General features: G+C 34.6%; 4 protein-coding genes across 4 annotated transcripts; 2 read left to right on the top strand and 2 right to left on the bottom strand.

Moving 5' to 3' along the window:
• The first annotated feature begins 37,808 nt into the window (after nt 1-37,808).
• LOC145660821 (uncharacterized) lies at nt 37,809-38,384 on the top strand. Its single transcript, XM_081726240.1, has one exon. The coding sequence runs from the start codon at nt 37,809-37,811 to the stop codon at nt 38,382-38,384; it is 576 nt and encodes a 191-aa protein (XP_081582366.1).
• A 36,246-nt stretch (nt 38,385-74,630) lies between these two features.
• LOC145660820 (glutamate receptor ionotropic, kainate glr-3-like) lies at nt 74,631-76,121 on the top strand. Its single transcript, XM_081726239.1, has one exon. The coding sequence runs from the start codon at nt 74,631-74,633 to the stop codon at nt 76,119-76,121; it is 1,491 nt and encodes a 496-aa protein (XP_081582365.1).
• A 1,266-nt stretch (nt 76,122-77,387) lies between these two features.
• On the bottom strand, nt 77,388-79,166 carry LOC145660819 (uncharacterized). The gene has a single exon (XM_081726238.1). The coding sequence runs from the start codon at nt 79,164-79,166 to the stop codon at nt 77,388-77,390; it is 1,779 nt and encodes a 592-aa protein (XP_081582364.1).
• An 18,001-nt stretch (nt 79,167-97,167) lies between these two features.
• Nucleotides 97,168-141,444, bottom strand: LOC145694000 (beta-glucuronidase-like). The gene is made up of 13 exons (XM_081770145.1): nt 141,364-141,444; nt 131,421-131,632; nt 127,891-128,070; nt 126,097-126,272; nt 123,322-123,464; nt 118,295-118,491; nt 116,522-116,671; nt 111,729-111,901; nt 111,462-111,605; nt 104,990-105,074; nt 100,738-100,914; nt 99,825-99,963; nt 97,168-97,421 (listed from the first exon to the last, which is right to left on the bottom strand). The coding sequence occupies exons 1-13, from the start codon at nt 141,371-141,373 to the stop codon at nt 97,294-97,296; spliced, it is 1,914 nt and encodes a 637-aa protein (XP_081626271.1). The 5' UTR covers nt 141,374-141,444; the 3' UTR covers nt 97,168-97,293.
• Between the last annotated feature and the right edge of the window lie 2,735 nt (nt 141,445-144,179).

Genomic DNA, 144,179 nt, shown 5'->3' with positions numbered 1-144,179 from the left:
AGCGACCGCGAAAACTATGAATTTAACATTACTATCGGTCATTTTCTACTACTTCTACATGTTCCGGTAAATACTCCACCGAGAACCCCCTGCTTCGAATTTTGAAACAAAAACGCTTAATCCTGGTCTGGGGCCTGAACCAAAGGTACCCGTGATCAAAATTTCTAACTGTCGGTCCCTCGTCTGGTCCCGATGCCTCATACAGACAGAAAGACACGCAGACACACGAACAAACTCTTTATTTTATTTATATTAGATTACACATTTCTTATTTATTAACAAGTTAAATGGCTAGGCATAAATCTGGAAGAGGAATGTGAAGTAGGAAGAATGGTAAGTGTATAGCTAGAGCTAAAACCCTGAGGACTAATATCAACAGTAACTACGACCTTCTAAGTTCTCCAACATGCGTCTACAAAAAAGTGAGTGTTCCCACTTCTAAAGAATACTGTCTACGAATTTAAGAAAGAAGAGATAATATGTTTTGTTTTGTAATGGTGTGAAAATGATGTCCTATCTTGGAAGAAGTATGTTCTTTATTGGAAAAGCTCTGTATTGTCGAGAAAATCCTCTCTTGTCTTTTCTTGCTGGCAACACTGCTCAGCAGAACTATGGACAAACCAATCCAATTGTTGAACTCCTTGTCTGGTATCCTCTGCAATATGATATATAACATAATATTGTCGGAAATAGTTCTGATTCATATAATGGTAAACTTGCAGCGTACAACGTAGATAACCAGCTGAAATTCAAACATACCTTAGGTTCTATTTTGTAACTACACTACAAAATTTGTGGTTCCTGATTCAGTTTCAATGGTGAATCTTTGGAATTTCATCATCTACAGCTACGAATTATTTGTTTATCTTTTTCCTTTCCTATTGTTATGAAGAGGCATTGCTCATGTAGTCTATAACTTCCTGAAAGCATTTATGTAAAATTTTGGTGTATTAAACTTAGTGCATTAGCAAATTCCATTTAACTAAAACAATGTTTCGTCAGCCTTACTTGTTACTTTTTCCCTTTTGCAACTTGTCATGTTTTCCACTTATGACAGACAACGTTTCCCTTCTTCCTCGGGTCACTGGACTGTACTTCAGAACATTAGATGTATATTCAAGCTCTTTTATGAAACAATCTCCGACCACCTGTCACTCTTCACGTATGGAACAATGATAGCATCAATATTAAGGATTTGAAATATTACCATGTCTGTGATTATCTCTGAGTTGGAATTCGTCAACGTTATATCTGTTTGCTGAGGTTTGGCTTTCCAACTTCGATTTCTTCAGAGACGAAGCACGCATGGAGCTTAAGGTTGATACCCTAGGAAGTCCATGACTCGTCTTCACTGCTTTTAAGAGGGTCCGAGTTTACAGGATTTTTCTTATATAGAAATGAGGAGGTCAAGGGACACGGAACACATCGATCAAGATTTCTACATGATAAACATCTGCGAGTACGACAACAAGAGTGGACTTGGAGTTACTGACGAAAGTACAGTAATTACATCGAAACAGTTCAGTGACAACGCCAGATTTAGAAAATTTTCAAATTCCTTTTATATCTATTCTCATCTGCTTATTGAAACTGAATTTGTGTTCAAGTCTTATTTCACTAATTTACCTTTGAGCTACACCTCCCGTCGCGCCTTTGGCGCGGGAGACCCGGCTTCGATTCCCGGCGGGAGCTCATGTGGTTCGGATTCCACGTTAATCAGTAGGTCCACGTCTCATATAACCTCAGCTGCTGAACGGGACGTAAAACTCAAAAATCAATCAATCAATCTACACCTCCCGTATATATACAAGTATATTTGGCAGTTGATAGTATTGAGTAACGTGTTCATTCATGTTTCAGTTATCATGTGCTGATGGAGAAATATCCCCGAAACACAATTCGTACACCCGGTGGAAGAGTGTTAAAACTCAAAAACTGGAACTTTTGAGTTATCATCGCTCAAAAGAGAATTGAGAGAGAGAGAAGAGACAGATCTATTTGATGGTATTTTCGCAGAAACATAACTAAACAAATTAAAAACCTAGATGGCAGAAATACCAGTATTCCAGGAAGAGATTTTGATATAATAACAAACTTTAAGAGTCATGTTCCCATAAATGTGTATTTTTGACTTGGCGACAGTCTTCCAACGTGTATGTGAATTATATTTAACTGGTAGGTATTTCTCAAGGTTAATTCCTCCTTGACATGAAAGCGTTACAGTTAACACGTCATACACGTTAACACTTCTATTACTGAACTGCCAAGAATATGGTCACTCTTTTGTGTTTGCTTCACTTCATAAGCTTCCATTAACCTAGAAACAGGAATTATTTTCCAAAGACAGTCGGTTTTTTGGAAGCCGTTTTAAAGAAGATTTCTAGCTTCATAAACGTTCTAAAAGCTTTGTTATAAAATATTTAATATTTAAAGTTTCATTATGTGTTACAGAAATAATTTATTTTAGTGATAGTGTAGTGGTAGCAAAACCGTTCACAAATAAGAGGCATTTATTCAGTTCTCTAGATGTTGAAAAAGGTTTCGTCATATATTTGTACCTTCTAACGCCGAACTGAGCTAGATTACAATCATTCGCTGGTATTACGCCTGTGTAAAATGGCGGTCTGGCTCACAATGTCAACACAAGCGTGTGGAAACATTCTAGTTTCTTTTAACCCTGTCTCGCTGTTTCAGATTAATAGAAGTGAGTATAGACTTTTCAATAACGCCTGTGCTAACATTTTGACCCACCGCCATTTTGCACAGGCTTATCAAGAATCGAGATTTGCTTTTCTTCTTTCACTTAGTATCAGCTTTCATACGATACTCAACTTGAACCCTTTTCCCATTTCAACATTTTAAGTTGGACCCAGTCTGGGACGCGGCCAGGAACCCTGGAACATTTTTTTTTACTTTGAATCATTATATTTTTCAAATAATGGCATATCCATGTTTTTGTTTTTACTCCTATTTCACCGTTTCAGATTGATACGAGTGGCCATAGACTTTGCAATGAAGATTGTCTTGATATTTTGACCCACCGGTATTTTGCGCAGGCTTATTGTAGAGTGTTGAGACTTGATTTATCTTCTTACATTTAACAACAACTTTCATACGATATGCAAGTTGACCCCCTTTCCATTTAAACATTTTGAGTTGGGACCCTGGGACAATTTATTTTACTTTGATACGTTGCACTTTTGAAATGATGAAAGGCATGATTTTCTGTTTTCATATCTGTCTCACCGTTTCAGATTTTTCGGGGTTGCAACGGACTTCATAGACACCCTTAAAGATTTTAATAGAAATGAGTAAATGGCTGCCCACGAGTGGAATGTATGAGACCTCCCCAATTTTGGTAATCGGTTTTGATCTTACCTTAACTCAAGCTTTCAGGAAATATATACATCATCCAAACTTCGTAGGTTCCCGGATAAGATGAATCTTTATTACTTGGAGTGTTTTGTTCAATGAACACCATATGTCACTGACACTATAATCAATGATGTATCATACTGCATGCAAGAAGAAAGAAAATACTGTTCACACATTGATTAGAAACTCTAACCGGAAATGGGCTTAAATCTTGCAAACAGTGCGAAATATTAAAACAGTAATCGAAAAAATCTCCCTTTTATGATACTCGTTACCAATTTTTATCAAGACATCCTTCATGTGTATGTGTAAAGGGACAGGTACAGATGTTGTGAGGAATAACAAGGAGATTCATACTCATATTTGAATGATGGACTGTGTGGAAAGCGAAGGTTCAGCTAGTATATACAAAAAATAACATCAGTGTTACTGACGGTGAATGAGAAGTGAAAATATAACATATATTAGACGACATAGCAACCAGAATTTTCAAGTTATGCAAAAGCAATGAGTGACTAACGGGCACGGGAAGATAGTCCTTACTTTGCAAAGGAAGTTTCGACAGTATCTCTGATCATTTGAAATATAAAGAGATAAGAATCGGAAGGGGCAACAGTGACAAATGTATATTTATGACATGTGTTATTCTTTTACTATTGATTAATTGTGATACGGGAAATCATGTGTGGAAAGTGAATCGTCAACCTGTTTTGTAGACCTATTCATTTCCACTAGATACATGAAACTAGTATAATTGCCCAAAAAGAAAGAGAATGTGTGAAAACAGAATAATTATGAAATAAGAAAATGAATATACACTATTTCTGAATATTATCAAAGATTCGTGGGAAAATGTGCAATAACATCACAAAAATTTCTAGCATGGAGCAAAATTTTCGAAAATCAATCATTTTATTTTAAAATAAAGTTAAACAAGTACTAAAAGATATCTCCCATTTTGAGTAAGAACCTTTTACACTCATACGTGATCATTTGAATGTATCCTTCATATACAAGGTATCATACCGATTCGACTTGAAAAAGTTGAAAGCAAATAGCGACGATTGTACCAGTGCAATATTGGGAAAGAAGGAAAAGGTTATTCAAAATAATTTTAAGAATATAATAGAAAATAATTTGGATAGATTTTAACTTGATCATAAGTGACGGCAGCTTAGACATTCTTCACAATTTAAAATTCGAATAGACCAAGAGGTAATATCTCATTTCGGGACACGTTTTACAACTATTTCATGTAGCCAAAAGTAAATATAATAGTATTCAGCACCTACTTCATAGAAACAATGGTATCATAAGCTAGATTGTATCCCTTCTATAACCAACAATATATAACCAACAATATATACATTTTTTATTCATGGCACGGTAGTTCTGGAAGAGGCCCTGAGATGTTGCTAAACAGGATATGGGTTTTTGAATCAAAGGTGTTACAAAATCTTCAAAGTAACTCTGAGTGTTTGTTTTACTAGTTGAGTGACTTATAACTTATTCTGCAAATCACTACCTTACCCCTAAGCTACAAAATCCCCCCAGTATCTCCGATCGTGGTCAACGTTGGGTACAATTATTTTTGCACCCTTCTACTACTTTAACTTCCTGTGTATTGGAATTTCGACTCCCTTTCATCGAGGAAATGTTGCGAAATCATCAATCACTGCTTATACGTGCAACAGAGCACTAAAGGTACTAAAAGAATGCAACACCTAAATAATTAGTGTCATCAATCATTATAGTGACAGCTAATTAACACGAAATTATCTTTGTCAATATGTTTTCGAGTTTTCTGAAGGTGATATGCAGAAAGAAATTAAGATAGCTTTCAACAATAATTACCATCAAATAAATGTTTGTCTGTAAAAGTGACTTAATAAATGATGTTTATATTTTCTTGTGTATCTTTAATTTACGCTAGGCAAGTACCTGCAGTAAACTTGTGATAAATATCTATATATATATAAATATCTATAAATATCTATCTATATATATATGAATAGTTTGAGTATAGTACAGTTGCATTTAATTTCTTTTACCAAGAAATTACTGTGATATTCATTCACTAACTAGAATTCGTTTAACGTCTACACTTTAAGTGTACATTATAGATTTTAAATTTTCGTAGTCATCCACCCAAGGCTTGCTCCAACACTAACGGGCACACTTGGGTTGTTATTAGACCAGGTACATTATTATAAGAGTATACTTTAAATTACAAACATTTGCGAAAGTAAATATTTATACTTAGTAACTAACTCATCCAGTTCTTTTAGAGTTGTTTGCATTTCGTCTTAAGAAAAGCATTGTCATGAGTGACACACGTCTGACGATTCTAATATATCCTACGTTTGCTTTAACGAGGTTCCTACTACTTTTAGTGGTGTATATAGCATACTTGAAAATGCATCACTTATGATCATGTATGCAAGTATATTGTTGTAAGTATTTTGTTTCGGTAATACACTAAACCAATCTTTCTTCGTTATTTTTTGAAAATTGGATTTTTTGAAAACTAATCAGAAACAATAAAAACATTTGAATATATTACATCACTAAAGTAAAGCAGCATCTTGCTTTGTTTATGCTTCAATTACTTAAGTAAATTCTGAATAAATTATGGTTTTAGCGTTATTTGTATTAAACAGAAGTGTATAACTATGAATATTGTGTGTATGCGTCTGGTACAAATAACAAAAAAAATTGATTCAACAGAAAATAATTTAGCACAAAACTTATTTTAAAATGAACATGATCTATTCATTGACTCTACCTTTTAGAAAGCTTTCCAGTACTGTATCAGAAAACTTCAAAATACAGTAGAGCGTCGATTATCCGAAGTAATTGGGGACATGGGTGTTCGGAAAACTGGTTTGTTCGGATAATCGAACTGTACATGTTTAATTGCCAAAAAGAAGTGCTGTACAGTAAATTTATTCATAAAAAGAAGTGTGCTGATTGTTGAAACACAGCGACTGGTGGCTTGGCCGGTCAGCAGCGCCTTATGAAGGCCCCATTAGAAGCAATGTTCCGCCAGCGGTGGCTCAGTTCGGCGACTACTGTGGGAAACTTGGTTTGGGAGTGAGGGGGATGATGGACGGTAGGGTGGGAGAGTAACGGGTGCGAGCGAGTACACAGTTCGGTTAAGCGGTCGTTCGGTTGACCGACGTTCGGATAATCGACGCTCTACTGTATGTGTACAATTATGGTGTAAAATGTAAAATTCAACTGTACCTTTAAAGATGCAGTATCTTTCCGTAAATTACAAGCACAGAAAAAATATCGCTGTCTGTTTGCAGTATGTTTAAGAGAAACTACTTTCGAAAAGTATTGATTAATTTCAAAACTAATCAGTAGTTTTAGAAAGAAAAATATAAACAGAAAGATCAAAAGAGTTGCTTACAAGAAATTCAAGAAAATTGTGCCACATTCCACCCCTAAAAATGATATTTTATGTGCCTGCTTTAAAATTATAATTTGTAGAAATAAAGTTAGTGTGCTTTCACTAATTATCATACAGGATGTGTTTGACTGAAAGTACCAAATAATAAGGGTTTGGGTGAAGAAAGAACCTCGCGGACCGAAATCTCGCCTGGCCAAAACCTCGAGGGCTAAAATCTTGCCGGGCCGAAACCTCACCTTGCCGAAACCTCGCGTCCCAAAATGTCGCCTCGCCCAAACCTCGCGGCCCTGATCTCGGAACACAGAATCTCGTCTGGTTTAAACTACGCGGGACGTAATCTCGCCTGTGAAGGAATGTCGTCAGTATAAAACGTCGTCACGACGATTTCTACGATGTTATATGTATATATTGCTATGCATTGCTCTATATATTGCTATATGTATATATTTTGTAATAACACATAATTGCATTGAAATAATGACAAGAAAGTATTCTAACTCATGCTTTGAAAAACTGCATATATATATATATATATATATATATATATATATATATATATATATATATATATATATATATATATATATATATATAATGAAAATGACTATGTTTGTGACATCATCTCTCTTGAGCCACCAGACCGATATCGATCAAATTTTCAACATAGATGAGGTTCGGGCCTAGGATGTCTTTTGTAATTTCACTTTGACGGCACAATGAAGGAGAGGGGGAAATGTATAAAATAAATAAAACTTAATAACTCTTGAACCACGAGACCAATCTCGATCGAATTTGCCACACAGATCCGGTTACTGCCTGGGATTGTTTTTATCATTTTACTTTGACGGGAAGGCGGAGGGGAATGGAGAGACATATAGAAATACATAAAATTGAAAATGGCTGCGTTTATGACTTAATAACTGTTGACCTGGGACGGTTTTTATTTCACTTTGACGGTGACCTTAGAAATTTCTAACGAAATGAAATAATATTTAATATAATATGTGAGTATGAAACAATATGTGAATTTTTACGTCCCTCGATTATGTCTTGTAGGTTAAAGGAGACGTAGATGATCGGGATGAAGGAAATGATGGAAGAAGAAAGTGGGGAAGGAAACGGGAATACCCCAAGAATACCCACAATATTTTGTGTCTTTATTTTTATTATTATTATTATTATTATTATTATTATTATTATTATTATTATTATTATTACTATTATTATTATTATTATTATTATTATTATTATTATTATTATTATTATTATTATTATTATTATTATTATTATTATTATTATTATTATTATTATTATTATTATTATTTGTAAAATGGAATTGCATATTAAGAAACTCATTGGGTAAATTTTAAGAAAAAGTTTCATTCCGCAAATTTTTGGTCAAGCGAGATTCTGGTCCGTAAGGTTTTGGACGGCGAGGTATCGACCACGCGAGATTTGGGGGCGGCGATGGTTTCGGGCGTGAAATTTTGTCTGTATCCCCCAAATAAGGAAGCCAATGTCTTTTCCACCTGAATTATTATATCCCTACTAAAATTATCTTTTACGCAGTTTGGTGTTTCCAGATCCAGTATTTATTACAACAACAAAAAAAAAAGAAAAGTAAGATCCATTATTCTCATATAAATCATTACAAATAAAATTATATATTCTGGATAAGATTTAGTCTGGACTAGTAAATACTATATCCAAACACGAACTAACAAGTCTAAAATGTTAAGCTCAGATTGAAATAGTTTGTAGTATACGCATCTTACAAGTAAAATTAGTTAGAATACCAGGTGAGTCAAAAATTTCCCGCAATGTTGTAGTTTTGGCATTTATGATGTAATCACAATCAATCTTCTACAGTACAGTGCTTAGTTGTCAATCTAGGTAATTATGAATTTGATAAGTGTGAATAGGTCATAACAGGCAATGTATGAGAAGTGAAGTTGAACGGAGGAGTGTGTGGCCACTAGTTGTTCGAACAACGCTGAAACATCAAGTACACGTGAAAATTGTACAAATTGCTTCAGAGACTATGATAGCCTTAAACTAGTTTAAAGCAACAATGTTTTAAGGAAAAATTGGCTTCAAAGGTACCTGTTTCGTCACCGCAGAAGACATTAAAACCAAAAATGACGGCTGAACTTCGGAAGATACAAAAAGAGGACTTCTGTCGGTGCTTCCAGCAATAACAGAGGCAGTGGAACATGTGTGTGTGTGTTCCGAAGATACCTATTGTGAAGGAGATTGTGTAAATGTGTACTTATTGTGGCAATAAGGAGCTGCAGCAACATTCCGGAAACTTTTTGACTGCCCTGGTATGTTCCCTATTACTGACACTAACAGCAAGTTATTTGTTTCTTATTTTAGCAAACATATGAATATGCAGAATAATCAAATCATTTTAGTTGTCAACTTAATGATAATATCTATCATCGAGTCTGCCGAATTGGACATATCAACAAAAGAAGAGAAAGTATCAACGTACTATGCTGATTTCTTACAACGAATAGTGAATTCATATTTCAAATATAATAATATATTTCTGGTATCAGAAAAAGCACCAGATGAATTCCTGAATCGTTTTACAAAAAGTCTTGAAAAAAATATAATTATAATCTATAATAATCTATCGACGTTCACGACAAATCACTATCAGAATGGCATTATACAATACAAAGAAAATATAGCATATATTATACTTTTAAGTCAACATACATTTGAATTAGCCTCCAAAATGTTTGATTCTCTTCGCAATACCTCTTTGTGGAATCCACGAGCCAAATATTTAATTTGTATTGATAATGGTTCTATTAAAAGTGTCTTCAATGTGTTAGAAGCAGCTGCTGCCAGAAAAGTCCCTAATATTGTTGTTGCACTAATGTCTGTGGAAAACGATAATATAGACATACATATATTTACTTACATTCCTTTCTCGAATCATCATTGTGATTTAATTGGTCGAATAGTGGAGCTAAACACATCTGATGGAAGTAACTTTTACCCTGAAAAGTTTCATAATCTTCATAGATGTCTGATAAATGTCAGTACAGGACACTGCCCTCCGTCAATAATTATTTCTTCAACAGCTAATAAGAGTATTATTGTGGATGGATCATTAGGTAGATTTTTATATGAATTTGCCAAACATTTAAATTTTACATTTCGGGTGTTGGTGGTATCTGATAATTACCCATGGGGACGTGAGCTTCCCAATGGAACGTTTACCGGAGTACAGGGCGATATTCAAAGTGGGAGAGCACAGATAGGCCTTTTGTTGTCACTGCCGACAACAAAAAGGTATAAGCTATTCGATATAAATACAGCAGTATACCCTCTTGATATAGTGTTTGTGGTGCCAAAAGCAAAACAAAGTCCAATTTGGAAAAATATACTACTTCCATTTCAGAAAATGGCATGGGTCCTTCTTTTACTTTCCTTTCTTTGTGCAAATGCTTTTGTATACTTGTTAAATAAATCATTTAACAGGAGAATTTTATTTTACAAACCATTCTCAGAACTAGTGGAAATGTTAGTGGGTCTCTCAGTTTACAAACAACCATACATGTTACTTCCAAGATTTTTCTTTATCACATGGGCATTTTATTCGTTAATTATTTCCACTTCGTACACAAGCAATTTATTTAATATTTTGTGCAATCCTAGATACGAATCTGAAATAACAAACATGGAAAGTTTGGTGAAATCTGGAATTATGTTTGGGGGATTTCCGATTGTACGACAGTACTTCGGAGATTCGGATAATGAAGCTCAAAAAGTGATCTTTAATCAGTGGATTGATGCTGTTGCCAGTGATAAATACATGCACCGTGTGGCTACAAGAAAAGATTTTGCCTACGCAAGTGACAAAACATCCGCTTTATATCAAATTAAAAACTATTATACAAATATAGATGGTGAACCTCTTATGCATATTATGGAAGAGAAGATATCTTCTAATCCTAGTGTTTTTATGTTAGAAAAATATTCATTCCTCACCTACAATATTAGAAAGATCGTTAATAAAATATTAGAGTCAGGTTTGGCAGAAAAGTGGGAAAAGGAAGTAATGACATTAAAAATTGATCGTAGAAATAAAGATCATGGAAAAAGTAGCAATAATTTTATAACACTGGGCCATCTTACAAGTGCTTTTATTCTTACATTTTCTGGCTATGCCACAGGATCATTTGTCTTACTGTTAGAACTGGTTCTCAGTCTAAGAAAGAAAATCATTCTATCAAAAACAGTATCTGAAAGTTGAAGTTATACCAAATATTAATATCATTTTGAGAAGAACATTCTTGCTATTGAACTCTCTAGGATCGACTTAGGATAAATTCTGGAAGTGCGCTGCGACACCCGATTTTAAGAATACTTACTTGGCGAATTGCAAGAACAAGAGACAATGTGTTTTATGAGAATAAGCGTTTATGCTCATTTCTTGTCAAAATTGGTTATACATAAAACGATGTGTGTAGGGAGTAAATTTGAGGATGTCAGCAACTGTTTGCGATAAATTAAGTGGAGCATTCACCTTTGATTAGTCGAAAGTATGTTGTGTTCCAGCGAAAAAATACAAAACTTCACGAAACAGGCCAAAGAAATGTGTCCATAACAAGAGTACTTCGAAGTTATGAATCATGTTGTAACTTTAGATTATGGTATTGTTTTTTTTTTTAAGTCCTCCTACATACATCTTCTACAGTCGCTTCACCAAGCTCTTTTGCAGGATGAAGGGACATTTAGATAGTTTCTGGATTCAAACCCAAAGAAATGATATTGCAGAGTGCTTGGTGATCAATTTCTATTATGTAAAATATTAATATTAAAATATGTATAATTGTAATATTATTAAATAAATTGTGAAACCTATAATTTACATTTTCTTATAACAACTATTACTAGACCTCAGAAGAAGTACCAGTAAAACATTAGATCTTTAACAGGCTAACCTATAACAACCCCTAGATTTTGTGAGATTCTTGGTACTTTAAAGCAAATAAGTGACAACAACGATATTGAAAAGTATTGAACGAAAGAAGGTTCACCAAACTGACTTAAACCCATTTTTTCAATTATTGAGGAAAATAAGTAGAAGGCCTTTAAGAGGATGAAGAGAATATTTTGGTTATTTGGCTACGTACAAGATTCAATATCGAAAGTTCAATGTAGAAGAAAATAGTGAGGTAAACAAACATGGTAAAAGGCTAACTGACCAGAAGGCAGTATAGAAACGCAGATTGGGGTGTTTGAAGTAGTCATTTGGCTTTAGAAGATAATATAACAAACAACTTGTTATAAACAATAAAAAGTGTTGGACAGTTGTACCAAATAGAACTAATAAATTTATTCGTTCTTATTTTCATTTATCATTTTTTTAACTTTTATTTCCTGGACGAGTCCATTTTCTGCAGGTGATTATCAAGCCGGAAAGGACGACTCGTTACAAAGTCCATAGAAGAATCTAAGGAGGAATAGTTTATAGGATCTAAATATTGCATTTATTGATCTAAAAAACACAATACAACATGAGAACTGTGAAATTTGAATGAGAATGTTTGGAACTGTATGGCAGGATCGGAGACTTTGATCACAAAGTCACACTTGAATCAAGAAAATAGTATCATACTAGGTGAAGAAATTAGATTCAAAAAGTAAAGATATCTTCCATAGTAACGTTTCCTCTAATCAATTTCATTTAATTTTTACTTTCAATAATAATTAATAAATAGCTATAGAAGAAAACGATCTATTTCTTAACATGTAGAAATATTTGGCGATTCTTGCGTTGTTAAATCGAAAACGAAAATTAACATATGAAACGATAAAAAGTGAGGAAACTATGGAAAGTGCAGGGGTTAATAAACACAAATGACAAAACAATGCTAATTGCAACGTAATAGTCCATAAGAACTATAAAAGCAAGTATCTGTATTTTCTTGAGTTAGGTATGTACGAAAGTGATATACCCAGTACCAAGCTCTCACCATCTTTACTAGACAATGTTTCAATTATCCAGTTTACAGTAACTGAATGAACAATAAGCCGTCCTGAAACTGAGGAAGAATGACAAATAAGATCAAGCCCAGATTGTTCAATTGGTAGGTAGAATTCTATCTGTTTCGCCGCAGCAAATCAAGCCCTTGACCATCTTTGTAAAACTACTAAGGTAAAATAATTGTACAAGTTCCTATAGAGCACAATTAACTACACCCTCCTCCTGGAATTTAAATAATTATGTGTTTCTAAAAAAAAAAAAAAAAAAAAAACTTTCATTGCAAAAAGATCAAATTGTGACTTGCTCTTGTCAAGTGGCAGCTACCAGTCGGTACTGTACATAAGTTTTGCTCTGAATCTATTTACAGGCCACATACCTGTCGCATTCACCCTGCAAATGTGTTCTATTCTTGCATTTCCTTCCCCTTAGAATTCCTATTTGTTGATTTATACAGTTCAGTTTCCTAGATGTTTCCGATATTTCTAATCCAACATAACACTCTAGACAACTATTACTAACAGCACTTCCCACAGCACTACTAACAGCACTTTAGTAGCCTCAAAGAGTTTCTTATATAACTACATTAATTTTCTAATCCCATTTCGTATAGGGTAGGTAGGGTGAAATTGGATCATGGGGGAAATCGGATTAGTCAAAAACAACCCTAGTGATTGGACTTTAAAAGAATACTTTTTGCATCAACGTAGGGCGCATTGTAGTGACACCTTTCAGAAGAAATGGATACTAAGGGAACACGCTGTTGATTTGTCGCCAGAAGAGTTCTAAACAGCATTGCTTAGGGACATGTGTTTTATGAGTGGCAAAAAGATAGTAAATGTAACTTTTCATTCTTGCAAAATAAGCTTATTCTAACTGAGTAAGTATTATATTTGGTTTCCAATACTTTTATTTCATTGACTGATGCATGCATCATTAGGCTGTACAAGAAGTTGTGCAAAAATTACTATACGTACTGTGTAAAAAAAGGAAAAAGAAGAAAAGTGCAATTTGGGGTCAATCGGATCACTGAATTTGTAATTTGCATTAGATGTTTGTAAGAAGAATGGGGAAGTATTGGAACCATCTCCCTTTCTCATGATATTGCTATAATCATAAGGGACACTGTGGCTCAGTGGTAGAGCATTCATTTCGGGTTCCAGGAGTCCCTGGTTCGATCCTAAGCGATAACAAATGTGGAAAATGGAGAGAACGTGACGGTACTAACTTGTGGGTCGACAACAGAAATTTATATTCCACCGTTTGTTATTTTCAAGGACAAGAGACTGAAAGTTGAATATCGCGATGGTATGCCACCAGGATCTGACGTGTGTATGACGCAATCAGGATGGGTGAACGAGGAGGCTTTCATGAAATGGGTGGAACATCTCCACAAACATCGAAGTCGTGGTAAAGTTATTTTTGGATGGACATTATTCGCACACATCCCTGTCTGTAGTAGACGTGTGTGAAAATTATGATATAGAAGTGTAGTTGCCACCTCACACAATACATGTTCTTCATGTTCGTGTTTTTAACCCATTAAAGACATATTTCAAAAGCACAAAAAGTATATTTGCGGCATTTGCATATCACAATCATTGTGATCCGATTTACCCCACAACTTTGGGGTAAATCGGATCGATCTATCATCTGTTACAAAGTGAAATTTTTGAGGTAAGAACTATAAAATTTAAGAACTTTTCATTACAGTCGATTAGATGAAGGTTCACTTATTATTATACATTTAATGTTCGTTTAACTAGAAGCATATTAAACTTGAATTTGACGTTTTCTGCAAAGGTGATCTGATTTTCCCCTACCTATTCTATAGCTACAATTGATTATTCTGACAGCATAATTCTTTAGTTTTTTCCCTCCGAAACGCCAACTAGTCATTCTTCACTTTCCAATTTGTTTTTCCATCCAATCGTAGGATTATCGTTTACCATCGAAAGAGTATTTTTCGGGGGGGGGGGGCATGTGATATATGACCAATAGTTTTGTAATTCTTTATTTTTTGACGTTACACTAATGATATAAATTAGATATCCATTTTCCTTTTCATATAGATATTTTGATAGGAGGGAAGATAAACGAACCCTCGGATTTTCGGTCCAAAATTAATCACAACGTCTTCCTTAGGTCCCAAATAGTGTTTCCTGAAAATTTCAGACCGCGGAAACTTCAAAAAGTTGCCCCAAAATTACTATAGAATTTACCAGATATGGGCAGGGAAGATAAACGAACCCTCGGATTTTCGGTCCAAAATTTATCACAACGTCTTCCTTAGGTCCCAAATAGTGTTTCCTGAAAATTTCAGACCGCGGAAACTTCAAAAAGGTGTCCAAAATTATAGATTTTACCATATATAGGCAGGGAAGATAAACGGGCCCTCGGATTTTAGGTTTAAAATTGGTCACAACGTCTTTCCTAGGTCCCAAATAGGGTTTCCTGAAAATTTCAGACCGCGGAAACTTCTAAAAGGTGACCCAAATTACTATAGAATTTAACAGATATAGGCAAGGAAGATAAACGGGCCCTCGGGTTTTCGGTTCAAAATTGGTCACAACGCCTGCCTTAGGTCCCAAATAGTGTTTTCTGAAAATTTGAGACCGCGGAAATTTCAAAAAGATGCCCAAAATTACGATAGAATTTACCATGTATGGGCAGGGAAGATAAACGGGCCTTCGGATTTTCGTCTCAACGTTAATGACAATGAGATCTTTAAGTCGCAAGTAGTATTTCCAGAAAATTTCAGGATCGCGGAAATTTCAAAAGGTATCCAAAGTTACTACACGATGTACCCTCTATAACCTCGTATAGAAAGGTTAGATAAAAGGGCTCGCAGATTTTGGGTTCAAATTTGATCACAATATGTTCTTGAAGTCCCAAATAGTGTTTGCATAAAATTTCAGACGGCGGAAACCCCATTTGAGACCTAAGGAAGGCATTGCGATCAGTTTTGAACCAAAAATCCGAGGGTCCGTTTATATACCCTGCCCATATTTGGTAAATTCTATCCTAATTTTGGTCATTTTTTGAAGTTTTCGCGGTCTGAAATTTCCAGGAAATACTATTCAGGACTTAAGGAGCACGTTATGCTCAATTTTGAACCTAAAATCCGAGGGACCGTTTATCTTCCCTGCTCATATCTGATAAATTCTATAGTAATTTTGGGCACCTTTTTGAAGTTTCCGCCGTCTAAAATTTTCAGGAAACACTATTTGGAAACTAAGGAAGACGTTGTGACCAATTTTGAACCTAAAATCCGAGGGCCCGTTTATCTTCCCTGCCCATAGCTGGTAAATTCTATACTAATTTTGGGCAACTTTTCGAAGTTTCCGAGGTCTGAAAGTTTCAGGAAACACTATTTGGGACCTAAGGAAGACGTTTGATAAATTTTGAACCTAAAATCCGATGGCCCGTTTATCTTCTCTCCTACCGATATTTTATTATGCAGTCGGTACAGTTCCTTTCTCCTCTTTGCCCGAATTCTTCTTTGTAGTATCTATCAACTGTGTTATATTTGATATATACTGTATGGAATGTAGTCTTCTATTTTTCAGTGTGAATATCGCTTTCTCAAATTAGTTTGGACGGGAACTAAGCGTTTTATCATTTTCATTTACTTTCCTTTCCTCTTCAATGTCTCCAACACATGTTGTGTTCCTACTATCATACAAGTTTTCAACATATTCTTCTCTTCCTCCCAATATTCTTTTCCCTCGCTATCTTTACGTCATTGATTTAAACTCTCTGTATATTTCTACGTACATCCTTAAGCTTTATAATCCTTCCGAATCTTAACACGTAATATTGAATGTATTCTTATGTTGTTTATTTCCATTTGTAGCTCATTACTTAAGTTCCTATGATTTTTTGTCTTTCTTTGTATTATGTTCTTTCCAGATCTTTCTTTTTCTTATTCTTAATCACTCGACGATCTCAATAATATAAGAGATCTGAAAAGACTCAAGTAATAATAAATGAAAATTCCATTCGCAGCAAACTCTTGAAGTTAATTCATATTGAAGTTAGCTAAATTCCATACGGGATATGGAAGCGTACGCGGATGAAACTTACCAAATTTGTGAAAGAAATAGAATATCAAGAGAAGGGCATAGAATTGGAATTGGAAATAGAAGAGGAAGGTTCCATTGTATTTCTAGATATGAAAATAAGCAGGCAGAGAGACCAATTGGTTACAGAATAGTTCCAGAAGGAGTGTGCATCAGAGAAGTTCTGTCATAAAAGGAGCAATGTTGATCGATCAAAAAGATAAATTTAATAGAAAATATGAAGGAGAGGATCATGTGGATTAGTAGTGACAGAAGGAAGGCAGAGGAAGATATAGATAAATTTCAAAATCAATTGAAGACAACAGATATGATAAAATACACTCAAAATGGAAAGGATAAGAAGAAAGAACCCGAATAAGAAGAAAAAGGAATATAAGAAAGAAGAAGATGGAGGGGAAGAAAAGAGGGGAAGTATAGGGGAAGATACTGAGATAATGAAGAGATAATGAAGCTCTAAAGAAAATAGGGAACGTTTCAACGTAAGGAAAAGGAGTAGGAGTCTATTACATGTGTTACGCATGAGGAAAAAGAAAAATAAGAAGAGGAGGAAAGCCATGAGGAGCTGACGGAAAGAAGAGGAGTAGTTTACAAGATAAGGTACAGTGATTGTAATAGTTGTTATGTTGGTAAAACGGGGAAAAACTAAAAGAACGATTATAAAATTCAAAGATGACGTGAGATTAGAAAGAGAAAGAAATGGCATTTTTAAACACGTGAGGAATACGAGGCATAATATTAATTGGTCCGTGATTGAAGTGTTAGCACGGGAACAAAAGACGTTAATAAAAAAGTTGAAGAAGGCTAGGTTCATTGGAAAAGAGAAACATTGTGTTATGAATCGGAATACAGGACTTAAAACTGACAAACAGTGTGGCAATTTATTGGAAAAACTTAATTTGTAGCTTAGTTTTCCACTGGACTAGGGAGGGAAATGGATCTGCAGTATTTAGTTTCATTTTTGTCAACTTTTGTTATGATTGGCAGAATCTGATTTGAATCTGATTTGATCAGCGTTTTCTGCGACTCTGTTATATTTAGATGCAACTCTCTCTTGTTTTCACAGTGTCTAATGAAGCCAATATGTTCCGTTGGTTGGCGAAACTATCACACATTTATTATTTTATAAATAAAACTTGGTTTGCTCAGCGATTTGTAATTTTAGTGTAAGCTAATCAAGTTAGCACAGCTAATATGAATCAGGTAGTTAATGCTGTAGTATATCCTAATTGCAATGGGAGTTCCTTCATGGTTGTATGGTTTCATGTCTAGTACCCGTCTTCATTGCAAGAAACCCGGGAGGAGCTCATGTAGTTAGAATTCCATGTTAAACTATAGGTCTACGTCTCATGTAGCATCTCTGCTTAAACAGATGTTAACTTTTCTATACATCCATCCATTCTAACAGTAATGGATAGATTTGTACATAGTTGAAACTTGAATACAGTTCATTCTTTCTTGCCGCTCATTCAAGTTCTGATTCATTTTAAGAGATTTTTTTCACTTTATACTAGAGTTAGTTTTGATACGAAGTAAATAATCAACGAAGTAAATCTACAGGCTTAATGTAATTAGTTATCTATTCCATTCATACCTTTCAAATTAGTGTTAATATACTATTTCTGCTATTCGAAACTGGGATATCCCTTCATGCAGCGTACCGTCATCGTCGGAAAGAGGGTGGAGCTGAAAGGACAGCTTCATTTATCATTCATTTGATCACCATCTATATGTATGCATTTTCTTTGTGTGCATCCTGAGTTGAATATTGCTGTTATACTAACTTGTGATTGGTGAGAGACTTGATAGAGAAAGGAAAATGGTCGTCTCTCTTTGCCAGATGTGAATGTGCACTATTCCATTAAATCTTTTGTATGAGTTCAGTGTTTTGCTTAGTTTTTTGGACAACAATACTAATAAAATAATACATGTATACAAATACAAAGTACTTAAAATATCTGCACCATTTTATTTGTTACTTATTTTGGAGTTATATGTATTGTACTGAGTTAATTAATGTTTTACTATTATTGTTAAATCCGAGGTCATGTGTTCCGTCGACAGGGATGAAGGTTTAATGCAACTGTCATTTTCTTCACCAAGTTGGCTCCACGCTCACCCTTCGGTGAGGATATACCTATCGGATTGCTAAGGAATTAGCATTAGTTCTCCTTATGAACGTTTCAGTGTGGTGTTGCAGCAATCAAACGCAACTTCAATTAATAAATGTTAAATATTAAAACAACATATGCATAAATAATCTTTAACTTCATATCCGAGCTCACACTACAAAATGGTCCAAATGGGATGTGAACGAGTACGAAACACTATCTTGTGTAAATAATATGGAAAAGTCAAGTATCGTGATTTCTGAAGCCCTATTATTAGAGAAAAGATTTAAGAAGGTACAAGTGTGGAATGTAACTGTCTGAGCGGTAGTAAGGGCCTGTTCTCATTTGTTATTAACAAGGTTGTTTCATATACAGACGGACAATTTAATAGACTTAAAAATTTAGTCTATTAAGTCTTAATAGACTTAACAAATGATCATTAACTAACGGAAAAACTAGTTAAGCTAGATGAGATTGGGAACTGTTTTCGTTTCAGTAGAATCTCATATAGCACTGATTGTTAGGCGTGGATGGAGTAATGTCATGTTGGGATGTCTGGAATGTTAAACACAAGGAGATTAAATCTGAATTAGCAGACCAATGTAGTTGAAGTATCGAATAAAATTATAAGAAGTCAAGTGAACTACTTGCAGCATGGTCCCACTAATTCTTACCTTTACTTTGAAAAACTTTTGGAATTCGTGAAAGCTGGATATTATCGATTAAAAGTGCGGCTCTACATATTTAGCCCACTTCGTTTCTATAAGTGGCAGCGTCTTCGATATACCAGCCCTTGTGCTAACTGTGGCTAATAGTGCAGAGCTCCATACATTGACCAAACCCTAGGTGTTAACTGTAAGAGTAATCATTCTGTGCATTCCTTGGAATCTCCAGCATTTTAGAAAGAGAAACAAATACGAGATCTGATGGCAGCAGAAAAGTTTGCTGCTACTGATACAAAATTTTTCATCAGAGAGTGCATCCCATTACGTTTGCATCCGAAGTTGCAACTTCGAGAAGTTCTGTTTAAAAAAGACATCCAAGTTCCACTCAAACATCGTTTACGGAATGTATGATTGTAGAATCAAAAATCTGTCGATCCTTTGTGTAACTCCCAACCAAAATCTCTGCATGTTGTTCTCTGCAATGCTCTGAAACTCAAGTCACTTCATTGTCACTCACCATATATTTCTGGCATTAAGTAAAGTTAGTATATAGCTGTTTTAATAACCTTTTCCTCTCTGAAAACAAATAAACATTCTCCAGTAGTTTCACAAGCCACCATCGAAATCAGTGCATCAGTGGAAGATAGACTGATGAATGATGAGTAGATAGTAACAGGTTCACAAGAAAAGGTTATAATTAAACGTTAAGTTTTAAACAATGACGCTTTTACAGTAGAAATTCAGCAGCTTCAGTAGTCATCTTGAAGAATTTGTACAACTTATACCTGAACATTCACCAGCTATTATGTGCTTACGTGAACTATTTGTACTCACCAGAGATGGATTTGTATCTTAAGATATTTTGCGCGATGTCTCTCGCAATGCACAACACACATTGTTGTAGCTGTGCAATCATATCTGCACAGAAGAGACTTTCTGGCCTAGATGGAGTTAGGTTCTAGTGTTCCCAAACTTAGAGAAACCGCAATGTCTTCCACAAGCTATAGATCCATTGTCCCTTCGAGTTGCCGATGTACTCTGTTTGAGCTCATGGTAAACAAGCGACTGGTCTCTTATTTGGCGTTAACTTTCTCTCTTGAGCAAATTTCAGTAAACAGAAAATCAATTAATTTGCAAACCTAAAAGTAGATAATGTACAAGAACCAAGACATTTATTAAGTTGAAACTCATTCTAAATATACTCTGATTAATACACTAACAAAGCGACAGTACGTAGTATGAACAATGAGATATAGCCTAAAATTATCAAGAAATTATCAAGATAACGTGCTTGAGAGTAAAGTAGCATGTGCAGTGTTTGAGAAAAGCGAAAAAACGAACTTTGGAGCGCTAAAAAGGATGTTGTTTGTGGCGAATAGTAGTTGGCAGTTTTTTGTTGTTTTTGTTGTTGTTGTTGTTGTGTTTTGGTGGAGGGATTGACATTTATGTAGTGTATAAGTATCAAAATGCAATGTTAACTAGCAGTGTGTGTCTATTGTTGTTTATGCTCTCCTGACGGTGAGACAGATATTCTTTATGTACTGTATATACTGTTTGTAATGTTGGGAACGTAACACGAATTTTAAATCCAAGATTATGTTTGAAGTGTACGCAATAGCGTGGCACGCTCTACCGATTCAAGTTTATTATCAACTAAGATTCAGTACATATATAGCTGTAGTTCTTAATGTACTTAGGTAAACGCTTTATAATACCAAAAAATAATAACTTAGAATACTGCAATGAGAATAGCGAATACAAATGAACATTGTCAAGACTGGAAACCGGAATAAACAGTAATCTGGTTTGACTCTAAGGTAAGAGCTTTCAAAGCGATACTGTCTTAGTCCAAAGGGAACGTGTAGTAATCCTACAGCATATGTTGTATCTTCTTGTTTACGAAGATTATATTTTTATTGTAACAAGAGATCAGGTTTAAATAAGTTCACTGTGTAGCATTTATATTATCACTAAGCATCATCACTGTTTTCATTTAAGGTTGGTTTAAAGGGGCAAGTTTTGCCGATAGATGTCAATACATTCCTCGTATCTCTTTCATGTATTCTTTTCCGTTAACGAAAATTTGCAATTTCTCTTACAAACTTCAAAATAGAAACTTCAAATTTTTAGTGAAAGAACTTCATAACCTATCGAAGATTAGGTGCCGATTTTTATCTAGAATTTTCTTCATTTTTGAAATGACTTGATTATTGAAATGAATATCCAAACCTTTAACAATGAAACTGTTTCAACAATTAAGAAAATTTTAGATTAAAAAAAAATCGGTACAGGTTGTTGTCTTCGATATATTATGAAGTTCCTTCTTTAAAAATTTAAACTTTCAAGGTTGAAATTTGTAAGAGAAATTGTAAATTTTTGTGAAAGGTAAACAACACATGACAGAGGTACGAAGGACTGTAGTGACATCTATCGGCAAAACTTGTCCGTTTACATCAACCTTAATGATTTCATTGTTGCTGAAATTTTGTTTTCATGGAAGTGACCTGCCCAGCGATTCTCTTTGATTCGAAATGTATAATATCAACATTTCATAGGAAGGAGACTAATAATTGTTGTAATAGTTACAGAGTGTGTTTCTCGAGAAAGAACATTCACCAAGCTTGTTCAGAATCATTATGTATACCCCGCTAGTACCAGTCACTAATGCACATATCGAAATAATATTCAGTGTAATTAAGGCTTCGTAGTCACGTAGCAGAAACAGAATGTCAACAGAACTTGTGGTGGCAGAAATTTGTGTTGAGATGAACTTGAAATTGGCCTGTCATTTTTTTTCAGAAAACGGCTTCTTTAAAATGAGACTCAACGAAGCAAGGAACTCAAAAAAACTGTGAATAACCTAGGCGTTTACAATTACTAGTATCTTGTGTTCTTTTTATTTACTTCAGCACAGTATATTGTTGTTTAGCACCGTATTTGTAGTGTTAGTAGTAGGGGTAGTGGTAGTAGTTAGTTATCTGCATCTATGTCCTTGTAAGCTCACCACATGTGAGGGATGACGTCTTCCGGCGATCACACTTCCAGAGGGGAAAGAGGAAAGCGGCCTAGAACCTTTACGTTAAGCATTTGCCCGGTTGTAAATGAGGAAAAGCCGGGACAAAACCCATTCAAGATATCTGGCCTGAAAATGCTTCTAATCTTTCCGACCACGTGGGAATCGAATTTGGTAATAGTGGTAAGTGTTGGAGGTAACGATTTGAATAATGATTTCAGTGGGTAGCCTGGGGGATAAATTCACCTGGAGATACGAAACTTTCCATGGGGTCAACATGGCCGATCGCGCTTAATGTTGACAAAACGTATTCCTCAGTACTATTTTACTTCGTGTGTATTGGTATTTTTCCGGGAGAAATCTAGAATTTACTTTCAAATTTGTATCCCTAATTACACAAATAGCGCTGGTCTACGGGTTGACTCCAGTTCAGCCTAGCAGCCCTATATTAAATGAATTACATACATTAAATGTAAACACATTTGTAAAAGTATTTGCACTAATTCTTCAATATAGTAAGCAGGGATAAGAACAGAGAAAATTCATACAAGAAAGTAACAGAAGTAAGCAAACACTATAATTATGTGCAAATATTATAACCACAATATTTACATACGATGCCGAATTTGTTAGACGTTTCACTCAATCAATCATACAGAAATACAATTTAGCTCTACAAATGATATATTTATGTGTTAGATATCAGATAAAACATGCTTATAGTCTGACAACTTATTAGCAAGTGTTGTCAACAAGCAAAATATGATGTACACAAACAAGGCACAAACAGATAATTGATTAATACTTCTGTTGTCAGGACACAAAATGCTTATACATATTACTTAGCATAATCTATCCTTGGTCTTGGGAAAGGAAAGCATTTCATGTACTTTATTTCTTCAATCTGTAGAATGTAACATCTAAACTGGGTAAGTTGTATTCAAGCTTTTTATTTATTTATTTATTTCGTATCTTCATGATTAAAGATATTTATCTCATTCTATTCCATTGACATTCTTATTTAAATTTCCATTCACTTGCATCTGAAATAGCAGCAACAAAATTTCCCAACTGAATAAACCATCAACAGTCTTGGTGAAACATAGAAAAGTATAATGTCAATAAGTTTCTATTAAAAATACAATTGTGTTATTCCCGAAGTGTATAGTGTAAAGTCAGCCAATAAGCTCAAATATCCTTCTGACAACATGGAAGAGAATCTCTAAGACGGTGAAATCTTTTGGCATACTATGAGCATATAATAGTAACAATAATGTTTTATTTTAAAAATTAAATGAAATGTAATCATTTCAGTTTAACGTATCATGATTATACCCGTTAGGCTACGAGAAACGATGATTAAAGCAAGAATGAAGATGGAAGAATTGGCGGAGTGGTATGTTGGAGGAAACAGGAGTGCCCCAAGGAAACGCACTGGCACGATGTTGTTTACCACAAGCTTACTTAGCAGGGCATCAAACCAGGGATCCCACGCACTAAAAGTAAGAGCCCTACTACTGTCCCCACGGTTTTGTTTTGAATACTGGTCACAGCTCATAGCAAAAAATACAGCACTTGTAAAATATTAATATAAGATAACTGCAGGCCAGTGCAGCTAAATACGCCAAGTGTTCAATGCTGGGACGTTTCCGACGAAATCCGCTTAAATACGCCTCCAATATGTGCCACGGTTTTGGACAAGTCCGACTTGACGAATAAAATGAGACCACCACGCGCGCGCAATGTTGTCTGCTTTGGGAAGGTTCCGAGGATGAACATTATTATTTCAATACAGGTAAGAATCCGTTATTAGTACCGTGCTAACTCAGAATTTTGCCAATTGTTTACAGCAATATAAGCCTTATTTCGTGTCCGTCTAGGAACACTTTGTTTTGTACGTGTAATTTCAGTATTTGTGATTTAATGGCTGCTAAATCAATACGTAGCATGGTGAAGTGAAATACGCCAGGGATTGTACAGGACTGACTGCAGAAGGCAAAGATTCTTTAATTTGTCCCACATGTTCCATGTAATGTCCATGTGGTTTTTTAAAGTCACAGTACAGCGACACTGTTTGTTTATCTTCTTATGGATTAACACTTTTCAGTTTGGAACTTCATTTCAACTTTGGACATTATCGTTTTTACGTTTTATCTTTTTATCTTGCACTTTGGTTATTCTATTTTTTGCTTCAGCCATGTTGTGTAGTGATATTTGAGTTAGTAAAATACAAACGATGTAAGCAGTTGCAAGATTTATTACAGGTTTCTAGCAGTATCCTGGACTTGGCGTAATTACCTGAACGTGTTGGTAAATACGCCACTTTTTAACACTTTTTTCTTTTACCTTGGGTACAAACTAGAAGTGAGTCGCATCATTACCACATTTTTTCTATACATAGAAAAGACTACTCTGTAACGTACATGTCTTTTGTGTTTCATGAAATTTGAGGCCATAAAAAATACAAAACCCTTAATATGGCGTATTTACCTGCACCAACCTTAATACCTGGACCAACAACTAAACATTAAAATAGTGATATGAGTAATAATAAATATTATAGGGCAACTAGTGGTTAAGTTCAACCTTCGGCCTGCTCTACACTAAAAGCTAAAATCATGCTTAATTAAAATTTCGATCGTTTAACATTTGACAAATTTATTTATTTATTATTATTATTATTATTAGTTTACCTAGAAACTACCCTAAACTCAGTACCACATTATTCATGCAATTATATACAACAATTTCGGAGCATTTTTAAACGTCAGGCAGATAAGTGATACTGCATATAGCGATGTCTATCAGCGTGCTTGTTTACTATTAGTAATTAGCATTAGGCACTGAGATGTTTGCAGTTTACTGAAACGAATTCTTATTTACACTGTACAACCAACATTGGGAATCTCTTTAGAAACGTTGTATTACATTCGAGGATAGCGTGTCTCACAGTCTGACGTGTTTCTATTTATAATTAGGGTAATCTACTTAGTAAGTTTGGACCCCTGTCAGAAAATTAAGATATACAAATGGTTTTAAAATCAAAATTCAAATAAAAATAGTTACTTTTTATATCACTTTGGAAGCAGTGCAGTTAAAGTATCATTTAAAAGAAATTAGTAGGAATTCTTATTTTTCATACTGAAAGTACCATTGTGTTTTTATATTGGTTAAAATATACTTGAGATAAATATAGTTAAATATTAAAGATTGGCTGGTATTTTTTGTTATAAACTTACTTCATTCGTTAGTCTGTGGCACTAATAATGCTCTGCGAGACTTTTTTTAATCCTCATATTAAATCATAGAATTTTGTAACTCCTTTTAGTACTTCAGGTTTCAAACTTAATGAACCAATGTCAATTTATTTTTGTCCTTTATAATTTAGAAATTTTGCATATACATTTTCTAAACACTTTTCTTTACAATACTGTAATATGACTAAAGCATTTTGGTAAAGGTCAAATAATATTTTATTAATTTTGACATTAATATTTTGTAAACCTTCATATATTAAATGCAAATAAAACTCAATTCCCAGTCTGGTGCTGTTAGGTCGTTCACACGTGTAAAGAAATTAAGGAAGTCTCGTAACAATTCAAAACTATGTCTAAACAAAAACATTCTTTCAATAGGAAATATAACTTATGTTATGTACCAATGTGTCAAGGCAATAATAAATACTTCCTACTTCACGTTATGAGGTAATTCTAAAAATGTAATTGTAAGCGGAAGAAATGACGCTACCAAAAACTAGGAAGAAAAGGTAGGTGGACAAAAAGAGTAGTGAACTCGAGAGAGTTTGAAGTGACCATCAGACAAGAAGGATCAACCTCTCAAAATCTTCACTCATCGAAATCTGGGTGAGTACATGCTGGTTACAATTTGATAACACACTTTTATAAATTCGACTTTGTCACCAAATTTGTTTAATTCTTAACTAACTTCAAAATTCAATATGACAATTGTTATAGATGTTGACGTAAGGCCACAGCACCAGTTTTGGGTAATTATCTGATCTGATATATCTACTATTATTTCTACAATCAAAACCATCCATCTTAACAGATTAATTGCTCTACCTAAAAATAAATAGTTAAGTTTGTTATGAGAAAACTCTTTAAATTGCCCCCATCCTAATATGGTCATTTATACATTGAGCTATGTGTGGATAAAATTGTGAATGTCAACGCCCGGATTTCGGTCCAATAAGTTGACATATGTTAATACTAGTTATGAAAAAACATTTACTTCACTCCAACAGAGTATTCAGTCTCCAATAACCTAACCAACATTCATAATTATAACAATAATAATACTATTTTATTTTATAACAGAGTAGCCTAACGGATGGCTCAGTAGTAGAGCACTTTCATGAGTTTTCTCGGAGCTCTGACGTTTCCTCCTGCCAACTCTTTTCACTAATATCACACATGTCACCATCTCCGTCACTCTCGCAGACTCGGCCATAATTCTATGTTAAACTTGAAAATCAAAAGAAGCAACGTGCAAAATTATGAAATATCTTTAAAATTATTGTGGTGATAATGATTAGAAACACTTAATTGAGAGTTATAAAAAGGAGTTAAATACTGGGTATTCTATTGTATAGAGTACAAAAGTAGATATTAAGAACAGATGCCAAAGAATTATTTATTTGATTCTCTAAAATATCTATGTTAATTAGAATGGGGGAAAAAGTTATCTGATTGGAATCAAAGGCGCAAATCTGTCTTCAACATTGGGGGGGACGGGTAAGATGGTCCCGTATATATATATATATATATATATAAGCGATGTTCAAAATATTTATGAAGTTGAAAAACAATGCTGTGAAGGATCAGGGGAGCAGAATTGTCTTCAGTGACGAATTTAGGAGGCTATCGGGCTCATTCTCCCCTCGAAATAATTTGTTAGTTTTACGCATTCCACGTACAACAATAATCCTTCTTACCATTTCTAAGAATGTCATTGACTTTCCATTTTCTTATGCTATTTGTTCAGAAATAATACTGTATTTGCCAAATTTTATTCCATGTAAGAACCGCGTCCTTAATTGTTCATTCTGTCATCCTTTCTATTTTTCTGTTTCTTTTTCTTGACGTTACTACTTTCATTTCGCCTATCATACTTTATCGACCGTTGTCAGTTGTGATTCAAGTTGGCCGTCATCAGTAACACCAAAACTAAGAGGAGTTGATAAGCGAAACTAGTGTTCCACACCAACATGCGCGGATATCAACATGACAGGACTTTAGTTATTATAACAAAGGAACAATTATATCGTTTAGTTATTTTTAAAAGAAGGAAATGTTTGAATTAAAGAAAATCAAAACGGGAGAATAATTAGCCCGGGAAATTAGGACGGCCAAGAGGATGCTTTCTTTTTCTTGTATGAATAGAATTAAGGGTTAGATTCACTTTTAAATTTTTGTGTCATATCATATAGGATTTATCGATCTGTAATTCTTGCCATTATAACTTCAATTTATGCATAAATTAAAATATATTTAATTCTCAAACTCAGGTGGGCAATTGCCCACTTCCTTCCTTGTATTGGGCATAGCCCTCAAAAGAAAATCCTAAATACGCCATTGGTTGTCTTCAACATTGGAAGGTGGGCAGATTTGAGGCTTATTCTAGATAAGGGAGATGAAACTCATATTACGGTAGATGAATCTGATCAACTGTTGTAGAGTATATTATATATTAGGTGATGTAGATGAAGTAGTAGTACATATCAGTATTACAAATCACTGCCGTGAAAACATTCTGAAATCTGAATACATGCATATTTATAATTTGTATGTTTCTAATTAGGCATCCACAAAGATCCACGTTAAAATTGTTTTATAGTAATATAATAATATAAATGACGACTTCCCCAAAACTATGAAGAAAGAATATCAATTATGTGTGACGCAACAATACTCTTTGAGCAAAATGATTATAATCTCAATAACATTACAGGAATCGTTTCAGAAATCTGACGCATGTCATACTGTTTACTTAACAGATGTAACCTTAAGATTATAGAGAAAAATATTCCAGCAATTGAATTCTTTTCTTTGCTTACGAAACATCCTCTCTCAAAAGAAAAATTGGGACACGCGGAAATAATACGTAGGAACAAACCATGGTTCGAACTAGCAGAGAAGAGAAAACAGGTAAAATTACGTTGGCTACAAAATCCGAATGAAGTAACTACACAAAATTTCGTAGACATCAGGCGAGGAACTTCCAAAACTTTTAGAACAAAAAAACGCGATATTTTGAAAGCTAAAATTTAGGAACTTGAAGATAGTAAAAATAAAAACATTCGGGACATGTATAAAGGGGTCAACGAATTTAAGAAAGGCTATCAACCTCGTTCTTATATATGAAAGAAAGCTGATGGAACAGTTCTCACTGATACAGATAGCATTTTAAATAGATGGAAAGATTTCTTTGACGATTTGCTTAACACGCAGCCAAAAACTAATGTGCGTGGAGAAAGGAAGATACACACGGCAGAATCATATATTCCAGAACCCAATCGAATAGAAGTAAAACTCGCTATAAAGAAATTAAAGAAACACAAATCTCGGGTGCAAACGAAATTCCGGCTGAGTTAATTTTAGCTGGAGGCAAAAAATTGTGGAACAAGATACACAAACTCATTCTCCTTATCTACAACAAGGAAGAATTGCCACAAGAGTGGGAAGAATCAATCATTGTTCCAATTCACAAGAAAGGCGACAAAACTGACTGTAATAATTATCGAGGCATCTCTCTTCTGTTAACATCCTACAAAATCCTTTCAAACATTCTATTAGCAAGAATGAGCCCATACGCAGATGAAATGTTTGGAGATTATCAGTGTGGATTTAGACGAAATCGATCAACTATCGACCAAATATTTACCATTCGCCAAATACTCGAAAATAAGCGGGAATACAGTAGTCCGGTACATCAACTATTTATTGATTTTAGAAAGGCTTATAACTCGGTTAGGAGAGAAACATTGTACAACGTTCTTACAGAATTTGGAATACCGAAAAAGCTAATTAGATTAATTAAGGCATGTTTAAATGAATCCCAAAGTAAAGTCAGGGTAGGAAAAGTTTTGTCCACGAGCTTTCACGTTAAGAATGGCCTGAAACAAGAAGATGCGTTGTCGTCATTATTATTCAACTTTGTCCTGGAATACGCTATAAGGAAGATGAAGGATAGCAACCAGGGCCTAGAGCTGAACGGTGTTCACCAGGTTATGCGTACGCTGATTATGTAAGTTTAGTAGGGGTTGATATGAGAAAAATAGAAAGAAATGCAAAGGTCTTATTAGACACGCTTGCATGGACATGAGTTTAGAAGTAAATGCAGAGAAAACTAAATACATGGAAGTGCGTCTGGACCGTAATACGGCAAATTATGTATGTGTTAAAATATTAAATAATACTTTTGATAAAGTGGATACTTTCAAACATCTAGGATCAATATTAACAGACGAAAATCATATTCACGAAGAAATTAAATGTCGACTAAAAACAGGGAATTCGTGTTATTATTCAGTTCAAAACCTCTTGTCGTCGCGAATTCTGTCGAGGGATTTGAAGCTTAAAATGTATAAAACGATAATCATACGCTTACTGAGTACAGAGCATAGCCTGAAAGTATTTGAGAACAAGATTCCGAGAGAAATATTCGGACCAAGAGGAACGGGAATGGGGAATGGTGGAAACTTCATAACGACGAACTACGTAAATTATATGGCTTACCAAACATTGTTAAGGTCATCAAGTCTAGGAGGGTTAGGTGGGCAGAACATGTAGCCAGGATGGAAGAAAGTAGGAATGCTTTCAAAGTGTTAGCGGTAAGACCAATCGGAAAACGACTATTAAGAAGACCTAGGCGCAGATGGGAAGACAATATTAAGATGAATCTCGCAGAGATAGGAATACAAAGTAGAAACTGGATCCAGTTGGCTAAGAATAGAAGTCAGTGGAGAGCTTTTGTGAACGCGGCATTGAACCTCCGAGTTCCATAGGCTATAGAGTTTGTTAGCTTACGAAGCATGAGTAGATGCCTAGGCTGATACTACAAATAGATTAAATGCGCATTTACTGAAAAGATGGGTTCTACTGACATTGGATAGTCTATATACTCTTCGTGTGCTAGGGCCTAGGGGAGAGGATGAGATAAGATTTCATATGAGGTTACGTCACGCACGCACGCCTTCATTTTCATTATAAATGGAAAAGCCAAGAGAAACAAATTTCATCTAACTTTCCTTTGTGGCAGTCGGACACAACTCATCACAGTTATCTGCAAAATGCACTTTTCAAATCGGCACTTTTCAAATCGGATTATTGGGAGAGCCTCTAGTTCCAATGTTGAGGGGGACATGTCTCCCCATTTCCCCGGAATTTGTGCCCGTACCTACAGCTGAGACAACTTTCCAGCATGAGGAGAGGGGCATATCCTCCTCTGGCATTTATTGCAATTTGTGCCCAAATAGCGGAAGTGGAATTAATACATATTGATGAGACTACTAAACTCACTACAGCACGAAGTTCAGTTTGAAATACTACAGAATACGATTCTTTTTTTAAAAAAATGGAAAAGCCAAGAGAAATCAATTTCATCTTACATTCCTTTGGGGCAGTCGGACACAAATCCGAAAAAGCGCTTTTTAAATCAGATTATTGGGGGGACAGTCCCCCCCCAGGTCCAACATTGGGGGGGACATGTCCCCCTCGTCCCCCCCGGGATTTGCGCCAGTGATTGGAATGACAAACTACAAAGAACACTAGAAATAATAAAGATGAAATATTGAAATAATTTTTAAAAATTAGGATATTATTGGAGAAGAAATTTTACTTTGAGTGGCATGATAGATTGTATGATGGAAGGATATTAATTATTATTAGTATTATTAGTAGTATTAGTAGTATTAATTATTAATAGTATTAATTGTATAATTCCTATATCAAGACGAAGTTAATCAGAGATCTTAGTTCACAGAAGCTTCTAAATATAGCAAGTACCCTACCAGTGACGTTGGAAATTTATGATTAATTTATCTGGCCGATTTTGCTAGCTGAAGTACGTAACTTTTCATTTGCCTTTCGACTTTGACGTAGATTTACTTTCGGTTTAGAATAATTCTTTTCTCTCTGATCGTCCATCTCAATTGTTACATACCAGAGACGTAAATCTGCAGTTATTCCTTTTCCAAAATACACAGCTTCGAATCACTTCTGATACGTCTTCTGATAGGTAAGAAAATATTTGTTATATGTTCCTTCATTTCCTACAAACACAGGCATAATATACCGTAACTAATACAAGTAATCACTACCACAGATATTTTGATTACTGTTTCTCACCGGTAAAAGTTTGTAATAGAAATTGAATTTCAATAATAAAACAGTTCAGTGTCATGATTGCGGGAAATCGTGGTTGTTTTTCGGTGATCGCAATACTTCTTTCTCTATAATAGCATATATGGGGATCATTTCTCCTGAAACAACCTTGCAACTTTTCAAATAACAGACAAAAAAGGCTTCAAATTTAAACCATTCAACTATCAGTAGGACACTGTTTGACAAAATCTCAAATACCACTAGAACAACACTGTTCCAACTCAATATAAAGTTGTAATTTTCATCAAGTAGCACTACTTCAGGTTATTATATGAACTAATTTAATTCTATGCGCATTTTTCAGTCTTGTAAACTAAGGGTCCCACAGTATAACAAACATCCTATTTTAGAGGCCTCTACAACAGTAATAACCCAAGTAAGACGATACGACAATATACAGAATGTCTAATATGCAATGCGACCCGGAGTTTGGGATAGTAAAACTTTTGAACCGGAAGCGATACACATATAATGATAATGCCAAACGAAGCCTTGTTCATGCACATATCTTTAAACTAGCAAGCAACGATTGAAGTACACTAGAAACTTCACAGTAATGCCAGGTATAACCGAAGATGAAAATCCTTTATCTTTATTTTCTTCTCCTTTTTGAAAAAACACGTAAATTGACTCATAACTCATACATATGGATGTTCTGTCTTTAATTTTCAGTTCGCTTAGTTGGAGTAGCTTGAAAGTTATGGATCGGAGAAAAGAAGTTTTCATTTCCATCAATAACCAATCGGATGAGACCTCTATAAAGAGTAACTAGGGAAATCGTATTTTTCATAACTGGATACTCTGAATTGACAACACTGATGATGTTTCAGTGCATCAAAAAGTGTGTTAAGGATCTGTCTACATTATGAATTTTCTGAAAATAATGAAAAAGAAACTTTGGAATTATCATGATAAAACTTTTACTTGAATGTACCCTGCAACACTGCTATTCATCACAAAGTGAGTTGTCTGCTCTACAGCAGAAACTAGAAGTCCCCCTCATTTTGATTCAAACACAGGTTCACACGTTTCACTATATTGGCAGCAACTTTACGAAGATTGGAAGTGTTAATGTTCTAAATGACACTGCGAATGTTTGTTTCCAGGACATGTATAGTTCGAGGATTGTTCTTTTATACCTCTTGCTTTATGTAGCCCCATACGAAAAAGTCCGGTGATGTTAAGTCACGGGAGCGACTGGCCACAAGTCTTCTCTTATTTTCCTTTCACCGAAAAACAACATGTTTAATGCAACATGCTTCAACATGTTTAATGTTTCATAGACGTATGGCATGTTGCTCTGTCAGGCTGAAACCAACAATCACGCTAATCAATATTCAACAAAGAAACGAACTGCGTAATAAGTTCTCGATACACTGTGTCTTCGACTGTAAAGTAGAAAAATAAAATCCGACTATTCGGCGTCATGAGATAGCGCACCACACACCTACCTTTACGGGGTGCAACTGTTCTTCTTGCAACACATGTGGATTATCAGATGATCACTATCTGGAATTCTGCCTACTCACGTACACATTGAAATTAAATCAAGCTTTATCGGTGAACAACATCTTGTCCAACACATCAACTCCGTGGTTTCAAATAAAAGATTGAAACTAACGGCAATACTTTTTTCGGGATTCAGGTCTGGCATTTTAAGGTCTTGAACAATCTGTATCTTGTATGACCTGTACCTTGTATGATCTTGTATGACTATCTTTAAAGCCATATGTGTCATTCAACGGGGTAAATTTACTTGTGCTGCATAGTTACATACAGGTTTCCGTGGTGGTGACATGCGTTGTTCCACGATGTCCAAAACCTCTTGTGTAGGAATAAGCCGTTGTTTTTCGTGTACAGATACCTTCTGACAAAATTTTGAAACAAGTCTGCATATTATTGATTTCTTTGCAAGACTAATGTTGGGAACAGACAACACAATACAGAATATAAAATAAACTTCACAAGCAAAGGAACAATATACGTACTGCCATCCCAACACGACTCGCGTCTCCTTCGTTGTGTTTTGTTTGGCTTTACAAGCAGAAAATATTAACTCGCTGATTAGTAGATTTGCCAGGTACACGTAAGTAAAAGTTTTATCATGATAATTTCAATGATTCTTTTTCACTCTTTTCAAGAACTGCATAATGTAGAAAGATCCTTAGCAGACCTCTTGATGCACTGAAATATCATCAGTGTTGCCAATTCAGAGTCTTAATATATGAAAATTACGATTTCCCTAGTTACTACTTATAGAGATCTCATCCGATTGGTTATTGATGGAAATAAAAGATTCTTTTTCCGGTCCATAGCTTTCAAGCTACTCCAACTAAGCAAACTGAAAATTAAAGACAGAACATCCATATATATGAGTTATGAGTCAATTTACGCGTTTTGTCAAAAAGGAGAAAAAAAAGAAAGATAAAGGATTTTCATCTTCGGTTATACCTGGCATTACTGTGAAGTTTCTAGTGTACTTTAATCTTGCTTGGTAGTTTAAAGATATGAGATGAACAAGGCTTCATTTTGGTATAAAATTATTTGTGTATAGCTTCCGGCTCAAAAGTTTTACTATCCCAAACTACGGCTTACATTGTATGTTGGACACCCTGAGTTGGACAAAAGCACCTTAGTGTCGATTATATTATATATTTCAAATAAATAGGAACAAAGTTACAAAGAATTGTAAATGTTATTGTTTTAGAAATCTTTTGTTTCAAAAATGTGCTAAGTAAGTACTACATCTAATCACGTAGATGATACATGGCAAATATCATAATGTCGTTTACAGCAATTTCATATCTTAAATCTTTTTGAAGATATAAAATCATGAGTAGAGATTGCTATACTGCTTAAAATGGCGTTTTGTAGAATTTGACGTGGCACACATCTAAGTATTCTTTCAGAATAAAGTTTTCGTGATAAAAGTTATTATTTTTATCTCTTGCAACTTTATTCAAACTTCATCATATCATAATTATAGTGTTCGACGTTAAAATACTGACGGGTGTTGACAAGTCTATTTCACTTCCATTATTATTGTTGTACAGGCCTCCAAAGTTCGGTTGTTTTTTCGATGTTTTACCTTCATCGTCAAAATTCCATTTTAGGACCACTACTCCTTACTCTTTATATTAAGAACATTTCCTCAGTCCTTCTTACACGTAAATACACCTTTACGCAGACGACCTCAAAGTTTATTTGCATTTGATACATTCTGTTGTCCATCCTACAGTAAGGGCAATGAATAAAAACTTACAGGCTTTAGCAGAATGGACTAACAAACATTATCTGCAGTTTAACCCTGTAAAAACATAGGCCATCATTCTTTCAGCAAATAAACGGCGCTCTGCAGAACTGGACGTATCAACCCTTCCTCCCATCATGCCTAACGGCACCCAAATAGATTACGCTAATCACATGAGAAATCTAGGTATTACAATGGATAATCACCTAACGTGGAACGAACTTGCAATTAATACAACGAAGAAAGTTTACTCTACATTGCACTCTCTTAATAAACTAAAACACTTTCTTTCAGTAAAGCAAAAGGCTCAATTGTTTCCGACGTTCCTGCTTCCTATATTTGACTCTTGTGACGTAGTATATAATAACCTATCCACTACTCTTTCGGCTAAATTGGAACGTATGTACAACACATACATTCGATTTATCTTTAACCTCCGTCGCTATGACCATATTATCCCGGCATTGAGTGTGCTTGGCTGACTACAGCTCCATCTTCAGAGAAAACAACACGTTTTAGTAAAAGTGTTCAGCATCGTTAGAAACAAGGCCCCTCCATATTTAAACAATAACTATCAATTTATTGCCCGTCCCGGCCAAGTCACTAGAGCAGTTAATTTATTGCTACTTCCTAAGCATCGCACAGAGACATACGGCAAATCATTTGTGCCTACTAGTAACCGTCTCTCGAATAGTTTACCTCCCACTGTGAAGAACTTAAAATCAAAATCAAAATTTACCCTCCAAACAAGAAACTTGTTAAAGCAGAGGCTGTCTACTTAACGTACCCATTCTATGATAAACATAGCACAAAAACTTTTGTAAGATTCTTTGCACTATCATATTTATATAGTTTTGTATTGCATTACTTATTCGTATATCGTGTTCTTCGTAAATGTGTGTGTGTGTGTGTGTGTGTGTGTTAGTGTGTGTGTGTGGGTGTGTGTGTGTGTGTGTGTGTGTGTGTGTGTGTGTGTGTGTTTATATATATGCATGTGTAATGTGATTCAATGTATCGTGCTTTTTATTGTATCAAATATCAATTATTGTATCAATGTATTTATCAAAATATTATATCAAATAGTTCTCAATTTTTTATTAACAGTTAGGTGTAAGAGATAGCCATATGACCCTAACTTCACTGTAGAAAAGGCAATAAATTTATAAATTAAATTTATATTTTCAGGTAGAGATATGCAAAATGGGAAAGTCATACTTATCAAGGCATTAGCTGTTGTTACAGTAGCATCTTTGGAAGGAATGTATGTACTTGAGACTCAAGACATAACAGCAATTAACGTTAGTGAATTTCTACGGCATACTGTGAAGACGTGCTTTCAAAATGATAATTTATTTCTCTTCATAGATAAAACACTTCTTCATATCGCAATCTCCTTTGTGAAACATCTTCGACAACCTGTGATTATTACTAATAACTTTACATTCATGGTAAATAATTCCCAAAGTAATGATGTTATTACGAATTATAGGCGAAATATAACATGTGTTATAGTATTAAAAGAAGACATTCAATTCTCCAACATCCTCGATTCTTTCTCTATTACATCTTTATGGAATCCTCAATCGAAGTATTTAGTATATGTTAATAATGGTTCTTTTAACAGTGTCGTCAATGTGTTAGAAATTGCTGCTGCGAGAAAAGTGCCAAATGTAATTGTCGTATTAAAGTCTGAAGTAAACAATAGTGAGGACGTACATGTATTTACTTACTACCCATTTTCAAGTCACCATTGTGATTCTGTCGGTCAAATAGTAGAATTAAACAAGCACAACACAAACATGTTCTATCCCGAAAAATTTCTTAATCTCCATGGATGTCAAATAAATGTCAGTACAGCTCACAGACCTCCATCGATAATACTTACCGCAACAAATAATAAAAGCGTGCAAGTAGGTGGAATGCTTGGTAGATTTTTGTACATATTTGCTAACCATTTAAATTTTACATTTCATATATTAGTAGTAACAGATAAATATGTGTGGGGACGTGAGATTTCAAATGGAACATTTACTGGTATACATGGCGATATGCAAAGCGGAAGAGCACAGATAGGCCTTTTCTTATTTTTACCGACCGCTAAAAGATATGACCTAATAGATATGAATACAGCATTGTACCCACTTGATTTAGTGTTTTTGGTTCCAAAAGCAAAACAAATTCCAGATTGGCTAAATATATTTCTTCCATTTCAGACAACCACTTGGATACTAATTTTACTTTCCTATTTCTTGGCAAATGCTTTTGCCTATTTACTAAATACATTGTTTAACAAAAATGTTTTATTTTATAAACCATTCTCAGAACTAGTGGCAATGTTAGTAGGATTGTCAGTTTACAAACAACCATCGATGTTACTGCCTAGATTTTTCTTCATCATATGGACATTATATTCATTAATTATTTCCACTTCGTATACAAGTAATTTATTTAATATTCTGTGCAATCCGAGGTACGAACCTGAGATAACCAACATGGAAGTTTTGGCTAAATCTCAACTAAAGTTTGGAGGATTTGAAATTGGGCGATCTTACTTTCAAGACGCAGAAAGTGAAGCCTATCAAATAATTCTAAAAAAATGGGTGGATGTAATTGATTCAGATGAATGTGTACGTCGTGTGGCAAAGAAGAAAGATTTTGCTTTTGCAATTGACAAGCTGTACGCAATGTATCAAATAAAACATTATTACACCAATATGGAAGGCGAGTCTATCATACACATCATGGAGGAGAAGATTGCATTTAATCCTAGTGTTTTTGTATTACCCAAATATTCTCCCTTTACGTACACTACTAGCAAAATTGTAAATGAAATATTCGAATCAGGTTTGGCAGGATTGTGGGAAAAGGAAGTAATGGATGTTAGCATGCAAACACAAAGACAAGCTAATAGTGAAAATGATAATAACTTTATTACACTGGAGCATCTTACAGGTGCTTTTGTTCTTATGATTTATGGCTATGTTGAAGGATCAGTTGTCTTTCTATTAGAATTATGCTGCAGTTTGAATAGGAAAATAAAACTGTCGAGAAGAAATTCGAAAATATAAAGTATATGATTGTACTTACAAAAGGATAAATTATTTAACCTACAGGAGAACATAAAGTATTACAGTATTTAAAATAACACAATGTAATTCTCGTATTATTAAGGGCCATCCACATTTACGTAACGCTTTTTCTACCAATTTTTACCCCCTACCTCCCCTTGTCACACTTCGTAACGCAAAGTCGAACTCCTTCCCCTTTGTTACGTAACACTTTTTTATTTTTATTTTTCACCAATTTATTTTATTTTGGGGGTTATTACAATAAGAAACTATTTTTAATGGTAGTATTTTTTTATTACACAGTGCTTGTATTCTAAGTATATTTGTAGTGTTTTCCCCAACAAACCAAAGTATTACAAAATAGTAGTACCGTCATAATATTTTAATCCTATAACGTTGTTTAATTAACCAGTCTTAATTCTTCAAAACTGCATACTGTCGTTTTCCCACTGAGATGGCACCCATCCTTTAAGGTCATCGGCAAAGATGAAATGCTGCCGAGAGATGCAGGTGAAATAGGTCTAAAGAACTGACGTCAACCTCTTATTTCGTGATACAGGGTGCTTCGTGTATTTGTAGTTCGTCGACAGCGCAAAGAAGTTCTCTTCCTCGTCGGCCACAATTTCGAAGTGACTACACACACGGAAGAGCAGGGACATATCGTTTGTGAACAAGCTTTCAAGGATCTTTTGGAATTTAGTTTATCCCTTTCTAAATTCTTCTTGCCCTAAATCAGTGTCATAATGTGAATAAACACGATTTCTCCAGAAATATTCAAATCCAAAAATGAAGAAACTCAGTATAAGATGAGTATCCGACTAATTATGTTTTTAATATCTTATTTTGCTCTGCAAATCGTGGATCATTCCGTCACAGAAAATATTATTTCACGGAAAAGAGTTTCTTCTGTTTTCCATGCGAAACCCCTTAGAAGAATAGTAATTATTCAAATTAAACGTTTCAAATAATATTTTCAGAAATAGCAATACGAGTGGAAACGTGAGGGTATTTTCAAGTGGTGGTTACGATCATTAACAACTAACTCCAGAAAAGCGTGTACCGTAATTGCAATGCTGCAATAGTCACGAAACGGAAGTTTTATTGTACACGCAAGGTTCGTCATTAGTGATGTTGGTGTCTAGTAGCGTCTTCGAATTTCTTCTGCATGATTCCATTTATGTAGACTATACGTTTGCAATTTCCCAAAACAATAGAAATTTTACTTTTTTATTTATAAGAAAGAAAAGAACTGAATAAAATTATTTCTTCAAAATATTGCATGTAAACCTGAGAATCAAAATAGAAACGACAGCAGAAACATGCGTTACGTAACGAAGACGTAAATCCCCTTCTTCCCTTGTCACACTTCGTAACGCAAGGCCGAACCCCCTCCCCCGTTGGTGCGTTATGTAATATGTGGACCACCCTTACAATAATGTTAAGGCGAATAGTTGTTAAACTTAGCAATATCCCCTTTATATATCTTGATATTCCTTAAAAATTAACACGTATTACTAAAATCATTTTTAACAGTAAAGTTGAAGCTACCAATGTTTCAGTTATTGTAATGTACTAGTAGAATGAGGTAGAGTGGAAACCCATCTTAAATGTAACAAGTGTCAGTTCCGTTATATAAATCATAATACTATGATATATTCTGCATTAAACTTGACATCTCTACTATGAAAAGAAATAATAGTACCATACTATCAAAGCTCATTAGTATGTAAGTATTCCAGCCACGACCTATACATAAAGATAACAATGCTGTATTCATCTGGTGTGGCATGACTGGAAAAGGTCGTTTAAAGTTGCTGACCAAAGTGAAATTTGAATTCCAAATGGCTTAACAATAGATATAATCATTACTGGCCTAAAAGACAAACTAGTAAGGCAACCCAAAAGCATAAAAAGCATATAAAGCATAATAGCAATTTACACATATAGTTGGTACCTTCAACATGGTTGTGGTTGTTTAAGGGTCCAGAAGAAATTAATTTTAAAAGCATAATTTTGGAAAATAAAGCATAAAGGGTAATTTAAAATATATAGCACAATTCTTGGAAAATTCTATTAGAACAATTCTTGGAAAATTCTGTTTAACTGCAAGTTTAACACACTGTATTAATATTTTAAAAAAACAATATTTACAGTGCAAAACCTTTGAGATCATAACAATCCAACAATGAAAAGTTTATTTTTATTTCTGTAAACTTTCCGGTGTAATCCTTTAAAGTGGAGAAAAGAAAAAACAAAAGATGAAACTTTCCGCCAACAATGAATAAACAATAGTTTTATTCTAAGTGTAACTGCGCAATTATGTATGATGATTCGAAATATAGAAAAAGTGTACAAGAACTCCACGATCTAATTGTATCTTCACAGTTTGTTTATTATGTAGGTATGTGGTATAGAATATTTGGATTAGTTGTCCAAGAAATAATAATGAATAGGCAAGAATATTGAGCACTTTTCGTGGCATCTTTTCTTTACCTTTCGGCATATATGCACCTCTAAGGAATAAAAAAAACTGACTCGAGTAAAGCAAATCTCTTTATAAGTGCGTTAAGTAGAAAGTTCATTAAATATGAAAGAAACTGATTACATAAAATATTAATAAATATATCAACATATTTAGAGTATTCAATGTACATAAGGTATTAAATATTATACATTGTACATGATTTATGTTAAGCAATGCTTAAAATTAACAATAAAGCATAATTTGAAAAATATAAAGCATAATTAAGCAAAAAATAAAGCATAATGTGGGTTGCTCTACTAATTAGATATCAAGTGAAGAGTACAAGAGAAGGAGGAAGTCCAAAAATTAGATAAATATTAGTATAATATAATTTCCTTAGTTTTAATAATAATATACATTTGTCAAATCATTAAAAGCTGTAGTAAATAAAGCGAAGTGAAATCTTTCAGTTTTAAATCCCATGCTTATGCCGGATAAGCAATAGGAGACGGTGATAACGAGAGTGAATGAAATAGTGAAATGAAGAATGTGTGAGGAAACTAGAGAACTCCGAGAAAACACACTCACGGTGTTTGTCCACCACAAAGTTCACTTGACGCGAACTGTTATCGAACAAGATCCCCACGCACTAGTGTTAACACCCCACCACTGAGCCACCGCGACCCTCAAGAAGTTAGTTATCGCTAAAATAAGTTTCTCAACTTACGTGCAAGAAATGGCAAGTAAGACGGAGAAGGACCACCAAAATAAATTGTTAAAAATGTTTCAAAAGTTACTGTGTCAAAGTATATTCTTACTGAGTTCTAATTTCGCGAGTAAAATATAAGTTTATTCCGTGAAAAAAAAACATGGGCTTTGTTTACCTGTAAACATGAAAACCACTGAAACCTATGTTTCCTTTCATATATCAGAGTTTCAGGAGTAGATTTCGGCTTGGTTTATACAATTTGACTCTTTATTTCCTCATTGACGCTTTATTATTATTTGACGCTTTATCACCTCAAGCTACATACTGACTCAGTGTGTCACTAACATTCCTGTTTTGGTAGAAAACCAGAGCTCTAACTATAGATAAGGAATCAATTGTAGTAACTGTCTAAGTTTGTTTTGGATTTAAACGTCTATGGAAATATAACATGTGGAATATATAAGCATATCTTTTATGGAAGTCTCATAGGCTGGGACGGTGCTGGAAGTGAATACTTTTCCAGTTGTATTTACTTACGGGGTTCACGAACATAGCTCCATAAATTAAAGTCAGTAAACTTTGAGTGTGAACACTAAAGTTGTTAAATGAAGAAAATGGTAGAATTTCATTGATCAAAGAATTTATAACAGTATATTCAGAGTGCTAGAAATGTGAAGTCGTAAATCAGGGTGTTTAAATGAAAATTAATTATCAAAGAATTTACACTTTAAATAAATAAGACAGACTCAATAATAAAGTCAACGTCAAACAGCTTTTATAAAATAAGGAAAGGAGAAACAAGTAACTGTTTATAAAGCTATAAACTCCTGTTGGGAGAAGTGTGGAAAATGTGGTTGTGACTATAATACAATGAAACAACACTTACACCCAATTATTATCCGAAAATGACAATAAGAAAAACCTACAGCTAATAAAGAGCAAGAGAAAATGAAATACCTGCTATCTCTATGACCCAATTTTGATGTACAATTTCTCCCCATACTTTACAGTGTTTATTGCATGTTTAAAAATAACTATTTGTGATGTCAAATTTATGCTAGAATTAATGAACTGGGAACAAATTGACATTAGACTTAATTACAATAGATGCAGATAAGACGGTAACTTCTAAGAAAAAAAAACAGAATATTCATGTCTTCTCACTTCTACCCATCCTTAGTCTGGTTTTACAAAGACCAGATTCATCCTTGTACTGAATTTTGGCCATCAAGCAATGGGAATAAGTTGTAGTTAATTTTTCGTTTCATTTTTACAATTAACAACATGAATATGATCGTCATTTGTAATAAATTTCCGGCAAGTCTACTATTAGAAAAAAACTTCCAACTAATAACAAAAACTAAACACACTCATAAATGAATAAATCCTTGTCAACTGAAGGAATGTGAAACATACCAAATGGGATGTCTTAATGGTACTTTTCTGTTCTGATGAACGTGAGAAACAACAAACAGTATTGATACCTCTTTATTTTTATTATTATTTTATTTTATTTTTTTATTTATTTATTTATTTTATTTATTTTTTTTTTTTTGGAGAAGTTACTTTCAATATGCGAATATTCTCCCATGTCTTCACTGATCTTGCATAAAATAACAACAACAATAAAATATATTTGCAAGAATTTGTAAGAAATAAATATCACATATACTGTTGATTGTGCAGATGCTGAATAAACGGAGGTGCAGCTAACATTAGCATCATAGGTATAGCAGCTTCAATGTGGCTAATTTTCAAGATAGATATATTGCCAAGTTATACGAAAATAACTTCAAGGTAAACACATGGCCAAGTCATATGTTCTTACCTCGGTAGAAAGATTCAAAGTCGAGTTCTGAAGGGTTTTTTTTATATTGACTTCTAATGTAATTTGCAGTAGATAGTCCAGTTTCAGCTATAATTTCTTTTAAGCAGAAATCAATGGAAAATAATTCTCTATCTTTCTTTTAAGCAGAAATCAATGGAAAAGTTAAAGTAGCAAAGTTATTAAAAGACAAACACAACACCTGTTCTCTCCGTTTGAAAGATACTTGTTTGAAGAATTATTATGTTGTCTTAGAGGAAGCACGTGACCTTTGATAACGATCGTTTGTTCTCCCTGCAAGTAATATTTAGAAAAATATAATTCAGTATACCTATCTCTCTTCCTAGGTATTAAATGTCAATTTTAACATGTTTTGTATTTAAATTTAAAATGCTCTTTCAACTCAAGATAATTGCTTGAGATTAGAATGCAGAACACTTTTGTAAGTCTTTCTTTCTACCCATCTTTTAGGCTGAAAGGGAGCTATAGAAGTTGTTTATAAGAAGAATGAGCTCGTAATATCCCATAATCATTCAAACCAATAGCATGAAACAATATTATACATAACTTCAATGCATATAATATATCACCTTCATAACACGCAATATGTCTTAGTTTCAGCCACAGTAAGAACTCTTAATAATACAAATTTAAAGTCTATTTTATTTATACAAATAATTGAGCCATATATATCATAGTAGATAAGGACATTCCTTCGTCTATTTACACTTGACATTGGTGTTTGTATAGGAGAAGTAATATTATTATTGGCTGTTTGATATATACGACTTTGACATTCTATTAGGAGACAATATTTCATTTATGAATGCTTTATAGAATTTAAACGAACTTTTGCTTTGTGGCTGTTCAACGTGTATCATCTAATATATGTCGAGGGTAAGATATTAGTATATTTATTTTCATAATACACTTCATAATACTATAAAATCTCAGAATTCTGCTCCTACATTATATATGGCGAATTCTGAACGAAAATGTAAAAAAAAAATGTTGAAGTAAAAATATGGGAAAGACCCTTAACGAAAATCTTTTGATATGATACTGAAAATGTATATGATTTGGGATCGAATCAAAGCAGTGGTCGAATTGGACTGGTTTGAGCTGGTATAGCGTAATTATCTAACGCTATGGGTTATGGAATCCGAAGGCTCAAAGCTGTATTCGCAACCAAAATTGAACATTCAAGATAAACTCAAGTTTCACTATACTAAAGAATGACTAAGTATCCACTCGTTCATATTTGATACTGTAGTAAGTGAATTAAGATAAGTAGTTTTTCTTCGTTATTTACACGAACACCTAACCTTTTGCTCAGCTTTAAATGCATCCAGCATACCTGTAGTAATTTAATTCCAATACGACTACTAAATAAGAGACTTTTTGTGTCAAAGTCGAGCGCTTTTCTCCGATCCTTTGTTCCTATCTAAGATTTATTTCCGTAATGAGTGAATGAAGAAACAAATTCAGAAGTGTATTCTAAAAATGATAGATGTTCCGAAAGAGCATTTTTACTACATCCTTAGATTTACTTTATGGGTATATTTGGTACAAGTGTAGTCATTAATAGAATTATATGAGAAATCGTACAACGTACATACAGTTCAAATTTAAAAAGAAAATATAATTATACAAAATAGATACAATCTATTTTTAGTAATGTATTATAAAGGTTGTATGATGCAGGTTTATAAAGCAAGCTTAAGTTTATATAAAGCGGAATTGACTTACATGAAATTAGAGGAAAACCGTAACGATTTTTTTATACTTTTTTCGTAGTATAGAAATAGAGTTACTTTTTACATTACGTAACTCGTAGTATACACTTAAAACACAATATCCTAATTTTGAATAGCCACACAAATTTATAAGAAATTGACTACTACAAGCATAACTTAAAATAAATAGTTTATCTCAATTTTTTATATTAAGGACGCAATTTACTAATGAATTTAACCACTGGTAACACTATAATAAGCATTACTTTCCCCTAAAAGTCATATCACAGGACATTGTCTAACTTTTCCTTGAATTCCGTAATTATTATCATGAGGAGTTCATATTGTTCTTTTAATTGGATGGTATATTGAAATATCTTGTGTGTTACTTCAAAAGGTGAAAAAATTAAAACGTCTATACATGGTTAGTCAAAGTAGCTTCTCTCTGCAACCAGACACTTTCGCCATCCCTCAGCCATAAAAAAGAAGTGTAGAGCTTTCACTGTGAAGTCCTCAACCGCATGTTGCACCGCCAGATCATCAGGGAAGTTCTTACCAGCCAAGAAGTGGCAGTCTGTTACAAGAAAATGGTGGGTGGGTGGATTCTTTACTCTAACTCAGGGATAGTCTGTACCGTTTTATATGTGGGTATTTATTCTTGTGCAATATGGAAACGAGAAATATGTTAACCACTGCTGGATACTTGCTGGACAATTACAAGCAGTATTGTAAAGTAACGACCCGCAGTGTTGATTTCGTTTTACCAGATATGATGAACAATAGAAATAAGACATGATAGGTTACCTCCACTATAAACTACCAGCAACAGAGGAGAGAGATTTATAAAATATCCTGGATCTTGACCACGATCAACTACTGTCATGACACTTTACAACACTTACGTAGATCATGTTTTCAACACAAGTGAATATCTAATACTAATGGGACCAGTTTTGAACTTGTTTTTGCTCTATTTTCAACCTTTTTGGAGATACAGACATTTTCCGGTCACACAATGCAAACACACTACATAAGTTAAGCTGTGGGATAGTCGAAAAATATACACGTGTTTATCGCACCTTGAGTGTGCATTCTGAAATTAAAATATTCATATAAACGATACTTTTTAAGTAACAGCATCTTCGAAAATTACTTGCATATAAAATAAAACCAGTCGTGACTTAATGGTAGAACAATAAGTCGTTGAGGTCCCTGGTTTAATTTCAACTCCTTGTAAAATCGGCTTTGTGATAAATAAACACACATGTAGTTCTGATTTCACATTTAAAAGATACTGGACTGTACTAGTGATTCTCCACTTTCCAGATTTAAGGAAACTACCTCCCAGAGAATCTTATTCATACCTACCAAGCACTAAAATTTTACAATAAACAAACCAAATCAGCAGTTTAGGCTAACTGAGTAGTCTGGAATGTGATACATATCTAAGTTTCAAGTTCATACGGGTTAACTGAGTAGTCTGGAATGTGATATATATCTAAGTTTCAAGTCCATACGGGTTGAGGTTTAAAGGGGTTAAGATGGTGCAATGTGGAATCGTAATTCTCATGATGAAAGTTTCGACATAAATGAAACGAAAAAGACAGAAGACGATAGATTGTTGAATCATATTACAGTCCAATACTTCATACACATGACTTGACCAACTTCTTTCATAGTCCACTATTAAGCCTGGTAGTCAAGAATGGTCTTTCTTATTCAATCCTTCTTTGGCTAAGATAGTTCTTGACTTGATCTCTTTGGTACAGCAACTGTCTCTTGTCAACATACGTCCCAGGTGCTTGAAATTTTCAACCTCTTCAAGTTCTCTTTGTTTTAATGTAACCTGTAAAGGAGCTTTTTTCTTGGTATATTCTCATTACCGCTCTTTCATTTTCAATTTCGCTTTCCATTTTTCTGATTCATTTTAACTAAGTTTGCATATCCGTAACTAGGAGATTATAATCCGAAACAATGTTCACTTCCTTTAGTGTCTTTACGTTTCATACACTATTCCTAAAACGTTGATTCACAAGAATGCAACCGATTTGGCAATGTTTCTCATCTCCTAGGCGTCTTCACGCCAGCTTAGGTTTTCTTTTCTTAAATCAAATATTCGTTACCACCATATCACGTTGTTACAGAAGTCAATAAGCATTTGGCCCCGTGCATTTCTTCTACCTAGTACAAATTGTACCACTGCCTTATTCGCAGCTCCTTCTCCAACTACGCTGTTAAAGTCTCGTATTTCCAGTGGCGTATTTAGGATTTTGTTTCGGGGGTTATGTACAACACTGGATGAGTATTTATATTTTTTCGTTGTGGGTGCCGACAAATTTTTAATGAAGTTTCGCATATAACAAATTTCCTTCTGGGCGTTGGAGACGATAGCCACCTCTAAATGCGCCACTGCCTATTACTATGGTGTTGACCTTACGTTTTCTCTCCTGATACAATATATCGTAAATCTCATCATATATCACTTTTACTTTAGTGTTATCATGGTCGGTTGTTGGCATACACACTTATATAATCACAATATCCAATGGTTTTCACTTAGTTTTACAAACAACGAGCCTTCACTGCAGCATTCCACTTTGGTTACACTTCTTGCTACTTTGTTCCTCATTGCTATAGCGAAACCATTCTCAGTCATAACACAACCTGAATAGAGTATTGTGTAACTTTCCTCTACTATCTCACTTTCTCTTGATCATCTCGCCTTTATCCATTTCCACTTTTAAATTTTCAAGTTTACCGTCATGTCGTCCAAGTTCCTGTGCTGAAATGAAATTTGTTATTATTATTTTCTCCTCTGATGATTCTTCCCGGAGTAGTTCCAACCCTGAGATTAGAAGGGCGGACTATTTTACCTTCTAAATGTTTTACCTCGGGAAACCACCATATTTATTCTCCTCCTTCGTCCCTCATAGCGGAAATATAATGTGGAAGGATGTCCATTCCTTTCGACATTCCTATGCAGTTCACCACTTTATGCTTCGTCCGCCTTTTAGAATAGTTTCCCCTCCTAAGGACAAGAAGGTGCTCTGACTTTCATCTGCTCATCCACGCTCCGAGGAGGTCATTGGCACCTGTTAAAGTTAATCCCTTATCCAAAGAGTCAGTCGATCCCACCTATATTAGCCGCCTAAGACGTTGCAAGTGTTCTTCCATAACATGTACGTTGTGAGTTTCCCTTCATTTAGGATGAGACACGAAGGCATTTCTCAAATCCCTCCAGTACTTTTAGAAATATAAAATTATTGTTAGGAATTTAGAAATGTTTTAAAGAAGAAACCTGGCAAAATATAATGAAGATAAATAGATTCAGAAGGAAGTAAATAAATACCGGTAAGTACACTTTGGTTGATTCACCAGGAATGAAATAATATGTTTTTTTGCAAGCATAAATTTGTTGTGCAAATGATATATATATAGCTATTTTATATATAGCTATTTTATATATATATATATATATATATATATATATATATATATATATATATATATATATATATATTTTATAACAGAGATTAAGTCAGATTAAGTCTAAACGATGTGTTGTAAGAAATATAAAAAAAACAATGAACTATTCCTGAAGATGGGAAAGCAAATAATCGATTGTGAAATAATATTACGAAAGCTCAGACTTCGTAGAATCATATCCTAGCCTTCAGTTGTAGTGAGCCAAGTTCCTCTTGGTCTTCTAGACTAAATCAGATACGTTTTTTTAGAAAATTAACTCGCACTTGTGTTATACAACAATAAATGTCAAATTAATCATGCTATTGATATTATAAAGCAACCAACTAATGTAATCTTGGTAGAGTTATAGGTATGAAAGAGTTATTTTAACAGAAAAAGTTATTGGCACAAAAAGTTGTTTTCACAATAGAATATACTTTGATATATATTGTAACTTTTCATTCATTTATTATTAAAAATGTTTGTGAATTATTATGATTTATTACAGGATTAAGCTAATCTTTTCCTGACACTTCACAGAAAATATTCAAAGCATTTTTGAGAAAAATAAATGTTTTGCTTCAAACTGATCTTCAAAGTTCAGAAGAAAAGTTAGTAATTTGTCAATATTCAAATATTTATCTTAATCCGATTAAATAAGTTAATAACTATGCGTATTATTCGCAAATCAGTGCAAAACATGATTATATTCTGTTATATTTAGTCTGAGAAAAGAAGAATTAGTAAGTTAATCCTTTTTAAAAATTATTTATGACCCCACTCCGACAAAAGTTCTGTGTCTTTTTATATGATTTAAATTCTATTTGAGATTCGTCAAAATTTTAAGTAAATGATTTATCTGACCACGAATCTGTAAATGGCTCTGAAAGTATTAACATCATATAATTTCCCACTGAAAACTTAGGGAGTATTCATGTAGCTGAGGTTAATGGTTGTGATAAAGGTCAATACTGAAGTTACTAGGATATGCTACGTCTGTGACTTTGTCCATAATATCATCTTATTAATGAATATTTTCACAGAATTGTGTAGGTACAGTTCATGGGCAATTATCTGGAGATGTTCTTAACATTACGTTTGATTATATGTAAACTAAAGAAGCAACTTCGCCGAGAATTAAAGAAATACAATATACTATACATAATACATAAAGACGGTAATACATAATACCACTAATACTTACGCTATTAGTAAAGATTTATATGAATATAAATATAATTAAAGAGAATAAAGTTATGAAGCATAATGACCAAATGTGTGTACGAAAGCTAATAAAACATAAATAATACTGTTTATTAAAGCCACATACGTCAGATGTTATAATTAAATAGCACTATTCCAACTCATAATAAACATAAGTAACTACAGTAACAACACTTACTAATTGGAATTACAAAAGCGAATATGAGCATATACCTAGATACTTTATTTAGTTATATTTTAGGCCTATGTAATTACCACAGTAAAGATGTATGCCTATCTATTCATCACTAAAGCTAATATCAAGACTACACTAACAAACGTAACGACCTATACCTAATTATCCTAAAACTAACAATATTAACAAATTACAATGAAAACAAGATTCTTACCTTGTATTACTCAATATTTCTCTGGAACTCCTACTTCCTGGATGAATCGAAGAAATCTGGGAGGAAAAAAGGAAAAAATATATAGCTAAAGTAATGTGTATAGATAATGTGTTACTATGTTAGGTATGTTTATGTTTTAAATATGTATGTCTTGTTTTAACCAATTTAATTACAGATGCAATTAACTCAACAATATTTTGAACCTTAATCACTATTTCGATAATTTTGATTTCATGTTATATCTAATTGTAATGAAGTTTTATATTTTTGATTCCTTGGGTACAGACCCTCCCTATTCCGTCATGCTTGGGATGTCATTCTAAGCTAGCGGTTCGGGCCGTTCACGTCGCCTATCGTAAGTGAATCAGCTTTCACGCATTGTGACGTGTTCCACTCTTTTTCCGTTGTGTGTTATACTTATATACAAGATTACTCACCCACTGTTCATCTTCTGTTGCGTTGAAGAAACTAAATGCATGTGATGCATCTTAAAATGATTAAAGATGGATCAAGATAAAGTTGTGTGACTCTGTCGTAGTGTTAACGAAAGACGCGCATTAAAACGAAAGCAAAGATTTTAATAAATATACAGTGGCTCTCAAAATTGATCGTACACTTGGCGCTGAGAGACAAATTAATAGAAATAACCTCTTTTACATAACTTATATTATAAGAAATTGAAATATATTATGTCAGGGGATCTTATAAAAATATATATATTTATTTCATTCCTTCACACTTAATCAGACCTTAAACGTAGAAACAAAACAGTTTCATACACAAATTAAGAGTCACAAAATTATTCATACACCTTGTCAATTTAAATATTTGAAAAGTTCATTAGCGAGTTGCGAATCCGTTTCTTCTTTATAACCTCGGCTAGTCGGTTTGACATTGATTGTACCAACTTCTTTGTAACACTAGGGGTAATCTTGAACCACTCTTTCAGAAACGTCTTCAGTTCTGTCACGTTATTCGGTTCGCGCTACTGCATCCTTCTGTAATTCCCAGCATAGATTTTCTATGGGATTGAGATCTGGTGATTGAGGAGGGATTACAACAATATTTGGTGTGTTGTACAATAGCACAATGTAAGCGGTATGCTTGAGGTCGTTGTCCTACTGAAATCTGTAGAACTGTCCAAGTCCTAAGTTTTCTCCACTAGACTTCAAGTTTGTCTTCAATATGTTGAGATATGCACATTTGTCCATTGTTCCCTCAATAAAGTGTAGCTTTCCTACGCCAGAAGCTTCCATGCAGCCCCAAACCATGACTAATCCTCTACCATGTTTTACTTTTGGTCTAGTGTGTTCCCTCTTAAATTCTGTATTAGGTTTTCGCCAAATAATTTTGTGTCCATCGGATCCATACAGATTAAATTTGCTCTCATCACTAAATATTACGCTATTCCGAAAGTCTTTGGAGCATTTTTTGTGTTCCAGAGCAAATTGAAACCTTTTGCATTGATTCGTCTTGTAAATATAGGGCTTCCTCCTAGCAACTCGGCTCTTGAATCCAGCTGTTCTTAAAGTTATTCTCACTGTTTCTGTGGAAAGGGGTCTCCCAATGGATGATGACACTTCTGCTGTCAGTTTGGGTACACTCTGACGAGGATCCTTTTTAATTTTTAAAATGATTCTTCGTTTGTCTCTCTCACTCAATATACGTTTTCTTCTTCGACCAACCTTATTTCTTATCCTGCCCTTGTAATTGAATCTTTTGACAAGTGACAACTGCCTGGATGGTTGAATGCATTCTCCCCGTTACTTTGGTCATAATTCTTAAAGATTTGTCCTCCATAGCTAGCTTAATAATTAATTTACGTTCAGAGTGTGTAGTTTCACTTTTTGGTGCCATTTTACTGCACTTTGTTCGTGTTGCATTCTCCTGAAACATGTAGAAGGACGTGGATAACCTACTAGTACAGTGACTCATTCCTTCAGTTTTGTTTGCTGCCCCCTTCCTTTCACACGAGCTAAATATAAAGTGTACGATCAATTTTGTGACTGTCATTTGTACATGGATCTGGAAAATCCAGCAACAACTGTAGACACGGAAGACAAGAAAGTGCGATACTCATACAAATGGGTCTCATAAACATCAGTTCTTCCTCAATAACTGCAAACATGTACACTTATGACGAGTAATGACTTTACGCTTTCATATTTAAAAATTAGTAGGGTGTACGATCAATTTTGTGAGCCACTGTAAATAAAAGATTATTCCGAAAAGGAAAATATATTAATAAAACTAACTTTTATAAACAAAAAGGAAAATCAGGTGGCCTTAGATTCGTACAGGTTAAAATTTTATCTATTATTATATTATATCCAGTGCTATAAAATTATAAAAGGTGTTTATTTATTGAAAAACAGTAGAGGTACCTGTAGTGATTTGCTCCATCACCGCCGCGTTTAAAAATTTATACAGTATGTTATCTCACCTTGGGACTCTGTCACAACATATGCTGTAGTCTCATTGTACTTGAACAGTATATACACTGTGGTACAAAAGTTAGTCAACTATATAACTCATATTCCAAAGGTAATGAACTGTGATTTTTATGCATTCATCTTTGATTATTTGTAATCCAGTGGTTCTTTCTAAAAAAAAAATGTTCTGACAGTTTTCAATATTCCGTTCAAGGCCATATTTAAATCCGTATTTTCGACGTCTTATATTCATTATTTGTGTACTAATTTAAGTGAACTTCGCATATATTTAGCAGCCCTACATCGATTTAGTATAGAAAACTCCAGGTGTTTCTCAAAATCTATCTCCAAGGAGAACAACAGTTCTCTTTATTTAGTCATGTATGAGAACTGCGTATTCATATTTCCCCATGAGATAGCCACAAAAAAGTAAATGATGTCGCCCACGAAGTGATTTTATTTGACAACCAAATTCATTGCTTTAGCCAGAAGGTAACTATGTAAGCCATTGTCTTAAGTAGACCGAACACTTGCTGGCCTAATCATATTTGAGCCACTCATGTATGTGCTGCAAGGTTGCCAACTTTTCTTAAGAAGAAATCGGGACGGGACAATCGGTGTTGGAGCCCCCTTCCCCAGAAGACGACTACACGTACAACGAGTCGTTGAAAACAACGTAAATAATCAGCTGAATAACACGAACCTGAATTAATGCGACACGTTATTTATTTTTTATTTTCCCGCCTACTGCTCATCAATAGGTATAAACAATATACAATAAATTCAAACCAAACCAACTGCAATTTATTTAATATAAACAAAGTTTAGAGAGACAACTATATAGATTTTTTATCACAAATGAGTGCATAACATTGTTAAGAAATTACTGACAAAATGAATTACTAAAACCAAGTTTTTTTCTTTGGCTATCATCATACAAAAACTTCAAACCAAAACAATTGTAATTTATTTAGCATAAGCAACGTTCAAAAAGAAAACTATATAGAATGTTTCCCAACAGAATTGTGGTGGGTGGCAACCCTGATTGTGCTGTGCTGACAGTCTTACACAATGTAATTCTTAACAACTATAATCAAATAGTTCGTCATTTGATAGTTATATTTAGAGTAAAGTGCACGGAAGGTAGTATCAATTGCTATTGTATAAACAGCATTCTAAGTTATTTTATTTGAGTGGTTAATGATACTATTTCTGGCAGTTCATCGAAGGAATAATTCTCTCAAACACCTTGTGTATATTTAGTTATGGACACGTCAGGTTTTTGGAGTAATACTAGTAGTTAAACAGTGAGAATAATCATTACACACAGCATTATCTGTGAAATGGTTCAGTGAATTCTTTCTGTAATGAGTGATAGCAGCTTAATAGCGTAAAATGAGGAAGAAATAATACGCAACATCACGAAATAAGATGTGTCATAACGTAGAGAAAAATATATGACATTTACTATTGAAGCCGGCAGATAATATAATGCTGTAAGTTACGGTAATCTAATACGATCCATAATTACGTTACGTAGAGTAGTAACTGACAATTCAATATGTTTATATATATATCTCCAACGTCCTCTTTGGGTACAGTAAATTATTTGTTTTCCCAGCGCACGTATTGCACTCAGAGTGCTTGTGTTGATTTAGGCTGTTGAAGGATACCTGGGAGAAATCATTTGTAGACGAATTTTTGTAAGCTTCTAGAAGAAGTGAAGACAAAACTACGTCATCAACTTCAACTAGGCGATTCCAAACCACACCGGGATATTATGAGTTATCCAGAATAATTTTAAACTTTATCTTACGGGTTATCCTGGAAATAAATAATGATAGGAGTACATCTACATTAACATAATTGGTATGTAAAAACCTTACAATTATAAAGAAACACTTGAAAACTACTTTAGTCATAGCTCCTTTATTGTTGGGGGCCTACGTCATCAAAGTTTCACCACTTGTTCTCGTGTAGATCATTCGTAGAACACATGATGCTAATAATTTTATTTTATTTTTTCTTCTTTAGAGTTAATGAAAAGTGTAGAGAACAACGCGAAGTATGTACCAAACTGTGCCTTAGGAGTAATTAACATTATTAATCATTTTAATGTAGTATGAAAGCGTTATTACATTTGGTTTGTGATCTCAAAACACCTTCATATCAGGAGACAAGAGCAGTATACAGCACAATCAACTTTGATCTAAATACTGAACATACAGTTGTCTTTGAATAACATAGAACAAAAGATGGATCATTTCCTTTATTGTTTGTGATCATTTGATGTCAACTGACTAATGAATACCTAATAACCTTTATTTTTGATGTGAAAATACGATCTGTTTATGTTGTTATAAATCGAAATATTACTCACTTCAAAAACGACACTACCTAATCTTAAACTTAGATAGAGGTATACATCTTTTAGACTCTCCCTCTACGGCAGTCAGAGTTCAGTGTCATCTGAAAGCAGTTCTGTAATCATTGTTTTAACTTTAATTGTAAGTAGGTTATTACTTATAATAGTAGTTTTGTAGGTCAGAGGTCATTCTTCAATTTGCCTTTTCAATCCACATGAGGTTGGTAATGTCCTGTATCTGGAAAAAGAAAGATTTTAACCCCTTTCTGCATGATTTTTTCCTTTTAGCGAAAAAATAATAAAAAGTATTGGAAATCCTCATATGGGAACTTGAAAAATGAATTATAACTGGAAGTTTAGATTTTTCACTTAATACCGACGAGAAATAAGTAAGTGCCATATATGACACACTTGCAACTCACAAAGAACATCCCAGATGACACCAAAATCTCTTATTCATACACGTCAATATCTCACACAGCAGACAAAACAGTCATTCGATGCCCTTGATAAATCACAAAAAAACTAAAGTAAAAAGGGGTATATGTCATATATGGCACGGCATGCGGTAAGGGGTTAACATTGAAGAAAACGATTCGCAATCAGTACTCTCGACTTACATATTCCGTTTCAATGTCATTGTCAAACATTTACTTTCGAGATTTTGGTATTACCTCAAAAACGGAATCAACACATTCGCTTTAACCGAATGCTACTGATATATACCAATCTATGTTAACAGTATCCCTAGGAGTATAATAAATATTTTTTTCAAACTTACTCGTGTATAAAGAAATAAAATAGCTATGGAAAAATAGACCTAATATCGTATTCAGCCCATCTAATCGTCTTCAATGCCATGTACTGTCCTACATGTTATCACGAAATTTACTTTTCAGAAGAAAGGTCATTGAATAGAGGATATTCTGGGTTACGTGAGATAGGTTTCAAATGTACATACATATATATATATATTTTAGCTAGGTATATGTTTTCAACATTTGAAGATACAAAGCAATCGTTGCAGTATATATCTTCTTACTAATTTGATTTAGATCTCAAATTATTATATCATCCCCCTGTGATTTCAATATTTCCCATTTTGGTTAGTTCATGGATTAAATGGAGTAAGTACAGCCCCCCATTCCAAAGTACCTATAGCAGACGCTCAACGTCTGGAGAATATTCATTTCTGATTATATTAACAGTTTCTGTCAATTCGCGTTGGAAATGTGCTGAACTTAAAATTCCACAATATAACTACCACTTAACGAGAAAACGTTTGATCAAAGATGATACATAAACCAATCAATAGAACTTCCTGAACTAAACAAAATGATGTACGTGACTATAAATGCTCATGTACAGTTTTCGAGAAAAGAGAGAGAAACGAATTATTTGGAAGCCTAAAAGTTAATTCTCACTTATTGAGAACCATACTACCTACTCAGGTGAAACATATTGAAATATACCCTCATTGAGTTCTTTATTATGATATTAACAAGGTGTCAGTATATAGTATGGCTAATGAAACAGAAGTTAACTCTTAAATTTTTATTTCTCTATAACTAAAATCTTGTCGAAATATAAGAGAAGCCGAATTTTTGTGGTGTTAGAAAGCACGTACTACGTTGCCTATTACAATTGAAGAGCTTTTATTTTATTTTATTTATTTATTTATTTATTGGAGAAAATGTGTTTATTTTTGTACTACATCTGTAGCAAATATACTGTTAATTACCAGATATCATTTATTATGGTCTGTCTTTTCCTAACGGTGAAATATATACTCTTCAAGCATATATTACGTGTAATAATACTGGAGTCACGTGGCTCAGTGATAGAGCTTTCACCTCTGGTAAGTGGGGTTTTAACGGAGAAAACTCCGACAGAAAGTGCTTCTCCTCCAAGTTGGGGATTAACGTCAGATGAGCAGCCGGTTGTAAAACATTGGGAAATCAAATGTGGACCGAGAAAGGAACGTGAGTGAGAAAAATTCAACCCTAGTTAACTCGGGAAAAGGTTTAGAAGAAGGTATACACACGATGCAAAATCGAAAAGTCTCACTTTTTCCGACCCTGTAATACATTTTAATATAAAATCGTGATATATACTAGCAATGCAATAGGGTATTGTTGGAACAACCCCACATCAGCTTCCGATTTCTTCTACTGCGCGGCGCTGTTATGAGTTGCTAAGTGTGGCGGGAGTGCTCATAGCCATATGATAGCCATGATCCATGACATACGATGAGCGAAGTATTAATCGTTTCCTATGGTTCAACAGATATCTACAGAAAAATGAAGCCGGTGTTAGGAAGTAAGTGTTAGTCAGTGTGAAATGTGCAGTGGAAGTGCAAGGAGTTTCAGTATGAACGAGTAAAATGTCCAGGAATATGAGCAATAGGGTCGACCTCGTTCCTCGGTGACACTGGACAACATTACGCGTCTTGATGAAATGATAAAAGTTGATCCACCTCTTCATGTTAAGTACATTGCCAGAAAACTTGATATTTCCTATGATATTGTTTACATGTCCACGAATTAATGTGATACCGCAAGATGTCATGTCGGCTAATGAAGGCATTTCTAAGCTTTTCAATTATGTCAAGAGAAAGCGAATGATCGTGCTAATGAACCATTTGCAACCTTACGTCGAGAAAAAAGACAGTCTTCTGAATCTCATTATCACTGGTGACTAAACATAAATACTGTACTACACTCCCCAGTGAAAACAGGAAAGTATGGAGTGGAAACATTACGGCTCGCCAGTATCGAAGAAATTCCGAATAACACCATCAGTGTGTAAACTGATATTCACAGTATTTTGGGACAATCGGGGACCACTCCTACAGGATTCCCTGCGTACAGATGAAACCATCAAAGCAGAATGTTCCTCTCTCATCTTCGAACATCTATTAGGAAAAAAAAAACATCATGGTGTTCAGGATATTGACGGTGTGATTTTCCTCCATGGCAACGCCAAACTACACATGGTGAACAAAACAATCTCCAAACTTCAATTTTGGGAGTCGAACCTCCTTTTGTTAGAATCCAAATCATACCTCCAGTGATCAATATAATTTTGTTCTATTAAAGAAGTTCCTAGCAAGACAGAGGTTTAAGAACTAGTACGAATTGGAGCACATTGTTCGTCCTTTGTTCCATGATCAGACGGCTGCCTTTTGAGTACCGACCGGTCAGTATGGTGGGACAAGTGTTACAACATATTTGGTGATTGCTTTGTCGAAAGAATAGACAAAGTTGCATTGAATATTGCGTACAGTTTGTTTTTCTTTATGGTTTGTAATCTGGCAATAAATCAGTAGGCACGAATACTTTTCAATTTTTATCATTTAAAACCATTGAAACTGAAGTCTCTTGTAATCCCTGTTAATAGCGCAATTGAGAGCAAAAAATGTTCTTACTTATTATGTTGTTCATATTACAAATATGACACCGAAACTTTAATGCCGTGATTCATTTCTTGACATTAAAAGTGTCGATACAGTTAATATAGGACACGGCTTCAAAGAAATGATTGATATTACTTCATATTTCACACACTTGCATTTAATGAAGTAAAATAATAATAAATAAGCACAACATTTAAAATCTTGTGTAAGTGTCGACCAAAATCTGCTCCACAATAAACATCACAAAAAATTGTGACTTTTACTCCCTAACTGATGTTTGTGCATACCGAGATGTTAAGTAAATTGATTTAGTGTCATTGATTTTTTGTTTGTTATTTTTCCAATAAGCTTTTTGAAATTATATTTTTTTTACTTTAGACTCTAATCAATCAAGTATAGATGTATAAATGTATCCCTAAGTTCCAAGTTTGCTCATATTTAACATGTCAATCAAATTAATTTGTTATTACTTAGAGTTTTCGTTATGGTTAAACGTCCTTTCTGAGCACCTGTGATTATGGGACGTAAACCTATAGCTTAGCATATGAATGAAACACATGAGTTCTCAGTGAAAATGGATACCCGGTCATCTGCGCCAAGAAAACGTAAGCTATTCATTTTGCAACGCCTATGATTGTTTCTTGTAATTTATTTACATACATACAAAGGCTGTTCATCATTAAAATATTACACGAGATATTCGAAACAATACTTAGGACGATTTCGGTTTCTAATAGTGTTTTTGGATGAAAAGGTCCAAAATATTTAAATCAAAAAATTTCTTGTAGGCCTTATATGGAGAACTACATACAGTGTAGCTAAACCCAAACCATCACTTAACTCAGTATGATGTCCTTAGTCCGCAGGAAGTACGAAAATTCGATTTAGTGGCCCAGATCCAAAAAATTAATTATTAACTATGATCTCTATCTTTTGATGCATTTTTATGCATTATTCCTAAAATTCTTGTTTTTAACTTGAATAATATTCCATGATTATTACTCGAAATAGTATACTTCATTGTTGCTTATTTCCCTCATTGAATTTCTGGTGAACACCACAGAAATCATCCAATTTCTTTGGAGCTTACCCTTGCGCAACCTCTATACCACTTTCAGTTGTTCATTAATGGAATCTGCGACTAAAAGTAATTAATCTCTCTTCTAACCGACTTTGACCAGACATTTCATGCGAGAGTTACAGCTGTTTCTGCAGCTGTATAAGATTTTCGGCTGGTCATCTGCGAATGGGAGTATTTCAGGTGGTCTATTCTTTTCGTCTTATCTTGGTATCATAAATCACCGCTCAAACGTTGTCTGTGTTATTTCTTGTGTATATATATTTCATTACCTTCTAGTTTTCACTATTATTTATGTAACTCTGTGAAAGAAGTGAACACAACAGTTTTCTAATTTTATATTACTTTTACAAACGAAAGTGAATTTGTTAACTATGGTATGAACCTGGCATCAAAAACGTATACTCTAGTATCCCATTTTGACGTAATTTATCATTTGTTATTCAATCAGTTAAAAATTACGTTATTGACGGTCAAAAGTGTTTTGCACCAACACCGTAAGTTAAGTGTGGAAAGTTCTCCTACGTTGATTTTTTATGCTAAATTCATAAAATAGTCCCTTAAATTGTCATAAAGTAAACAATCTTACCTCTAGATTTATTTATTCAAAGCAAGCTAAAACGAAATAGCATTAAGCATTTAAGTTGAAGTCGCAAAGTCAGATATGAAACAGTGGTTCTGTTGTGAACGCTGCATATAAGCAAGGCTAAGGAAAGAATATCAATCTCAAATTTTAATATCAAATTAAAAAGTGAAATGAAATCTTTTTACGTCCCACGATTATGCCGGTTAGGCTAAAGGAGACGGTGATGATGAGAGATTAGTGAAATGGTGGAATGAAGAAAGTGGAAGGAAACGGGAGAACTGCGAGAAAACCCATGAGCACGCTGTTTGTCCATCACAAAGTCCACAGAGCGCGAACTGGAATCGAACCAGGGACTCTGAGCACCGGAGGTGAACGCTCTACCACTGAGCCACCGCGCCCCCATCAAATTTAAGGTAGGAAGAACTGTCCACAAGACAAGTTGTCAGAAGTATTAGGTAAACAAGATAATGTGTTACAGGCGCTGAAAACTTGCCTTGATTGTGCCTCTCGTGGGCGAAAACTGAAGTTGATATCTAAAAGGGTTATTCAAAAAGCTCGCCGGTTTTGGATCGTCTGGTGAATTTTTGTTTCTCGGTCACCAACATTGTTTTGTATAGTTGCTCTACCCACAAACATTCCGTTTGTAGCCTTAGTCTGAACTTCTCGCATTTCTTCAGTCTGTATCTAGCCATGGAGCAGTTTAAAATAGAGCAACGTGTGCTAATTGTGAAAACTTTTTATCACAATGGAGAAAGTTATGCAGCAACTCTCAGGTGACTTCACGCAGTTCTAGGGCAAAATGAGGATCGAATGAATCAACAGTTCGCAGGCTTATGAAAAAGTTCAAACGTGTTCAACAATGAACATTAAAAGTCCTGGGAATCGTCGTGGTGGTCGTTCTGAACAATTCGACGAGTTGTAGGCGAACTCCAAGTGAAAACTTGTCAGGCAACCATAGCGAATTTCACGAACAGATTTATTGCATGCCAGCGCAGTAGAGGAGGTCATATTGCCCACGTCATTCACCATACCTGAAATCGGAATGTGTGATAAATATATTTATGTATTTTGTTAGTGTGTTTTGAAAAAATAAAGTTCATAATTCGATGTAACAAAACCGGAGCGCTTTTTAATAAACCTATACAATCTAACACTTTCTACTAGGAACAATCTTATTACCACTGCTACTCAGTGACGACGCCAGAGGGGGGGCAAGGGGGCGAGCGCCCCCCTAGTAGCTACTTCTGCCCCCCTGACTGCCACCTAGACTGCCCCCCCAGACTTCTACAATCTTTAAACATTCTACATGTAGTATTTTATATCAGTATCATAACCAATTTCATTGTCAAATTGTAGTCTACTCTCCATTCATTTACTATGTGGCAGATTAGTCCTCAAGTTTTCTTCTTTGAGCGTCTGGGTATGCACGCATATTTCTGTTTTCTAATTTAGATCCTTTTGAGGTAAATTTTAGTTATATTTCTTTCTTATGATTTTTAATTACTGTGCCTAGCGAACGACAGTAGATTTGGTCGATTTGTTTTCTTCTCATTGGATCAACTTTGATTGGAAACAAAAGAAAGGTAAAACCAGTTACATAACTTTTTTGTATGTATCCAGGTTTTAAGTTTTCAGTTTCATATTTTGTTTTATTTAAAGGTTCTAGACTTCTTTTTTCTGAAACATTATTCTCGGCTTTCAATATTCAGGAGATTAGTTTGCAACTACCAGTGATTAATTTTTTGAAGGGGATAAAAAGAGTTGTGTTTTCTCTTCCTGCAAATTATAATAAATTAATGGAATTAAATTGATTCCCAATAAAACGTATTGTCAGCGTGCTGATCTTTAGTTAGTAATTGGTTTATACTATTAGTAGTGCTCCCTTACGTATTTTGTTTCAAAATACTGACGTGACGTCTACCATATTGACTAGGAACCGCTGAAAAATTCGTAGCCCAACCCAGAAGGAGTGCACGTGGAATGGTGATGTTGTACTTGTTCTACACTTCCCCCGAGAGTCAATATACTACCTTGTACAGTGCACCAGTTTTTGCAGAAAAGAAAAAATCTGAAGATTTCCTCGCACCACTGTTCGTACCCCTATCGGATCTAAAATGGCGTCCTTTTCAGTGTTATTTAAGTTTGGGAAATAAGTATAGGGGTAATAGTTACTGTGCACTGTACGCGTAATAGTTAGATGGAGCTAAATCTGCGGAATAAGAATGATGATCTAGACATTGAAATCCTAGATTATGCAATGTCAGTTGTGTTCGCAAGGGCTTTATGGACAGATGTATTCTCCTGAAGGAACATAATTCCTTTCTTTTCATTTTCCGCGGCGTTGAACTTCGAATTTTTCTTTCAGTTTTGAAAGTAATGGAGAGATTCTGGATTAAATATCTAACCGTAGCGGAGGTAGTCTACGAATACGACTCCATACTTATCCCAGAAGAATGTTGCAAACAGTTTCTCAACCTACTTCTGTGTCTTGAACTTCTTGGGGAGAGGGAGAAATGAGTGCTACTACTCCATTGACTGTTGTTTCGTTTCAGGATCATGGTGGTAGAAACATATTTCATCCATGGTTACTATTCGTGAGCGAAATTAATCAGCATTACGGTCAAATTTTTATTTATTTATTTTTTTTATTTATTTAAAGAAGAAAATTAATATATTGGATGTATCCAATATATTAAAGAATATTCATAAAAAATACATAAGCATATTAAATTATAAAATAACAATATACAAAATATTAATGAAATAAAATAAAAGAATAGAAAAATAACTGCTACAGAAATTAACAAGTAAATTTTCTACTTACAAGTGCTATTACTTCTCTAAAGGAAATCGGACTTCCTGATTCCCTTTATTGGTAGAGTTTAACGTACCCGGTATTCAGAGATGACAGGACTTCGGACTTCCAGAAGTCATGTCTATCTCACAGTGTCGGGTAACTTAATTCAATGCACTTATTTCAATATTGCGAATTTTTTTTTTTTTTTTTGTATTTTTTATGCAAAGAATAAAAAAGAAAATGGCTCACATAAGCAAATGCTTGTGTGTGAGCCTGATTCTCGTGTTTTATTTATTTTCTTATCGTAACATATGAGGTTTATTCTTACTTTTAACTAACAATAGTTTTTTTAAACACTTTTTAATTCTTTTAACCATTGTAAAATTAACCTTTTATATGTTTTGAAATTACTTTCTTCTTTGATTCGGAGTGGGAGTTCATTATAGATCTTCGATGCTCTGTAATATGTTTGGTGTTGAGTTATAGATTTAGTCGTTGCTCTAATTTCTAAATTTTTGTTTGCCACATTTCTGGTTATATACGCATGTTTTATTACTTCCCAATTGTTTCTGTTCTTTTTAACATATATTAATACCTTCTGCAAATATAATTTTGAAAGTGGTAATACTGAGAATTGGTCATAGATTCTATCTAGTCTACTCTCAAGTCCCTTTTTTAAACATATTCTTACAATATTATTTTGCTGAACAATCAGAGGTTTTAAATGAGTAGGGTAAGCAGCTCCCCAAATTAATATACCATATGTAAGTATACTATTTACAAGAGCATAATATACAGTTCGTAATATTTTTATGCTTACAATGTTTCGTAATTGAACAAATTTATATAATAATTTTCTTAGTATCGTGGCGATATGTGTAATATGAGAAGACCATTTTAGATGCTTGTCAATAAATATACCTAAGTATTTTACTTTATTTTCACTAATAAGAGGACTACAGTTACATTTTTCAATATTTTGACAATGATGCAATTTAAGTGACATGTTTTCTGGCTGTCCTGTTAAAGTTGGTGAAAACGTTATATACCTGGTTTTTTCAGCATTTAATACTAACTGATTATTATCAAGCCATTGTTTTACTTTCTTCATTTCTGCTTCAGTTTTTTTAAATACATCTGTCCATGTTTTACCAGTAAATATAAGTGAGGTGTCATCAGCAAATGATTGTATATGCCCGTCCATTTTTAAATTACACAAATCATTTATATAAATTAAAAATAATATTGGGCCTAATACAGTTCCTTGAGGGACTCCTTGTTTTACATATAAATAATTGCTTTGAAAATTACCTATTTGGACGGCCTGTTTTCTGTCTTTCAAATAACTGTTAAACCAAGATAGCGATATACCCCTTATTCCACATCTTTCTAGTTTATTTAAGAGAATTTTGTGTGATATTGTGTCGAATGCTTTAGCTAGGTCTAGGAAAACTGCAATTACTTTTTCAGCTTTATCAACATTTTTACAAACAATCTCTGTTAAATTATATACTGCATCTGATGTACTTTTACCTTTTTGAAATCCATATTGATTTGAAGAAAAGAATTTATTTTGTTCAAGAAAATTAACTAATCTTCTCTTCATACATTTTTCTAACAGTTTAGCACAGTTACTGAGGATTGATATAGGTCTATAGTTATTAGGATCAACCTTTGATCCTTTTTTATATATAGGTTTTATTACAGCAGTCTTGAAATCATCAGGAAATATACCTGTTTCTAAGCTTAGGTTAAAGATATACTGCAAAGGTTTTAATATATTTGATTTCGTATGTTTCAATACACTTGCTGATAATCCATCTGTACCAGATGTTGTTTTTGGTGACAATTCATTTATGAAGCGTTCAATTTCCTGTTCAGTGATTGGAGTGAAGAATATAGAGTTTACTACTTTAGTTTGGGAATTCAAATTCAAATTTATTTTATCATCAATCTCTTTGTTAACTATTTTTTTGCCAACACTGGAAAAATGCTCATTAAAACTTTCAACTATTAACATTGGATCACGTTCAAACGTTACTAGACCATTTTTAGTGTTTAGTTCATTTATTTCTATATACTTTTTGTCATTTTTATCTATAATATCTGTTATTACCTTCCATAATTTACTAACATTGTTATTACATAATGTAATTTGTTTTCTATAGTAGTCATTTTTAACTTCTTTTATTAATTGTGTAAGTTTATTTCTATACCTTCTGTAATATTCCTTAAATTCTAAATCGTTTTGGTTTTTTATTACTAAACGACTTAATCTATCTCTTTCTCTTACAGAGTTGACTAATCCTTTTGTTATCCATGGTTTTATTTTGCGATATTTACTACTTACTTTTTTATTTTTATTGTTAATACATGAATTACTTATACAATTTTTCATTATTTGGATGAAATTCGAGGTTGCAGTATTAACACAATTACTGTGTATTACCAAATTCCAGTTACATTTTTTCAATTCTTCGTTTAATAAAGTATAATCTATAATTGTTCTTTCATATGACATTTTTTCCCTCTTTTGCATTGTAATGGGAACATTTATACTAGTGAGAAAGTGGTCAGTTATACTTGTTTGCAACACAGCTGATGTGACATTCAGTGGACTTTGGTACTTTAAAAATATATGATCTATACAAGTCTTACTATATTCTGTAACTCTAGTGTGTTTATTTATGCATGAAACATAACCATGACTATATAGTAAGTTTAAATACGTGTCTATATTTTCACAGTATTTGTCACTTAATATATCTAGATTGACATCACCTAAAACCAAAGAGCAAGTTGATGAATTTTTAAGCTCATCATTTAGTGATTGTAGAAATGCTTTCTCATCACCACTTGGAGTGCGATATATAGCTATTATGTTACAACCTTCTGCATAGTTTAAATGTAAGCGCATTCCAGTGGCGTCAGCAAGATTTAGTTCCGTTACCTTGTCAATGTCAACTTGCTCGTTTACAAATATCATGACTCCATCTGCACGTGTTAAAGACCTATTTGTGTAATAACAGCGATATCCGTTTATGCTAATGTTACAAGTTGCTTCATTTTTCCATATTTCTGTTAAGACAATTATATCTACATTTATAGCAATATTTTGTAACAATACTAAAAATTCATCTAAATTTTTTCTAACACTTCTAATATTCAATTGAATAATCGTGATTCCTGTTTTATCACTAAATAATTCATTAAAAGAGTCTATATTATTACAGATGTTAGTGTCTATATTTTGGTATAAGAAAATTTCATTAATTACCTGTTCCATCTTGAGTGAAGTTGACAGTCCTGTTGAGCCACTTAGTTTTGCATGTTTTGTAGATCTTCTAGCTTTTTGATATGTTTCACTCGGGATGTTTCGTCTTTCCTTAGAAGCACTTTTCCATCACGCACCCAAACAAATCGGAAACCATTGTTCCTGGCGAATTGTTTTGTTTCGTATAGCACTTTTCGATTGTTTGGTGTTAATAGTTCATTAACAAAAACTCGATTGTCCGGGAACTCGGGTTTGACTTCTGACGCTAATAAACTCTTTTTTTCTCGAAACTTCTGAATCCAGTTGTCCCTAATTACCTTTGAAGAAAGTTTAGCTATAATTATTCTGGGCTTGTCTCTTCTTGATGTGGGCAGTCTATAGGATTTTTGTATATCTTCACTTTTTGTTATTATTCCAGCTGCCTTCGCTACCTTCATTACCATTTCATTGGTTTGTTCTTCTTTTGTCTCGGGAATTCCAACTATTTCAATAGTTTCATCTAACTGTTTTTGTTCTAGTTCACATACTTTGTCCTCTAGTGTTCCAATTGCTTCTTTCAGTTTTTTGTTTTCTGTTTCCAAAGTTTCCGACTTTTTCGTTAGATCACTAACTGATTTCTTTAGATCACAAATTTCCTTAGTAAAGTCATCAAATTTGTCCGACAGAAAGTTTATGGTTTTCTCCAGATCACGAATATTATCTTTCATTTGCATAATTTTTGGCATATTTGCATGAATTTCACTCACTTGTTGCACTAGCTTTTTCAAGTCAGTATCTTGGTTTAGCGTACACTCCGCACTATTGCCCGATTTGCACACATCACACTTCCACTGTTCTTTTCTTGCTCCCAGTTTTCGAATATTTTCTGCATTTTTCAAGGATGTACATTTGGCGTGAAAATAATTATCACAACCACCGGTACACGAAATAATTTCTTTCAGATTGACGGCTGAAATTTCTTTCTTGCAACTACCACACAAGTCAGACATATTTGTAATGAAAGCAAATCTGCAGGAGCGGTTGTACTACACGTCTTGCTTGCACGACCGCTGACACGAGAATTGGAAGAAGACTTCTCTTAATGCCGTCACTCTTTTATTCTCCTGACAGATTTTTTGGGAACCCATTATGCCGAGAACTTGCGCACACCCAAGCCATTCTAAATTATGCTATCGACGCGTTCCAAAGAAAGGCCCACAATCTCTAACACAAGTTTTGCTGAGAAGGTAAAAACTGAGAAAGCGGGGTGCAGCCTGACCTCAGACTATAATAAGTATATCGTGAGTTTACTATACACTTTAAAAACTATATAAATAATAGCTTATCTTTGTCACTCAAAAACTGGGGTGGCCTAGGCACTCCGGCCTCGGGCTATATACATCACTGGCTGAAATGCTTCAATTTTCAAGAATAATGTTACAAATTGCATCCATGATTTCGGGAAGAGTCATTGCTTTTAATCATCCTGGATGTAAAGCATAATTTGTTGAGAAATCGCCACGTTTATACTAAGCCACTTATTTCTTCACCACTGTAAATAACGGAGGAGAGTCCGGTGGTGTTTCACAGATTTCCTAATTAATTTACTTCGGTGACTTTCCTTGTGGAACAAAAATGTTATAACAGTTAGGATCTGGATGTTCGTGAAATTCTCTGTTTGGGCACACATAATCAGTTCAGAGGCCCAGGAAACAATAAGAATTTCATTATTAATATTAGAATTTGTACTTGTACATACGGAGATACGTTTTTCTAAACTACGGTTTCATTTTTCTACCTAGTACCTACACTCCTGGATTGGACCACGACATTTTCAGCAGCTCCTCCTAAATTCTCTTTCTCTCTCTCTCTCTCTCTCTCTCTTATATATATATATATATATATATATATATATATATATATATATATATATATATATATATATATATATATATATATATATATATATATAAGAGAAAGAGAGAGAGAGAGAAAGAGATGCGTAGCATTGCAGTACTAGACGCTTGTGTTACTTGTTGCATACGCAAAAGTAATTCAATTTGTGTTTAGGCTTCAAAAGTTTCATTGAAAAATGTTTCATGTGCAGACGTTACTTATTTGTTAGTTACAAATTTTACTTGAAATAAGTTTAATTTATAATCATATTGGTCTAATATGAAAACAGCAACGAAATACACAATGTAATGTAAAATAAGTCAAACGTAATAAATATGTCATTTTTGGTATGGCAAATAGCCGCCCCCCCCCCCCCGAAAATGTATCTGCCCCTCCTTTGCCCCCCTAAGAACTTAAAGCTGACGTCGTCACTGCTGCTACTATGTTCCGTAATTTTCTTGATAGCTCCAAGACATCATGTATAATAATCAGATCGCATGTCACTTTTCGCTTTAAATGTGCATCTCGAGGACCTTTCATAAACCTGGAAACGAGAAATAAATCGGAGTCCCTTATGGCTATATGATTAGAGCATGAGCCTTTGGCACAGGAAATCCAAATTCGAAAATATTGAAATGAAATCTTTGAGTTTTACGTCCCACGGTTATGCCGGTTAGGCTAAAGGAGACGGTGATGATGAGTAATGAATGAAATGGTGGAATGAAGAAAGTGGGAGGAAACGGGAGAACCCCGAGAAAACCCATGCACACGGTGTTTGTCCGCCACAAAGTCCACTTGGCGGGGGCTGGGATCGAACCCGGGAACCCAAGAACCAGAGGTGAAAGCTCTACCACTGAGTCACCGCGGCCCTATAATCCAAATTCGATTTCCAGTGGTAGTTCATGTGGTTTGGCTCTCACATTAAGTTGTCAGTCCCTGTGCGCTATGCTGAACTGGACACTAAATGTCAGATCAACCAACTAACCAGTGAAATGAATCTTGTATACTGGGGTATTAAGAAATGACACAAGATAGTGTTTGTCATTAATGCCAATTATGGTAAATTTATTATGGACGTTTCTTGGCAACATGTTTGGAAGGAATCTGGAAACGCTGAACGTGTAAGATAAGATTACAATGATCACACCAAGTGATGATTCAGTTGTTTGTTAGTGGTATTACATGGTATGAGATGGTATTACGTACGTTTCTCCTTGACATTTGGGTATAATTCCCGCTCTAGAATGGGAAAAATTTCTTAACCTTAATGATATATATTGTAACATTTGAGAGCAAACGTCACTCGTTCCGTGTACAGGTATCCTTAACGACTTCATTTTGACTTCATAGATCATTTGAGTAACATTTACTGCTTATTTTTTCAGGCATAAACTTGACTGGAATTGTCTAGGATTGATTCAAAAAAAAAATTGGACGCCCTTATCAACACTGAAATCTCCAAGAACTATGTAGAATCATTACAAACAGTAGGATTTACTACGCTATCAATGACTTAATGACCTAATGGTTGGTATACCAGTGTTATAAAAAACGGCTTTTTCTGTCAAGTGTTTTTTCAATAAAAACATCGTTCTTTTTCAAGTATTTTTTTTAATGTATGTTTTTTTCTGGCAACTATTATTCATTGATTTATGTTGCAGACTATTGAAATAATCAACAGAACTTGAGTCGAAGCAGTCGTAACTTACAATTCGTTTGTTTCCTTGTACCTATACAAGCAAATTTGTGTGATTGTTCCTTTCAGACCCAGGTCATTTTTGTCGTTTTCCTACATTTTCAGTTAGTGACTTATTGCTCAATAATCATTTATTCGATTGATATGGTTAAGGTCTGGTTTTTAAAAAAAATGGCTGTGGCTATTTTTTGGTGTAAGTTGCATTGCAGTGTTGTCAACGGGTGGGAAGTTATTGAGGGGAAAGGTACGGGTGAAAATTTACAAAGAAATCCCTAATCGATTTGTTTTTGTATCTAGCACCACTGCCGCCATATGGGTTCAAGTCACCGAAAAAAATCTTTGGTGTATTTACAAGGTACAGTAAGATCCTGAAGTCGCTGGTTTCCATTCAAAGAGGGAAAGAAAAAATTCTCTGTCATCATACACATGAAATTTTAACAGTTTTTACACCTCAGAAGCAAAAATCAACAGATATGCAGGGGCTACAGCTTCTCTAATTATCCTAATGAAACTTTTTATGGTGCGTTCTCTAGGCCAAAGAGAAAGCTTTCAGGTAGTGGTACGTATGTTTCAATGTAGCCAGCAAGAGGTAAATAATAGAGGGAAAAGGGAAATGTTTCAAATTTTTCACCCAAAATTGGAAATTAATTGCTTTGGCTGGAAATACTGCCACCAGAGAGACGAAACCTATCTGAAAATAAACTTTGGTACCGCAAAAATATATCCTACAAGTATCATGACGATATATAACAAAATTACCATGAAATTAAAAAATATATATATATATCATTCTACCTCAGAAATTCATCATTTTCTTACCATTTACAGAACATGGTTTATTATAAAACTGAACTGTACTTCCCCTAATTGTCCTATTGAAACTTTCTATAGTGCGTTGTGTAGGACAAAGACACGACTTTCAGATACTGGTACGTTTGTTACGATATAGCAAACAAGAGGAAAATAATAGAGACAAAACAGATAATTTTCCCAAAATTTCTCCCTAAACTTTAGAATTAAATTTTTCTGTAGCTGCCAACACTGCTAGCAGACAGACGGAAACTATCTTAAATTAGACATTGGTACACCACTAATATATCCTACAAGTATCATGGCAATATTTAAGGAACAAAGATTCTAATTACCAAAAATGTATTACGCTAAACACAAAAGTAGGGAAAAACTAGAAAAAATGAAATGAAATTTTTGAGTTTTACGTCCCACGTTTATGCCGGTTAGACTAAAGGAGACGGTGATGAGAGATGAATGAAATGGTGGAATGAAGAAAGTGTGAGGAAACGGGAGAAAACCCACGCACACGGTGTTTGTCCACCACAAAGTTCACTTGGCGGGAGCAGGGTTTAAACCCGGGACCCAGCACCAAAGGTGAACGCTCTACCAATGAGCCACCGCGGCCCCCAGAAAAACTAGAAAAGTCAAGTGTTAGAACCTAAATACGAATTTTTCGTGCGGCCCCTAATTACCCCATTGTAACGATCTGTACCCGCGTTTGTTCAGTAAGGACAAATGTTCGACTGGCGTAAGTTGACTTGCACGGATTTATAAATAAAAATTTCGATTTTTTGCCAAAATTTAGGGAAATTTTAATTTCCCTAATTGGCAACACTGCGCGCAAGCCCGTGAAATCAATGTCAACAATCAGGTATCCGTCCGAGGTATCTGTCTGGCAAGTCTTAAGGAGGTCTATCTACAGCGAAGGAAGCTGCAGGGGAAAAAATATCCCGATTTCATAATGAGTGTCCACGCAGGAGCGGATTAAAATAGTGACACACCCCTGTGTGCCACTTTGGCCATCTGGGTTGGAAAGGGTTACGAGTGTACATTTGATTACATTATTTTGATTACTAACCCGTGTTGCTGTAGTAGTTAAAGTCTCTACTAATACTAATATCGTTGTTATAAACAATAACTTTATAAGGAAAATTTTCTCTCCTTTTCACATCTTAGTTCCAACATTGTTGGTGAGAAATGCAGGGTGTTTCAAAATGAATATTGGAATTTTAAGTCTTCGTAGTACCTATTACATTTTACGTACAATTATAAACAATACATCAAGTAAAAGAACACATCAAACAGTCTTTGCTACAAGTATTCGATGTGAGATTCATTCATCACACAGCACACATCTAGTCGATAGGCGAGAAAGGCCCATAAACATTCCGGCATATGGTACAAAACACATTCAATTTAGGGGTCTCGTTTCAACATTCAACTGTATCATCTCCTGAGGATTTGCTGACCGCCAGATGCGAATTATTATGAGTGTTCACATTAGCTCTTGAAATGTCGATTTATCACTGAAGACGACACGATCCAGAAAATCTTCATTGTTATGCAGCAATATTTCACTAGCGAAATTGGCACGTACACCGTAGTTTGTAGGCTTTAGACCTGTAGCAACTGCAAACGATAAGAACATAGTTGCAAGCGCCTCATTAATATTCTTCATACAGACGGTTGCACTATAACTACAGATTCAGACCTTATTAAAACACAAAAAGCTTTCTGCTCTCTAGTCTCCATCTTTGCTTTTTGCTCTTTCTAACGGCAGACAGAAGAAACAATGCATATGCATGCGTGCGTACAAAACTGTTTGAGTTGATCTTTCATTTGATATAATATTTATAATTGTGAGTTAATTGTAATAGATACTACAAAGTTTCAAAACTCTAACATTAATTTTGAAACACCCTGCATTACTTAAAATTGTGTCATCTTATATTCATGTCTTGTATATACATATCATCCGGACCGGCCTATTCAATTTGTCACCCCGTGCAATGGCATAATTTTCCGCCTTCCCCTTTCTCCAGAAAGAACAAATCTTAAAAGTCATGATTTTAAGTATGCTACTCCAGCATGAACAACGAAGGGAAGGGTAAGTGCAGTCGCACTCAGAAAGACTTAAATACTTACTAAAAATACAATCTCGTTGTGTGTTTTTTTTTCTTTAAATATTAATCTATTATTTTAGTGTAAATAAAGCAAACACCTGCAGAGGAAAGACGGTAATCCTTTTTACAGAATTCAATATCGAGCTTCAATCTTAATGTATCAGTTTGCAATTCCTGTGCAACTAAACTTAGCTCTTTTATCTTTATTTCTTAATTTGTCTTCTACATCTGTTAACATTTAAAAAAAACTTGTTTCTATCTTCAATGATAAGGAACTTGTTTCTGACAAAACCATGACTAGTTGTCACATCAAAACTGTGAGATATTCGCTACTATTCGAGAATTGAATTCTTGCATTTGACAATAATCAAGCAATTTGTGCTCGGATTTATTTGACCATTTGCTTTACCATTGTCCATATGACCTTAAACTAATGCGACCTAAACATAATTTATGAATGTAGTATTCAAATAGATCAACTTGGTAAATGTAATTACCATCATCATGAAGTCTGTTTCCAACAAGAAATATTTAATTTTAATAATATACTTATGACAGATTTTGCCGGATGCTTCAAACTTTCCGCTCTACGCAAATGCACGTGTTGTACTTTGCACAGACGGTAAAGCCGGCTCTGCATATCATACATATCTAGTCGACAAATTATTTATATATGATATTTAGAAAAATTCTAGTAAGCAAAGTAGTTTTTACCTTGAGATGTTTTGACCTTGAGTAGTTTTTACCTTTTATTTGAATTTTATACAGTTCGTGACATTATTTTCGTACTTATTAAAGGCCTACTTTCACGAAAAAACAAAATTTCATTTCTACTTTTATTTCTTACTTGATATTGATGAAACCTGCTGAAACCCGATTTTTTTAGTAAGTATGCTATTAATATAAATTGTAAAATATTTGTAGCGTATCAGTATCTAGCGTTTAATTTGTGTTGCATTTTATGGTGATTACACGTACATAGAAATATTTCATACTTAAATGTACGTAAGATGCATTAAAAATGACCATTAAAAAAACGAGAGGTAATGTTTTTTTCTAAAAAACGTACATTTCTGAAAAAATACGAACTTTTTTTTATTTACAACACTATGGTATACAAAGAAAATCCTAAGCATGTAGAGATTTAAGATAAAGTAAGTTAATCGATATTAATGTGCCAGTGATTTAGTAGCCATCTTAATACTGAGAAATTTATGCTTTGCTCTTGTATTGAAATTGTTTCTCATTCGTTTTGGGAGAGAAAGAATACTGTTGATCGGATAAATTTCCATATTGGTCTCCCAATTTTTGCGATAATCGCTAATTATCTTTTTTAACTCTAGCAAAGCAAATTATTTTTGATATATTTGTGTTTATAGCCCAATCATTGTATTAGAATATGTAAAATGAGTTTAGCAATATGTTACTAACAAAAGACTGATATTAACAACACGTTAAAGAAAGGAACAAGTGATTTTTATTTATGATTTGAAGCTCATTGTTCGTATTTACTAATGGACCAATCTTATAAAACTTCAAAACAATGGAGTGTTGATTAACTGTTATGTGTGTATAGATATGTCATGCGCATGCTTATGTTAAATGTATTTTTATTTTTCAGTTCAAGTAGAAACATGTACAATGAAAGCTCAAATTCTTGTTGTAACTATAGTGTTTGGCTTGGCATCAGTGAACACATTGTATGTACTACAGACCGAGGAGAAATATATAAAATTGGCTGAATTTCTACAACGATCAATAACAACCAGCTTTTCAAATTCCGCACTAATTGTATTTGTCACTAATAATGAGTCAAATTATTTACTTAGTTTGATTATCAAATATATCGAACAAACAATAATAATTATTAACCACGATAGTTCTACATCAGTTGCAGCAAGAACTGTACATAGTATTATACATTACAAACATGAACTATCATATATTATTTTGTTACGTCAATCGTCTTTATTGGCTGTAGTACTTGATGAACTTAATAGCATGTCTTTATGGAATCCACTATCCAAGTATTTATTGTACCTTAGCAATGGTTCAGTTGAAGAAGTTACGTACGTTTTAGAAGTGGCTTTTGCAAAACAAATACCAAATATTGCCGTTGTGTTTATGTCTGAGTTAAATAATTCCTTAAATATAAAAGTGTACACTTACTTCCCTTATTCAAATCATCACTGCAATTCACAGGGACATATAATTGAAATAAATAAACAAAATAGAATTGCTTTCTATGCTGAAAAGTTTCTCAATTTCCACGGATGTCAAATAAATATTAGTACAACTAACAGACCTCCAATAGTAATTCTGAGTGTAATGAATAATAAGATAATTAGTGTGGATGGAATGCTTGGAAGATTTTTGAATGTGTTTTCAAAATATTTAAATTTCACTTCTCGAGTTTGGCAAATTTCTGATCATTATCCATGGGGCCGAAAACTTTCAAATGGGACATTTACAGGTATTCAAGGTGATGTGCAAAGTGGGAGAGCGCAGATTGGTCTCCTGCAATTTCTAGTGAATAACGAAAGGAGTGAATTATTTGACATGATATCAGCATTATATTCACTTGATATAATTTGGTTGGTTCCGAAAGCCAAACTTATTCCTGCCTGGCGACATATATTTCTCCCATTCAACGTGTACACATGGATTCTTATTATGCTTTCATGTCTATTTGCCATTACATTCGTTTCTGTTTTAAATGCGTTATTTAAGAAACAGATTCTATTTCATTACCCCTTGTCCGAATTAGTGACAATATTAGTGGGAATATCAGTTTTCAAGCAACCGTACATGTTACTTCCTAGATTTTTCTTCATAATATGGACGTTCTATTCATTAATTATTTCCACATCCTACACGAGCAATTTGTTTAATTTTCTTAATAATCCAATATATGAACCTCAGATTAATAACATGGAAGCGTTAGTGAAATCTGGATTAAAATTCGGAGGATTTCCAATTACACGATTATATTTCCAGGACTCTGAGAGTGAAACTCATAAAATAATTTTCAAATATTGGATCGATGCTGTTGATGCAGATGATTACGTGAACCGAGTGGTCACGAAGAAAGATTTTGCCTATGCAATTGACCAACAATATGCTAAATATCAAATTAAAAATCATTACACGAACGTGGAAGGTGACCCTCTTGTACATATTTTAGAAGAGAAAGTAGCATCTACTCCAAGTGCCTTTATTCTCTCAAAACTTTCTCCATTAACAAGTAGCATTAGAAAAATTGTTAGGAAAATATTAGAATCGGGTTTAGCAGAAAAATGGGAGAAAGATGTGATGGCTATTAGTATTGATTCTCAGAAAGGTAACAATAGCCGAAGCGGAGACAGCTTTATAACACTTACTCATCTAACCGGTGCCTTTGTTTTAATTATTGCTGGTTATGTTTTAGGATTTTTAGTATTATTTCTTGAGCTATGTTATAGTTTCAGACCCGCTAAAATATCCTATTTATGAATAATATTTAAATGATTTGTATAATAGAGAAGTCTTCGAAAGCGTTATTTCAAAGCATGTGATGTTGAAGATAGTAGTTTGAATTAATGCTATTTAATAAAATGTTTGCACCGGAGTTCCGTGCCTTATTTGGGAATGTGAGGCGATGAAGTGTGGTGAGTGGTAATGACTTTGTATTATTCAGTTGAAAGCAGCAGTGTTGCAAAGTAGAGGAGGAAAGTGGAATAACCATATCAATACATTTCGGGAAAACAAATAGTGCGTGTGTATCAAGATTGAAATATTACGTGGATCTTGCACAACAATGTTTTCAGGAACTTAGTGACGATTTTTGCCCCAAAACGAAAGAACCACTTCGTGAGAAGCAGTACAACACAAAAGAAGTAATCGTCCTTGCCATATGGCTGTCTCTGAGGAACATCAAGAGAAATTGATGCGCTGACGGTATACAACATCTTCCACACGGGTGGCAGAAGATGATAGAGATGAGAGACTATTGCATTCAAGGAATGCAACAGTGTTGTTCTGTGCGTAAAGCCAGATACAAATTATAACAATGTTGCCAATCTATTTTTTATTCAGTCCATGTGAAACTGTAATGGCGACTATTGCAAACTACAACGCGAAATTTGAGTTGTGTTGACATTAACTGGTATGGAATTAGGTCCTTCCTTGTCCATGCGTGGGTTAATTGTCGACCTGGTACTTATTTCTAAAAACTACTGTTCTTGTAAATATTTTACAAGAAGAAAAATACCGTAAAGTAGGAACACTAGAATAATATAGTCGATGTCGTTTCTAAATACTACTGCTGATACCTCTTATATTTGAAAAGTTTTACACTGACATTACAAGACTAGCAGCTGTGAGAAACAGGCCTCTGTTTGGAAATCAGTAGTGCAAATATAAGCTAAAAATACGTTGTTTCAAGTAGTTTAAAGAGCAAGTAGGCAACTGAAAGTCTATCAAACCTTAATCCAACATTTTTAATCTCGTACTCCTAAATTCAGTTTCATTAACTATCAAAGAAGTGAGCTCAGCGTTAGTAAAATGTTGGAAATGCGATTTACACGAAATATTTATTGGGTTTAAGTTGACAAATAAATTGATTATGTACTACTCGGCAATGCGAAGAATTACAATAAACTCCCATTTTTGGCAGTTGGATAAACTGCCTTTTGCCAACATTGGCCCTATTGTCTATGCCGATAGCTTACTATATCTAATATGCTCTTTAAAAACGAAAATAATAGGAAAATCTTGTCTTTATTCTTGGATATTAGTTGACTTCATCTTCACACGCTTACAAAGTACCTCGAAAGTAAAAGCAAAAACACCACAGCAGAGACCTACTACTAATATTGCAAAAGCACCCATCAAAACTTCCAACTTAATTGCAACTTTATCGTTTTTTGCTTTGTGAGTCATGGATGCTCCTATCAGTTGCCGGTATATGTAATATGCACCAGTTTTCCATTTCATTAACAATCCTGCCTCGAAGCAAGTATTAATGATTCGCTTGAAAGGCTGAGTAAATGGTGATCCATGTTTCATATAGAATGCCAAAGGTAAGGTAAAGAATGTATCTCTTCCCATGTGAAATAAGGGTAACCCATAAGCATCATAGTAAATTACAGCAAATATTTCCCCAACAGCCTCTATAGTGACAAAAGCAAAATCTTTCTTTTCTACTACCCTTTTGAATGAGTCATATTCCTTTTCAACTGTAACCCATTTTGCTCGTATTATGTTTGCAATTGTATCATTTCTGTGTAAAAAATATGTCAATGTGTTTGTTGAACCACCAAAAGTAATCTTCGATTCCACAATGTGCTGCTCAGTTTCGAGGAATGGGTAGCTCTTATGTTTTGTCAGAAAACCGAAGAAAGCTGCTTGATAAAGTGTGCTTAATATTAATGACACAAACATCCACAATACAAGAGTTAAACGGATTATCAATACGGGTGGTATGACAGTTACAGATCCTCCTAATAGAATAGACAAGTTATTGATAATGATGTTGGCAGATAAGTTTTTGTGTGTACCTGTAACCTTAATTAGTTTCAGAAATACACTGACCAAAATAAAGGATAACAGTATACCAACCCATGGAAGAGTTTGAAAGGGGAAGAACACATTCATCCAAAGGGGATACATTTGAGGCAAAGGAGAAATCCAAACAGCCCGAACTACTTCCTGCGACAGTATCATGTCAAAATATCGATTCTTATCTAAATTAACCACTGATATTTTAAAACCACCTTCATACACACCACTAAATATCTCCGTCAGGTCACCAGTAAACGTGCCGTTTGGAAGAACAAATCCAACATCTTGTTCCGTTTTGTACAAATCGTTCAATTTTAAGGTAAAATTCATGTGGTTCTCCATAGTATTAAGAATATTTCCAGTTATTCCTTCAAGACGAAGCTGTCCTTTACTATCAAGTACATGAAACATATACGGAAATGCTACAACTGATTTTAGAGCTAACTCACACTTGTGTAAATTGGTAACTTTGTTTGTGAATAAATTAGCTGAATGAATTAATGAATTATGTTGAAAGTAATCTATGACAGATACTTGTTTGCCACTTCGACAGTGCGATTCTGAAAATAGCTTGTAGCCATATACAAAGACAGGTGGCACTATTGAACATTTCATGGGTGGCTCCCTACCTTTACAGCTGTTCAGTTTCTGGTTAAGAGCAACCACAATTGATTTTACAAAATCTAGTTTCTGTAGAATGTTAAAAATGTGCTCGATATATTCATTTGTGTAGTTATCTGTAGAGAGAATCACTACACATCTATTGGGCAGAATAGTACGTTTTAAATACTGCAGTGAATTCATTGTGTCATTAATATTACCTGGATCAGTAAGAATTATAATGAAATCAGAATATATCTTCTTGTAAATAGCAGAATTGATTCCGCTATTTACTTTCATTCTCAGTACGGGTATTTTGTAATTTCTTATAATAATATAATCTAAATTATTCGTTTCTTCTTCCTCAATAACTACTAAAGATCTAGAGGTTGACATTTTGTTCTTTAGGATATATTCAACACAATCCTGTAGATATTGATTTGGCTGCAAGACAGGTATTAAATTAGTTTGTTGTCCTCCAGTACAGACGACATAATGAAGTACGCAGATAACCTTCCAATTCATGCCTTCTAAATTTGCCAGGCCTGAAATAATGGAACAAATTTTAGATAGTCTATTGATTTCATTTATTAGAAATAGTACCTGTATGTTATTGCAGTACTGAGAACAACATATCTCAGTTGCAGTGCTAAGCTACATGAATAACTAGTTACTAAGTTCACTAAATACTTTGTATATATATATATATATATATATATATATATATATATATATATATATGAAAGCGACTATGTTTCTGACTTCGTACAGCTGCTTGAACCACCCGACCGATCTCAAGGGACCGAGGTGGCTCAGTGGTAGAGCGTTCATCTCTGGTTCTTGGGGTCCTGGGTTCGATCCCATCCCCCGCCAAGTGAACTTCGTGGTGGACAAACACCGTATGAGTGGGTTTTCTCGGGGTTCTCCCGTTTCCTCCCACTTTCTGCACTCCACCATTTAATTCATTTCTCATAATCACCGTCTCCTTTAGTCTAACAGGCATAAGTGTGGGACGTAAAACTTAAAGATTTTTCGATCTCTATCAAATTTTCAACATAGGTGAGGTTCCTACCTGGGAGTATTTTTATCATTTCACTTTGACGGTGCTCCTTAGAGGAGATAGTATTAAAAATGACCGAAATTGACCGATATTAGTGTTGAATCCATAGTTTCCGGAGTCGCTGAAATGACACTTCCGACGCTGTTTAAATCCAAATTCAGCTCTGCAACTTGAGGAAGAAAAGAGAGAGATATATAAAAATGATCGATAATACCGATATTAGTGTATTACGATATATACCGATATTACCGAAATGAATAATTGCAACATTTTCTTATTTGATTAATCGTATAACATTTATTTGCTATGACATTCAGGTTTCTAGGGAGAAATCCTACAGAACATGTTATCAACATGTGTTTAAAAGGAACCCCATTTATCATTCAAAATACATATTCAAAAGATGTAGTCCTTTTCATGAAGTTTAGAACCTTATAATTTTCATCAGTCTTATTTTCAATTTTATGTAACGACAATTAACGTTACTGAGATTAATTATTGTATTTTCTTGCACTATTTCTGGTCATAGTTTATCACAATATAGTCATTTTAAAAGTATAAAATGTTTTAGAAACCGCAACTAGTAGGCCTACATTCACAATAAAGTTTGAATATTAAACAAACTACTTTCAATATTGCCATGTTATATGGTGGTACAGAGTTTTCTTTTTTTAATAAAAATAGAAGCGAAATATGCACTAAAGATTCTAAAATTTTACATGTTATACGGCTCAGTTCCAATCTCGTGCAATTTGTTTTAAGAACGAGCATAGAAACTTTTAGTTTTAAAAAAATATATCATAAACTATCTCACAAATATTTGAGAAACTAGTTATGAATATTTGTTACATAATACACTTCTATATACTACATGATTTACCTGCAGAGCTCGAGAATGTTACTGACACTTAAATGTCAATCACAGATACCAACACTTCATGTGTGACATACATGTACTTTGCATATGCACCAGGAAAAATTATGTCTTTCCAATAACCTTTAGTGCAAAAAAATAATACTAATTAGAGCAGAATAATTCTACATATTTGGTTCAGTTCTATTAATAATGCATTATCTACTAACCTACTTGAAAAGTAATTTCGGTCGATTATACGTTATTAGGTGTGTAATGAGTCCTAAAATGCAAGACAACACTGTCACAGATAACGCTATGATTGATAACGTTGTAACACGTACATATGAGTTCGTCATTTACACATTAACATATGTTTATTTTTCTACTAACAGTAAGTGCAGCAGCACTGCGAGAAAATTACAAAAGCAGTAACATGTCCTTATCAATACATTAGTTAGTATCAGTATATTAGTATCAATACATACAAAAAAGAGACAGAATTTTTATTCGCATGTAGATACAGAATGCTAACATGAATTCATGAATTGCTAATTGTCAGTAATTCTAAAGATACGTTGAAAGTTGAGGATTTGTCCCTTTACTGACCCATTTAATAATTTCGTTTCTGTGTAATTTATTATAAACCAGCAACAGTTTCACACAGTTGTTTTGAAATGTGTTTATTGAGTTGATTGTTAGTTTAATGTCCCTTTCATCATTGTGGCAACATGAGACGGAACCTACTGATGAACATAGAATCAGAACCACATGAGCTCCCGCCGGGAATCGAACCCAAGTCTCTCACGCCAAAGGCGCGTACGCTAACTGCTTAGCTAAAATGTTGGTTGTTGTAGTATATATTAGAACAGAGGAGAATGCTATAAACTACATGAAACCGTATGTCAATAGGATAATCATAAGCAAGTTTATCAGTGCGGGCATTGGTTCCCAACCTCTTTTCAACTGATGAAACATTCTATTGAACCCCCACGATATCATAACCCCTTGGTCCAAGTTGTGGCAAAATGCGTTATAATTTAGAGCACTAGCAGTGATTACCATTAAAGAAGAAATTATTATTTGTTGTATCTGTTTCTTCGTTATAAAAATACTACCAAAATCATTTTGCGGTGCTCGTGATAGTGTCAACATCTCTTCGTACGTGTATGAGAGGCAGAAGAGGAAGTGGATTAAGTGAACATTTAATATTGTACACTTTTTATACACATTTAGAATACATATGATCATAAAGACATCTACATTCATCTACAACTATTTTACACATCTTCATTTCATTATTTTTTCACTTTTTCCAACTTTTAGACCCTAGTCATCTATGTAGCCGGCCCCTGCTGGAACTCCATCCCGAATTACCTTATTGTGACTATTCATTTACTTTAGTGATTTTGACAATTTCTTATATCCGATCTTGACTTTGCTGAGTTACAATTATTACTTTACTACATTTTCTTTACTATATAATACAGGCAATTCGACTCGAAAGTGGGCCAAAATCGCAAATGGCGTCATCAGCCATTTGTAAACTTTCATACATTTTCTAATACAAGTAATTCAATTTATAAATAAGTAATTCAAGATACACGCAATTGTAGCATATTAGACCAGTAGGCTGATGCACATATTAATAAAAACACCGATAGTGGTAAAGAAGACAAGATAAGACAAGAAGACATTCTAATGAGTGTACCTGGCATCTATGAAGTAACTTAAGGTCATTATATGTAACCCATCTTGTAGAATGTATTCTGTTAACTAAAAGGTAGTTTGTTTGTGAAAGTATTTCTGAGTTTCGTTTATTCTGTTACTAACGTTACAATACGAGGCCCAGTCAACCAACATTGAGAGTTGCTTTCTTCTTATTGCACTTAGCGAAGCAACAACGTTGCATGATGAAAATGGATGAGCCCTGGACAAAAACGGAAATTCGCTCGCGCATGCATCTGCGCACAGGATACGAGCATGCCATACCAGTTCGTTGGTCGCTTGCAGAAGATTCTTGAACGAATGCTCACAGATTGTTGCATATGGTGATGATGTTCTCCCACACTCTACAGCACATTGGTGGTTTAAGGAATTTAACGAGTGTCGTGTATCAGCATCGAAGTAAGGAGGTCCGGAGTCTCCAGCAACAACAGCAAAAGAAACCATGACGAACACATCTGCCATCAACGTTCATGAAGAACAACGAATAGCAATTGATAAACTTGCAGACATGTTTCATATTTCGAATGTCAATGCGTTTTCGATTCTGCATGATCAGTTGAGAATGAGACGCGTTTGTGCGAGGTAGGTTCCAAGATTACTGATTCCCCCCCCCAAAAAAAATAACAGTCTTTTCAAGAATTTCGAAACTCCTGTTTGTGGAAAATAAGTAAATCACTTTGATTTTCTTTTTTCTTGGTTCGATCTGTGCTGTGAATAATCAGTTACTGGATAAAGGTTATTCAACATTTGGAAATAACAGACAAGCCATAGAATTAATACTTCTCATCATCTGGGCTGGGTCAGGGTAACTCCCCCTTGTGTAGTTGTCTGGATCCAGGTCAGAGTAGTATGAGGGAACATGTGTCACATCGGGAACAATCCAGAATTGATTCTCTGATAATAAAATTCGGATATGAATTATCTTTTAATACCTATTTGAGTGATTTCACTATATTTCCATAACTATCCAGTACCTTTTTATGTCTAGTTTCGTCTCTCTTTCTTCTTCTTCTTCTTTTCTTCTATCTTCCCTCTTGACTTTCATATATCTCTTCCTGACTCTTTCTTATTTTTAAATAAAACTGAAGAGAGATCGTGACTGGGAGTTGTCGCTATACACACGGTCATTAAATTTAAATAGATTTTCTCTTCGGAAATCCGATATTAATTAACCAATAACAAAACATACGTATAAAGCAAAAATCCAAAAGTTCATTTTAATTTATTTCTAAGTTATCTGATTGAAGATTAAATTAGCGATTCCCAAACACAACGTCTTCTTCTTTCAGTTTTACAAAACAAAACATCCCAATACCGAACCTCATCTATGTTGAAAATTTGATCGAGATCGGCCTGGTGGTTGAAGAGTTTTAAAACTTTATTTATTTTTGTATATATCCTTCCTCAGGCCCAAACCTCAAAACCTCATCTATGTTGAAAATTTTATTCAGATCGGTTGAGTGGGTGAAGAGTTATTAAGTCAAAAACAGTCACTTTTATGTTTATATAGATTGATTTTTATATATCTTCCCCTCCTCACCCTCCCCTAAGTTCTACCGTCAAAGTGAAATTACAACAGCCATCCCAGTCACAAAACTCACTTATGTTGAAAATTTTATTGAGATCGGTTGGGTGATTCGAGAGTTACTAAGATTCATTTTTTTTATTTCCTCCCCTAAGTTCTCTTTCAAGGTGAATAGATAAAAGACATTCCCAGATCAGAACTCCAGCCACGTGAAAAATTTGATGGAGATTGGTTCGGTACGAGCGGAAGTAGGTAGGTAAATACAACGTCTGGTAGTGAAACATGGAGACGCATACTTGAATTCCATCATTACAGGCAATGAGACTTGCCTACACCATTACGACTCAGAAAGCAATCAATCCTAGGGGCCGCGGTGGCTCAGTGCTAGAGCGTTCACCTCTGGTGCTTGGGGTCCCGGGTTCGATCCCAGCCCAGCCAAGTGAACTTTGTGGTGGACAAACACCGTGTGCGTGGGTTTTCTCGGGGTTCTCCCGTTTCCTCCCACTTTCTTCTTTCCACCATTTCATTCATTACTCATCATCACTGCCTCCTTTAGCCTAACCGGCATAACCGTGGGACGTAAAACTCAAAGATCATTTCATTTCATTTCAGAAAGCAATCATGCTAGCTCAGTATGAAAATCGCCTGATTCTCAGAATCCAAAGAAGGCGAAAGTTCGATTGGTAGGAAAAGTGATTGTCGTTTCGTTCTTCGATTGCCGAGGAATGGTGTATGTCCCTACATATACAATGATTACTGGCCAGCATTTGCCAGTTCTTCCTAAAAATATCCAACGAAAACTAACGGAACTGCATCTTTCTAGTTGGCACGTTTAATATACGCCCTTACGTGTTTAACGTTGTCACTCAACATTTGGTTCTCAGAAACATTGAAAGTGTCCCTCATCCTTCATACTTCCTTCATACTTAGCTCCCTGTGACCTTTTTCTCTTCTTTCCCTATCCCTCTTAATTGATGGTTTTTCTTTTAGCTAAATTATAGACTTTCAATCAAGCAGTTACAGCACCATTCCTATTTATCCTAGGATCATGGTTTGTAAATAATTTCCCTTAGAATAGAACAGCCTTTCAAACGGTATCATTCACATTTCTCTGAGGCGGAAAATTTTGAGTGAAATTTGGATTTTTTTCTGAAAATATTTTTTTCAACTTTTGATCCCTTCTGGACACTGTGTAATATATAGATCTCAAAATCAACTTACGAATACTAAGTAGTACACTAAATGTGTGTAGAAAATTTCAAACTCCTGTCTTGAACAGCAAGAGCTGGAAAAAATATTTACCAATGAGCTAAGAACATTCCGACAATAATTTCTTTATTTATATAGCATTTCATCGTAAATTTCTGCATATGGGCATCTCAAATGGGATGATTATTGAGATTATACATTTTATTGCTTGTAAAATATAGGTCGGTAATTGGGCAGAATTGCTCACCAATCTAATATTTGATAGAATAATTTAAACCCCCTTCGTCCCTCTGAGATACCCATATCCTGTTATAATCCGGATTCATCTAATTTTTACCATTTTTTATTCGTTTTGTACTTTCTGCCGCGAAAATCCCTTTGCTCTGATTGGGAACTACTTTCCCGTCTTCGTAATCTGGCGCGTCTTCATTTTGTTCTTCGTGTACGACTGTCAGGGTTGGACCGTATTATCTTCGCTCTTCAAAAAGTGGATATTTGACAAGAAAACCAACCAGAAAATCCGGTAACAATGTACTATTCGCTAAATAAACCAGTTGGAAGTGATTTTTTTCTTTTTTCTTTTTTTTTTTTTTTTGATTGCTCAGACGCGCCTCCTCGGTTTCGGCACCAGAAGATTTGAACTGAAACGGGCTATCATCATTGCAATCTTCTCTTCCTTCTTTATTTCATCAATCATTTTCTTTGGACCAGGATGAGGGTTGGGTTACGAAACCGCAACACACTGAACAGAACAAAATAAATAAAATAAAACAAAATAAAATTTAAAGAAGAAAAAAACAGCAAATCTTAACTACTAACTGCTATTATCTAATGATGATTTAAGTTTTCTTTATCTAATCAAACTAATCTACTCTAATTTCTGACTCAAGTCGAGCTTAACATTGACAATATCATAAATATCATCATTCATTGCTTTTAGTCTATACTTAGCCCATCCATGTAGTATTCCCTCATCTTCTTTGTTTCATTTCGTTCAGGTTTTCCCAGTATGATTTGGTTTTTCACCTTTGTATATAATTTGATTGTCTCCTGTATGTATTTTTTATTAATTTACCACATTCTCCTACAAAGATGATTTTGATTTTTATATATGTTCCTCCGTTGTTTTACGTATGTCCACGGTTCTCAATATAACGGCTTGGGGTCCAGGACCTACTCGGAGCACTTAGTGTGGGCCCTGGTCAGTTGTGTCCCACCGTCGTGTGCACCGGAACCGAAAGCGGCGCGTACGCAATAAGATCGCGGACGGTCACTGTTTTCTTTTACCCGAATTCATTTTTTTCATTACTTAGTTCTATGAGATATTAATGTGCTGTATGTTAGAATGCACGATGACCCACCACCGAAACACGAAATTCACTCCGGCCCGACGCATTCGGAGTTCCGATCCAGTCTGTCCGGGGATGTGTCGAGCCTACTTTCACCCCCGCGCTTCGTTCCGGGGCATGCGGAATATCAGCAATCCTGCATGAGACCTCCGGTCCGAAAGAAAGGCCCCATACCACGTTCAAACATTCAATCTAATTCATTCATATATCTGTTAATTTCGTATTGGTTTCTGTTTGCTAGATTCCTTTCCTCATATTGTTGTTGTTGTTGTTGTTGTTGTTGTTTCTCCGTTCGGAAAATTCAGCCGTAATTCTATTCAACACTTTAAAGTCTTTCTCTTCACTAATAATATCCTCTAATCTTCTTGTTCTTAAATTATTCCTCTCATTCATCTGGTCTTCTAGTAGGGGACACCACATTACATAGTGTTCCGGTGTTCCAAACTCACCACAACCACAATTTCCTTCTTCTTTTATGCCAAACCTTTGAAAATATTGGCCATAGAGCCCATGTCCCGTGAGGAAGTGGACAAGGCCTGCAGATTGTTCAAAATGGTTCCATTTTAGTCTTTCACTTATGCTTGGAATTAATTTATGTGTTCTTCTTGCCTTCTCTGAGTTATCCCAGTCTTGTTGCCACTTTTCTAATATTACTTGCTTTATGTCTTATATGTCATCTATTTCTTTGCCTATTAAGTCCTGTGCCCTTCTTTTGTTTCCTTTTTTAAACCAATACATTGCCGCCCGTTGGATTATTAATAAATGCTTTGGTTTTAACCCCAACAATACAGCTAGTGTATTGTGGGTAGTAGTACAAAATGCCCCGCTTAGTCTGATCATTATATTTCTTTGGGGTCTTTCTATTTTCAGTCTTAGTGCATTGTTTTCTTACAACCTGTGAGCCCAAATGCTGGCAGCATAGTTCATAGTTGCCCCTAAAATTGAGTCGTGGTATATATTTATTATTTTTCGTGGAGGCTTATATTTATTATTTGATATATTTATTAGTTTATTGGTAATTTAGTAGTTGGTAGTTTAGTGGATGGACTAGATAACGAAAGGAATCGCGAAATGAGTAATATATTCACAGAAAAATTAATAATAAAAGTTTGCTTTCGTAAGGCATGAATTATAAAAAATGCATAAACGAAAAATTCTATGAACTGAATATGAACTGAATATGTAATCTCTAACATATAAAAATTATTTCATATGTGTGCCTATTTAAAATTAATTACGTGCATTGGACACCAAAAGGAGTGCATTATGGATACGCAATATAGCATATTATCTAAAACTACCAGGAAGGTCTCGTTTAACCGCCATATTAAGATTTTTTCTTTCCTCATTTGAAATACATTATGATATAACTAAATATTTAACACTACATTATATTGTCTTTTAAAATATTTTTTTTCTTTTCTTTTTCATCATTCTTTTAATATTGAAGCTATAAATGTAATTTCAGATTCCATATATAATGATATATCTGAATATATACTCATTGGCATGTTACGGATATCTTTTGTGTTTATTTTAATAGATGTAATAAATGTTGTCAAAATGTTGTTAGTTCATAGTTTCCTTTAAAACTGATTTACCTATATCAATACATTGTCCTGTATGAATGCTGGTGTGTGAATGAATGAGTAATAACTTTAGGTCATGAACGATAACTAACTCTAAATCAATCCAGATCGGCTCTGAAAGGAAAGCCGAAGCAACAGAATGAGCTGGGACAACAACAGTCTTTTCAAGAATTTCGAAAGTCCTGTTTGTGGAAAATAAGTAAATCCCTTTGATTTTCTTTTTTCTTGGTTCGATCTGTGCTGTGAAAAATCAGTTACTGGATAAAGGTTATTCAACATTTGGAAATAACAGACAAGCCATAGAATTAATACTTCTCATCATCTGGGCTGGGTCAGGGTAACTCCCCCTTGTGTAGTTGTCTGGATCCAGGTCAGAGTAGTATGAGGGAACATGTGTCACATCGGGAACAATCCAGAATTGATTCTCTGATAATAAAATTCGGATATGAATTATCTTTTAATACCTATTTGAGTGATTTCACTATATTTCCATAACTATCCAGTACCTTTTTATGTCTAGTTTCTTCTCTCTTTCTTCTTCTTCTTCTTTTCTTCTATCTTCCCTCTTGACTTTCATATATCTCTTCCTGACTCTTTCTTATTTTTAAATAAAACTGAAGAGAGATCGTGACTGGGAGTTGTCGCTATACACACGGTCATTAAATTTAAATAGATTTTCTCTTCGGAAATCCGATATTAATTAACCAATAACAAAACATACGTATAAAGCAAAAATCCAAAAGTTCATTTTAATTTATTTCTAAGTTATCTGATTGAAGATTAAATTAGCGATTCCCAAACACAACGTCTTCTTCTTTCAGTTTTACAAAACAAAACATCCCAATACCGAACCTCATCTATGTTGAAAATTTGATCGAGATCGGCCTGGTGGTTCAAGAGTTTTTAAACTTTATTTATTTTTGTATATATCCTTCCTCAGGCCCAAACCTCAAAACCTCATCTATGTTGAAAATTTTATTCAGATCGGTTGAGTGGGTGAAGAGTTATTAAGTCAAAAACAGTCACTTTTATGTTTATATAGATTGATTTTTATATATCTTCCCCTCCTCACCCTCCCCTAAGTTCTACCGTCAAAGTGAAATTACAACAGCCATCCCAGTCACCAAACTCACTTATGTTGAAAATTTTATTGAGATCGGTTGGGTGATTCGAGAGTTACTAAGATTCTTTTTTTTATGTCCCCTCTTCCTCCTCCCCTAAGTTCTCTTTCAAGGTGAATAGATAAAAGACATTCCCAGATCAGAACTCCAGCCACGTGAAAAATTTGATGGAGATTGGTTCGGTGGTTCAAGAGATTATGAGTCACTCTCAATTTTATAATATACATTGTGTTAACGTATAGGCTATTCACTCTTCAATTTCTCAGGAGGCAGCGGTAGCCCAGTGGTCTGGTTTTGTCTGAGAGAGGTAAGGCAATACTGCAGCAATGACAAATCCACGGGGTTGGTGGTGAGAGCGATGCCTTCCCCCTAAAAGGCCAACTTTTTATAGGTTTATATATACTCTGATATTCTAATTTGATGTACATTGTAAAACTCCATTTTTGAAGCCTACTTTCACTATCCAGGAGGCGATTTACCCACCTCAAATGGCCATTTTCTATTCGCCACTGCACTGCAGTCGAGAGGCATAAAATATGTCTTAACTTCGAGAACTACAGAGACTCATTTCCCAGAACTAGCGGTGTTGTAATACCGGTACTTGTCTAACACTTCTCAGTTTATAACGACATATACCATAGAATCAAGAAAAATTAGAAACATTAGCATTAGTATTTAGAATTAACTTTTCTCTTATTCTAGGATTTCTATTTCACAACATGTAATAAATTCAGAATTTTGATGTAATAAAAAGGTAAGCGAGTTTACACCCTTTTTGCATGAAACGTATTTGTGGCTTTTGTCGTGCTTGTTTAGCATCCTGGTACCATTTCAATTCAATATCTTAATAAAATGCTGCATATTACATTGTTTTATGTAAGAAAAAACACTACTTAAATTTTCAACATCGTTTTTCTCCAACTGCATGTTTCAGACTTACGCCCTTATTTCATTAAATTTTTCAATTGTAACAAACATATTACACAATTAGTAGTTTTGAGAAATAGGCCCCAGAAGGCTATAAAAATATTTTAACCAGATAAGGTATACATTCAAATTTTCTTTCCACTTCAAGTAGTGGACCAACAACGTAAGAGTTGAGAGGGCAGCTTCTTCTTCATCATTCATAACCCCCTTCATTTGCATGTTGTTCGTGTAGCTTCTCTTAAGCGAATACCGCTGTAGGAATCACGGTTGGCTTTTGGGAGTTTGGGAAGACTATGATCAATGGATTTCTTCCTCCAAATGAAGTGGACATGTTGAGACCTGCTGATGTCTGAGTCAAATTGGTTTGTTATGTTAGGTGCGAAAAGTACGACAAAATATTAAAAAATAAAAGAAAATCTTTTCTTAAAATCATGCAGCACATTTTTGAAGTGAAGACAGTTCTTTCTTAATTTTGTTTTCTGCATATACAGCATAACTCTGAAGGTCAACTTTTCATTCAAAGAACTATAAGATAACCAAGTTTAAAACATTTATAAAGTTGATATGTTACAAATTAGTCCCATATGTGTATATAAAAACATGCTATATATATATATTTCAATGTCCTAGCATAATAATTAAATTGTAATTAGATATCCACTTACCTGTCTATAAACAAATAAGCTTAAGATAACATATTAATAAAATTAACATTTACAGTATAATCCATTAAATAATATCTTTTTTCAGCCAGCAGTAAAAATAAAATATTTTTGTATAATATGACTTAAACATAATTAACACATTAGTAAGAGAAATAAAATTTCTAATTCGTATGTTTGTAAATAGTGTGATGTGAGGTATACACTTAATGTACCTGTTGTTATACAGAATGACAAATTAGTAATACTGCTGTAAGATGTCATACAAGTGACTTAAGTGATATTACGGAAGCATACATATCATTGATATTACATTGTATCAATTTTGAATATAGGGTATTTAGCTAATAATCCATTACCTCAATATGACATATGACATAATTCACAAAAAAAACAATATATGTATACTACAAGCAAGACATAATCTAACTTCTGTAGACGTCTGTCAGAAATATCAACAATTTATCTGCATGAGATAATTTCCTTCTTCACTAATGCTGATCAATATCAGCATGCTTCCTTAATATCAATTTACTGATAATTAAGAAGCGTAATGTGTAATTTGCAGTATTGCATAATATTGTGACATGTCATTGTTAGTAGATGAAAGTTAATGAAGAACACTAATTAAGGTTTATAGAAATTTCCAATAATTGACACTTTAAAAACAAACCTTATAATGGATTGTAATCTTTCACATTATACCTGGTACTTATGCTTCAAATTTCAATTTATATATCTAGAACTAACTAGATTATTCTATTCTTGTGGACATACCTGTCAAATATCTCAGAATTTTATAAAATAATTCATTATGCCAGAGAAAGATTTCCTAAGTTCCAAGCTTACATGTCCTGGAAAATTGAAACATTTGGAAAGTGAAGAGGGTTGAGTTATTTGTGGTTTCTACTTTATTCCTTTCCTTACAATTCTTCCTGAAATAAAATCTTGGTTATTTCTTTATCATCTTCAGTATAATAATCAATATGGTGAACAGTTAAATCGTGTTTCAATATTTGTACTATATACTATTTTATGACTAGATGGAATTGGTTATATCATATTAAAAATGAATATCCCTTTTTAAATGCATGGTTAACGAGATCCATGCTAAGTATATAATAATAAACATTTGCCCTTACAAGGGAAGGTCATGAAGTGGCTCCGCTGAGATCTGAACGAGACAATTATGTTTGCATTTCATATGTTATAACTAGACGAATCCCAAAGGTATACGTGTACCGGGCGGGATATCGTGAGTTACAATATATTTTGTAATCTAAAAGCTACAAAATATTGCATGTAGGTATAGTTTGAATCGAGTCAATTGTTTGGAAACGGTTGAATAAATGGAAAACTCGGCGAACACGTATCCCATCACTTTCAAGGACACACTTTTTGAGGTAAAATGTTTGCTCCAGGGTCCCGGACGGGATCCAACTCAAAAGTTTCAAATGGCAAAAGGAATTAAGTAGCACATCGTTTGAAAGCTAAGTAGCACATCGTGAGTAAAATGAAAGAAAATGGAGCAAGTCTCGACTCTCTACGAGAACCCTGTACAAAATGGCAGCGGATCAAAATGTAAACAAAAGCTTAATTAAAAAATCTTTGACCACCTTGAGCCCAAGATGGCCGCTTAAAAACTATGTCGAAAGGATAGGAATAATAAACTGCTGAAGCTAGGAAAACCAAATTTGGCATGAAAGTTGATCAGTAGGTGACGAAAAGATGCGAAATGTTCGAAAACGTGACATCTTGAGTTCAAAACGCCGCACTATGTATCGAACGCATATCCAGCTCAAACCACTGATGTAGGAGAAGCGAAATGTGGTATTTACGTTTGTGGTTAATAGTATACAATATCAAAGAGTATCATCCGTAATCCGTAATCCAATATGGCTGCCAGCGTGAAAAATGAGTTTGTACATAAATATGCTTTCTTGGAATATTGTGACCAACCAACAAAGTTTGACGCAGCTCGATGTACTGAAATGATTTACACGTGGTTTGGTACTGCTCGCTAATCTTGTAAATCATCGTTTCTTGTATATTTGGTATTGCTTGAAATATTGCGATCAAACCAATGAATGGCATACAAATGTAACCATCATGAATATGTTACAATGAGAATCCAGTCTAACTGGTGAAGTGAGTCCTTTATGTGTGAACTATGTATGATAAAATTTCAAAAATACCCCAAGGTATTCAACTTTTATTTAGCAGTATGAATAGAAGATAGAGTTATGTGTTCATCTCATATTCGTTATATTCACATAAATGATATCTAGAGAACAGTGACGAATGTGCATTAGGAGCAAAACATATATGTGTTGTTGCGGAATGAAATAATAGTTGAAATGAATCGAAATTCAATTATTCTTTAGTCTTTCTATTGTTTCTAAATATATGATACGGGAGAAACACAGATTTAGATTTGTACCGTTATGAATGATATAGGTTTTAAGCGATCATCTTGGACTCAAGGTAGCCATAGACTTTTCAATTAAGTTCGTGTTTGCACTTTGCCCCGTCGCCATTTTGCACAGGATTATCGTAGAGAGTTGAAACTTGCTCCATCTACTTTCTTTTAACAACAGCTTTCAAACAATGTTCTACTTAACCCCCTTTGAAATTTCAAACTATTTATTTGAACCTCACCTTGGAACCTGTGGGGGTCCTGGGACAAGGTGTTTCCATTTAAATCATTGTACTTTGAAAATAATGCCGGACATCCTTTCCTGTTTTCACATTTGTTTCATCGTTTCCGGTTTATAGGGATGGCAGTGAACTTTTCAATTAAGTTTTTGTTTGCATTTTGACCCACCGCCATTTTGCGCAGGGTTGTAGTAGAGAGTCGAGACTTGCTCGGTTTTCTTTCATTTTACAACAGCTTTCAAACGATGTGCTACTTAATTCCCCTTGTAATTTGGTACTTTTGAGTTGGACCCCATCTGAGAACCTGCGGGGGACCTGGGGGAAACTTTTTTATCCTAAAAAGTGTGCCCTTGAAAATGATGGGATAAGTGTTCGCCGAGGTTTCCATTTACCCAACCTTTTCCAAACAAGTGGCCCTATTCTGCCAGCTTTCTAGCCTTTACATTACAAAATATGTTGTAACTCACGATATCCCGCAAGGTGACAGGTATAACTTTGGAATTCGTCTAGTTATAACGTATCAAATGCAAACACAATTGTCTCGTTCGGATCTCAGCAGAGCCACTTCGTGACCCTCCCTCGTTAGCGATGAAAGAATATTCAATATAATTTCTAGGTGCTATCACAAAACTTTGATGCGGATTTGATGCATGACATGAAAATCAAAAAGAGTACTGTTTTCATTCTATTGCTGGATCTGCTAAATTCCTGTTGAAGGTCTCTCATACCTTTTAAAACTATTTTGGAAAATAATTTCATTTTCTGTTGGTGCATTTAGTCGTTTCATGCTTTATATATGTAGCACATTAAATCTTTTCTTGCAGCGCCAGAATGAATCTGTTTTCTCTTTGTTTCACTTTCACTTTCGGTTCATTTCAATATAACTTGCTGGAGTACAGCTAAATCTCTTTTAATATTTCATCGTCGATTTTAGTACTTAAATCCCATTTTCATTTTTTTTTTTTTTTTTCATTTTTATTTTGGGGCTAACATCTTCCACGGCTTAAAGCTCAGGCTTAGGTTTCGAATCATTGCTTGGGTTCTGCTTTGTCTTCAGGTACATGTCTTCAATGTTTATCCTTATTGTTGAATTTTCTTTTATTTTCTTTAATGTATTTTAGTATTGCTAATCAAAGCCACACATCTGTATCGTTATTGATATTCTTCATTTATCTTAATCTTTCTTTCATCGAAACACGTGCGTCTTTGGTGATTTATTTCTGATTATCCTTTGACGAAATGTTTTCTGATTTCGAATTTCTGTGCAAAAGAATTGCTGTGGTCTGAAATGTTTACAGCTGCTAGCTTCTCAAATGTTCTGTTCTACTTAAATGCACTTTTTCTATTATAAATTTAGTTCTATTATAAATGCATTATACTGCTCTTAGTGCTTCTTCATCCTACAAGCTTCCATCTTTTCAGCTAGATTTTCATGTCCAGTTTACTATACTAGCATTCGATGGTCACTTACTATTCAAACATATTCAATGTATCCCTAATATATCAAATCTACAGCTACATTTATATATAAAAGAGTAGAAATGCCTAACTTATCATCGCTCAGACCATATTTTATAGCCAGAATTGTCAAATTAGTACCCAATACTTCCCTTTGACCTCTTCATTAAGAATATGGGTATTCTTTCGGCAGATTAATTGCGGTTCTTTAATAATTATTGATTTTCATTAAATGATAATTGGAATATAGCGAAACTTCAAAGATTGTGTGCACAAAGGTGGAGCAAATGGTATTACAAACAATTCAATATTTAGTGTTGGTGTTGCTTAGCGGCGGCTTGGATATCGAACCAACACGGTTTTGGGCCAAGAATTTTTAAAACTTATGGATCTGAGCAGGGTTTGGGCAAAAACCTCGAAAACTTTCCGGGATCCGGCTATGCTGAGCCTAGCTACATTAGAGTTGGGTTGGGCTTGGGCCGAAACATTAAGCCCTTGCACGCATCTATGTAATGCTACTTTTGAAAAATCTCATTTTCTGCACATTCCTGTCGCTCTACAATCCTTATGTTCCCAATTTGATAGATTTGTTAACATCTCACCATTCAATGGACACTTTCTGTGCTGAACCTGTTCAGAATACTGCAGTCCTGGAGCATATATTGACATGTAGTCAATTTCGCTTGCCCTTCTACTTAGGCGTCGCCATATTTATTTTCTCTGGGTCTTTCTCTTGAAGGAGGACTTCATAATATATGAGGTATGGCACAAACATTTCGCAGTGGTGAGTAAGTTCAGGTACTTACCGTATTATATCATCACCTTCTGTACTCCCATTCGGCATTCACACACTTTCGCATTAGCTGTTACCATTATTGTAAAAATCCTGGGAATAATTTTCTGTGAGTTCACATAATAGGTCTACCGTTTCTGACTAGATTTCAACTGAGAAAAAGCGTATTCCCTTGAGACCTCGAGAAAAGAAAAGTCATATGGTACCAAATACGACGATTTGATTTCTATTTTAGCGTCCCTTTCAGCAGCGAGACTATATGAGACGTGGACCTGCTGCTAAATGTGAAATTCGAATCACATGAGCTACCGTCGGGAATCAAACTCGAGTCTCTCGAGCTAAAGGCGCGTACACTAACCGTTTAGCCACGAGGGAGCTCCAGATCCGACGATGTCTGGATGTTTCATGTCAAAGATTGCCTGATAGATAAAACCTTATGGGCGCGTTTTCTACTTGCAGTATCTGTCCATTTTTCATAGTCCATGTCTCTTTGTTCACTTTTATCACAAAATCTGGTAGAAACATCAATGTAATAATGCTGATTGACTCTTCCCCAGTATGAATCCACTCAAAACATCACAGTTCAATGAATGTCTAATAACACAAGCAACATTGTCTTAAAGTTTAAGCGTGGACATGAGTGTTTCTTTCGGTCTGGAGAAACTGAGACACTTCCACTGCATGGATAGAATCTTAGTTTTCTAGAGGTAGGTAAAAATCTGTTTTACCTACGGGAAAACCTCGAAGAAACCCACAGATTCGTTGGTGTCCAATACAAGTTAACACGATCGGGGTCGAAAAAGAGACGCCTCACAGCAAAGGTGTGTGTTATATTACTGAATGGTGAATGTGGTTTACTTTAAAAAGAAGAAGAAGAAGATTGTGTTAAATTAAGAGTTTAAGTTTGGGAAGTAGTTGTGGAGGACTATGAATCTGGCAGATTTGGTAATGTGAATTTCTCTTGCAGTATTTGATTAGAGAAGCATCAATGTTATTACTGACTTTGTAGTGGGCAGGAGACTTACCTAAGTATAATAAAAGGTAATTAAATTAAGTCGTTGATTGCTTGAGTCTTTAGTAGTCTTAATTAAGAATAGTGTTTATTTCTAATCGTTAAGGACTCTGAATCTAACAGTGTCAGTCTTGTCATAGGCTAACCCTCTGTAATAGAATAGGTATCCACTCTTAAATTCGATTCGTTTTGTTACTTCGCTGTATCCTTAAGCCGTTGCACCAGTACAAAATGAAATAATTTTTGCTATAAGAGTAGTAGACGGAAAAGACAAAACCGTGAGAAAAGTCATGGATGCAATTATATTTACTCAAAGTAATATGGATTAAAATCCAAAAATCCAATCATTGATTTCTTTCATTAAAGGTGAGTAATTTATAACTGAGTCACCATGCTCAAGTGTCAACTGCGAAATGTTTCTGAGGTTAGTATCATTAAGTATAACAATGTTTCTGTTTTCTTGGATCATTCAATCTTCATTTATTTAACAGTAATTTATTTTGTACAATTTGTCGTTTCAAAATTCACACAATACACAACTATTAAATGCATAAGATCAATACTTTTTCAGTCTATTCCAGTTTACCAGTGATAATTGTCTATCTGTTCCGCTAGAGCTCGGTACCGTTGCCTCATGATACGTGCAGCTTCCTTGGGTTGCCTTTCTCTTGTAAACAATCCTTTCTTATTCCCAACTACACGTCGAATCTCTGCAAAAAATAAGTATAAAATAAAATAAATACAATAAGAGAAGCATAAAACAACAAGTACGGATATTAGATAATCGCTAGAAATTGATATAAATGCATATGACTGAAATAACATATGCATTACAATTTTCAGGTAAAATTCTAATACACACATAAAACTTTGGTTCAACAATAATCATTTTGAAAGACCACCATAATGATTTATGTTCAAAATTGCGTTCTCTTCTGGATAAATGCTCTGTTTAGTTCTTGAGATCCGGCCTCAATTCCTGGTGTCATTATATGTACTGGTACTTGAGGTACCATGTTCTCACACAGCAGTGGTGCTTGAAAGATATGTTAAATTACCAACAAACAAAAATTATGAAGAAACTATTGCAATGTTAGGTTCTCCGAGTCAAACTTGCGCAATAGTATGTTCATAAGTAACACACTTTAGCTTTTGTATGAATTCTTGTTTAATATATATTGAAATTAATGCTTACACATGTTAGACAAGAACAACCTAATACACATGGTGGACCAAAAGTGTGTAATCGTCCTAATAAGTGGTAAACGGTGCAAAATATAACTGAAGTAACAATATAAACAATATAGGGGGTAAATACTGAGATCACATCGCAATGGTGTCCACCATCTTGTGTTTTATACAATTGCCTTAAAGGAAACCATAGCATGTGATATGTCATTTTAATGGTAAAGTTTCGTAGAAAGTGAATATGACTGTTAATTTTGCTTTAGCGCTAACCATTATGAAGTTATTAGAAGATGCCCTTGATACATGCCGAGCGTATTGAGATTGTACTTGGAACGAAGCACCAGAGTTAATGCAGACGATTTTAACAGCTGCCATCTTGAAAGGTCTCTCATAAGCCATGGTATTTTGTATAAAGAGCTGAAGAAATTAGGAAAAAGCGAAATTGGTCCAAGACTGGTGGATCATGCACAGCGACGGTAACAACTGTGACAGTGTTAGCATCATTCAGTAAAAGTATAAAAAGAAGCACGCGTGGTGCAGTTCATGAACGTGATGTTAGTCACATCTCAATCATATACGGTACATTATGTCAATGAATAAGTGGCATCCATATAAGCTGCAACTTTGATAACATTTTACATAAGATGATCCAGATTGTTGTCTGCAATTTGCTCAGAGGAGCTACGACAAACCCCCCATATTATCCTCTAACGTATTGTTTACTGATACGGCAAAGTTTTACGTGTCTTGCGGGGTTAATAAACAGCATGTGCGGTACTAGTCAGATAGTAATCCGCATTGGTTTGACGTATTCCAACTTGTTCCAAGCAACATGATAGTGTTGTTTGGCGTTTGGGAGATAGCGTTGTATGCCCATTCTTACGGAATCCTAACAGCAATGGGTTAATAGCGCATGTTAGAAGATGACACCTTGCTATCAGTGCTGTCGGAGAATGAGTCTTACCTAAGTTTTTCCACCATGATGGCACCCCATCCAATTATGGTACCTGTACTCGTAAGTACCTTGATTAGCAGTTTCTTAAACATGGATATGATAGGCGGAGTGCTATGGAATAGCTTCCTCGTTCCCTCTGATCTGGCGCCACTGGACCACTATCTGTCGTACCCGGTTATTTACTCGAGCACATGCTAGACAAAGCCCTCACTAATGTTCTGATTAAGACAGAAGAGTGAGCAATGCAACAAAGTATCGTACCGCATATTCACTCGAGCACATGCTAGACAAAGCCCTTATTAGCGTTCTTCTTATGACAGAAGGGTAAGCAATGCAACGAAGTATCGTACCGCATATTCACTCGAGCACATGCTAGACAAAGCCCTCACTAACGTTCTGATTAAGACACAAGGATAATCAATGCACTCAGACCTCCCTCCACATTCTGTCCTGCTCTACCTTTGACTTGGCTTGGCTTCCTGAGTCCGGTGAAGGTGTGGTTGGCCGTAATGTAAGAAACGCATTCTCGGAGATGACTATACACAATATTATTGCACCGCTTCGACAACAGGAAGTCTGTAGCTGACCTCCCTCAAACATGAAAACAACGTTCTTCTAATACACAATAGAATAAGAGCAAGAATATGAGAAGCTAAAAATAGTAGGCACTTGAAAACTGTTATCATTCACAAGAATGGCTTAACTACTATGTTTTTGTGTCAACCCTTTTGTAGAATAGATTTCTTTAAAAAAAAAGTCATTGACTTTTCAAATCACTTAGTTACTTTTAGGATATATTTTATTTTTAAAATTCAGAAAATATGAATTTGAATTTCTTTAGCATTTTGTAAAATTTCTCTAACCTATCATAATAAACAAAACATCAGTCATAAAACCCACAAAATGAGTTTAAAATTGGCTTAGTTTAAAAGTGAGTTAAGTATTACCAATTAATTCTAATTGTAATTACCTTGTTTGGTATTAAAATCAGCGAAATTCCAAATATGTTCTCCTATTAGAACGCCTTGTTCTCGCAAAGTGTCAAATGCACGGAAATTTTCTTCCATAAGCGCTACTTGGAAATCTTCCGTCCACAAAGTTGGCGGGTCCTATTAAATTAGTAAAGTAAATATATTGCTAAAATCTATAACTTACTATTTCACAAATTAGTTATACTCTATAAATATCGAATCTATCGTATAAGAATATAAAATACAGATGAAAACTATTCGAATTATTGTTTGAGTTGTTTTAGCAAAATTGGGACAATTACAGTATATTTTAGGATGCAGTGCAACTACATCATTCTTTTTATTTTTTTTATATTTATTACTTTAGTAAATGATGTAATGGAAATCAGTATTGTTTATTTACTATAAGTACTAGGGTATTTTTCACAATTTATCTTTCTGAAGTTCAGGATATTATAATTCCAAATGTGTTAGTAGTAAATACTGCAGCATTTAATTAAAAATACTATATATGGGGTCTTAAAACACTCAAGAAAATTTATATCTAATCGATTTTCTATTAAATATCAATTATTGGATATATATTTGGGGCGATGCTTACTGAAATAATATGTATATGGATAATCACCAGCTGACGTATACCACAAGAATAAATAGTTACACCACCCTACTTCTTTAACTTTTTATTTCATAACACATCATATTTTACACTACATTTCATTTATTTTTTATGATTATGTTGCAATAAATGTATTGTATGAATTAATATTTCTTCCACTACATAATATCAAAAATACAGTAAATTATAGTACTTTTCAAATATAACGAATGGCATATTAACCACCGTATAGCATAACTTTCTTCTGGAGAACACATATTGAATATATTCTTAAACACATGAAGCCAACCTACCGAGTGAAATCCTGCTACAGCATCTGCTCCATATTCAGTTACTATCACAGGTTTCTGGAATTTATCATGCCAACGCGTAAGATCATCCACTAACTGCAATTGAATAACATCAAGGGCAGCAGCGTCAGAGTACCAGGCGTAATATCTATTCAAGCAGTGAATATCCAAGAATGGTGCCTGAAACAAGAAAAGTTAGTTGGTATATTATCACAGAAATATACCAAATTAATTATTATCTTTGGTGTTGAAAGTTTGATCCAACTTGTTTCGTGATATATATTTATTTATCTATTATTCTTTTCTATCTTAATTGTATAAGCTTCCTTCACTTTTGTCTATTACTTCCATTATTTCTAAATGAAGACCATTAACCCAATATGATAAACATTCGTTTCTATCATTTTAAGAAGCAGATAAGCATTAAAAAGTGATTTCTGTAGTAGTTACTGCATTATTATAGCATAGCTTATAACAAATGTACAGGAATCAACTATTGCTGCATGCTATAGCATAAAGGAAGCTTGTAACTGGACACTGGGGCTAGTGATGAGCGCAAGAGTCTTGGTCTTGCAGTTTTTGCAAGAGTCTTGCATGCAAGACCAAGACCAAGACCAAGACCAAGACTAGGAATCCCGATGCAAGACCAAGACCAAGACCAAGGGGTGCAAGACCAAGACCAAGACCAAGACCATACCTGCAAGACCAAGACCAAGACCAAGACTCTTGCGCAAGAGTCTTGCACAAGTACCAACACTACTTGAATTTTTTTATAGAATGTAAAAAGGAAGGGGAAAAATCATTACATCTTTCACGTAAACTTCTTGGCTCCAGTAAAAATACCGCCGGAGTGAATGTGTTCTCAGTAGTGTATGCAATCCATGTGAGTCGATCTGCTCCTGTAACATATAGCTACAGTATGTCGTTTTTTGAATCGGTTGTTCACGAGACGTCCGACAGCATAATTCTATGAATTGTTACAAGCTATAATAACTTGAGAGTCTGATTTACTTTGGTCATCATTTGATCATTCACGACGGCCCATGATTGGATTTTGGAAAATCATATGAAGAATAGTTGTGTCCATAAGAAGTGGATAAGCAAAAATAAACTAGAGCATGTTATAGACACGGTAGCTCAGTGGCAGAGCGTTCACCTCTGGTACATGGGGCCCTGGTTCGATCGCAGCTTGCGCTATGTGAGCTTTTTTGGTGAACAAACACCCTGTGCGTGGGTTTTCCCGTTTCCTCGTACTTTCTTCATTCCACCATTTCTCATCATCACTGTTTTCCTTAGCTTCAGTGTTATAATCGTAGGACGTCAAAGTAGATATTTAATTTCATTTCGAAATCATATGAATGGTGTTCTTCTTCCAAAACTAACGGGAAATGTAGCATTGAACATCGGCAATTCCGTACACCATAGGTGCCGACTACATGGCCTTGGCTCTGAGGTTCAAGCATCCGTTGGAAATTTTTAATGTGTATTTATAAAATTAATATTGAAATAACATTTTCATGACATTGACAAAAACTTAGCGCATGTGACCGCAAGTTTGATTTCATAGGTGGATGCTTATACGTTGAATAATTGTTTATCTATATAACTTATAACCCCCTTAGGTATATGGCATATCTAGGATTCAACGATATAACATTATACAACAATAAATAATCTATATTCAAAACTGAGAGTGATTTCGTACTTATTTCAAATAACTTGAAGTTTGATGCCGTTGTTATGTATTTCTAATGTAGGTCAAAAGTATTTATATAAATTGAGTATATATATATAAAAAAAGACAGACAGTTGAGTCGTTTTCAGTTTTCACTCAAATTATTCTAAAATATTGGGGCCGCGGTGGCTCAGTGGTAGAGCGTTCAGCTCTGGTGTTTGGTGTCCCGCGTTCGATCCCAGCCCCCGCCAAGTGAACTTTGTGGTGGACTACACCATGTGCGTGGGTTTCCTCGTGGTTCTCCCGTTTCCTCCCACTTTCTTCTTTCCACCATTTTCATTCATTTTTCATCATCACTGTCTCCTTTAGCCTAGCCGGCATAATCGTAGGACGTAAAACTCACAAATTTAATTTCATTTCATATTCTAAAATATTAAGAGGTTTAATTATTATTTTAATTTGTTCTCTCTTTTTTGGTCAGTATTGCAAAACATATCATCATCGTCATAATAATAGCTTTTCTGCTATTATTGGCAGGTCACTTGCTGGTGAGAAGCTTCGATGACTGTGGTCCTCAGCTAGTCTCTTCGTCTTAACGTAGCAATTTTCTGTCTTAATATCTTTCTTCAATTACGATCTCCTTCGCCCCCTCCCTCTAGCACGTCCCTCATAATACAGTTCCTCCTCAACCAATGTCCTCCTCTTCATTACATCTAAAATTCTTCTTTTCTCCCCTACTTCTACTATTTCTAAAACCTTCGCATTCGTTTTCCGTTCAACCCAGCTGATTCTCTCCTTTTTTCTCCATGCCCACATTTCGAAAGTCTAACTGTTTCATCCTTTTTGCGTATGTTCTTATTTCTTCCCCATACAGTACATACTAGAATCAGTAAAACAAAATTTCAATATTTAATTGGGAGATTGTTCAATACAAAGATGAGCTAATCGTGGTAGGGAAGAAAAAAATCTGACGCCTTTAGAGTGTAAAAATAATTTTGCAATTTATGGTATTTCAGTAATCTGTGCCGTCTTGGTTTTCTTTCATGCGTCTCACTGTCAGGGATAGCCTCCCCAGTTTGGGAACCAGTGGAGTATTGGATCTGTTAAAACATATAAAAATATTACGAAATGTTGTGATTTATCTTATAAGTAGTGAAGCGTGATCACCCATTGAAAAAAAAAGTAAAGGTCATCGCCTATGTTGTACAGTATCATCACACTTACACGAAGGTAAAATAGGTCCTATATTACATTTAGAAACATACATTGTATTTCCCTCACTATTGACGCAATGTAGGATTTATTATCCCTTATATCCAGAGTAAAATTTACTTATGAAAATCATAGATTTCTTAAAAGCAAAACTCGCAAGACTCTTGCAAGCAAGACCAAGACTGGGTGTGCAAGAACAAGACCAAGACCAAGACTAGGTGTGCAAGACCAAGACCAAGACCAAGACCGAGGGTGCCACTGCAAGACCAAGACCAAGACCGCATGTGCAAGACCAAGACCAAGACCAAGACCACCCGGGTCTTGGTCTTGGTCTTGCATTTGCTCATCACTAACTGGGGCACGAAATGTAGCAAACTAAAATGCAATATTGAGTGATGTAAAGAAATATGATAGCTGTCTAATAAAAGCAATTAGAATAAAGATTAGCTAAGGAAAATCAACCCAATGGACCTCAGTTTCCTGAGAAATGAAGTAAAAGTTAGCTCAAGAATATTCTTCATTGTTAAAGAAGTTGGTAAACAGATTAGCAGAATCAGAAAACTACCTTAACGTATTGTATATTTGTACTTTGGCCACATAAGTCATAGTGACGTGGTGAAGAAAAAAATCCTCTCAGGGCCTAGTCTAAAATATTTAGCCTATAACAAAAATTCACAAACGAATGTCTTTCCATTTCTTAAAGCGAAAGTCTCATTATTGTTATTTAGTTTATAGACCATAGCTAACCCTTTTTTTGCTTTAAAAACTTCAATGGCTCGTTACTGCATGAACAAAACACATCATTGAATCTTACTGTTCCAACACATCTCCTAAAGATTCTGGTTTACATATATCTTCTAACTTTTTCAAAAATATCTATTTCAGGGAATTTCGAACGAACATTATGCATATCGTGTGCGCATTTCATACGAGAGCGACATATTCTGCCAGCATGTGTTTCAATGGAAGTGCCTACCAGAGATCTTACGAGTACGTACTTTATTATAAGGTTCTACCTGACTTAAAGTTCTATATATACACCATCTCTTGTTGTTCGACGTTCATTTTCAGAAATTTACTTTTACCCTAAGAATTAACACCCAGCTTACAATACAATCCAATGAGTATTAGGATACATTTGGTACAAAAACAATATTGAATACAGCTTCTGTTTTCGAGTCTTTGATTTTATCTACAGTAACATTGATAGATATGTTCTGGTACCTAATCCAGTCATTTCAAACATATAGGTTTGAATCTCAGAAAATGTTGTAGCTAGAACTATCATGTGCTGCAATCTTAATACCTACATACCAAAATATTTTGTTAGTTCTATTATATATTATTGCTATTCAACAAAAGACTTACTGCTCTGTCGTTGTTATAATCTTGGTTGGATACCATTGTAACAGCTCTTGATGTGTCCAGTTCCTTTGTATGATTTGCAACAGCACTAAAACAAAAAGGAACAACTTCATTAAAAAATATTTTAAGAAGAATAAATCAGTTAGATGTAAAGTATGAACGCTAAATAATTGTCTTTACATTTCGAAACTTAGAGAAATCCAGTTTGATAATCTTTAATAGTTAATTTGCATGGCAAATAACAAACGTATTTTTAAAAAAATGAAAAGAGCACAAACATGAAGAAAGCGGAACTAAACCTTAAAATCTTAAAATTTAAAATAAACAAGAATTTTAAGAATGATTCCCAAATAAATGGATCAAAGGATTGCAATTTTGGCCAAGAATTTTAGGAATGATCCAAACAATGCATCAAAACATTGCCATCTTACCCAATAATTAGTTTTTGGATCAGGGGCCACAAAATTCGTGAATATCTCCTAAATTAAGTTTTCGTATTTTCTAGGGAATAAGCACATCATACTGAGTTAAGTGATAGTTTGGGTTTGGCTACACTATATATAGTTCTCCTGATATAAGACCTAGAAGAAACTTTTTGACTGAAAATTTTGATCCTAAAAGAATGATCTAAAAATCTACAAAGTGTATCATTCGTGATTCATAATTCTACAAAATTACCCGTTGTATTTCAATGGAGGTTGTTTCTGGGGAAGGACATTAAATCTTATACGTAACTGGAATTGGAGTAAAAACTTGAAATTCGGAATGCTGTAAGTTTTTGTTAGCGCTATCTAAGTAAATTACCAAGAATAAAAATTTTCAACTTTAGTGGTCTGGAAAAATGATGATCTTCCGTAGAGTCTGGCCACACTGAAATTCCCAAATTATATTCTTTTTTAAAAACAACTAAAATCTGGTAGTGAACAAAAAACAACTCATAAAATCAGAACCCTTTATCAACGTCGTACAATAAGTCGATAGTTTTTTTCTTTGTAATGAGACAACGAAAAGCAAAGGTTGAGATACGAAATACGAGGCCTAGGTCAAGTGAGTGTGGGATCTGTGGACAAACCCTAGTTAGCCAAAGTCTAATATATAAAACACAACGTAATCTTGTTTGTGACCGAATCATAAGCAGACCGAAAAGCCGTTTTGAAATGGATTTTTGGATTAGGGTTTAGGAATTAGATTATTGGGTTTTCGCATCTATGGCCATTAAACCGTCATATATAAGGAATGACGTTCCTCGGCGAACATGCTATCTGAGGAAAGGGAAGGAAGAAAGGATTGGGGAATGAAGAAAGCGGTCTGAGACCTATACGTTGGGTACCATCCCGGCATTATCTTGGTGTGAATTAGGAAAATCCAGGAAAAATCTCACTTAGGATGGCTGTCCTGTAAAAACTTTCACCCTTTTTCGATAGTGTCTCCACTGGAAATGAATTTTTGGATATAGTTATCAATTACCTCGAACTGGGCTTTTATCAGGCTTCTTTGATTAAAATGTATATTTTAAGGGGGAACGGGGTCATAATTTATAGAAAAAATTATGTATTTCACGAGCCCGTTAAGTTAGAAAGATGAAACTCAGGATATAAGATTCTCATTAAAAAATAAGAAGACGTGTACCAGCATATTTTAGAATTTCCGTTTTAAAGAAGGAGAAAAGGAGTGTTTTCTATATAAATAACATTGAAATATAAAAATAATTGACGGTAAACTCTTTCTAGATCTCTGCAGCGAATTTGATTACGTTTCCTACATGAATGGACCACAACCTACCTTAGGCTTTTATTACTTTATTGGCATGGAAATAAGATGTAGTGAGGGATGAGAGGGGGAAGGATATGATACGTAAAAGTAAACAAAAAGAGAGCGATACTAGTGTGCAATTCACAGTATCCGGAGTGATTGAGATGAAAACTGACACTTTCGAAGCTGTCTAAGTCAACATTCATCCCCATCGGCATTATGAGGTAGATGGGTTTGACAAACCGCAAAAAATCGAGATTGACTGATATTAGTGTGCAAGCAATAGTTTTCGGTATTGCTAATATAGATAGTGATACTTACATTGCCGTTTAAGCCCTATTTATATCTCATTGGCATGGAGATAAGAAGGGACGATAGTATTTTAAAAAGACTGATATTAGTGTACAATGAATACTTTTCGGGGTTTTTGAGAAGAATAGTCCAGCCATTTAAGTCCACATTCATCCTTCACTCTTACGGGGCTAGGTGAAAAGAAATTGACTAACTAACTAACTAACTAACTAACTCTATGGTCTATGGAACCCGGAGGTTCAATGCCGCGTTCACAAAAGCTCTCCACTGACTTCTATCCTTACCTAACTGCAACCAGTTTCTACTTTGTATTCCAACCTCTGCGAGATCCATTTTAATATTGTCCTCCCATCTGCGTCTAGGTCTTCCTAATGGTCGTTTTGCGATTGGTCTTCCAGTCAAGACTTTGAAAGCGTTTCTACTTTCTTCCATTCTAGCTACATGACCCGCCCACCTAAGCCTCCTAGACTTGACGACCATAACAATGTTGGGTAGACCATATAAATTATGTAGTTCCTCGTTATGAAGTTTCCGCCATTCCCCATTCCCGTTCCTCTTGGGTCCGAATATTCGTCTCAGGATCTTGTTCTCAAATACTTTCAGTCTATGTTCTTTCCTCAGAGTAAGCGACCATGTTTCGCAACCATACAGAACAACAGGCATGATTATCGTTTTATATATTTTAAGCTTCAAATTATTCGACAGAATTCGCGACGACAATAGATTCTGAACCGAATAGTAACACGAATTCCCTGTTTTTAGTCGACATTTAATTTCTTCGTGAATATGATTTTCGTCTGTTAATATCGATCGTAAATATTTGAAAGTATCCACTTTATCAAAAGTATTATTTAATATTTTAACGCATCCACAATTTGCCGTATTACGGTCCCGACGCACTTCCATGTATTTAGTTTTCTCTGCATTTACTTCTAAACCCATGTCCCTGCAAGCGTTTAATAAGATATCTGCATTTCTTTCTATTGTTCTCCTATCATCCTCTATTAAATTTACATCATCAGCATATGCCATAACCTGGTGAACACCGTTCAACTGTAGGCCCTGGTTGCTATCTTTGATTTTCCTTATAGCGTATTCTAGAACGAAGTTAAATAATAATGGCGACAACAACGCATCTCCTTGTTTCAGGCCATTCTCGACGTGAAAGCTCGTGGACAAAAATTTTCCTACCCGGACTTTACTTTGGGATTCATTTAAACATATCTTAATTAATCTAATTAGCTTTCTCGGTATTCCAAATTCTGTAAGAACGTTGTATAATGTTTCTCTCCTAACCGAGTCGTACGCCTTTCTAAAATCAATAAATAGTTGATATACCGGGGTATTGTATTTCCACTTTTTTTCGAGTATTTGGCGAATGGTAAATATTTGGTCGATAGTTTATCGATTTCGTCTAAATCCGCACTGATAATTTCCAATAATTTCATCTGCGTAAGGGGTCAGTCTTGCTAACAGAATATTTGAAAGGATTTTATAGGATGTTGACAGAAGAGAAATGCCTCGATTATTATTACAGTCAGTTTTGTCGCCTTTCTTGTGAATTGGAACAATGATTGATTCTTTCCACTCTTGTGGCAATTCTTCTTTGTTCCAGATAAGGAGAATGAGTTTGTATATCTTGTTCCACAACTTTTCGCCTCCAGCTAAAATTAACTCAGCCGGAATTTCATCTACACCCGGAGATTTATGTTTCTTTAATTTCTTTATAGCGGTTTCTACTTCTATTCGGTTGGGTTCTGGAATATACGGTTCTGCGGTTGTATCACCTTTTCTCCACGCACACTAGTTTTTGGTTGCGTGTTAAGCAAATCGTCAAAGAAATATTTCCATCTGTTTAAGATGCTATCCGTGTCAATGAGAACTGTACCGTCAGATTTCTTTAGTATATAAGCACGAGGTTGATAGCCTTTCTTAAATTCGTTGATTCCCTTGTACATGTCCCGGATGTTTTTATTTTTACTATTATCTTCAAGTTCCTTAATTTTAGCTTTCAGAAAATCGAGTTTCTTTGTTCTAAAAGTTTTGGAAGTTTCCCGCCTGATATCTGCGAACTTTTGTGTAGTTATTTCATTAGGATTTTGTAGCCAGCGTAATTTTGCCTGTTTTCTCTTCTCTGCTAGTTTTATGCATTTCTGGTCGAACCATGGTTTGTTCCTACGTATTTCCGCGTGTCCCAATGTTTCTTTTGCTGAAATTTTAATACTATCTCTAATTTCAATCCAGGTATCCTCAACACTAGCGCACTCCGAATCTTCCAAAGCCGAGAATCTATTCGAAACTTCAATCTGGTATTCCTCTCTTACCTGGCTCTCTTCTAATTTCTTTAAATTGAATCTCCCCGTTTTCGTACAATGAATATTACCTTTATTCAACGATAACCTCTCTCGTATTATCGCTGCTACCAGGTAGTGGTCAGTGTCACAATCAGCCCCTCTAAACGACCGGACATCAATTATGCTGGATTACCTTCTTCTATCTACTAAAATGTGATCAATTTGATTGTGTGTTTTTCCGTCTGGTGATGTCCAAGTGTATTTATGAACGTCGCGAGGTGGGAATTTTGTACTCTTCACGATTAGGTTTTTGGATGTTGCAAAGTTCACGAGTCTAACACCGTTGTCATTACTTTCCTTATCCAGACTTTCGTTCCCTATAATCGGTTTGAAAATATCCTCTCGTCATACCTTCGCATTGAAATCCCCTAATAGAATTTTCATATAGTATCGCGGAAGTTGGTCAAATATCCGTTCCACTTCTTCGTAAATACTGTCTTTTATATCGTCATCCTTATCTTCAGTTGGGGCATGTACATTTAAAACAATAATATCACCACCGTCCCTTAAGAGTAATAAAAGAAAGTCTATCAGTAACAAATTCAACCCGTTTAATTGCTGGTAATATACGTTTATGAACGAAAAACCCTGTTCCTAACTGGTGATTGTTATTTCCTTCCCCGTAAAAGAACGTAAAATTTCCGGAATTCACAGATCCATTTCCTTCCCACCTAACTTCCTGAATTCCTACTATGTCCATCCTGTATTTTTCTAACTCACTCGTTACGGATTTTAACGCGCCTGCCCTATAAAGACTCCTAATATTCCATGTTCCAAATCTCATGTCCATTTTCTTTTGCTGAGGTCGTGCCAAGTTATCAGTCCTTGTCCGAGGCTTTTGTGAATATTTCTGAGCAAGTGCTTTTTTTTACAGGATGAGATTGTTAGCCCTACCCAAACCCCCAAGCTGGAAAACCACTCCTAGTCGGCTGTCCGCGACTGCCTATTCAGTATATTCGCAGCTATCCTCTATATCAAGACGCCTTCTCCTCGATCCGCATCCTGTCCGCGCCATGCCGTGGTGACAGGAACCCACGTTACACGGAAAAAAGAAATTGACATGTAAACAAAATCGAAAAAATGAGTTTTGAGTTTTACGTCCCACGATTATGCCGGGTAGGCTAAAGAAGACGCTGATGATGAGAAATGAATGAAATGGTGAAATGAAGCATGTGAGAGGAAACGGGAGAATCCCGAGGAAACAAACGCACACAGTGTTTCTCCGCCATAAACAAAATCGAGTGCATATTCCATAGTTTTCGGGGTTGCTGAGATGAAAAATGATATACCCAAAGACATTTAATCCCAACTCATTCTTTATCAGCATTTATGGTGAGAAGAAGTGAGGGGTGGGGTGACATTACGGTCTTGGACCACTACACATTCATTGCAATCGTATCCTAAGGAGGTACGAGAGTTCAAATACTTCCACAAACCTATTATCTTTGTGCGAAGGACAGGCCTTTCAGCTAGTTTTTTCTAATATATATAGCTACATGAACTGACATACTGACATAAACTCACGAACACTTCCTGTAGGACTGCGTAAAATAATGAAATTTTCTATATTTGTATCCTCTTGGAACTAACGCACAGAAAATGCCAAAAGAGAATATTTTTAGTTGGTAGAGTATCTAAGAGGGAGAAAAGCCTGTGTTATTAAAATGAGTGGCTTTTTGGAGATTAAATCGTATATTCTAGATAATTGAAGTTGGAATAAAAATTTGAAATGTGATATGCTTATAGTTTCTTGATAGCTTTTTTGAAAATCCCATAACATTTTTAATATTGGTGGCAGAGAGAAGGTGAAGTGTTTCTTCATAGTCACAGGGATTCCTACAACTTTTGATTTGATTTTTTATGGATAGCAAAACAAAATCTGCTTTAAGAATAAAACGCGAGTAAACAAGTAGAGATTAGGTAGCAAAGGCTAAAATATGAGGTGAAATATTAAATTCTTATTTCAATCGACGCACTAAGTAGTTGTCTAATAAGGATAGTAAATGAACACTGTGAAAAAAGATCTAAACGATTTTAACTAATTATAAGCAACATACCCAAAATAAGGTCCAGCTGCATCTTGGTTCGAGCCCGGTTCATTACTTATAGACCACATGACAACACTTGGTCTATTTTTATCCCTACGGACAAGTTCCTCCATTACTTCCAGGTGATGATCCAGGAGTTCTTGATGGAAATTACTAAGAGGAAACAGAAAAATATTAAGTATTGATATGATAAAATATCGAATATTCAAAGAAATAAAGTAATGAGTAAAAGCTATCCTAAGCAACGAAGGCATATGCATGTGTGTATGTACTTACTTTATAGCAACAGCAGGTGCCTCATCTATAATGACTATTCCCTCTTCATCAGCAACATCCATAATTTCCTCAGCATAGGGATAGTGGGAAGTACGATATGAATTAGCGCCAATCCATTTGATTAAGTTATGATCCTTTATAACAGTTGGATAATCCAAACCTTTGCCTCTTATCTACAAGTAATTCAATAACAATTACACAATATAACTCATGAATACGGTAGTTTCATTCTTATCAGTTCTACATTCTAAACAGACTATTGTTAATTAAGTACTAATAATAACTACCCTAAATGATTATCTTATCTATATTAAAATTATAGGCTGTTAATGTAGCCTTCCATCCTTAATGTTTATCCCAGCTATACTAAACCATAGGCTCTTGCAAAAGCAATCCTAAATGGTACTCTAGCTGTACAAAATTATAACCTGTTGAAGAAAATCATCCCAAATGGTTACCCTAGATATACTATCGTGTTGAGAAATTCTTCTTAAATGGATATCCCAGGTATACCAAATCATAGTTTCTTGCCAAAACCATCTTAAATGGTTGTCCCATCTATACCAAATCATGGCTGTTTCAAAAATACCAAAATGTAATGCAAATATTATCTTTGAACTGGACTCTAAGTTTTATTATTTTTTGCATTTATTTTCGTATTTTTGCAACGTTTTTATATTTTTGGAACACTCCATGATTTAGTGTTACTGGGACAACTATATTTATATTGTTAGTACTATAGTAACAATACAGTTTTAAAATGGGTATTCATTTTCTTAGGTAATGGTTTAATTGAAGTAATACCAAGTTAAGAATTAGGAGACAAATTTTTGCAGGATTCTCAAAATATACATTGCAATTCAAAAGTAACCGAACTCTCAATTTAAAGCGTAATAGTGGAAAATTGCGTAAATATTGAAGAGTATTGTTGTTTGCGATTCTTGTGAGAGACCTTGGAAAGTATATGCCACCACAAGACAGTGCCGTCAAATGACTGCGAATGAGTAGAATTGCTAAGAAGTCATTGGTAAAGAAAAAACAGCTCACAATGCGTCCTACGCAGAAAGATATTTTGAAGTCAGCAGAAAGGCTAAAGATTTGCCTTTCTAGAAAGATATTTTGTAACAAAATCGTATTCACATTGCTGAAGCATTGATTCCCTGATATTCCTGTAACCGGAAAAGCAAACATTAATGACCTAATGAAAGGATTTCGCGAGACAACGCTTGCCGCTTAGAACCGGAAAAGCAAATATTATATGACCTAGTGAAACGATTTCGCGAGACAACGCTTGCCCCTTAGAGGAATTTCTAAGCAGCGAATTGTATGGCAGTTTTCTTCAACCATAAATTACGATGCGTGCGTTAAGATTGTTATGAAGGAATTCTGATTCTAATAGGACGAGGCAAAAAGTCATACATCAAATATGAGCACGGAGACGCTCCAGAACTCCCTCCAGGAACGACTGATGTGGAAAGCTTTGTGGCCACCTCACTCACCTGAATTGAGTCCCACCAGATTTTTATCTATAGGGTTACGCGTATCTTAATTCCACAGTGTACCACAACAACCCCAGGAAGTTCAAAGATTTCCATACATCATAATCAAATGCTTAAGGTAACTGCCCGCCTAACACACTGGAAAAAGTACTAATCAACATGTATCGCCGGATCACTTTGTGTATTGAAGTTAATGGAGGGCTTTATTTAACATTCTTTGAAAGTAATGTAAGGCTTTTGTAATTAAAATGTAGGTGAAATATAATGTATTTCGTGTAAAATGTATCGTAGTATTTATTTATTGAATGTAATATATGTAGTTCATTATTATATTTTTTAAATCAATTTGAATAATTTCAATTAAGTGTCTGTGGACTATTGAATAGCACAACATAAAGCTAATTCCATGTTTCTATAAAGAGGACGTTCAAGCCTATTATGTATTAAAATTTTAATTCTAGAGAACAGAGTAAAATATTGATATTGTTTATGATACTATTTTGGTATGTTTAGAACCTAAAATCGGAAAACGATTTGGAGGAAAATATTAATTCCATGTACGTTTTTGACTTGTTTATTACTCCTTGACCTCAGTTAAATATTACTAGTAATTTTGTAAAGGAAAATCTTTTTCTGATAAAGTACTGGAATAGTTGGCATGGTATAATGCTTATTCACCGCGTTGCATTTTCCGTACCTAGTCCGAACCTACTTTGTATACTCATCAATGCATATTGAATTTTAGCTTTTTGTAACTTCATGCATTAACTTTATCACAAGCCAGTGATTAATAAATTATTCTCAATCTTTTTCCATATATTTTTATATAAATAAGATATTCATTAGTCTTTAGTAAATTTAGGAGATATTCTCGCTTTACTACTCCAACCAGAGACACATTGATGTGGGTCTATTGCAAATAACTTAATCCTATTCTAAATATATTATTTAACTAGTAGAATACCTGTTCTTCCCAAGGGATGAATGTTTTATTCGGACATAAATGGCTGGATTTGGATTTAAACGGTATAGGAAGTGCGACTGTTCGTCTCACGTCAGTGACCCGGAAAACTATGGATTTGACACTAATATAGGTTATTTTTAATCATTTTTTAAACATCTTTTCCCTTCCTCCTCCCCTAAACATTGTCAAAGTGAAGTGATAAAAAACATCTCAGACCCGAACCTCACATTCGTGTCAAATTTGATCGAGATTCAAGAGATACAAGATCACAAACATAGTCACTTTCATTTATGTATATATAAACGCGTTTGAACTTGGTCCAAATTACTGTTCTGTAACTGTTCTAATTTCTTGTGCAAATTGCACATGCTTTTCAATATCAATAAAACAAAGGCGTACGTGATATTCAAATATAAATGCTATATAGTGTGTATATCTAAATTGGAAACAAAAAATGAAATGGAATACTTACAAGAAAATGATATCTCACGCAAAGATTAATATTTCGTATGAAATCCGTTATTTTTTATTAAATCTTATATCGTTTGTGGCATACTACATACGAATTTAGCACATTTTGACTTCAATTCAGCATCATGATACCACAAATTGTTTATGTCCTCGATTGCAGTCTGGGGAAGCAGTTCTTGAATAACTTGCAGGTATTGGTCATGCCTCATTTTTTCCTCTTTTATATACAATTTCCAAGGCCCGAAAACAGACATCATACGCCAGACCATGATTTAAGTAGGATGCTTCACAGTTTGTTGGAGGCATTTCAACTAGAATTCCTCCCCAGGTCGACATAGCACATATTGTGAACATTCATCAGACACGAAGACACATGATTCATCACTGAAACATCTATTCTCCAACCATCAGCAGTCCAATGTTATAGGCCTCATGCCCATTCGAGGCGCTTCTTTGTCATGATTGGAGTAGTTTTTGCAATCTTTCTTGGGCTGAGTACTTTTGTTTCCTCAGCACAAAGAATCCTTCGAACATTTTCAGGCGAAATGTCTACACCATACTCAGCCATTTTTATGCTTAAGTCTCTAGAAATTGCGTTTCTGTTTCCCGGAGCCAATCCTTTCAGTTTTCTGATACCTCTTAGCGATAGCTTTGGTTTTCGCCCACACTCCCAACCCTATTTTGGTGATATATTTGCTTCTTCCTAATCGCAACGGAGATTTTACTCACAGATTTTTGCCCTACCCCAACTCTACTAGCAATTTGTTGTATATATCTTCCTTCCGCCAGAAGTGTTTTGAAAACTCCCACTTTACGCGCAGAAAGGTCACTAGCATTTCACATTATGCTGCAATTACAAGACTTCACAGAATAAAATATTAATACACAAAACACGTCACGATCACTTTAAATTGGCCCATTCGAACTGTTGGACGCTTTGAATGTAGTAACAGCTTATGACTGCAACCACAATACTCCGGATTATAACTCGTTAATAAAAACCACAATAGTTCTCTACAACTGAAATACCACTTTCAGAACTTCTTTCCTTCTACTAATGCCATCTGCTGTTCAACGGTGATATCACCATTTCAACTATACAGTAAACAAATGAAGGATCCTATATTGGTGGTTTAACCAATAAATTACATGTTCTAGATCTCGGAAATTAGGACTGAAACATCAATTTTGCAGTTTTCAAGTGTGAGTCTAATATTTTGAACACGTCTCTCTCTCTCTCTCTCTCTCTCTCTCTATATATATATATATATATATATATATATATATATATATATATATATATATATATATGTGTGTGTGTGTGTGTGTGTGTGTGAAATGAAATGAAATCTTTGAGTTTTACGTCCAACGTTTATGCCGGTTAGGCTAAAGGAAACGGTGATTATGAGAAATGAATGAAATGGTGGAATGAATAAAGTGGGAGGAAACGGGAGAACCCCGAGAAAACCCACGCACACGGTGTTTGTCAACCACAAAGTGTCTGTGTAGGTGTGGGTGTGGGTGTGTGTAGTGTATATATAGTTGGCATATCGGAGTAAACAGAGTATGCCTAAATACCATATGCCTAGGTCAGCGTACACTCACTATAAACCAGGGATGTAGTGTAAGGTGTAAGGGAATGTATACACTGTATTTTAGTGTATATATACTAAAACTTCTAGCAATACATTACTGCTAACATTGAAAAAGGACTTACAAATTCGATACAATCTTAGAAAGTTTAATGCTCGTTTAATATAACTTTGGTGCATGTTAAAGTATGTATAAGATTATATCAGATAAAAAAGGTCAAAAACACAAAAAATATTTTGAAAAACTTAAAGAAAGAGAAAACTTACGTTGGCATCTTCGTGTCTTCCAAACCCTCTAAAATAAAATGGCTGACCATTGATATAAAAGCCTTGGGAATCCCATGTCACAGATCTAATTCCTATTCGAAGGCGATAGGCATCAGAAATTGTATCTGGATCTGATAATGCTATAGTCACCTAGAAAATGAACAATTTTCTCTATTTATTTGTCATATACCGTCAATGAAAATTTTAGTTTTTAAAATAGATCATTACAGTCCATTATGATAGACTGAAAAATAATTTATAAGCATTGGAAACTCTAAAGATATGTTTAAAATGTTAAAAGTAACTTCATCTTTAATCTGAAATGGTGTGACTTCTTGGTTTTTCATATTATTTAAAAAGCGCCGTAACTTGCAACTTTTCCTGGGAGAGTAAGCATTAATATTTAGCACTGGGCTCCCTAGAAGAAATGAAATTCGCCTTCCCTGCTGAGGATGTAAAACTTTAATAAAGATTTTTATTACTTCTAGAGGTCCTAGTTGGCGTTTTTTAATACGGCCCAGATTACATTTGTGCTTCATCTTAGAAAAATATATTTTGTTCAGTTGATGAGACAGCAGTAGCACCTTAAATTGTCTTCAGTTCTTTTAAAATGGGCCCAGAACACATTTTAATTTAATTTAAAATGTCTTTTCTTTTTGTTGCTGTTGAATCTATTCCATGCTTAATTTATACATTCATGTTCATATCTTTAACAAATAGTGCGGAATTAGATCTTGGAATGTACATCCCCCTCGACCGGCGGAAAGCTTGAATGGGATGGGAATTTTCCTTCTTCCCCCCCCCCCACACACACAGACAAATCACGGCACACTATTTAACCTATTAATTCGTTTACAGGACAAACTATCACATAGATTCATTTTATGCCAGCATGACAAGAAAAAATATTGAGTTAAATGCGTAGTAAACTAGAGTGCGTGCAAGTTATGAAAATCCTATCTTATCCCTTAAAAAGCTAACCACATTAGTTTTGGAGGGGAGCATATATATATATATATATATATATATATATATATATATATATATATATATATATATATATATATATATATATATAAGTAGAGCTACAAATAGTTAAAAATTTTAAATGGCGTCTTCTTGTAGAAATATCTCTTCCACCAAGTACCTTTGACGTGGACAGACATCTTATGCATGAATTTCCTAAGGTTCTTGCACTCTTAGAAAATCCATGCATAAGATGTCTGTCCACATCAAAGGCCGTTTCACTTTTCAGGTGAAACTTTACATTCTCTCAAAATATCATTGCAACCGGTCAAATTTTTGCATAATGTGCAATTTTGTTGCCACTCCTTTGAATGGGACACTCGTTATATTGACAACCTACTACGTACAGCAATGAACAAAATTGCATATCTCTTTATTGGATTATAATTTAGCGTCCTTTTCGTCAGTGAGGGTATATGATACATGGATCTAAAGCTTAGCGTGGAGTCCAAACCACATGAGCTTCGGCAGGAATAGAACCACATGTCTATTGTCAATAACTTTGTGTCAATGGACAGTCTAGATTGAGCACAGTTTTGCGTCATAGAGAGAATATAGTTATCTAAATTTTAAACATTATAATTGTAGAAATTATATTAGCTGAAAATTTAATTAGTTTAGTTTTATTTTTCGTGGGGAGGGGTATGCATTAAAATAACTTTAGAGAAAGGGCCATTTTTACAGTAAATAAAGTTTTACGTTCCCAGCATTCACAATTAGGCAATTGTTAAGGTTTCATTCACATACCTGAAGAGTATAAAGGTAACCAGGGTTAGGGTCCATAGTGTATGGCCACCATAAATTAGCATTCTCTACTTGTAGGTCACCGCTTAAACCACTACCACTTGCCGCTGTATTACCCTCTTTGTCTAATAGTTGGACTGATACACTCGGGGTCTCGCCTTCTTCTACTCCTTGGAGACTCACGGAGTAATGAACAACTCCTGAAAATATTACAATTACAATTTTGACACAAAATTGGTTTAAAGGTATTATCTAACATTTTTTTATATTTCATCACACAGTATTAATATTAATATATGTTCTATGTTTTAATTCAGGATTGTATTTAGGAATTTTTTTCATATCGGACAAAATAAGATTCATTGTATTTTCTAGACAAAAAGCCATTAGTTTTTAATATCAATTCCACCCCAAATCTTCTTGATATAGTTGTTTTAGACTTGAAGTTACGTATCTTTCTTGCCGAGAGGAATTCGAGTTCATGGATCAGTGACTACCAAACGTTTCTATAAACCTTGTTAAACCTTTTTCAAAGATTGTATGCCTTTATTTCGATAATATATTCTTGCTTAACAATTATCTCTATACGTAATACCTCCCTTCCAAATCAAGCAAGCTCTAAATAAACGCATAAATGTTAGCTTGCCATTGACTTGAGCATACCAGAAGTAGACATCAAATTTCCAATCATCTGTAACGTTGATCCTATTTATTAGAAATTTACCATATCACGATCATAGTATTAAACACTAAGGTACCTTGAATCTTAAAGTGTATGGAACTATATCTGAAGGTTAGTTGGAATAGGATGGTTTTAATTACTTCATTCATAAGGGCTACGGAGCTTACAAGGGACGTATGCGAATCGTGACAGTTAGATATTTATGAAAATTGGTACCCTGACTAATTGTGGACCCCTAATCATCGTGGAGATTGTCACTCGGTGCGGAAATGCCTTGTTTACCCGCTACGTATAATACATATACCAGGCAGTGACCAGGTGAGCCTGTGCCGAATTATACCTCAAAAATGTCGTAAAAGGCAGAGAATGAAATATGTGTGCTGGTAACCTGATACTTACGGCAGGGAGACACGTGACTAAGAACGTATCCATTTTATAGCATTAAAAACATTGACCTAAAAATTGAAAGAAAATATTAAAAGATGGACATCAGTGTTGACAAATAAGGGGAATGAGATTCTAAAGTTGAGAAATTCTGGGATCCATACAGAGGAACAAACAAATGTACAAAAACAAGACAGCCGATAGAACAAAGGTATAGTAGGGAGAAAACCATGTTCTATTTTTTTTAAAAAAAACTATAAGTTTGTGTTGGGGTGGCAACTTTGCTTGTGTCACATTATGCTGTGTTCTCGGTCACGTGTCCCCTCCCCCCTCTCTTAGGTATCAGGTTAACTGAATACATTTTTTATTTTCAACTTTTTCCCGGCGTTTTAGGAGTATAACTCGGCACAGTCTCACTCAGTCACTGCCTGATATATGTATTATACCTAGTGGGTAAACAAGGCATTTTCGCACCGAATGACTATCACCAGGATGATTAGCGATCCACAATTAGCCAGGGTACCAATTTTCATAAATATTTAGCTGCTACGGTTCGTATACACCTGTTGTTAGTGATGGAGCTCACTTCTGGCTTGTCGGGTATGTGGTTTGATAGTAACTCCCGCCAATGGTCTTCTTCGCTTAGAAACGTAGTGGTCATAGGTTTTCTTAGGGTTCTCTCTTTTTCCCACTATGGTTCCCACTTCTACATTTGACTCGTTGCTTAAATGTGAGAAAATAAACTCACGAAATCCTCATTCGCCATTACAACAACTAAATTTCTATAATTATTACTAAATTATTACTAAATTATTGCTAAATATTTGCATCATAAGAAAAGTTTAAGATTCGCCATTCACATGTCCATAACTAGTCCATAGCGTACTCTATTCTGCGTCACTCGGATTGAATTGGTTGTGTTTTTGAATTAAGATTCAGTATCGAGACTATATTAGACGTTGACATACAGTTTAATGTGAAATTCGAATGTCATGAGCTTCTGTCACGAATCGAACCCTGATTTCCTGCACCAAAGATGTATACGCTAACCATATAACAAAGATGAAACTCATTTTATATGCAAACCGTGGATTTCAGTTCATGGACTATCGGTTTAATGTTTAATCCGATAAATTCTGGAAATCTGGAATATTAGCTGGCCCTTAACTTTAGCATATACGTGTTTCCAATCGCTTGTGACTGTTTCTATTTATTAGAAATGCGCTATACCATGATTGTAATACTCAACACTAAGCTACCTCAGATGTAGTTGCTCATTCCGTCTTACTTAAGTTATTACTGTTATAGATGCCTCCGACATTGGGATGTTTATGATATTATAGTCTTCGTTTAACATGTACATTTGAAACATATTGTTAAACGTAAAGCTTTAGTCGCCAGAAGCAAATAGCAGATGTTTACGAAAACGAGTTCCGTTTAAATATTCTCTTGTATTGATGTATTGGTTTTGCTTTCGATTACTCACAATAAAATAAAAACACCAATAGAGATTTGGAGCAATTTCACGTGTATGGAAAGTAATCTACGGATCAATCTTCTACGGGATAATTTTCTTATAAAGAAATACACCTATATGATTACGTAGTAGACCTATGAAGTCACATGGACTGATTATTTGTGAAAACGTTATATGGAACTATCAAAGAGCTACGTTCCTATTACTCAGTAAGGAAATTTAGACCAAGCCGTTGGCGTGAAGGGATGCTGTTTAAATCAATATGAAGGCATAAATAAGACAGGAGACCAAGCTGTGATGTTTTAGTCAGACAACTGTCTAGTAGAGACCTGCACGGGCCGAATTTTTCGGCCCGAGCCCAATCCAACCCGAAAGTACCTAGGCTCGGCCCAGCCCGGGCCCAAAAAGTTTTGGAGATTTTCGGCCCGAGCCCGGCCCAGCCCGATAAGTTTTTTAAAATACTTGGCCCAAGCCCGGCCCGGGCCCGAAAAATTTTAAAAGTTTTTGGCCCGACCCCGGCCCGATAAATTTTTCAAAAAAATAGCTCCAGCCCCAATCTTTCTCAAAATTTAGTACTAAATTTGCCCTAACCTCAGAAACATTTTCTAAACTCTGGTTCACAACCTGACGCTTGCCTCCCGAATGGTACCATTGCTTACTAGAACTTTGCCTGTCATCGAGAGAACAAAAACTCCATTCCCTGTAACAAAAATCTAACTTAATTGATTTTTAGCATAAAGTGAAGATGGCAATATTGTTTAGCGACAGGCAAAACATTCCCACCCCTTCTTGTTATATTTTGAGTTCAGTGAAGGTCAAGGTCAGAGCTCAATTAACCGCATAATGCCTGCAATCCTCTATAGTGAAAGTGGAGCCGCTAAGCGACACAAACTGTAAATAGCTATTGCATTCTTTGTAACATTTTTCACGGACACACTTCATCAAAGTTTGGCTTTATACCAATTATCGTTTAACGAAAGTCAATAATTATTAAAGAACTGCAATTGATCGGCCCCAGCCCAACCCGACCTGAAGAGAAATCAGTGTCGGCCAGCCCAAGCCCGGCCCGGCCCAAAGAAATTACAGAGTCGGTCCGCCAAAGCCAGGCCCGGCCCGTGCAGGTCTCTACTGTCTAGCCAGACGTTAGTGCATGTGACAGAAGAATTAAATGTTCTTCACCCAAACATGCATTACCAAATTATTAAGAGCAGTAATATATGTAGAAACACATACGTGGATGTATAAATGAACTTTGAGTGAAATTCAGGCTTATATCCTTTGGGAAAAGTCTAAACTCAAAGAAACAGAGAAGAAGTAGAATTCACATCGAAGAGGACACCAAAAGCCAGACTAGAAGACTCCGGGTTCTACAGAAGAGCATAGTGCAATTTCTCACGAAGTTTTATCTTTGTACTGAGCTTCAAGAACCTTCATAAATTGTGAACAAAACAACTACTGAAGTTACTGAGTAATGCAGGAATCTAACGTAATCATCGATGATATTCATAATTAAGAATCAGAAGTTTCACAAGACAGTAGTTAATTCCTCAGCCTATCTTTCTTTTGTATAATTTAACAAATATAATTCCCTCAGTAAATTAGCATATGAAAGATATACTGGGTGTTCAAAGCACCAACAACCTAACGAAGATTTCGTTTTTTTTCCTTTTTAGTTGTTGAAGAACACTGGTTACAGAATCTGAGTAGCTACATGTAAACTATGCAAATGGATATATTTATTGTCACAAAGTACATACATTTTAAGTTACATTGTTTCAGCGTAAAATGGACTTTGATCTGTCTTTGATACATTGTCAAATAAATAAATAAATAAATAAATAGCCTACATAGTCGTCAAAGGCCTTCATATAAAATCTCCGAGGAGTTGCTGGAAATATAGTCCTAACATGCAGCTACATGGTAAGTTTCAGGAGACAAGGAACATAATGACCACATCAAGAAGCAAAGAATTAGCAGAAGAATCTTCGGCCGACTTGTGTACATGCTATGAGAGACCCAAAAAGGTAATGCGACAGCTCACATGATACAGCATTTTGCAATTCTTTGAAACTTTATCGTTATAAAATCCGTGCTGTTCATCACCTGCAGTCTGGAGACATTCAAGCTTGACAAGTTCTTATTACTCATTCATTGATTCTTGAACTCTACACCTGGTCTGATTAGATGTAATACTCTCTCAACAGGTACACCAATTTGAAGGATTTTCAAATATGGGCTCCAGAAAACGCACAAGTGTCCTGTAAGTGTGAAACGCATAAGTGTGAAACTCCTATGCATTCACAGGAAGTTGGTGTCTTTGGTGTCATGGTGTTTGAAAGAAAGTATGAATGTAACTCACGAGGACATAGTGTAAACCAAAAAGTTTAGAAATAAGTTATCTGACTTTTCAGCACTCTGCCTTTGAAATTCGATTGAAATAAAATATTAAACTTGGTGTTTAGTCAATAGAAGAAGAGAACATGATACCTGTTGTTCCATCAACGTCGGTAGTTACAGTAATATCATCAATGTACGTTTGTGGAGTTGTATACAAGTACACAGGACGATGAATTCCAGCGTAGTTGAAGAAGTCAAAATTGTAGTTTAATACAGTGTAACCAGTTGGATATCTGAAAAACAGGTAAAAAAAGTGTTTCATGTTAATGCTCCATGTTCTATGGTACTTTTGAAATGAAATATTTGTCCTATGTACTGAATATATATAATAACTATAACAATACATTACATATTTCTTGCTTAAAATGCGTTATATCGATACTTAATTTAAAATTTTTAAATTTGATTATTAAATAGTGTGAACACACGATCTACGAACCTAGATTCACGACTGTACCAACAACTCACTTGCTTAGGAGTATTTTGTGCGTTTGTCTAAAATATTATGTTAGAGTTCTATGCTCAAAAACAACTTCTTGTTTCTTTTTTGTACTTTTTTGTGTTTGTTTGTTTTTTATTGGTCCAATTGCCCAAAATAAAATTTACTGACCTGGTGAGTGTAGTTTATTTCCGTTGGACTGTTGCAACCTGTTTTCCACTGACACCACGTTAGTTGGAGGAAATAGCTACAGAGATTTGAGTGCACTAGAGAGTGCTCCAATGCTACATTTGCCAATGCAGCTATCTCAACTACTTTGTCAGTATGTTTGCTGCCACGAATACGGATATATCGTAGCACCCAGTGGACAGTAATGACACAACGCTGTTGCTGTAGTTGGTATTATCTCACTAGAACATCTTGTTTAAAATAATGTTCACTTCATGCTTTAATTCAACAGAAGAAAAAAATAATTTTCTAATTTTTTCTCAGAAATTATGAAACAGGAAATCAATAATTGCTAGTAATTACTTATTTACTATATTATCTTTTGTGGAAAATAATTGAAACTTTTTAGTATTATGCGAATGATCTGCAGACTAAAGACAGTATAAGATAACCCTATTGCAATTTATTACTACCTTATTTGACCGATTCTTATATATCTCATTATCTGAATACAATCGATTTGCTGGCGTTTTGTTATGCTCCCTAAAGATTAAAAAATAATATTTTTATAAATAAAATTTATTTAATAATTAGCCTTATAACATTACGATTAAAAAGCAAGAAACAAGAATGTACATTTTTGCAACTTACTTTAGACCAGTGTTTCTCAAAGTGTGGGTCGCGGGACATGCTTTTGTGCGTCGCGAGAAATTAAGTATGAAAATTTTATTTAGATGCAGAAACATATGTTATAAAGTAAGTACCATTCAGGAAATGAAAATTCGAACCCGTTTGTTAATGAGGTGAAGAGTAAGTGAATGCTCAGAGCCCTGCCTTGTTGTACACATGGGAAAGAAAGTATTTGACAGTTGACTAATTTTCTTTTGTCAATAACTCGGGAACAAATGAATTAATTTGGATCTTTTTGTTGCTATTCTTAGATTAGTTATAACTTTATAACTTGTCAAAAGCGGTACTCTAATAGGTTATTTTTTTATTAAGTTATTAGGAAAAGAAATTTTGTGAACGGAAGAATGCTTTCTTTCATGATTGTACAATCAGTAGAGATGCTGGATTAGGATGGAAAGAGAATTGGTCAGTCAAAATCGGTCACGGGGTAGGGCATTGCGTTGATAATATTGTTAGCTCTGCGTTACCTTTCTATGGAAAAATTAGAAATATGACTCACAAAATTTAATTGGTTTGGAATTCACCCCGATGTGTATTTGAATAAAAGTAGGTGGGCCACAAAGTAGTTTTAATATGTAATGTGAGTCGCGGTAACAACAAGTTTGAGAACCACTGCTTTAGACATCAATAAAGGCGAATTCAACAAAACTAACTTGTACTCGGAAATCACATTTGAAATGTTCAAAAATTAATAACCAAAATGCTCTCAGGCAGCCAGTTCTCGTGCCTACATGCATAGTTTGTAGAAGTCGTTCTTCCTTCTCCCTGGAGAAGAAGAGTTCCTTTTTCCTTTATAGTATATAGCTTCAAAATAACTGGACGATTATAATGATCGTTCAGAATGCATTTCCAGGAAACAAACGTTTGTTTCTTTTACTACTCGGAATGTATCGTACCTACTGTTTGAAAAATAATACAAAACTTCAAGGCATACTCGTATGTAGTTTTCGTTTATATTTGGCCTTTTTCGATTCCTTTTAATATTTTCATTATTCTCAGAGATAAAAAGAAAACCAATTAGTATTCAGATAGATCTTATGAAACACAATTTACCGTGCTTCACATCTTTATGTTTAGTGTCCCTTTCAGTACCCAGGCTATATTAGAAGTGGAACCTAAATTAACAGAATGCTTTCAAATTGTTAATGTTCTTCCACCAGCAATCAAACCCAGGACTACTTCCGGCGAAAGTGCACGCACTGATTACTAAGGAAGACCAACGAGGGGGGTCACACAGCTCTCTGGAATTACACCATTTCTTTGTCGAGCTCTAAATTATTGTATGTATACAAGTATCTGAAATTTGCTACGTAGTACAGTCACCCACATAAGTACCTGGATCCCAAGTAATGGAATTATAACAGTCAAGGGTAGGGTAGGGTTCATGTACTTATATGGGGGACTGTACAACGTTTTGATGAGTCAATTAACATAAAGTTTAAACTTAAAATCCAACTTTAAGTACTAAAAATGATAAATTTGTTATTAACACAAATAGAAAAGTGCCTTATAAATTCATTCATGCTTTAGTAAGTGATATTTAGTGCAGAATAATAATATATGATTACCTTGGATCATTATAGTGAATTGTTGTGCTTCCTTGGGGTAGAGTATCTCGAGTTAGAGTATTGTTTACAGCTACTGTTATTAAATTATTACTACCAAATGCAAGGTTGTTTGTAACTTCAGCAACAAACGGCAGATGACCGCCACTATGATTAAGAACAGGAACTCCATTTAACCACTGCAAGAAATGAAATAGTATGAGTCAAGAATTGTAACTGAATAGCCAATATAAATTATTGATTAGTTCTATTACAATTTGCACTTAAATACCCGTTTTAACATATTTAACGTGAATATGTTCCATCGTATTGTTTAATTAATTAGCCATAATTAGAATAAACTCAGTGATATATTTCATATACTTCAAAGGTAGTAGTGAAGACAGAATATACGTAATAGTCACTCATTTGTTCTGGTGTGAAAGTAGTAGTGTATTAAAGAAAAAATGTACACCTACCTATCACCAGTAGCTCCAAACTTTACTGTAGCGTCTTTACTGTAGTCACACTATTTGTGATACTGTAGTATCCTTAGTTTGCAAGACTGAACAGTAGGTCAGTTATTGTATTTTTCGCTTAACATTTAGATTTGATTTGAAATATATAATAATCTGACGTAGTGCTATTTGAAAAGTATAATTTCATGTTCAGTTGTCAACACTGTTCATCTGGTGCTATTGCGTAGTATGTTAAACAGATCCTCCGGTCGATATTTGCATAGTACGAAATTTCAGTGTTTTCTATTTATTAGTTTAAATGTTACAAGAGCGTATCGAGATAAATGGTTCACCCTGTATATATGCAGGAAGCATTAATATTATTGGCTTCGAAATTAGTTATTTTTTTAGTTCAATGTCTCACGATTATGCGATGAAAATGAATGAAATTGAAAGTAATTTTCGTGCTCTCCAACTGGGAATCGAACCCAGAACCAGGTGTACCAAAGGCTCATGCTCTGGTCACTTTTTTCAGATGATTAATCGAACGTTCCTCAGTCACTTACTTTCATTAATCACGATTACAAAAGTTATTTCACTCTTTTTCATTAATCTTTTAAGAACAGGGACACGAACACAGAAACATCGAGGTTAGTTAAAATTCGATGGACACCCACCGAGAATCGACCCGAGACTACGTATCCACAGGCACACGCGCTTGCCACTAGACAAGCGGAGAACACTTTATGATATTGGCTTCATGTTTAACGATCTTTTAGCACCGAAGGTGTAGAGGTTCACCTGACACGTAAGCCTCTACATGTGTACGTTAATGTATGGTCAAAATCACATTAATTTTCAGCGGGAATTAAAAGCAGGTCTCTCATTGATGTTGCTAATCATAAGAAACTCACGAGAAGCATTAAGTTTGTGTTGCACAATGGGTACGGTTTGATAATTTTTTGCACCGGAAATTAAAACTTTCAAGGATAAATTAGTTCCCTTATGTTAATTGAATTTCGCATTGATAAAGACATGATTAGCAATAACGAGTTCTTCTTACTATTGATTATATTGATCCAATCAAATTCACAGGAATTCTTCTAATGTTAAATGTATGTTCTATTAATATACATATATTCAGAAATAATTAGCTTTTCTTATACTATTTACTATAATTATGTAATCATTCTCACATAAATTCTCTTCTCATTCTACATCAAGATCACTAATGTAAGCTATTTACAGCCACAGTGCTTGAAATAAAATTAAAATTTGAAAAATATCCTTTGTTTCACAGAAAGTGTGTAGTGAAATCGACAGCATCATTATGAAACACATCAAAACTGACATTACTTACAACTTGTGCATTGTAGTGAACACTTCCAAAGCGAAGAAACACTCGCCGATCTGTGTTCCAATATTGAGGGACAAAGAATTCTCTGTCGTACCAAACCCATCCAACATAGTCTCTGATGGTAGCGTTTTGTGTGATATCGTTGTAACTGGATGGTACAGGCATTGGGATAACGTCTCCAGTCTAAGAAAGAAAATGAACTTACTTTTAAAATGCCTAAGTATTCTTTAAACTTTAAAAAAAAACAACAACAACAACATTATTCAGAGCCGCGGTTCAAATTAACAAGTGGATGAGTAGGATTTTCTCCTCTATCCTGAAAGTAATTTTCCCTACTTGTCAAAGAAGAGTTCCTTATTTGCCAGAAATATATTTTGCCGCGTTTCATATATATTTTACATCAATAATATAAAGAAAAACTAAGCTAAAATATTTATATACAAATACTGGAAACACAATATCGTTGTTAGTTAGTTGTTTGATTGATTCTTAACGTACAAATGCATTACTTGTTAAATTACAAATTATGCCTGTCCTTCACAGTTTTTTTTTTTTTTTTTGTGTGTGTGTGTGTGTGTGTGTGTGTGTGTGTGTGTGTGTGTGTGTGTGTGTAGTGAGTCACATATTTAATGAACTTCAAAATCGAGTGCAAACAAAAGTACAAGCATCTGTGATTATTAGGCTAAAGGATGACTTTGTTAACGTTCTGGAGTTGAATGGATACTAATTGGACATGATTTTGCAATGGACACTACTCATATGCAAAAGTTTTTAGAAAGTTCGTCACATCAAGCCCAACTCTTCATGTAAATTTGTTATGTTTACGTTTACGAATAAAATATAAATAGATTCAGATTGCCACTAATGACCAAACTTAACTGTATTTCTATACTTTCCCGATATACTGTGTGAAATTTAGATATATGTCAGTGTGATGTACCTATGCAACTAATCATGCACATTATACGGTACTTCAACGTTTGGGAAGTGATTCCTAACAAAACGATAAGACAATGTGTAGACCACGTGGGTACACAAATATTTCCTTTAAAAGGAGTTATAGTCTGCCCAAAACAAAAAAAAAATGAAATTTAAATGTCCATAGCTTCAAAACTATGGGACCTACCGTAGTCGGGTCAAGTCTTCACTTGGGAACTAGTATGTGCTCTATCCAAATATCCAAGTTTCACAATCCTGTGGTACTTCCGCAACACGTTTATAGAGGTAGTTGGTGAATACTTCAAATTGTATGCTCGTAGCCGAACTCCGTCTATAAATTTGTTGCACAAGTACCACGAGTGGGTTCTGGAACATGTATTTTTGGATAGCGTACATATTGATTCCTAAGTGAAGTCTTGATCCGACTACTGTAGGTCCCATAGTTTTGAAGCTATGGACCTTTAAAGTTAATTTTTTATCCTTTTGACAGTCTATAATTTCGAAAGGAAGCATTTGTGCACCGAGGGTGGTCTATACTTTTTTGTCTTATCTTCGTATCAGGAAACACTTCCCAAACGTTGTGGTTGTTGTTTTGAAACACCCTGTATATATGTTTTCCCCTGTTGTAAAAATATTTTAGTTCGAACCTTGTTCAGAGCAAAAAGTATTAAGATTTAAACCCTTGTTATGATAGGGTTAATTAACTTCTGCGGTGTTGTTCACGTATTCCTCAAGAACCGACTGTATCTTTGAAAGAATGTTAATAAAACAGTCAAATTTCTAATGGAATTAAACTATTTTTAAGGCCGTCAAAAAATAAGGTTATCGTAAGTCATCGTTTTAAGAGCAAAAATTTCCGTTCGTATACTTTGCCATACTAGTGTTTTGTGAATATATTGTCATAATTGAATTGTCAAATTTAGGCATACCATGATTTTATTGCTTATAATTTTGCTTATCATTGCTTTCAGGGTAGCATATCAGCCTGGTAAGAAGAAAACTACATTGTAAGCACAACTGTGTCTGCATTTTAACATTTCAGAATATGATAGCCCTATTAATAAAGAAATATCAATAAAGAATATTCCACTTTTTATTGATTGGACGCTTGCTAGATAGATATTTAACATATCAGTAGGAATATGATACAATTGATCTATTGGTGCGTGCAGTAGTATTCAAATTTTGGAAATATTTTAAGAAAGTTATTGAGTAATTTAATATAATTTTCCCCAAAACTTGAAGAGAATTGTGGGTTTTAATATCATCACCTAGAATATAAGCACAACGAATAAAATATGAGTCCCTCCTTTCGCAGCAGAATGTATCTAATACTGAGCAACACCACCTCTGGCCTGTGTATCTGTCGGGATTACGATCAGAAGTGACTTCACCAAATATTGCAAGTATGCTACATTGATGTAAATCCACTCCTTGGTCAGAGTATTTCGTAGTTCAAACAAAGCACTTAGGTTCCTAATTCTACGTTTCATCCGTTGCTTCAAATATCCCTTGAGATTTTCAATTTGATTTAAATTTGGGGACTATCTAAGCCAGATGTAATGTAACGGAGTCCCTAAATGTTTCTCGAAATATGTACAAACACTTTGAGTCTTGTAAACATTGTAATTGTCACCTTGGAAGATGCTAGTGTTCGTCCACAGCATGTAAATAGTAAATATGTTCGGAAAATTGCAAGATCTGGTCAATAGGGATGTCTAAATGTTTTCTTGTATAGGCATGAAACTAATCGGTGTTCTGTCTAGGTTAGGGTCTTTAGGCCACCGTAATTATGATGTCGTTTAGCGTTTACACTTTGCACATCCCGTTTTGATGAACTAACAAAGAAGGGCAACTTTGTTTTTATGTGCCACTGGAGACGTTAGACGTTAATAGCCCTCTATTGCTATTTTTTCACATCCTTGCTTTAACCTAAGCTGACATGCTAATTCCATCCAACGAGCTGGCACAATCACTTCAGTTTAACTACAAGAATTGTGCGTCACTGGTAATTTGTCGTTTAATAACATGTTATCAGCGAATCACCGTTAATAATAATAGAAATGGACCAATGTTAGTTGTAAGTTCTTGAGAAAGTAGCTTATGTGATATATTTTTGTCCGATAAAACTGTTGTTTATTACTTTCTTAATGCTACATGTATTATAAAGAGAAAAAAACTGTTTTGCAGTAAGCAACAAAAAATTGTAAAATTATATCAGATATAACACAGAGATTGGCTTCAGTTAATGACCATAAAAAATATTATGCACATGTAATAATTCGGGTGTTTCAGCATTCCAGTCTCGTTTTATTATTATTATTATTATTATTATTATTATTATTATTATTATTATTATTATTATTATTATTATTATTATTATTATTATTATTATTATTATTATTTGACAGTAGACCGAAGTCAAGAATTTCAACATAACTAAAACACGAACGAAATATTTTTTAAAACAAAAAAATTCACACTATTACATTTGAGTGGATTTGAGCATCGCATCAACTTTAAGTCGGGAAATGGAAATGCAAGTTCTTCACCAAAATTATCTGCCTTGTTAAGAATTAGGCAATAAATCTTACCTTCCGAAGAGGCTGGGCGTACCATTGGTCCCTAAACCCAACTTCCTGATCTAATTTGAGTGAAGTTCTGAAGTTCCAAACTCCATCCAAAGATTTTGTTTCTCGGGTCTCTGAATCCTGAGGAAATAAGATTCCACCTTCAAGAGCTCCGGATGTTAAGTTGAGGATCCATAATAGTGTTAATGCTATTGTCAAATATTGAATCGCCATTCCTACATAAAACAGTAAAATCTTGTAAGTTGTTAAAGAAACACAAATAAAATATAGCTTAAATGTAATCCTACATATAGTCATTTCTAATTTCCACTTTCAAGTACATAAATGGTTGATGGGGCGCCTTTAAATGTGAATGGTAACTCATAGTAAGTTCGATTCTCATATGAGAGAGGATTTGAAGTTGGTCTATAATCATAAGGGAAATAATGAGTTTGAGTCAAGAAGCTGACTTAAGACTTTGTCTGGAAAGCCAGCAATAATGGCGCTCGATGCGCTACTCGATGCGCTAATAACGAACCGCCACGTTCAAAGGACACAACTGGACTGGCCAAACTCCGTCATGATTTACAATATAATTAACTTTAGTTTTAATGCATTTTTCACACAAATGCAGTTCCGGATTCTTGAGCTTTGATTCTAGTAATTCTGTTGAACTGCACGTAGCCACAAGCCTACAGACGAAGGTTGCAATCAAGATATTCATCGAGAATAAATTATTGGAGATATTTTTCATTTACAAAGAATAAATGCAGATTCTTAAAGTTTATTTTCTGGAAGCTAAAATTTCTCGAATGTGAAACATAATATTAGTAATATATATTGTTTTAAGCAGTAAATATGCAGAAGTTCGTCAAAAGGAGGGGGACGGGTTGGTTCAAGCTCTCAAGTTCAAATAATTTCAGGCGTCTGTATACATATCTCAATATGATAAATGTCTGTTTTTGCATAACATCTTGCTCTATGGGGCTTAAAAATCCAAAGCCCACTTGCTACAACACTGCTTTGAAGAAAATTGACGTTTGTTGCATTTATTAAATGAAGGTTTGGATACAATTGTGAAAACATTCTATACTAGAAACTAATAACAAAATACAGAGATCAAACAATCTGTTGCTCATCAATATCAGATTCTCTAGAGTTTGAGCCCTTTTAGGTCTAAATTGAGAATACATTTATCGTTGTTTGAAAATGACATTATGAAAGAACAAAAGCACTACTTTGTTCTATGATCTTCTGTTATTTTTCTGCAACACGGTAGTCCCCTAGCTATAGAACTTCCGTATATTTTGCAGACCTCTTATCAAAAAAAACCTAATGCCATTCAGCGAGTTCTGCTGAGATCAAAACAAGTGATAGCCTGACGGTGTCATGTCCAGGCTATACTATGGATGCATTAAAACATCCGGCCAACTTCTCGCAATTTTTTTACGAAATGTTAAAGATGCAATCTGATGTTGTCAACAAGGTATATAACACCCTACCTGTTGAACATCACCAGTTCTAGGCATTTGTGCGCCGGTGCTAATTCTTGACAGTAGAAGTCCAAGTCTATTAGCCTGTTCGGCGGCAGCAGCTCGTGTTATGGAATGCTATTCCAATCTCACGAAACGCACAGCATAACCTTATGATTGTTAGTGTGGATTTTGCCATAGATTGTGAAGCCTCTTCACTATTTTTTTCGACCTTTTCTTTCGCTCATTGTTATCGTAGGTTACCCATTTTTAATCACTCGTAATCAGCAGCTTCAGAAGGGGATCGAGTTAGATACGTTTCAACAGGGATTCGCAGAGAGAAATTTTATCGTGTAAATGATTTTCAGTGAGATCATGTGGCACCTAAATGTCGAGCATCTTTTTGTAATCATCTTTTTCAAATAATTTAACACATGTTTAGGTTGTGGTAGGTTGTTGATGATGTCATGACTCCTTACATGTCAGTCTTGTTAGACTTTTGGCAGCATATCATACACTTTTGTTGTGGTAGGTCGCCCATTGCGAGGAGCATCTTGAACATCGAGATTTCCAGAACGAAGTGACAAATCCACCTTTTGGCTTTTGCTTTTGATAACACATTTTACCCATAAATCTCATAAATTTCTTCACAGGCCTGGTAGCAATTGTGCATTTGTCAAAATAAAGTTTCAAAATGTAGCTCAGTTTTGCAGAAAGATCACTCATCTTCACTGGGCTATACATTACGCCTGATTATAAGAATTCCAACAGTTCTTGTACATCTACTAAGAAAAAGGCATTAGAAAATGGTCTCTAAAATTTCTTGCCAGCTCACTCTGTTTTACACCATTAAGAAAATTGTCATTATACATATATTGAAAAAGCCTTGACAAGTGAATAGTGACAACGCCCCTGAGAGCTCACAGAAACGTTCTCTTGTTGGCTCCTCGATAGTTTCAATATCACCTGTCAAATGACATTCCTGCTCCGTTACAATCCATGTGTCCTGAGATTTGGTATACTAACGTCTTCTTGTGCGCAAAAGGTTCAATATTTTTAGACGACCTGATATTATTGTCTGAAAATGAAAATCTTGCGAAATTCCTGTACTGAAATCACAGAATTCCCGTTATTATGATCGTCATACTATGTAATATTGATATTTCTCTCATATAGTTGGACAAACATCTTACCACCTTGAGTTACAAAAGTGAAATTCTTTATAAGAAATATTTTTAAAGATACGAAGGAATACTGATACTATTACCTTTTCCTCACTAAATTTTGACTCAAATACAGAAAATAGTGTTAAATTCTATTTGATTTCTCAAAGCTGAACAAACCAATCAAATAAATATATAATGAACTATTGTTGAAAAGTTCCTTTAATTTCTAAGGATTAACTCGTAGAAATCAGATATAAATGTCGTGCTGTAGACACATGGCAGCATATTTAGAAAGTAAATTCCCGACTCTACATACCTGTCTCCTGTACAACAGAAAGTCGATGTAGAGCCTATGAGCAGAAAAATGTACGACTTCTACACTTCGCGAGTTCTGGCCATCAAATGATTTCAATACGTTAAGAACATATAAAATAAGTTGAGATTCATGTTAAGGGTGTTTTTAGTAATGTCTCTTTTGACACTCACCACTTATTAGTAATACTGGCAGAAAAAGATTCAAAGAAATGTACCCAAATGACAATATCCTCCACCTTTGATTATACGTTTTCCTACTCTCGTGCCATTCGATAAATGCCTGTGTTGAAGAACTTTTGGGCACTTAGTGCCCCCTGAAGAACTTTTGGGGAGCAATCGCTGAACTTCTTGGGCTGGCTAAATTTTCTTTCTTTAAACAGATAGAAATTTCAAAGATTAAGGAATTTCTTGATTGAAAAAAAAATCTCCTCAATGTTCTACTGTTAATCATATGTAGCCTATGGTTATTATGAGTGAAATTATAACCCCTCGTTATAAGACAACACAATTTGGTCTTAATCTACTGCTCTAACAATGCAAGAGTGTTGATGAAATAGATCGGTGCTGATAAATATTTATCACATAGAGAACTCTGTAACTATCAGGTTAACTCAAAACTATTGAGTCTTTGGAGGTCAAAACGGAGATTCCGTTTAATTTAATTTGAAAGTAACATTCTGAAACCATACTGTATATTTGCAGCACCATTTTGTTTGATGTTCTGTCATTTAATCGGGAACACTATGATCCCCTCGCTATAGAACTCTTGCAGTTAATGCTCAAAAAATTATGATACATGGTTTCCACAGGCCTCTTATCAAAAAAAATTAACGCCATTCACGGAATTCAGCAAAGAGCAAAACAAATTATAGTATAATGGTACGAGATCCGGGCTATATGGTGAATACATTAAGACTTCCCGACCAAGTCTTGCAATTTCTTACGAAACGTTAAAAATGTATACGGTCTGACGAATTCAACTCGGGTAAACGACATCCTATCTGTTGACCAGTTCTAGACTTTCTTCTGAATTGCGAAGTGCACTGGCGTTAATTCTTGACAGTCAGAGTCTATCGTTCGGCAGGAATAGTTCGTGATGCAAAATGCTATTCGAATCTCACCAAGCACATGTCATGATCTTCCTGGACGTCAATGACTTTGCACAGACTATAGAGTTTTCCTGTCTTTGAACATTGGTTTTCTCGTTAATTGTTGTCATAGGTTATCCACTTTTCACAACTTGTAATTACCCATTTCAAGAATAGCTTGGGTTCATTACGTTTCAGTAGAGATTCACAGATAGAAATTTGATCGAGTAAATGTTTTTCAGTGAGATCATGTGGCACCAAAATAACGAGCTTATTTTTGTTGCCACTTTTTTCTCCATGTGAATTAAACACTATTTGGTAATAGATGTTTGGGCCATTTATGATATCATGACTCCTTACATGCCAGTCTTGCTAACCTTTTGTTTAGAGCAGGAGAGAAAGAAAGTAAACGCTACTCAAAACAAATTAGTCTCTTGAACAATTGATCAAGACTTAAAGTCTCAATTTGATCCTCTGCCGCGGAGTCGATTCTCTTGTAAGCTCGTGTGATTGTACTTAATTGAGTCTCCAACTCGCAATCAGGTTGGACAACGGTCGTCGAGTCAGAGTGTATGTAAAATCAGGAAAGATCTCTAGTACGAGTGTAAAGTTTGCCAAGTCTCTCCTCGGTTTCCCTTATACAAAAAGGGAAGACTGAGTAAAGCAATAATCAGGATTTTGAGTTCAAAATTGAGACACTAAGAGTAAATACAGTGCTACTATGAATGAGAACCTTATGACAGACTCAGGAAAGAATCCTGTGATTAATTAAATAACTATGATGAAGCTGGGATGGAGCTCTGGACCAGATAATTTGAATATATGAGTCTGCACTACATTTTACTCAACTTTCGGCATCTCCGGTGAATGATTTTGCCAGGTCAGACTCATAAGTTTAGCTCTGTTTTTAATGTTTAGATGCTTCTGTTTGTGCATAATGTTACACCAAGACCTTTCAAAGAGACAAAATGTGTCATGATAGATTGGGCATCTCCATCCATTTTTTAACAATTGCTTCTTTGAGAAGTGTCAGTATATATCACTGTTCAACAACGAAACTGTAAATTGAACAAAATCAGCTAATTCTTATTGATTTTGTGGTGCTGATCACGAATTTGAAAGTTATTTTCGAATATTAGCTCAACTTTTCGTTTTACAGGCATGTTTAATAATAACGCTTTAAAAATAAATATATTCGCTTCGTTTGGGGTAAAATGTTACACTGATCCGGCAACACTGGAGAAACTATATGTACGCTTGGTTTCCTTGTGTTCCTTATCTCAGTAGTGTTCTGCTATTGTTAGAAAAGACAGGCTTAGTGCAGTTATCAGCGTTTTGGGTGTGACGTTTATGTAGTGCAGGACATAAAAATACAACTACAAGTACGCAAAAATACTGGTATTTCGAATGTATATTTTTAAATAGTTGTCGGAACTATTTCAAGTGACATTTTGAGGATTTCAATAAACAAAAGTGCCGCGAAATTGTGTAAACAGTGCGGATAGCTTCTGCTACGTATGTGGGAAAGTGACATTTTCCTCACAAAAGCAGACTATAACACCACTAATAAGAAAAGCCTATCAATATTACTTTGGTTGTAAAATTGGAGACCAAGATAAATCTTGGGCACCCCACATTGTGTGTAACATTTGTACCAGCAAGCTAAGAAATTGGATTAATGGGAAGGGGCGCTCAATGCCTTTTGCAGTGCCCATGATTTGGAGGGAGCCAAGCGACCACATCAGAGACTGTTATTTTTGTATGGTTCCTTCCGTCAAGAAGGGAATTTCCACGAAGAAGAAGCGGGCCTTGATCTATCCTAACATTCCTTCTGCAATGCGCCTTGTTCCACATGGAGAAGGACTACCTCTTCCTGACCCACCTAAAGAATACGATCTTTTTTCTGATGATAAAGAAGTTGAAGCTCCTGAATCAAGTACTTCGAAGGACCCTATGTTTGTTGTAGAAGAACCTCCATGTGAACCACATAGACTTACTCAAGAGGAACTAAATAATCTAATCAGAGACTTGGACCTCTCGAAAAGCAAAGCCGAAATTTTAGCGTCACGCTTAAAGCAATGGAATTTATTGCAGGAAAAAGTAAATATTTCAGTGTATTGGAATAGGGAGATAATGTTCACTTCATTTTTTACTATGGAAGACACACTTGTGGCATGTACAGATGTAAATGGTCTCATGAGGGCAGTTAAAATTAATTACAAACCTACAGAGTGGAGGCTCTTTATAGATTCGTCCAAGGTGAGTTTAAAGGCAGTGCTTTTACATATTGGAAATGAACTTCCTTCAATTCCTGTAGGTTACGCAGTTCGTATGAAGGAATCTTATGAAAACTTGAAACGTTTACTTCAAGCCACTAAATATTACGATTTTCAGTGGCTCATTTGTGGTGACCTTAAAGTAATAGCACTGTTGCTAGGTATGCAGTTAGGGTATACAAAGTATTGTTGCTTTATATGTGAATGGGACAGTAGAGATCGTGGATCTCATTACCGCAAAAGTGATTGGAGTACCAGAGAAACTCTTCAACCGGGAGTGAAAAATGTGCAGCATGAACCACTGGTAGATCGTAACCGAATTTTGCTTCCCCCTCTACATATTAAATTAGGTCTTATGAAAAGTTTTGTTAAGAGCATGAACCAAGAGGATGAGGCCTATAAGTACCTAAGAGGACAATTCCCTCGATTAAGTGATGCCAAAGTTAAAGAGGGTGTTTTCCTAGGGCCACAGATTAGACAACTATTCAAAGATCACAAGTTGGACGAAATTCTCCAAGGTGAGGAGAAAGTTGCGTGGGAAAGCTTGAAGAGTGTTTGTTCACAGTTCTTGGGAAGACACCGACCAACAAATTACAAACAACTGGTAGCAAAGTTGTTATTGTGCTACGAAAATCTTGGTTGCAATATGTCTCTGAAACTCCACTTTCTTCATTCACATCTAGACTTCTTTCCCGAAGACTGTGGAGCAGTAAGTGACGAACATGGTGAGCATTTCCATCAAGATATTGCAGCCATGGAGTAGAGATATGAGGGAAAGTGGAGTTCTAACATATTGGCCGACTACTGTGGGACTATTGCAAGGGATGCTCCAGATGTAACCTACAAAAGGCAAGCCAAGTGAAGACGCTCAAAATAAAATAAACATAATCCTGTACAAGGGATCACTTGTACATGTACATTTTGTCTACATTGCAGTGTAGTTCTTGCACAAAAAGGTATTTGTACATATTTTTTATGTTTTGATGTTAATACTGATTTTTATTACGGAATTGTTAATGTTTAACTTGACCACGGTTACTTTACTTTCTGTTTCGCTGCGCAATTTTGAAAACGGAAGTACAAGGGCTTGGAAAGCTATAGGTTAGGGTACTTCTTAACTCTCCAGCTTGTCACATCACAGTGAAATAGGTAAAAAGAGTGAAATGTAGGTTTTTACAAGGATTTTGCTTAAATGTTCTATAAATATTAATACATATGTATATATACAGCTACTGTTGTACACGGGCGTTTTTTTCACAACCTGAGCTAAGAAAATTCTTCTATTATCATTTCCTTTCATATTATGCTTAAATGAATGTAAAAATCGCAATTTCAAAGAATTTACATACTTTCAATCAAAATTTGTTGAACAGTGTATCTCATCCAGGAGACTACCCTCAGCCGTTAAAATGCGAAAATGAGAACGAAAACCTAAGTTATAAGGGCAGGTGCTTCTACTCCCATGGAAAAGTGTGTATTCAGGAATAGAACGCTCTCAAACTGTTCTTTCCTGAGACAGGTACGACTCCGACATGTAAAAGTGCAAGCTGATTAGCTGTAGAAGCGTAAAGTGTAGTGAATTTTAGATAATGTTTCCTTTCTGAAGTTGATAAGATGATATTTCAAAAGAATAGGCCTACTATAACCGCTGCAACCGACCTTTGGAGCAATGCTAGCTAACATTCAAATGTTGTCTGAACAATCGCTGCACTTTAACAACTTATTTCTTTTTTAATGCGTGCAAAGAAAATACGTTATTCAACGTTCCAACGATGTCCATGGTAAGTAATCTTTCTATGAAATGATATTCTATTCTCTTCCAATTTTCCACCCGCAATTTACTCCAACTTCTCGTGCCTGCGCAATATTTAAATTTCAAATGTGCCAGTCGGTTTCTAGCCACTCAGTATATATTATATGGTTATAAGTTCAACTAGTATCCAAGTAATTTAGGTTGGGATATACACCTTTACTTGATATTTTCACACCCAGTATTTCCTTTTGCATTATTTTTTCCATAAATACCTTTCATAGTGCTCTTTTGAACAAGAGAGCCTTGCTCTATTGCTCTAATGGTTTCTATAATTACACATGTTAGCCAGTATGTGAGCTAATTCATTGAAACAACAATAGTAAAAGTACTTAATATCATATATGTATACATAAATGGAGGAAATATTGTGAAAGTAAAGTTGAAGCCAGTGTTGCCAATTCAGTAAAAAGTCGCCACTGTTGGGTGTTATGTATTTTAGTAACTTTTGTTTAAGTTTGTTATATTACATAGAACATAAGATCTAATAACACTGTTTCCTGTTTCTTTCCGTATTCTCATTCCACCCATTCGTTTCATAATCACTTTCATTAATCATCCGTCTCTTTTAGCCTAGAGCAATGGTTCTCAACCGGTGTGTCGTGACATATTGGTATGTCATTCAGTTTTCTAAGGTGTGTCCCGAAATTTGAGAATTTAAAAATAATGAAGAATTTAATAATAATTAGTTAAAATCTACTCAGGTTGTCAACACCTCCAGCGGTAGCAATAACGCTCAGTCCTACATAGAGTCATTATAAAAACTAAGAGGATTCACTTAATAGATATTATCAAGGGCACCCATCACGGGAGGCAAGGTGGGGCGCTTCCCGCCCCCTTAAGAGGAAATTGTACTTGGGAATATCGAAAGCCTAATAGAAATTTTACATTAGTTACAGCAAAATTTGAAACTATATTTGAAACGTTGCTTATACTTGCCGCCCCCTTGGAAACCACAACATGGGCGTCCTTGGATATTATTATGATTATTATTATTTATAATAAAAATATCAAACAATTGTGTTGAGATGTCCTGGACGTTTAGTAAAATCTATCGTCAGTCAAAAAAGTTTCCGAACCACTAGTCTAGAGCAGTAAAGGGCCGTAAAACAGAAAAAAAAATTACAGTTGATTTTTTTTTACAACTTTTATATGTTCGAAAGAATTTTCTTCATTTTTTTATAAAATCTTTAAACGCATTTATTGATTGATTTTTACGTCCCGTTCAGCAGCGAGGCTATATGAGACGTAGACCTACTGATTAACATGGAATCCGAACAACATAGGTTCCTGCCGGGAATCGAACCTGGGTCTCCCGTGCCAAAGGCGCGTTCGCTAACCACTTAGCCACGAAGGAGCTCTTAAAGCGCATTTATTATAATATATATATATATATATATATATATATATATATATATATATATATATATATATATATATATATATATATATATATATATATATATATATATATATATATATATATATATATATATATATATATATATATATATATATTTGGTTTGAATAAATCAATTTAAGCCAATTGTAAACCGACCTCAAACAATGCGGTTTACCGTAAAGCGTACGTTTTTCGAAACCGATTAACAGAATTATGTAAAGTATTTTTGTGTATTAATATACCTACGTACAGTATGTCGAACTTGAAACGGTTTCTTTGTAGTACATACATTTTCTCTGATTGACAGGTTAAATAATGAGAGAATGAACCTTATACTTAATTAATGAAGAAAAAGGTATATATATGGATTTGTTGAGTCTGAAATAACGTTAAAGCGCACGTATTTTTGTAAAGAAAAAACACAAGCATCTTCCTTACCTTCTTTCATACACCTTTGACACAAATAAATATATAATTACGACCAACTGACAATCATATGGGCTTCATATATAGGCTAACATTTACTTTATCTGTGTAATATGTCAAACGTTAAGATTTATTTGTCCACAAGAGTGATGTGTTTTCTTTGTAGTTGATTCATTATCACAGGGACAACGTGAATCAGGTCTCTTTTTTTTTAAAGGAAGATAATGAAACAAACATAAGATATTGCTTAGCAATACATAGAGACACACACTCAAAGGCATGTGATAATTTGTCGTCTCGTATTCGATAAAGCAATAAACAGAAAGGGTGTGTGAGTGGTGTGGAAAAATTTTTATGCGTTTATCTCAATCAGGCTTGCAAACCATTCTATAATTTATCTTGATATACGATAAGACTTAATGATATACCGGTACACAATAATGCCCTTGCTATAATAGATGAATATACGCTAATTTTAGAATGTATACAGGACTCCAAAAGTGCATTACCACCTGCAATTCTCCCTTCCCTGCAATAGTAGGCAACCCAAAAATACTGCCGTAGGGGTGGTTGAGAATTGACAAGGCGTTGGACAAACCACAATTTTGTTACAAATATAATAGTATAGCACACTGCAAATAAGAGAATAAAATAAATTGTTAAGAAGGACGATTTTATTATCGTGAAAGCAATGGATCACATGAAAAGTAACAAAATGATCTTGCTTAGGCAGTTCAAACAAGAAGAATTGAAAGAAATAGATATCAAAGGAAATCAGTTTCTCTTCATTTTCCCAAAAAAGAAAAAGGTTATATAATGTAAAGGCTTCATATACATGGCTAACAGCATGGAAACAATCACCCACATGAAACGGAAAGAGAGACAAACACAAAATAAGGGATGTCAGTAGCGTAGCAAACTTGCGGATAATAATAATAATAATAATAATAATAATAATAATAATAATAATAATAATAATAATAATAATAATAATAAATTCTGACTTCGTCTAATAGCGTGTGTGCATATAGAAATCATATGTGCACTGTTTGTCAATGAGCGGTCCCGAAGGCCAAAATAGATGGAAATCTAGAAGAGACAGGAACACAAAATTTTCTTAACATAAATTTAAGGTCAAAGTTTCAAGCACTTGCTTTCGACAGGTGCTTTTTGTTTCTCTTTCTGGAACAGAAAAGTTCTGGCAGCTAATAAGTTACAGGATATAATATTGTGAATTTGCAAGTGGATTTATTTACATTGCAATTTGTGGTCATAAAGAAATTATCATTAGAAGACATTATTGTAAAAATTAAGTTATTTCTTCATCCATCCCAAGTCTTAGGGCCCCCTATACCTCGACCCCCGAATATCAATATCGAAAATTTATAATCTTAATACTTCGATGTCGATATATTCGCGATATCAAATGTTGATATATGACAATATCAATATCGACGATATAGATATATCGACGTATCGCACAGGCCTAGATCCGGGAAATGATGCAATAATTATAATAATAATAATACGAATATATAGAGGATGTTTGAAACATTCATTAAGTCGCTTTCGAAATGAATGCGAAACTTGGTGGTCAAATAAAATACTCAACTTCCAATAGAACTATTCATCTCCGAGACACATCTAGCATAATGCCAAATTTTTAATAGATGCTTTGTTTCCGCGTGGTTCGGTTGCAAATTCGGCAGTGTTCATTTGACATACTGATCCGAAATACATTCTATTAAACCCAATAGGTAGCGCAGGGCATACCTTCCATTCCAGACTACTAATGAGAACTGAACAAAAAGAAAGAAAGAAAATGAAAAAGGAAGAAGGAGAAAATGAATGAATGCTACTTTAATATTAAATTTCTATCAGAAACACCCTATATTAAAATTCCAAACTGTATCATAATGAATAGTTACAAATGTTCTAAAGGAAAATTGGATGTTCCTTATAGATGTAGCATACTTTGCATGTTTCTCATTTAAATGTGAATAAAACACATTGAATTATAGGATGGAAAAAAATTTTGTGTCAAAATAATAGAAATAAAATGTTGTTTACAAGTAACCAAAGAGGGGGCCTGTTCCGAACGATTTCATCTATTGCGGATATAACGTTGTAATTCGCACAGTTGGAGCCATTATTTTATGTGAAAAAAACTATATTACCGAAATTTTCCATGTGTAAGTCTTGTTCGATAAAAACTACTGTAACGATTGCTCTACCGATAACACGGAAAGTACTGCAGATCAATGAATTGTTGCATAATATGTTATTTTTTCTGCGAAATTACTGCATAATATGTTATTATTTCTGTAATTTGTCCTGGAATGTATGTTATTTCATTTATTAGTGGGTACTAATTTTTCTCCAATTCGTTGAATAAATAAATTTAGTTGTATCGTGCCGGACCTAAGTCCTTGACAGGTAATGACGACTACTTATGAACCAAATGCAGAATATAAGAATTAAATCTGTCATATCTGTAGTTTTGTGTGGAGAAGAAACTAAATTGTGAACGAAAAATTTAAGAACAACTCAAGTTATTAATATAAACTATGCCAAAGATTATTGGCTTATAGAATCATAATAGAAATAGCAAAGACGTTTTGAAATGAAGAAAAATAACGTATAACTTGTGTTCCCACAATACAACTTGGGATTTTGCTAACACTCCATCCTCCACCATTTCACATCCCTTGACCCCCAAAAGAGTAGCGTTACCCAAAATAATGTTCTAGATGACTATAGTAACATTGCGGATGAGTGTTATTGTATTTTGTAGCAATAATATTTATATGCACCGAATTTGTTACCAA

The sequence above is a fragment of the Thermobia domestica genome, chromosome 9 (genome assembly GCF_964235325.1).
Source record: "Thermobia domestica chromosome 9, izTheDome1.hap1.1, whole genome shotgun sequence".
Classification (NCBI taxonomy): Eukaryota; Metazoa; Arthropoda; class Insecta; order Zygentoma; family Lepismatidae; genus Thermobia; species Thermobia domestica.
The sequence above is the reverse complement of the archived record's forward strand: the minus strand, read 5'-3'. Positions and strand labels throughout refer to the sequence as shown.

Bases quoted from the DNA above. Each gene is read 5' to 3' on its own strand.
- LOC145660821 (XM_081726240.1), top strand. From the start codon at position 37,809: ATGGAAGTTTTGGCTAAATCTCAACTAAAGTTTGGAGGATTTGAAATT.
- LOC145660819 (XM_081726238.1), bottom strand. From the start codon at position 79,166: ATGTCAACCTCTAGATCTTTAGTAGTTATTGAGGAAGAAGAAACGAAT.
- LOC145694000 (XM_081770145.1), bottom strand. The intron at 123,465-126,096 runs GTAATCATATAT...CCTGTTTTTCAG, and splicing joins ATTCACTATAATGATCCAAG to ATATCCAACTGGTTACACTG. The intron at 111,606-111,728 runs GTAAGTACATAC...GTTTCCTCTTAG, and splicing joins GCACCTGCTGTTGCTATAAA to TAATTTCCATCAAGAACTCC.
- LOC145660820 (XM_081726239.1), top strand. From the start codon at position 74,631: ATGTCTTTATGGAATCCACTATCCAAGTATTTATTGTACCTTAGCAAT.